A 120,530-nucleotide genomic window follows, 5' to 3' on the forward strand; every position below is an offset into this window, starting at 1 on the left:
TCTCCCCTCATCCTCCTTCTCTCCAAAAAGTAAAGCCCTATTCCCTTAATCTCTCATCATAATGCATACTCTCTAAACCAGGCAGAATCCTGGTAGATCTCCTCTGTACCCTTTCCAATGCTTCCACATCCTTCCTATAGTGAGGCGACCAGAACTGGACACAGTACTCCAAGTGTGACCAAACCAGAGTTTTATAGAGCTGCATCATTACATCGCGACTCTCAAACTCTATCCCTCGACTTATGAAAGCTAACACCCCATAAGCTTTCTTAACTACCCTATCCACCTGTGAGGCAACTTTCAGGGATCTGTGGACATGTACCCCGAGATCCCTCTGCTCCTCCACAACTACCAAGTATCCTGCCATTTACGTTGTATTCTGCCTTGGAGGTTGTCCTTCCAAAGTGTACCACCTCACACTTCTCCGGATTGAACTCCAGCTGCCACTTCTCAGCCCACTTATGTATCCTATCAATGTCTCTCTGCAATCTTCGACAATCCTCTACACTATCTACAACACCACCAACCTTTGTGTCGTCTGCAAACTTGCCAACCCACCCTTCTACCCCCACATCCAGGCCATTAATAAAAATCACGAAAAGTAGAGGTCCCAGAACAGATCCTTGTGGGACACCACTAGTCACAATCCTCCAATCTGAATGTACTCCCTCCACCACGAGGCTCTGCCTTCTGCAGGCAAGCCAATTCTGAATCCACCCGGCCAAACTTCCCTGGAACCAATGCCTCCTAACTTTCTGAATAAGTCTATTGTGTGGAACCTGAATCTGAAAAGTTTTAACATGTTATTGATTTCACATGAATTAGCCAGCTTCAGTCATACATTTAATGTGACATTTATCCAGCTATTTCTAAATCTTTTCCAATTGGGCCATCAATCCTTTGTCAGCAATTGAGGTTTATAGAGGAAAACTGTCAATCAATCCAAATTCTATTTCCTTCCACCTAGCCTTGTATTCCTTATTATACCAATGTAACGGAGGGGTTATCTGTGAAGCATAAAAATAATTTCTCAAGCAAGGAAGTGCCATACCTCCTCCTTCCTTTCCTAACTGTAAGGTGTTAAATCAGATTCTAGGTTTCTTTCCTTGCCAGATAAAGCGGGAAATCAATTTGTCCCATTCCCTGAATTGATAATCATCTACCACCACAGGTAAAGTCCGGAAAAGGTAAAGTAACCAAGGGAGAATAGTCATTTTTATGGTATTTATCCTTGAATTTAAACTTAAAAAGGGGATAAGATTCCATCTAAGTGGAAGGGTTTTTACAGATGGCGCGGGGTATTTGGAAGCTTCTTGACCACTGTGGAAATGTTCTTTACTTGTAGTACCAAAATGGCATTGTTGTCTGTAACAAAATGAAACCCGGATTGTATTGGAGTGTTTTGCTAATAATGTTCATGCAACACTATGCTGAGTGAAGCTGAGTAACTGCGACTGTCGACCGCAGTCCCTACACTGTATTTCATCTGGCACTTCACTGTCTGTTCTCCAAACCTGTCCGAGTCCTTCATTAGACACCCGCTCAACGCTAAGCTAACTGCCCGGCACTTACCTTCGTATCAACTACAAAGCTGGTCACCAGGCCATCAATTCTGTCAACCAGATCGTTGATATCTAACAGGAAGAGAGGGATCTCAATATTGACCGCAGCGGAATGTCATTGTTTACCGGCAGCAAACAGAATAGGCTCACATTGTTCTGACTGTTTGCCTCCTGCCAGTAAACCAATCTTCAATCGATGCGGGTATCTTTCCTGTAATACCACGAGATGTGACCTTGTTAAGCAGGCTTATGGGTGCAAGACCCTGTTAAAGACCATATGAAAATACAAGCCAACAACATCCACTGTCTCTCCTTTGTCTATCCTGCCTATAATTTCATCAAAGAATTCCAACAGATTTCCGAGACAAGATTTCCCCTCCAGGAAACCATGATGACTTTGGCCTACTTTATCGTGTGACAAGTACCCCGAAAAATCATCCTTAATGGACTCCAACCATTGAGGTCAGAATACTGTCGTATAATTTCCTTTCTTCTGCTTCCCTCCCTGCTTAAAGAATAGAGTAACATTTGCAACTTTCTAGCCCGCCAGAACCATTCCCAAGTCTGGTAATTCTTGAAAGGTCATGACCCATTCTTTCAGATAGACACGAGGGGGAACGTCTTCCCTCAGAGGTGGTGAGAATGTGTAATGGGCTGCCAGAGCAAGTGGCAGGGGCGACTTCAACATTTAAGCAAAGTTTGGACGGGTGCATGGATGGAAGGGAATGGAGGTTGCTGGAACTAGGCAGGTGAATAATTTGGCACAGACTAGATTGTAGTGTTCTATGATTTTAATGCCTTCACAATCTCTTCAGCTGACATTTTCTGAACTCTGGGGTATACACTATCTGGTCCAGGAGTATTGTGACAAGGCATTGGTGAGGCAGAATCTGGAGTATTGTGTTCAGTTTTGGTCACCAAATTACAGGAAGGAGATAAACAAGGTTGAAAGAGTACAGAGAAGGTTTACAAGGTTGTTGCCGGGACTTGAGAAACTCAGTTACAGAGAAAGGTTGAATAGGTTAGGACTTTATTCCCTGGAGCGTAGAAGAATGAGGGGAGATTTGATAGAGGTATATAAAATTATGACGGGTATAGATAGAGTGAATGCAAGCAGGCTTTTTCCACTGAGGCAAGGAGAGAAAAAAAACAGAGGACATGGGTTAAGGGTGAGGGGGGGGGAGTTTAAAGGGAACATTAGGGGGGACTTCTTCACACAGAGAGTGGTGGGAGTATGGAATGAGCTGCCCGACGAGGTGGTAAATGCGGGTTCTTTTTTTTAACATTTAAGAATAAATTGGACAGATACATGGATGGGAGGTGTATGGAGGGATATGGTCTGTGTGCAGGTCAGTGGGACTAGGCAGAAAATGGTTCGGCACAGCCAAGAAGGGCCAAAAGGCCTGTTTCTGTGCTGTACTTTCTATGGTTCTATGGTTCGATGGTTCTATTACCTACCTACAGGCCATTCAGTTTCCAAAGCAAATTTTCTCCTGAGTAATAGTATCTATACCCACTTCTACCCCGATACTCTTGAAGTATTGACATTTTTGGGGAAAAAATGAGAAATGAGAGAAAGAAATGTAAGCGTGGGGGGGGGGGTGGTGTTGAATGAAGTAAAGTATCTCCTAAGAATATGTTTTCCTTAACAAAACGGATTCTTTCAGAAAAATATCTTGGTTCCATTCCGAAATGGAACTTCACAAAGAAATATAAGAACTGACATAACAAATTTAGAAAACAGTATCTACACTGAAACAGAGTTACATCAACACTACCTAGGACAGAAGGAGGACGAGGAAGTACAGACATTAAAACTTACACAACAGTCAGATAAAACTCCTAAATATATACTTGCTTCAAAAAAAAAGCAGGATTCATCACTCCATGCAAGCTTCTGCAATTGTGATATGAAGTACACACCAGAGAACTTAAATGAGCGGCCAACTCAGAAAAATGAATCATCAGTATTGAAGAAAATGTTAACCAGTGGAATGATTATGACCCTCCATGGAAGACACCCCAGTGATCTGAGCAGACTAGATGTTCGTCAAGGAAGCATCAAACGCCCGACTCAATGTGGGAGATGTCTTCGCAGAAACAGAGGTTCCTTGCAGGAATACAGGACAAGGTGGTGAACATAAAAATTAACAAAAATACACAAAAGACTAACAAACAAGGTAATAAATGCAGAAAATGTCAAGAGAAACCAGACACTATCCGAAACTTTCCGGGATCCTGCAGCAGTTTAACTCAATCTGCTCATTTACAAAGGTACAATCAAGTGGCAAATATCATTCACCAAACTTTTGCTTTAAGCTAATGAATGACCACCATAACTTCATAAAGGCACCATTCAGGCCTGATCCAGTTTTAGACTCAAAAAGTTACAAATTATAGATAATAATAGATTATTGCAGATAGGACAATCCTTAAAACCATCGGAATATTACAGGATAAACAAGCAGGAACAACTCCCTCAGTTGATAAAACTATTTCCAACACACGCATGTCCCTCGACCAGTGGAGCACCTCACAACAGGCATTGTTTGTGTCATCAGTCAAACAACGGGATTATTTTCTGTCAATCAGCTTCCAAATGTTGCTACTCTGTCATTCATTGCCACGCCCCACTGCTGATTCCCTTCTCCTCATCATACACTCTTACCCCGACCATCGTCCAGATCCCCAAACTCAGCCTGTGCAGACCCGCCTCTGGTTTCTGACCCTGCTTCGTTAAACATCCAACTAATGGATTCCCATTCTGTTTTTACCCTTTAGAGGACAGTAGTGGTTTCTAACAACCCTTTAGAAGCAGGAAAAATGACCCATAACGTGGAAATGAGTAGTGATTAAGGAAGTTAACTACCAACATCATTCTTCCTCAGCCCAGAGATTTGAGGGGCGAAGGACATGTCAGATATAACTGCAGTCAGCTCGACTTCTTCAGTCTGCAGGAAATTTAAGGGAAACCTCTTCGCTCACAGTTTGACAGTTTGGAACCCATCACCACAGGGAGAGCGAAAGATGAACAACAGGGGAGGATTGGAAAGGACTGTCGTGAAACAGAATCACTGGCAGGGTCCAGCCGGACTGAGTTGACTCTCTGTTGTACACTAGGTGTATTATAAATTCACTAAGTACCGGAGACAGAGTTTAAAATAAACTGATTTATTTGTCTCAGAGCCAGAATATTAAACTCCAGTCCCATTAACGGTGAATATGTAGCTGATGAAACGCCTCTCATGCCAAGTGACCAGGGTGCAGAACTGGGTGTGGTGAGTAGCAGCAATAATTGCAGAGTTCAGCACCGACAGTCACTCTCGAAATTGCATCAGTAACGCGGATGGACAAATATCCAGTATGCAGCTTATTCAGACTTTCGCCCCAGTGTGAACCGGGTAGCGTGTCACAAGTGTAACATACTGTAAGGTTTCAGTGCTCATGTAACGGCCTCTGTGCAGTGTTTCGCTGCTGAGGTAATGGTTTCTCTGAGGCAGCAATGTTTAGGTTACGACTAGAGATAACAGGGTTTTGGAGTGCAGGGCTATCCAATGACAGAAATGTTCTTCCTTGTGAGTCTGGAAGAGAGATTTTCATAGTCTTTTGCTGGGAAGAACTGAGAAGACATGAGTAGAGAGAGTGGGCCCTTTTTCTTTCTTTTTTTCTTTTTGTTTACTTCACTAACCACATAGTCAATGTAAGAATTATGAAGCTCAATTGTTTAATCACATATTGTGAACTGTTTCTTATTTTGGGGTACTGATTTGTAACAGGGTACACATCACCCAGCATCCACCCAAACGAGATTTCTTAAGTTTGGCAGGCTGGGGGGCTGTCACCCCCTATATTAGGCTGCTAGCCGAAGTGAGAGTTATATAGGGTTCGATGACTGAGTGAATCGCTTCCCACATTCAGAGCATATAAAAAGTCACTCCCCAGTGTGAACATGGTATTGTGTCACAGGGATAGATAACTGAATGAATCCTTCACCACATTCATAGCAGATGAACAGCCTTTCCCCAATGTGAACTCAATGATGCACATTTGATTGACTTGGCTGAGAGAATCCCCTCCCAAAGTCTGAGCAGGTGATCGGCCTCTCCCCTGTGTGAACTCGCTGATGTCCCTTAAGTTGAGATGACGAAGTGAATCCTTTTCCACACTCTGAGCAGGTGAATGGCCTCTTCCCAGTGTGAACTGACTGGTGTCTCAGCAGTTGAGATGACAAAGTAAATCCCTTCCCACAGACTGAGCAGGTTAATGGCCACTCCCCAGTATGAACTGACTGGCGTCTTAGTAGTTGAGATGACAAACTGAATCCCTTCCCACACTCTGAGCAAGTGAATGGCCTCTCCCCAGTGTGAACTCGCTGATGTACCTTCAGTTGAGAAGACGAAGTGAATCCCTTCCCACAGTCTGAGCAGGTGAATGGCCTCTGTCCAGTGTGAACTGACTGGTGTCTCAGTAGTTGAGATGAGAAAGTGAATCCCTTCCCACAGTCTGAGCAGGTGAATGGCCTCTCACCTGTGTGACATCGCTGATGTACCTTCATATCAGATGAGAAAGTGAATCCCTTCCCACAGTCTGAGCAGGTGAACGGCCTCTTTCCAGTGTGAACGGACTGGTGTCTCCGTAGCTGAGACGAGAAAGTGAATCCCTTCCCACAGGCTGAGCAAGTGAATGGCCTCTCCCCAGTGTGAACTCGCTGATGTCCCTTAAGTTGAGATGACGAAGTGAATCCTTTTCCACACTCTGAGCAGGTGAACGGCCTCTTCCCAGTGTGAACTGACTGGTGTCTCAGCAGTTGAGAAGACAAAGTGAATCCCTTCCCACAGACTGAGCAGGTTAATGGCCACTCCCCAGTATGAACTGACTGGTGTCTCAGTAGTTGAGATGACAAACTGAATCCCTTCCCACACTCTGAGCAAATGAACGGCCTCTCCCCAGTGTGAACTCGCTGATGTACCTTCAGTTGAGATGACGAAGTGAATCCCTTCCCACAGTCTGGGCAGGTGAATGGCCTCTCTCCAGTGTGAACTCTCTGATGTACCTTCATATCGGATGAGAAAGTGAATCCCTTCCCACAGTCTGAGCAGGTGAATGGCCTCTCTCCAGTGTGAACTGGCTGATGTATCTTCAGTTGCGATGACGAAGTGAATCTTTTCCCACAGTCTGAGCAGGTGAACGGCCTCTCCCCAGTGTGAACTCGCTGATGTATCTTCAGTTGAGATGACGAAGTGAATCTTTTCCCACAGTCTGAGCAGGTGAACGGCCTCTCCCCAGTGTGAACTCGCTGATGTAGTTTCAGATCGGATGACTGAGTGAATCCCTTCCCACAGTCTGAGCAGGTGAATGGCCTCTCTCCAGTGTGAACTTGCTGATGTACCTTCAGTTTAGATGAGTAAGTGAATTCCTTCCCACAGTCCGCGCAGGTGAACGGCCGCTCTCCGGTGTGAATTCGCTGGTGAGCCATTAGGTCAGATGACCAAGTGAATCCTTCCCCACAAATTCAGCAGATGACCAGCCTCTGCCCAGTGAGAACTGACTGGTGTGTCCACAGGTGGGAAGACCGACTGAATCCCTTCTCACACACAGAACAGGTGAATGACCTTGTCCAGTGTGAACTTGCTGATGTACCTTCATGAGATGACCTTGAATCCCCACAGTCTGAAAAGGTGAACGGCCTCTCCCCTGTGTAAACTGACAGGCCTGCCAGTCGGTCAGATGATCAAGTGAATCCCTCCTCACAGTCTGAGCAGGAAGGATGATCGAGTGAATCCTTTGCTCCACATCTTATACAAGTGGACAGACACAGCAAAACTAGCGTGCTGTGCTCGAGATTCCCGCAGATAAATTCCTTGTCATTTTCAACCTGAAAAAAAGAGTTATAAAATCCATCAATGCGTGAAGGACAACATTTCAGATGAGGTCATTTTATTTGCCAAGGTGTGATCTGCTATCACACTGTTACAGTGAGGTTCAACACAAGTCAGAGAGAGAAATTATTTTCTATATGGGCACAGTACTGGTATCTGGAATGATCATTAAACTCTCTGATGCTCTTCCTGTCTCTATGAGAATGGGGCATTTCTGCCATCTCCAATCTGTGACCTGGCTCAGTTTGACTCTCTCCACTGGTATTATCCCCTGTTCCCACTGAGCTGCATGGGTGCCTGGGTGCCCCACAGTAACTGAAACACTCTCACACAAATAGCCTTTGTTGATGTGCAGCTGGGATTCTTTTTATCTACTGTCAACTTAAAGTGCCACAGTTTTAAAGCCATGTAAACATTTCCTGCCCAGATGAATGGTTGGTCCGCACAGCTGTGAAAAAGAATTAAATGAATATTAGTATTATTTCAGGTTCTTGTCACAGAGTCATAGTAAAGTACAAAACAGAAACATCTAGTTTGTGTTGAACTATTTAACCTGTCTGCTCCCGTACCCCTACCATCCAGATACCTACACAAACCTCTTCAATGTTGAACTGGAGCACGCGTGCAGTAGTTGGGCTCTCTGCTCGTTCCACACCTGGATGACCGTTTGTGTGAAGAAGTTTCCCCTCATGTTCCCCTTAATGTTTCACCTTTCACCCTTAATCCAGGAACTCTGGTTGTATTCCTACTAAATCTCAGTGGAAAAAGTCAGCCTGCATTTATCCCATCTACGTATAACCCTCATAATTTTTGTACACCTCCATCAAATCTCCCCTCAATCTTCTACATTCCAAGGAATAAAGCCCAGACCTGTTCAATCTGTCTTTATAACCCAAGTCCTCCAGACCGGGCAACATCCTTGCGAATTTTCTCTGAACTCTTTCAACTTTCTTTTCCAGTCTTTTTATTACTTTTCAGAATTTTAAACATAAAAATAATATTGATAACAGAGAATGGGATTACATTATTGATAGCTAACATTTGCAAATATAAAATTGCTGATAGTACAAGTATGTTAGATCTCCCCAACTCTAAATATAATTGAACATGGTAAAAGATAGATTGAAAAAAACCTTAAAAAAAACAAATTGGAAAAGAAAAAAAAAACACTAAATTAAGCTAAGCAAACCTAGACTAAACTAAACAAATCTAAAACAAAGTCGGGCTAACATATTACATTAGGTACAAACATTAATGTCGTTAACTCCACTCCTATATCCGTATATTTTTAGTTAAAAAAAGGGATTTGAAAAAGGTCAAACCTCATCATATGAAAATGTTGAATAATTGATATCCAAGTTTCTTCAAATTTTACCGAAGTCAAGTTAGAAATAATAGTTTATTACTAACATCCTGGTCCTCACCTACCACCCCACCAGCCTCCGGGTCCAACATATTACTCTCCGTAACTTCCGCCACCTCCAACCGGATCCCACCACTAAGCACATCTTTCCCTCCCCCCCTCTCTCTGCATTCCGCAGGGATCGCTCCCTACTCAACTCCCTTGTCCATTCGTCCCCCCCATCCCTCCCCACTGATCTCCCTCCTGGCACTTATCCGTGTAAGCGGAACAAGTGCTACACATGCCCTTACACTTCCTCCGTTACCACCATCCAGGGCCCCAAACAGTCCTTCCACGTGAGGCATCACTTCACCTGTGAGTCGACTGGGGTGATATACTGCGTCCGGTGCTCCCGATGTGGCCTTTTATATATTGGTGAGACTCGATGCAGACTGGGAGACCGCTTTGCTGAACATCTACGCTTTGTCCGCCAGAGAAAGCAGGATCTCCCAGTGGCCACACATTTTAATTCCACATCCCATTCCCATTCTGACATGTCTATCCACGGCCTCCTCTACTGTAAAGATGAAGCCACACTCAGGTTGGAGGAACAACACCTTATATTCCGTCTGGGTAGCCTCCAACCTGATGGCATGAACATCGACTTCTCTAACTTCCGCTAAGGCCCCACCTCCCCCTCGTACCCCATCTGTTACTCATTTTTATGTACACATTCTTTCTCTGACTCTCCTTTTTCTCCCTCTGTCCCTCTGAATATACCTCTTGCCCATCCTCTGGGTCACCCCCCCTCCTTTTCTTTCTTCCCGGACCTCCTGTCCCATGATCCTCTCGTATCCCCTTTTGCCTATCACCTGTCCAGCTCTCGGCTCTATCCCTCCCCCTCCTGTCTTCTCCTATCATTTTGGATCTCCCCCTCCCCCTCCAGCTTTCAAATCCCTTACTCACTCTTCCTTCAGTTAGTCCTGACGAAGGGTCTCGGCCTGAAACGTCGACTGCGCCTCTTCCTATCGATGCTGCTTGGCCTGCTGCGTTCACCAGCAACTTTGATGTATGTTGCACGATTTATTTAAGCTTTTATTTATCTTTAATCCATCAGGTTAAACAATTCTTTATTAAATGATCCCCATTGTTTCTGTGAATGCTTGGTCGAATTAATGCTATTAAGTTGATTGTCCTACTTATATTTTTATACTTGTTTCAAGCATTACCAATTTTCATTTCTAAATCCTTTTTGTGATACTTTAGATTCTAAAATTTCATCATATATATGGCGAAATAAAAATCCTAGCTTAAGTAAAAAATATTTACAGAAGTCTAAAAAGAATGGTGGGTTAGCATTGCCGAATTTTGGATTTTACTATTGGGCAATTAATATTGGATATTTAATATTTTGGACACAAGATTTGGATATAACTTTGACCCCACAATGGGTTAACCTGGAATGTAAATCCGTACAAGGGTTTTCTCTGACTTCCATTTTAGGGACTTCTCTTCCATTTGTTCTTTCCAAATTAAATAAACAAATGGTTAATCCAATAATTAAGCACACGCTACGAATATGGTTTCAATTTCGTAATTTTTTGGTTTGAACCAATTAATTTTATCATACCCTATTATATCTATTTTTTTCTTTCAACCATCTGTTATATCAAGCTTTTTTGGTATGGAAAATGAAGGGTATATTAAGCTTTCGTGATTTATTTTTGAATAGCTGTTTCATGTCTTTTGAGCAGTTATCTAATAAATATAATTTGCCTAGATCTCATGTTTTCAGATATTTACAAATTAGAAACTTTTAAAATACCAAGCTACCTACATTTCCAACTTCATATCTATTTGATATCACGAAAAAATGGATTTATATCCTTATCAGAAGGCTTTAATAGCAAGCATTTATGATTTGATTATGAAAATAAATTCAGGTATATCTGATAAAATTAAGACAGAATGGGACAGGGAACTTCAACTTGATTTACATAGAGAAAAATGGGAAAAAATTTCAATCAGTTAACCTGTCCTCTCTATGTGCTAAACATACATTGATACATTTTAAGGTGGTACATAGGGCTCGTGTGTCTAAAGATAAATTAGCTCGTTTTTATTCTCATATAAGCCTTATTTGTGATACATGTCATTCTGAAGTTGCTTCCTGGACTCATATGTTCTGGTCTTGCCCTGTTTTGGATAAATATTGGAAAGATATCTTTGATATTATTTCCACAGTTTTGTGTATTGATTTACAACCTCACCCCATTACTGCAATTTTTATGTTACTTATCCCCTTCAGCCTGCCGGATGATTGCATTCCTTACATTAATAGCTAGAAGATATATCTTATTGAATTGGAAAGAGGTCAATCTTCCTACTACATTTCAATGGTTTTCTCAAACTATATGTTGTTTAAATTTAGAGAAAATCAGAAGTAGCACCTCTGATCCTTCGGTTAAACTTTCTTCTACATCTTCCTGTATGTTGGTGACCAAAACTGCACACAATACTCCAAATTAGGCCTCACAAATGTCTTCTACAAGGTCAACATAACATCCATCTCCAGTACTTAGTAATTCAGTTTATGGAGACCAATGTGCCAAAATCTTTCTTTCCGTCCCTATTGAACTGTGACACCACTTTCAGTGAAATATAAAACTGTATGCCTGATAGAGGTGTACAAGATATTAAGAGGAATAGATAGAGTGGACAGCCAGCACCTCTTCCCCAGGGCACCACTGCGCAATACAAGAGGACATGGCTTTAAGGTAAGGGGTGGGAAGTTCAAGGGGGATATTAGAGGAAGGTTTTTTACTCAGAGTATGGTTGGTGCATGGAATGCACTGCCTGAGTCAGTGGTGGATGCAGATACACTAGTGAAATTTAAGAGACTACTAGACAGGTATATGGAAGAATTTAAGATGGGTGTTATATTGGAAGAAGGGTTTAAGGGTCGGCACAACATTGTGGGCCAAAGGGCCTGTACTGTGCTTTACTATTCTATGTTCTATGTATTCCCAGATTCATTTCTTCTACAACACATCTCAGTGCCCTACCAGTCACTGTGTAAGACCTACCCTAGTAGGTTCTACCAATGCACAACACCTCGCACTTGTCTGCATTAACATCCATTTTCCATTCCTCAACCCATTTTTCCAGCGGGTCCAGATCGCATTGCAAACCATGTAGTCTTCCTCGCTGTCCACTACACCACCAATCTTGGTGCCATCCACAACTTTGCTGATCCAGTTAACCACACTATCATCCAGATTACTGATATAGATGACAAACAACAACAGGTCCAACACTGATCCCTATTGCACACCACTAGTCACAGGCCTCCAGTCAGAGAGGCAACCATCGGTTACCACAGTCTGGCTTCTCCCAAAGACAGTGTCTCATTCAATTTACTATCTCATCTTGAATGCTGAATGACTGAATCTTCTTGACCAACCTCCCATATGAGACTCTGTCAAGTACCTTGATAAAGTCCATGTAGCCAACATCCACTGCCATGCCTTCATCCACTTTCCTGATAACTTCCTCGAGAGACTCTCATTGGTTAGACATTTGTTAGACATGAACTACCATGCACAAAGCCAAGTTGCCTATCCTTCATCAGTCAACATCTATCCAAATACTTACACATCCGGTTCCTGCATATAAACTTTCAATAACCTTTCCCCTACTGATGTCAAGCTCACCAACGTACAATTTCTTAGTTTACTTTCAGAGCCTTTCTTGAACAGCGGAACAACATTGGCTGTCCTACAATCCTCCAGTACCTCACCTGTCACTAAGAATGATTTATATATCTGTGCTTGGGCCCTGAAAATTTCTGCACTTGTCTTCCGCAGAGTCCCAGGGAACAACTTGTCAGGCCCTGGGGATTTATCCACGCTAATGTGCTTTAAGACAACAAACACCTTCACCTCTGTAATCTGTACAGGGTCCATGAAGTTGATGCTGCTTTGCCTCACTTCTACAGACCCTGTGACCATCTCCTGAGTAAATACAGATGCAAAAATAATATTTGAAATCTCCCCATATATTTTGTCTCCTCATATGGATTAACATCCTGATCTTGAGGAGGATTAATTTTTTCCCTTGCAATCTTTTTGCTCTTAACATATCTGCAGAATCCCTGAGGATTCTCCTTCACCTTGTCTGCTGGGGCAACCTCATGCCTTCTTTTATTTCTTTCATAAGTGTTCACTTGAATTTCCTGTATTTCAATTTGTTCCTATCTGTCTGTACCTGGTATGCACCTCCTTTTATTGACCAGGGAGATGAAGCACAAAGGGGTGATAGAGCTGCATGCTGGGAGGTGGGGGAAGGGGGTGTTAAACTAAAGTTGCAGGGGGAATGGAAGCATGAATAACAGAACAGATAGTGGAGGGGTTGTGGAGACAGATGTTGTTCAGTCCTCAGACAAAGTCAGGAATATAAAAGTTGAGCATGGTACAGTGAATATGCTCAATCCTGTATATTTCAATACAGGGAGCAGTGTAGGAAAGGCGGATGTGTTCACGGCATGGAACAACACTGGAATTATGACACTAGGATCTGGCAACTGTGGATTGGGACAGGCTGCTTTATGGCAAAGGTGTGCTTGGTTAATGGGAGGCCTTCAAAGCGAAATTTTGAGAGTACAATGCGGGTATGTGCTTGTCAGAATAAAAGGTAAAGTTAGAAACTGTATCCCTTGGTTTTCAAGAGATATTGAGACCCTGGTGAAGCACAAAATGGAGTTGCATAACAGGGATAGGCAGGTAGATTCTTATGGAGTATAAGAAATGCAAGAGAACAAGTAAGAAATAAATCAGGATGGCTAAAAGAAGGCATGAGATTGCCCTTGCAGAAAAGATGAAGGATAACCCTCAGGGATTCTACAAGTATATTGAGAGCAAAAGGATTGCAAGGCACACAGTTGGTCCTCTGGAAGACCAGAATGGCAATCCACGTGTGGAAGCAAAGCAGATGGGGTAGATCTCAAATATTATTTTCATCTCTATTTACTCAGGAGATGGGTCTATGGGAGTGTGGAAAAGCGGCATTAAAATCGTGGACCGTGTACAGATTAGATAAGAGGAGATGTTTGTTATCCTGACGCAGATTAGGGTGGATAAAGCTCCAGGGCATAACAAGGTGCTCCCTCGGACCCTACGGGAGACAAGTGCGGAAAATATTGGGGCCCGAGCATAGATAACTAAATCATCCTTTGTGATGGGGGAGTTATCAGAGGATTGTAGAAGAGCCAAAGTTATTTCGCTGTTCAACATAAAACATAGAAACCTATAGCATATTCCAGGCCATTAAGCACACAATGTTGTGCCAACCATGTAACTTACTCTAGAAACTGCCGAGAATTTCCCTAGCGTATAGCCCTCTATTTTTCTAAGCTCCATGTACCTATCTTTCTTTCTTTTTAAATCTTTTTATTGAATAAGTATACAAAAAGGTAAACCATATAAACATTAATACAATGCTAAAATATAATAAAATTCCAGAAGGTATCAATACCAAAAAAAACTACAAACAATGTAATTTAAACATAAAAAACCAAGATAACATAATAGTATGCTAAATTTTATATATATATCAATGGAAAAAAAAGAAAAAAAAAACCCCAAAAAAACCCACCGTGCAACTAACTAAAAGCAAAGCAAAGCAATGGGCTAACTTGAAACCAAACAGAGTTAAACTTAAAATCACGTCCTCAATCCCGACCTCCATTAAAAACAGTGAAAAAAAAACAAGAAGGGTATGTATTACATTAAATGAAAGTATCGAATAAAAGGTCCCCAAATCTGTTCAAATTTAAATGAAGAATCATAAAGGTTACTTCTAATTTTCTCCAGATTCAAACATAAAATCGTCTGAGAGAACCAAAAAAAGGTAGTTGGAGCATTAAGCTCTTTCCAATGTTGTAAAATACATCTTTTCGCCATTAAAGTAAGAAATGCGATCATTCTACGGGCTGAAGGGGAAAGATTACTAGAAATTTTGGGAAGTCCAAAGATAGCAGTAATAGGGTGAGGAGAGATATCTATATTTAATACCTTAGAAATAATATTAAAAATATCTCTCCAAAATGTTTCCAAAGTAGGACAAGACCAAAACATATGAGTTAAAGAGGCTATCTGCCCCGAACATCTATCACAAAAAGGATTAATATGCGAGTAAAAACGCGCTAACTTATCTTTGGACATATGTGCTCTATGAACCACTTTAAATTGAATTAGGGAATGTTTAGCACAAATACAGGAAGTATTAACTAATTGTAAAATCTGCCCCCAATCATCCACAGAAATGGTAAGCCCCAATTCCTGTTCCCAATCTACCCTAATCTTATCAAATGGAGCTTTCCTAAGTTTCATAATAATAGTATAAATCATAGCCGATGCACCTTTCTGACATGGATTGAGGTTAATTATCGAATCTAAAATATATGTAGGAGGAAGCATTGGAAAGGAAGAAAGTATAGTACTTAGGAAATTTCTAACTTGTAAATATCTAAAAAAATGTATTCTTGATAAATTATATTTATTAGATAATTGTTCAAAAGACATAAGGGAACCATCTAAAAATAAATCCAAAAACCGTAAAATACCCTTAGTCTTCCAGGTTTGAAAAGCGCGATCCGTAAAAGAGGGAGGAAAAAATATGTTACCTGAAATAGGAATCGCTAACCTGAATTGATTAAGATCAAAAAATTTTCTGAATTGAAACCAAATGCGCAAAGCATATTTAACTATCGGGTTAAAGACCTGCTTAAGGCGTTTCGAATCAAAAGGGAGAGAGGAACCTGAAATAGAGCCAAGTGTATAACCCTGAACAGATTGTAGTTCCAATGCTACCCATTTAGGAATAGATAGTATATCCTGATCAAGTAACCAAAATTTCATATGTCGAATATTAATAGCCCAATAATAGAATCTAAAGTTAGGTAATGCTAAACCTCCATCTCTCTTAGCTTTCTGTAAATGTATTTTACCCAGTCTCGGATTCTTATTCTGCCAAATAAATGAAGAAATTTTAGAGTCAACTTTATCAAAGAAAGATTTTGGAACAAAAATTGGTAATGCCTGAAACACATATAAAAATTTTGGCAAAAAAAACATCTTAACTGCATTAATACGACCAATCAAAGTTAAATATAAGGGAAACCATTTAGATGAAAGTTGAGTAATATGGTCTATTAATGGTAAAAAGTTAATCTTAAATAAATCTTTATATTTACAAGTAATTTTAATCCCAAGATAAGAAAAATAATTATCAATCAATTTAAATGGAAATTTATAATATAAGGAAAGATGTTTATTAATCGGAAAGAGTTCACTCTTACTAAGATTTAATTTATAACCTGAAAAAAAAAACAAATTGTGCTAATAACTCTAAAACAGCAGGAATGGATTTCTTAGGATTAGAAATATACAACAGTAAATCATCAGCATAGAGTGATAATTTATGGGACTTTAATCCCCGAGTTATCCCAGTAATATTTGAAGATTCTCGAATGGCAATTGCAAGAGGTTCTAATGCAATATCAAATAATAGGGGACTAAGAGGACAGCCTTGTCGAGTACCTCGAAAGAGAGGAAAAAAAGGTGAGTTTAAAGAGTTAGTACAAACCGAGGCTACAGGGGAATGATATAACAGTTTAATCCAGGATATAAATTTCAAGCTAAAATTAAACATTTCAAGCACCTTAAATAAATAGGGCCATTCTACTCTATCAAAAGCTTTCTCGGCGTCTAAAGAAATAACACACTCAGGAACATTTTGTGAGGGAGTATAAACAATATTTAACAATGTACGAATATTATAAAAAGAGTAACGACCTTTAATAAAACCCGTTTGGTCTTCCGAAATAATAGAAGGAAGTACTTTTTCTAGTCTATTTGCTAATAACTTAGAAAAAACTTTAGAATCAACATTTAATAAAGATATTGGTCTATAAGATGCACATTGAGCAGGGTCTTTATCCTTCTTTAGTATTAAAGAAATTGACGCTCTATTAAAAGATTCAGGAAGTTTACCAAGTTTCAGAGAAGCCTCAAAGACCCTACAGAGCCAAGGGATCAATAAAGAAGCAAAACATTTATAAAATTCAACGGTAAACCCATCCGGGCCAGGAGCTTTCCCCAGATTCATAGAAAAAATAACATTCTTACTCTCATCCATAGTAATGGAAGTATCTAATATAGAAGACATATCCTGTGAAATCTTAGGGAAGTCTAACTTATCTAAAAAATCATTCATATATTTAGAATCTCGAGGAGACTCTGATTGATATAAAGAAGAATAAAAATCACAAAAGGTTTGATTAATCCCCACATGATCCAGTATCAATCGATCATTTTGGTCATAAATCTGATTGATTTGAGATTTAACATAATTAGATTTCAATTGATTAGCCAGCAGCTTGCCAATTTTGTCACTGTGAACATAAAATTCACTTCTTGTTTTCTTTAATTGGTTTACAATCGAGGACGATAGTAATAAACTGTGTTCCATTTGAAGTTCAGTTCTTTGTTTGTATAACTCCTCAGAAGGAGCCATAACATATTTCTTATCAATTTCTTTAATCTTATCCACAATTGCCATCTCCTCCTGCTTCTGTTTCTTCCTCAAAGCAGCAGAATACGAAATAATCTGACCACGAATATAGGCTTTAAAAGTGTCCCAAAGAGTGTTAACCGAGATATCCTCTGTATGATTAATTGTAAAAAAAAGCTCAATCTGTTCATTCATAAAGTTAACAAAGTCCGAATCCTGAAGCAACAGCGAATTAAAACGCCATTGTCTATTATTTTGTATATTGGCCATAATTTTAATAGAAAGCTTAAGTGGAGCATGATCCGAAATGGTTATAGAATCATAATCACATTTAATCACTGAAGGAATAAGACGAGAATCAATAAAAAAAAAATCAATTCTTGAATAGGAATGATGAACATGTGAAAAGAAGGAAAAATCTTTTTCCTGAGGATGCAGAAAACGCCAAATGTCCGTCGACCCAGAATCAGAAAGGAAAAAGTTAATCAAAGTTGTAGATTTATTGGGTAAGGTCCGTAAAGGAGCCGAACGGTCCAAAGCTGGAGACAAACAGGTATTAAGATCTCCGCCCCAGATCAATGAAAACTCGTTCAAATTCGGAAACTGATTAAACAATGATTTATAAAATTCCGGACAATCCATATTAGGAGCATAAACATTAACCAAAACTACTTTTTTATTAAATAGTAGACCACTAACCAATAAAAATCTACCATTCGGATCAGAAATAATATCCTGTTGTATAAAAGTAACTGAGGAATCTATAAAAATAGAGACACCTCGAATCTTAGCATTGGAGTTCGAATGAAATTGTTGCTCCTTCCAGAATTTAAAAAAACGTAGTCTGTCCCCCTTCCGTACATGGGTCTCTTGTAAAAATAAAATTTGTGCTTTAAGTCTCCGGAACACTTTAAAAACTTTTTTCCTTTTAATAGGATGATTAAGACCGTTAGTATTCCAGGAGACAAAATTAATAATAGACTCCATAAATCCTAAAGTCAACCCACATCGAGGGGGATTGACGATAGGCTCGACCCACGAACCCGGAGAGGAAACAGAACATACAAAAGATACCGGGAAAAAGGACGCAACCAGTACTTCAATAATGTATATAGCCCAAAGAGAAAAAAACTAAAACGTGAAGCCCCTCCCACCCCCCTCCGCCCCAAGACCCCAGGGCAAAATCTAAAGCAGACCCGCCGGAAAGAAGCAAGCGCTAAAACTACCCCCATGACTTCCGGTATACGCTCCCTAAAAAAAAGGTATAAATATGAAAAAGATCAGCTAATTGTAAAACAGTAAAAAAGTAAAAAAAAGGTAACTCAATTAAAATACACACACAACAGAACAAAAGCCAGAAAATATATATTAAAAAGAAAACCACAATAAACCCCAAACCCATGAATAAACAAAAAAACAACAAGAAAAAATAAGATTATTGACATAAACTAGTTATAAAAAGCAAAACAAAATAAAATTTAAAAAAAACTACAAAATTTAAGGCCACACAGGAAATACGTAAGATGACAAAAAGGAAGTAACCACCCAAAATCCCCTGGGAAAAGAAAGAAATGACGCAGATGAAAAGAAAGTTTAGCAACCATATTAAGAAATCAAAAATAAACTTTTCTGCCCAAATAGGGCACGAAAAAGTTAAAACCAACCAATTCACAGCCTCCGATCAACTGAGATAATTAAAAAAAAAATAGCAATTAAGATGTTGAAGGTGAAAGTTGATCCAGATAACTCTGGGCATCCGATGGAGAATCAAAAAAACGAAGGACTCCATCTGACATGCGAATCCTTAGACGTGCAGGGTACAGCAACGCTGGTCTTAAATCCATCTTATAGAATTCCGACATCACAGATCTGTAGCGAACCCGTTGGTCCCAGATTGGTTTACTGAAATCTTCCACGAATCGGAACTTAAGATCCGAAAAATCAATGAAACCTTTAGATCGAGCGAATCGAAACAGTCTCTCCTTATCTTGAAAGTAATGAAAACGTAAAATAACATGCCTAGGTCTATCTGACCTAGACGAGTGTGATGGGATTCTGTGAACACGATCCAGTAGCGGTGGTTGGTCAGGAAATACAGTAGGGAATGCATCTTTTAAAAGTTGAGAAAAAAACTTCATGGGGTTGTTAGATTCAACAGCTTCACGCACCCCAATCATTCGTAAATTCTGCCGTCGCATCCTAGATTCCAAGTCAGAGTTTTTAAAAGTCAGAAAGTCAAGTTTCTTCTTCATTACATTAATTATTTCTTCGATTTTCCCCATCTTAAGCTCACTTTGTTGCGCAGATTTTTGGAGATCAGATATAGCCGACTGATGTTCCGCAATGGATGTTTGCATCTTATCAATTAAATCGGCAATTTTCTGGAGATTAATTGAGATCTCCGTATGAATCAGGTCCTTAACAGAACCTGCAATTTCCGTACGAATCATCTCCCTAACAGAGGTTGAAATTTCCCTCTGAATTAACTCCGATATCGCTTTCAAAGTCACCGGTGATTCAGTCGGAGGGAAATCCATGCCTTTCGGTTTAACCGGAGGTTTACCATCCTTGCCGTTTTTCCCGTTCTTAGACATAGCAGATCTAAGTTTCATCCAGTTATCAGAGAGTTCAATTTAATTCAAAGTATTGTAAGAGTTGATACCTTAATGGTTAATTAAAGTATAGCTGATCATAAAAAAAAAACTCAGAGGTAATGGAGCGAGTCAAGAATGCGACTTCACTCCATGAGCGCTACCAGAAGTCTCCCGCTCCATGTACCTATCTAAGAGACTGTTAAAAGACCCTATTGTATTTGCCTCGACAACCACTGCTGGCAGTGCATTCCACACACCCATTACTCTCTGTGTAATAAAACATACCCATGACATCGTCTCAGTATCTACTTCCAAGCACCTTAAATCCATGCCCTCTCGTGTTAGCCATTTGAACCCTAGGGGGGAAACCTCTGGCTATCGACACGATCAATGCCCCTCATTATTTAATACACCTAAAAAGGCTCTGAACATAAACAATGAAATTATACATTGCTTTGAAGATTTGTCAGACGTACACAACAGTATGAGTGTATAGATAGGGTAAATGCAAGCAGCTTTCTCCACTGGGGTTGGGTGGGACTACAACCATAGGTCATGGGGAAGTGGGGATGGTGAAAATTTAACGGGAACATGTGGAAAAGCTCTTTACTGAACTGGTCCTGAGAGTATGCAATGAGATGTCAGCACAAGTGGTGAACATGAGCTCGATTTCACCATTAAAAGAAGTTTGATAGGTATCTGGTTGGTAGGGGTATGGAGGGCGATGGTGCCAGTGCAAGTGGTTGCATTAGACAGCTTAAATGTTTTTTTGGCATTGACTAGATGGGTCAAATAGCCTGTTTCTGTACTGAACTTGCCCCATGTTTCCATGACAGAGAAGCTGGACAAACTTGTTTGGAAGGGATACGGTAGGCGTGACAACGGAGCAGCAATGGTTGGAGTTTCTGGGAGCAATTCGGGAACTGAGTGATAGATACATCTCAAAGAAGTGGAAGCAGTGGAAAGGCAGGAGGACACAACCGTGGCTGAAATGAGAAGCCAAAGCCAACATCAAAGCCAAAGAGAGGGCAAATAATGAGCAAAAACTATTGGGAAGCTTTTAGAAACCAACAGAAGACGACCAAAAAAAAGTCAGATGAGCTCAGGGCGTGAAATGATGATATTATAGTCATTAATGAGTCTTGGTAGCACCTAACAGTGTGAGGCATTTAGAGGAAAAAAATAATTGGGGCCTCGACATCGCTTGAAAATCAAGTTTCCTTGCACCAGTAACCTTTCAACTTCTATTTTGACAGGCACATACAAACTGTACATCCTCAAAATTTCACTTCTGAAGGCCTCCCACTTACAAAGTACTCATTTTCCAGAAAACAGCCTGTCCCAATCCACACTTGTCAGATCCTTTCTGATACCATCAAAATTGACCTTTCTCCAATTTAGAAACTCAACCCGTGGTCCAGACGTATCTTTTCCCATATTTATTTTGAATCACATGGCATTATGATCACTAATTTCTGCCACCAGCCCTGGATCATTTCCTAACAGCTTACTGCACATTTCTACATCGGGAATTCTACAAACTGATTAAGGGCACATTTGACAAACTCAAACCCATCTAGTCCTTTTACAGTATGGGAGTCCCAGTCAATATATGGAAAGTTAAATCACTTACTGAATCAACCTTTGTTTCTTGGCATCGTCTGCAATCTCTCTACAAATTTGTTCCTCTAAATCCCTCAGACTGTTGGGTGCAAGAAAGTACCAATAATTCCCTGTCCTGAGCTCATCTGGCTTTCCTACGATGCTTCTTGCATTGTGATATACACAGCTCAGCACTTTCATCGCACCATGCTCAAACATTTGATTGCTGACTCTATCTGAGGTCTGAACAACATCTGACTGGTGTCAAGAAAATAAACTCTCGCCCATTGTCACAAAAACAAAGGAGCTGATTGTGGATGACAGGAGGAATGGAGACAGGCTAACCCCTATTGACATCAGTGGCTCTGGGGTTGAGAGGGTGAACAGCTTTAAATTCCTCGGCATAAACATCACCAAGGACCTCACACTGTCTGTACATACCATCTGTGTTGTGAAAAGAGCACAACACCTCCTCTTTCACCTCCGATGGTTGAAGAAGTTTGGGATGGGGCCCCAATTCCTCAGAACTTTCTACAGGGACACAATTGAGAGCATCCTGACTGGCTGCATCACTGCGTGGAATAGGAACTGCAGATGTGAACTTCCCAATATTCAGGTCATTTACAGAGACAGGTGTGTAAAAGGGGCCCAAAGGATATTGGGGACCCGAATCACCACAACCACGAATGGTACCACAGCAAAAAGACCAACAGATTCCGGGGCATCATCCTCTACCAGGCCATCAGACTGATTAATTCATGCTGATACAATTGCATTTCTATGTTATATTGACCGTCCTATGTACAAACTATTTATTATAAATGACTATAAATTACACATTGCACATTTAGACAGAGACGTGACGTAAAGATTTCTACTCCTCATGTATAGGAAGGATGTATGTGATAAAGTCAATTCAATTCAATTCACCCTCTCCATTATCTGTTCTCTCATTCTGGCTCCCATTCCCCCAAGAACTTATTTTAACCACATCACCCCCCTCCCCTCACACTAGCACTAACAAGCCTTATCACAAGGATATTAGACCCCTCTTGTTCTGTTCCCCTAACTAATGAATCCCCTATCACCACCTTGACTTTCCTCTGCCAGGTAATCCCCCCTGCAACAGTTTCTGAAGTGGTCCACTTGTTCTTGTGTGGGATAGCAACAAGAGTACTCTGCAATGGCTATTTAAACTCATTCCCCTTCCTGACTCTCACCCAGTTTCCTGTGTCCTGCACCTTGGGTGTAACTCACCTCTCTTAATGTCATATCTATCACACCCTCCAACTCCTGGATGATCCAGAATTCATCCATTTCAAGTTCCAACTCCTTAAAGTGCAGGGTTACAAGCTGCAGCTGGATGCATATCTTGTAGGTGAGGGCATCAGGGACACTGGAGGTCTCCCCACCAATGCCCCCTCTAATTTGTAATTACCAGTGTGCACATAAAACTTGTATTGTGTATTTTTTTACCCAGTGACAACATGTGCCCAGTGAATTTTATATAGAGAGGTATTCGTTTTAATAGCTAGCAAATCACTATCAATAAGAACTTTGATCTCCTCTGGGTTTGATCAAGTTCATCTGCACTCTCACACAAACCCTGTAACAGGCCTATAGAGGGTATTGAAGGATTTTCTCACCAGAGCTTTTGCACACATTCCATATGTGATTTGCTTGCCAAATGATGCTTAAAAAATCTTATTTCCAAATATCACTCCACCTATTTCCACTTGCAAATTCTCCAGCAACTTTTGCATCACCACAATCAACACAGGTAACACCAGTTTCTGTATTGTACGAGTGGTGATTGATAAGTTTGTGGTTTAAGGTAGAATGAGATGTTATACAGCTGTCATTACATGCACAACTCTTTGAGTGATTATGCAGAAAGTTTGAAGTTAATAACTCATCTCCTGCTACCTTAGGCCACGAACTTATCAATCACCCCTGCTGCCGACGACTTCTGCAGGTCCAAGACGCCGATTTCTACAAAGAAGGGATCGTATCCTCCACGACTGCTGGACAAAGTGTGTAAATGTAGGATGGGACTATGTAGAAAAATATATGTGCTAGGTTTTCTAAGGTTGACTCCTTCTAGGTCACAAACATATCAATCACCCCTCGGATGTAAATATTTCCCCTGAACCCTCCCCCAAGTGCCTGACGGTGGTGAACTCATTGACCGTAATACCAAAGAATATGAAGGGAAGGGCACATTTGTGATATGAAAGCTATTTTTCCCCCACGGTAAAGATGTTTGATATCATTATCTTCCCAGAGAGAATGAGTCAAAACTTGTCACTTTGCCCGGACCATTGGCCCCGCTTGCAGGGCAACAGTCTGCCGGTGTTTGCCCCCCAATGTGGTGAATCGCCACCACCGTGGGCTCAGACATTTCCACAGATGAGCCCCTCCTGTCCCCACCGGGACAAACATCCTGTCCGCCCCCTCTCTCACCGTCTTCATCCTTTCAATAAAATCCCCCTCTCCCTCCCCGGGGAACCGGCATCAAACCGACGGGCCGAGCGGTCTCCTCCTACCTCTCAGCGATACATCAGACTCCGGCCGCAGGAGACGCTTCACAAACGCCCCAACTTCCCTCGGAGGGAAATGGAAATAAATCAGAAAGCGGACATTTACTTTGGGATTTGTTCCGCTCTGATGAGGAGTTTGTCTTTTGGGCGGCGAACGGAGTCAGCGGGGTAACGCCCTCTCGGCTAGTCCGCCTCCACTATTGGGTGTAACCAGTGATTGACATCGCTTCGCACCAATGGGAATAGCGCAGTGCCTGAATCCTCTGTTGACAGCGGTGGGGGAGGAGGCTGGTCACGTGATTAGTAGCCCAGCCGTTAAACCGATAAAGCTCGAGCACAGCAGCGCGTGGGTGACGTAAGACACCGCGCACGTGAGGGCAGATCCCGGTGTGGGGAACCCATGTGTGACGTCACCTGTGGGGGAGCGCTCGTATTTAAAAGCACCTGAATGGACGTTTCTTATGATTTCGGTGGGACAACAACATTAATCACGGGTTTCATCACTGAATCCAGTGTTGTGAGATGTAAAGTCCCCTGTTATGTGTCCGGCTGTGCCGTGTTGTTGGTGGAGTGGGCAGCGTGGTGTTTGTCTCGATTCGGGTCACAACACCAGAATTGCCAGCGGGGTCCACACACAGTGTATTAGTGAACAGAAAACCTCTCGTCCCTGCAGTCTCTGTCTCCTGGTAAACTCAACACCCTGACAATGTGGATCATAGATACCCCTTCCTCTCAGAGTCAGGGGATCACTCAGACAGCTGATCAAAGAGAGGAATTATATGTATTGGTCATTAAAGTTCACCCAGACTCGTTTGGACGGATTTGATGTGGAGTTCGGGGGTCACAGTGAAAGGGCCGGACGGCCGAACTCTCCCCGTTGTCCAAACATCCTTCCAGGTGAGGCGACCCTTCACCTGTGAATCTTCCGGGGTCGCCCGTTGTGTCTGCTGCTCCCGATGCGGCTCCTCTACACCGGTGACACCGGCTCCTCCGCAGTTGTGCGGGGTCGGGTTGTTTTTTCGGGGGAGATCGATGTTATTGTTCCCTTTTGTGGGAGGGGTGGGTTTTGGGGGCTGATGATCGGGATGCCGTTCATTTTTATACGGGGTTGGGGTGGGAGTTTGTTTTTTTTTTCTCTGAACGACTTTCATGTTCTTTGTTTCGTGGCTCACTGGAGAAGAAAAAAAAAGTCAGAGTTGTTTATGGATATCTGCTTTGATAATAAATTAACCTTTGAACTATCTGCTCCGAGCGGGACTGCCCGGTGTGTAAACATTTTCATTCCGATTCCCATTCCGGTTGCGACGTGTCAACCCATCGCCTCCTCTTGTGCCAAGATGAGGCCACCCTCGGGGTCCAGGATCAGCGCCTCATATTCCGTCTGGGTACCCTCCAACCTGATGGCATGAATATCGATTTCTCCTTCTGATGAACAAATCTCCCCCTCACCTCTCCCTCCCACTCCCTCTCTTCCTCTTTGACTTTTCACGTCCTCTCACCTGCTGAACACTTCTCTCTGGATCCACTGCTCCATCCCTTTCTCTTATTCTCCACTCTCCTCTCCTATCAGATTCTATTTTCTTCTGCTCTTGAGTTTTCCCACCTACCTGGCTTCACCTATCACCTTCCAGCTCGGCATTTCCTCCCCCGCCCCGATTTTATTCAGATATTTCCCTCATTCCATCTCAGTCCTCAGTTCAACTGGAAACGTCGACTGTTGACTCTTTTCGATAGGAGCTGCCCGGCCTGCTGAGTTCCGCCAGCATTTTGTTTGTGTTGCTCTGGATTTCCAGCATCTGCAGACTTTGTCGTGTTTGTGATTTACCTCTCCGTTGTCACTCCCGCCTCCGGCCACTGGTGGCGCTGCACTGACCTCCGGCCGCTGGTGGCGCTGCGTGGACCTCCGGCCACTGGTGGCGCTGCGTGGACCTCCGGCCGCTGGTGGCGCTCGTGGACCTCCGGCCACCAACGGCGATGTGCAGACCTCCGGCCACCAGCGGCGATGTGCAGACCTCCGGCCACTGGTGGCGATGTGCAGACCTCCGGCCACCGGTGGCGATGTGCAGACCTCCGGCCACGGGTGGTACCGCGGCGAATATCCTGCTGACCGTCGGCCCGGTGCCCATCACAGTTGTCGCCGGCGGTTCTGCTGTCGGGGAGGTGAGTAATGGGGGTTTGTGTAAATCGGGGGTTTGCTGCAGTTGGAAAGGGCCGGGACCGAGTTCTGCCGGACGGCTGCAGACTCCGGGCTCTCCGGTCCCGCAGCCCCGGTTTTAGCTTTGCGCCCGAGCCCGGGCTGTGGGATCAGTTAGTTGTGGTTCCCAGGCTGGGAGGGGGTTTGGGGTGAAGGGGATCTGTCTGTGTGTGTGGGTAGAGGTTACGGGTGGACTGTGGGTGGGGGGTGAGTGGTCGGAAAGATGTGGGACCCCAGGCCTGAAAGGGGGCGGTTGTTAGAAAGTGGGATGTCCTTTCAGCAGGGGTGCAGTGCTAATGTTTTTAGGTGCCGGAGCTGACAAAATGCTTGTCATTTCCTATATCCTCACTCTATCTATATATATGTCTCACCCAGTTTGTGTACCTGCTGATTTCATGTACTGGGCAACCTCCTTGCCCCATTCGAGTAATGAACAGGTAAACAAATTGAGTGTGGTATATATATTATAATAATAATAATTATTATTATTATACATTATATATATTATAGGGCTTCTTATAATGTCAGAATCAGGTTTATTATCACAGGCAATTGACGTGAAACAGCAGTTCAATGCAATACATATTCTGACATAGATAATAAATTATAATAAATAAAAGGTAAATCATTATGCGTAATGAGTAGATTGTTAAAAATGTGTAAAAACAGAAATGATGTATATTAAAAAGTGAGGTACTGTCCAAAGCTTTCAAAGTCCATTCAGGAGTTGGATGGCAGAGGGGAAGAATCTGTTCCTGAATCGCTGAGTGTGTGCCTTCAGGCTTCTGTACCTCCTGCCTGATGGTAACAGTGAGAAAAGGGCATGCCCTGGGTGCTGAAGGTCCTTAATAATGGATGCTGCCTTTCTGAGACACCGCTCCCTAAAGATGTCCTGGATACTTTGTAGGCTAGTACCTAAGATGGAGATGACTAGATTTACAACGTTCTGCAGCTTGTCACAGTCCTGTGCAGTAGCCCCTCCGTACCAGACAGTGATGCAGCCTGTCAGAATGCTCCCCACGGTGCAACTATAGAAGATTTTGAGCTTGTTTGTTGTCATGCCAAATCGCTTCAAACTCCTAGTAAAGTATAGCTGCTGTCTTACCTTCTTTATGACTACGTCAATATGCTGGGACCAGGTTAGATCCTCAGGGATCTTGATGCCTAGGAATTTAAAGCTACTCATTCTCTCTACTTATGATCACTCTATGATGATCGGTACGTGTTCCCTCGTCTTACTCTTCCTGAAGTCCACAATCAGCTCTTTCGTCTTACGGACATTGAGTGCCAGGTTGTTGCTGTGGCACCATTCCACTAGCTGGCATATCTCACTCCTGTACGCCCCCTCGTCACCACCTGAGATTCGACCAACAATGGTTGTATTGTCGGTAAATTTGTAAATGGTATTTGAGCTGTGTCTAGCCACACAGTCATGTGTATACAGAGAGTAGAGCAGTGGGCTAAGCACACACCCCTGAGGTGCGCCAGTGTTGATCATCAGCGAAGAGGATATGTTATTACCAATCCGCACAGACTGTGTTCTTCTGGTTAGGAAGATGAGAAATCAATTACAGAGGCCCAGGTTCTGCAACTTCTCAATTAGGATAGTGGGAATGATGGTGTTAAATGCGGAGCTGTAGTCGATGAACAGCGGCCTGACATAGGTGCTTGTGTTGTCCAGATGGTCTGAAGCCGTGTGAAGAGCCATGGAGATTGCGTCTGCCGTTGACCTATTGTGACGACAGGCAAATTGCAGTGGGTCCAGGTCCTTGCAGAGGCGGGAGTTCATTTCAGTCATAACCAACCTCCCAAAGCATTTCCTCACTGTCGATGTAAATGCGACTGGGTAATAGTCCTTAAGGCAGCCCACATTCTTCTTCTTTAGCACTGGTATAATGGTAAACCAGGATGAAAGAAATATATCAATTCCAGAGCTCCACAGAAATATAGGGATAGTTAAAACATTCACAGGATTTTAGCCTATCAGTACATTTCAGTGTATAACTGGTACAATAAAACATATAATACTTAATTTAATAATATGACAAAGTATTACACACTTGCACTCACTAATTTATTGTAAAATATAATTATCAAGCGAGTAAAGAAAAGAACGGTAATCATGTATTTTACCAATTTAAAAGTAATTACCTACTTACCAAATGCCACCAATGAGAAGTTTCACAATAATTTCCACAAAGGGTCAGGCGTAATATGTGTTCGGGGGTCTGAAGCAACTCTTGTCCTGGTGTCATCTGCTGATCTGTGGTACTGCAGCCATGTTGTGACGTACGGCTCAGGATTCCACTGAACTAGAGGAGGTCTGTGTAGTTTAACAAACATAAGTGCTGATACATGATCTATGAGAATCCTTGAGCGTGTTGTTGTTATTATCAAGTTCATGTGACTGAATCCTCTCTCACACTCAGCAGTACTAATAGGAATAACTTGTGAACAGCTGAGTAATGGGCGTAAATCTTGGGGGATGCGGTGTCCATGATCCTCCACATAATCCCTGAAGGCATTTATTACAGAGGAAGAAGAAAGCTTAAACCTCTTACAGAGAGATGATATTGCAGCTTCTCCATAATTCTCCATCAGACAGAAGGTACCGAAGCATCCGAGCTCACACGACAAGACTGCGTAACAGTTTCTTCCCCCAAGCCATCAGACTCCTCAATACCCAGAGTCTAGACTGACATTCACATCATTTATTATTATATTGTAATTTGTCCGCTACTGTGCCTATTGTCTTGTTTATAAATTATTGTACTGCCCTGCACTGGTTTTGCACACTTTATGTAGTCCTGTGCAGGTCTGTAGTCAAGTGCAGTTTTTTAATGTTGTTTTTACGTAGTCTAGGGTAGCCTTGTGCTGTCTCACATAGTCTAGTGCAGTTTTGTGTTGTTTTATGTAGCACCAGGGTCCGGGAGAAACGTCGTCTCGTTTTTACTGTGTACTTTACCAGCAGTTTATGGTCGAAATGACAATAAAATACGACTTGACTTGAAAAAAAAATTAAGCAGTATTTCAGCCGGCCAGTTATCTTTATCAAGGACACACATTTCAATTAGCAGGGAATTAATACATACTTTGAGGTTTAGAAGTTTGAGAACCATTCAGGGATGTTGCCGTGAACATAAGATGCTGCAAGTCGTGTATAAGACGAGCAAGAAATTGTCGATAGTTAATGGAGACAATTTTGTTGTTGCTTGTTAAGGTAATTTCTCCAAATTTTCCCTTTTCAACTGCCTCTTGAGTTTCTAGAGTTTTTGTACCAGGTTGGTCTTTCAGTCCATGCAATGATCAGTTTGTCTGCATAAACAGTCGTAGTAGTGCGTTTCTGTAAACACTCTGACAGTAAACCAAGTTCATGCAACGTGTCATACGTTAGAGCTCAGTCCAATAGAAACTGTTCTGAAGAATCTTTTCAACAGACCTTCATAGGTTTTTCTGTCACTCCCAGATCTTGTTTCATTCTTCATTGCTTTTTCAAAATGAAAACACAGTGCTTCATAATTTTGTCACACTGCTGAAACTGTTCAAAACAAGCTAGCCACACACCTGGTGCCCAGAACACGGCCTATTTTGCAAATTTGTTGTTCTAGTTGACAGGCACATTCAGACAATTCCTTTTGATTTAGAGGTGATCCACTGTAAACAGAGTACAATTTATCCATAAATGATTGAAAATGGTTTATTCTATGAACTTCTGTCACTGAATCACCTACTGCAAGTTCTAATCTGTGGCTAAGACCGTGCCAATTTGTCACATCAGGGTAATGTTCCTTGAGAATTGTAGCAACCCCAGATTTGACAGCAGGCATTATGTTCGCCCGATCACTAGCAAATGCTACAAGGTTCTGTTTCAAGTAAGAGTCATCAAACCCATGGTTCATGAGACAATTCAAAAGATGCTTAACAATAGTTGCAGCTTTCTGATCAGGCAGTTCAATTAGATCTAAAAACATAAAATGCGGATCACCTTCCTTATCACATTTCAAATAAACTATTTGGGCGGTCTTAATGCTCAGGCTTGTGGATTCATCAATGAGAACAGAAAATTTGCCATTTTTTCTGCTTGATATGCTAGCAAATTTTCTTTTTCATATTAATGGCTACTGTTGCAGTCAGAAGTTTACAAACACCATAGCCAAATACTCAGTTTTACACAATTCCTGACATTTAATCCAAGAAAACATTCCCTGTCTTAGGTCAGTTAGGATCAGTACTTTATTTTAAGAATGTGAAATGTCAGAATAATAGTAGAGGGTGTAAAAGAGGTTTAGAAACATAGAAACATAGAAACATAGAAAATAGGTGCAGGAGTAGGCCATTCGGCCCTTCGAGCCTGCACCGCCATTTATTATGATCATGGCTGATCATCCAACTCAGAACCCAGCCTTCCCTCCATACCCCCTGACCCCTGTAGCCACAAGGGCCATATCTAACTTCCTTTTAAACATAGCTAATGAACTGGCCTCAACAGTTTGCTGTGGCAGAGAATTCCACAGATTCACCACTCTCTGTGTGAAGAAGTTTTTCCTAATCTCGGTCCTAAAAGGCTTCCCCTCTATCCTCAAACTGTGACCCCTCGTTCTGAACCTCCCCAACATCGGGAACAATCTTCCCGCATCTAGCCTGTCCAATCCCTTTAGGATCTTATACATTTCAATCAGATCCCCCCTCAATCTTCTAAATTCCAACGAGTACAAGCCCAGTTCATCCAGTCTTTCTTCATATGAAAGACCTGCCATCCCAGGAATCAATCTGGTGAACCTTCTTTGTACTCCCTCTATGGCAAAGATGTCTTTCCTCAGATTAGGGGACCAAAACTGCACACAATACTCCAGGTGTGGTCTCACCAAGGCCTTGTACAACTGCAGTAGTACCTCCCTGCTCCTGTACTCGAATCCTCTCGCTATAAATGCCAGCATACCGTTCGCCTTTTTCACCGCCTGCTGTACCTGCATGCCCACGTTTACCAGGATATTGTCTACATTAGAGGACATGAGCTATAACGAGAGGTTGGACAAACTTGTGTTGTTTTCTCCAGAGCGGCGCAGGCTGAGGTGAGACTGGATGAATGTTTATAAGATTACGAGAGGAATAGATAGAGTGGACAGACGATATATTTCTCCTGGGCGTTGAACTGTCTAACACATTTAAGGTGAGAGGAGATGTGAGCGGCAAGTTTGTTTCTTTCTACATGAGTGGTGGGTAGCTGGAGTGCTCTGCGTGGGGTGATGGGAGACCCCACCAGTCACGTGATCCCATTTGCCCCTCGCACTCAACCGCAGATATAACAAGTTCTTCGCGCATGCTCACAGTCTCCGGATGGGTTGTGCTGAAGTGGATCTGATGTTGGCCGTGAGCCCTGAACTGAGGGTCATTTTGTACCAAGTTATCTGGGCTCGTCAAAAATGTGTAGACTTCACTGAACCTGCATTGAATGTTCCAAACCAGGAGCCCAGGCTGTCTATTTCCGCAGAATTGAAATGGGAGTCCTGCCCACAGCTCACGTGAGGCTGTTTCCTGCAGATCTGCCCTGCCTTCTGCTTTGTGACGCAAGATCGTGTGGTGTGTGGTGTGTGATGTGTGCTATAGTCCCCGGATGGGTTGTAATGCTTCCTTCATGTTGTGTTGCGGAAATCTGATGTTGGCCCCGAGACCCATTAACTTCCCCCAACTTGCCTGGCTTCCTGAGGCTCCCCGCATTTGTCCTTGAGCTTTATGGCTGTTGTGCCTTCTCCCCGATTAGGGTGGGTGAGAAAGGAGAACGTCCCAGGTTTTGGGGTTCTTTGATTTCACTGTCGGCTTTACCGAGGGACTGGGAAGACTAGGGGGGAGAATGGTTTCTGTGATGTGCTGATCTGTAGCCAAAGTTCTCTGCCGTTCCTCGCAGTCACGAGCAGAGTAGTTACCATACAAAAGCGTGAAGTCTCCAGATGGGAAACTTTCTATGGTGTGTTGATAAAAATTTGGTGAGGGTCAAAGGGTATATGCCAAAGTTCTTATTGTTCTAACTTGGTCATTTTAGGAACTTTTATACAGTAGTATTTGAGATTAATTCAGTATTTGTGTATTGTTGGAGGACCAACAGTGATTGTCCTTGATCCCTTCTCCCACCTGGTTCCATCCGCTCATTCCTGTCCATCCTGTTCAACCTCTGTCCACTTTCCTAACCCCACTTCGGTGATGTATACCAACCATCTAGGTCAACCTCGGTCCACCCCGTATCCCACCACCTCAATGTTATATATCAACAATCTTTCTTCTAACCTTGTCTTCATTGTGAAGTGTTCTTTTACACCTTTGGCCTCGCTGAGTTATTTCCAGAATCAGTTTTTGTTAGCTGGAATGCCAGAGGGTCATCAGGTACCAGTTCTGTTGTGCATTGGTGTGGACGTGTTAGTTTTTAAGCTGCGACTGTCTGACACACTGCAGCATTTTACTGGCAGCAAAGAGTACTGGGAGAGTTGGTGCTTGGGCTACAATCCTGTGATCTACATTCCAGGCATATGGAACTGTTGGTGTTTTGGCTTTGACTTTGGTTAGTGCTTCTACAGATGGGGCTGGATGGTCGTCCTTTTACAATGAAGCAGAAATTTCGAGCTGCTGGACATTGGTTGTGGGAAAATCCCAGATTGCACTACCCAGTGTGAGCTGCGGGGACAATGTGTGAGACTCTCAGGGTCGGTGAGTGGCAGATTCAGCTGTGTGACTCTGTGAGGTTGGGTCCTGGGATATCACAGTTTTTGATCCAGGTAAAATGGACCCGGGGAATGAGCTGCTTGGGCTTATGAGGTGTTGAGCGAGTATTTCTGGTCTGGGATCAGATGTTTGTTTCTAGAGTTCTTTTGGAAGCAATGACTGCTAATCTGAGGAGAGGATGAGTTCCCATTCCATCCTCACAGGGAGAGGCTATGAGTAAATGGGCTGGTCCGTGTTTACAACAGTGGAAATAGACCCGTGAGTCTGGTGTTCAAACTGTGCTTGGAAACCCCCCCTCACTGTCACCTGTCTGTCACTCGGTGAAAATCAAGCAGAATCTCAAGTTGCTGGAGATCTGCACTAAAAACAGAAAATGTTTGACGTCATTCTGACAAAAAGGTTTTAACCTGAATTGTAAAATTTGTTCTTCTCTCAATAGCTGTTCCTTACTTGCTGAGCATTTCTGGAAATTCCGGTTTCTTTTTATTACATTCACCCTGGACTGGTTTATATTTCCTGAAATGGACCTGTTTTAACCCAGGAAAGGAAATGGCTCGTTCTGTGACAGTGGAACAGTAAAGAAAGCACAACTTTTCCCTGTAAATTATCCTGGTACCAATCTGTCTGTTATTGGAAATGTGTTTCGTACAGTTGTTGCTAACGAGGTTTACAAGAATAATCTCAGGAATGATCGGCGTTATGTCTGAGGAGCATTTGATGGTTCTGGACCTGTGCTCAATGGAGTTCAGAGGGATGGTGGGGGTGGTGGAGGGATGTATGGTTAAGTAAACCTACCGAATGCTGAAAAGCCTGGATACAGTGGACATGGAGAGGATGTTTCCATTAGACAGACAGTCTGATATGACAGCAGAGTCTCTAAATAAATATGCTTCCCTTTAAAACTGAGATGAGGAAAGTTTTTTGGCCTAAATATATCTGATCTGTGGAATTTGTTGCCGCAGAGGTTGGTTGAAGCTGCCATTTGGGTATATTTATGACAGAAATTAATATGTTCATGATTGCTAAGTAGCTTCAGGGTTACAGGAGGAAGGCAGGGATATGGTGTTGGAATAAAACTCAGCCATGGTTGAGTGATGGGGCAGACCAGATGGATCGAATCACCTAATTCTGTTCCTGTGTCCTATGTCTCACCATGACTGAATGATGGCTCCTTCTTATCCCATATCGTTTTGTGACGTGTGAGGGACAATAAAAGATTGTTGACAGAGATCATTATATTTGCCTTCAACGTTTAAATTTCAGTGAGTTTTGTTCTTTGTAACATTAAGCAGAAATATTTGGTTCTCCTTTTTATTGTTAATATGCTTCATTATCTTTCATGTTAAAGTTAGACCTGTGGTGAGAGATTTATTGGAAGAAAAACCCCAACTGGAAGCAAACCACGACTGAAGACGAGGGAACAGCAACAAGTGAACCAGCCCGAGGATTGAGAGCATCAACTGGAGAGGACCCATCTGACTCGGAGAATCCAGTGATTCCGTCAGGAGAAAGTTTGGTGAGTCTCATTTACTCAAACTCTGGTCCTTTAGACATTACATACCTGTACAAAGGAAGGTAGGAAATAGTTGGAGTGAGACTGAATGTGCCCAGAGGAACCAGTTATGCCTCTGTCAGACCCAGTCGCAATCATTCCAGGTCTGGTAATGTGCTTCCAGCAGCCCAGCCCTTTAAAACCACTCCCATTCTGTGGAAGTCGAATCCCGATAAAGTCACTCAGAGACCGTGCAAGTACAAACTCTTTATTCCAAGCACCCGGGGCTTACTCAGTCTCGGACTTTTCCTGCCCAAACCACTAACTGACTAACAATTCCCCTTACACCACAGGTATATCCATCCAGATACCCCCCACACAAGACAGGCTGGAGACAAAGTTATTTACTACAGGACAGCCCCTAAAGACAAATTACAAAATAGTCATCATGGCGTTCACACACAGAACAGACTGAAGCTGTCCTATCTCTACGCATGAGTGCACAAGGAGATAAGCATCCTGAAACCCCAGCTAGTGACCCTCAAGAAGAAATATGGCTCAGCGTGGCTTAACACATCTGTTGATCATCAGCAGTTTCTTTCAGAAAAACAGGCTGCTATTGTTTAACAAAGTGTTAACCCTTTCACATACTTTATCATTCCCTCCTTTTGATCATTACATGATCACAAAGCAGTAATTTTTTTACAGAGAAAGCCACTGAGTACAGCATTGACTTATCAGTGGGTAAAAACAGCGTACAACAGTAATTATAACAATGAAATGTACAACTATTAGGCCATAATGAAATATCATGCCCCACATATTACCGAACAGACTTTCGAAGACCACCATTTCGACCCTTCGGTGAACCCGTGTAAATCCTGCCCTACTCTCTTGATGCTGTCAGTCTCCTTGGCAGTGTGCTCGGAGAGGGATGTAATGTTAGTAGACTCATCAGGGATGTAGGTGCAGCATTCTGTGTCAATAATAGCACAGGTTCGCCCTTTATCAACTGGGATAAAATCTAAAGCCATACGATTCTGTAGGGCTGTTTGCTGGATTGCAATCATTTCAGTGGATATTTCTGTTACTTGGGCCTGTGTTTCTGTCAGGGCCCCTGCAGTATTGTGGCCAGCTCCTCAAGTGTTGTAGCCAAATTGATTATCTCTCGTGAATTCCTGGCTACTCCATAGGAGAGAAAAGCGATCATCCAAAATTGCTCAGTCTCATCTCCGCTGCTGGGCACCTGCAAGTATGGCCAGGATGCATGTTTCCCAGCATAGGAAGTTCTGTTTGACAGATACCATCCCTCAAAACACTGACAGCCACAGTCATCTCTGCCTGGACCACAGTTTCTCACCTGACTTCCCTGGGTGTTATTTGAGAAAGCCCAGGCTGAGAGTTCCTCACTCTGGTTCAGTGGGATTACTGTTGCATAACCTGCAACAATGAATATTTACCGAGACAGGTTTTATAAAAACAACCAAACATTTATTAAACACATATAAACGATAAGGAAGAAAAAACAAAGGAAAACTTTAACTGGAGGTTAGCAGGTACGCAGTTGTTCACCAGCTCGCCACTCGGCTCTGGTTCTGAAAGTGTTAAATGCTGAAAACAGTTCTTAAAGCGATAACTTCGAAAGTCCAACAGTTTTACACATTCAATTGGGAGAGACTTCTCTGGAGAACGATTTCTTCACTGACGCACCTTTACTGCTGGTTCCATCCACAGGATTCCCGATGCCAAAAATAAACAGTTTAAATCGACTGACCTTAAATTCCTTTTAGAGAGAGAGAGAGCCTTTGTACATGAACTCATTGTGCTTTTACAAGAGTTATCTCGATGCAGCTTCTCTTCAACGAAGACTCAATTAGGTCGATCCTTTATTAAACTGCCAACCGATGCCGACTTCTCTCGATCCTTCACTTCGATGAATTCTTCACTCTCCCTTCAAAACTGTCCAAATTGAGTAAATTGGCACTTCCAGCCACAAATTCCCAGCTCAAATACAATATCTTGTAAGAGAATGCACCGTCCGTTTTAAAAATGAAACTACGTCACGAAAACAACCACGCAATGGAAGTGGAGGCACAACACGTCCTACCTGGAAATCTACAAACTCAAAAACCCACTGCATCACCTGAGTCGACCCTTATATAGTCACGGGGCACGTGTCATCACATGACCTCACAACGGCGGGAAAATCACATCAGGTGACCATTACATCATTCTCACAAAAACCACAGATCTCCTTGAGCATGTAATACCTCCCTCCAAAAAAAAAAATTTTGGTCTCTTGAAGAACAAAAATTTAACAATTTATACAAAAAAAATACTAAGGTATAAAATTTACAAAATGCACGATATACGATATATATAATCTTATCTTTCAGCCCTTTACAAACTAATGTACAGTAGGGGTGTTACAAATGATAAAATATCACTCCAAAAAAAAACAAATTTTCATTGTACATTTAACATCTAGACAAACAGTCAGCAATCACATTGTCTTTACCCTTGATATGAGTGATCAAAATATTGTACTCCTGTAACATTAAACTGGATTATTAAATTGGAGTTTAATTTCCTTAACAGTCACAGTGGCAAATTCTCTTTCATAATACGGCTCACCAGATACAGGAATTGGCTGCAGTGGAGCCACTGGAGGAACCTGATTAGGTTTACCAACAATTTGACATGTTTGACACGTTCTGCAAAATGTTGCCACATCTTGTCTTAAACTGGGCCAATAAAAATGTTTAGAAACTTTGTTCATAGTTTTCTTTACCCCTAAATGACCACCCAAAGGAATACTATGAGCCATAGTCCAAATCTCATTTCGGTAAATTTTAGGAACAACAACCTGATGATTAACTTCCCATTCCTTACTAGCGGGAATTGTAGGCGATCTCCACTTTCTCATTAATACCCCTTTTTCAAAATAATATCCAACTGGTACTTTTCCAATTTCACTATCTGGAAGAGCTTGTTCTTTTAATTTAACTATCTCAGGATCCCTACCCTGCTCTGCTATCATCTCCTTCCGAGATAGAGACAAATCTTCCTGATCAGACTTACCACCAAAATCCTGATCAAATAAGGTAGGTAAGGAAGTTTCTGATACATCCTCAAAATTCAAATCTTGATTTGAACTGTCATGGGTAACAACCACATCCTTTACATCAGTCTTTTTAGCCATAGCTCTTGTTACAACACAGGAAGAATCTGTGTTAGAATCCCTCTGTGGTTCCTCAGACTTTGAATTTATTGTCAAATGCACTTCAGGAAAAACTTGTCCACCTGCTAAATCATTCCCTAACAAAAAAGAAACATCATTCACAGGTAAACTGGATTGTAGTCCTACTTTAACAACCCCTGTAACTAATCCTGACCTTAAATTTACTCTATGTAAATGTACTGGCATAAGGGCACTCCCTACTCCTCTTAGATAATTTTCCTCACCAGTGTCAGACTCATCATTAAACCTTAACACACTGTGTAATATTAGTGATTGTGAAGCTCCAGTATCTCTAAGTATCCTTATCGGTTCTGCATTGGAACCTTCTTTCAAAGATACGAATCCTTCTGTTATAAAAGCCTCATATCCCTTCTTAACTTTGTCAGACTCTGACGCATCTTCATTAATATTTTCTAAACCCTGTGGTTTTGCATGTTTTACAATATGCTGCACACAAGCATCTGGGGCCACTTCTTTCTCTTTCCGTTTCAATCAGAAGCAGTTAGCCACTACATGTCCAGGTTTCTTACAATAATTACAAATAATACCAAAATGTCTTTCCTTCACGTCTCCCTTCATCCTTATTTTTCTCACCAACTTCAAATTTAAATTCTGATTTACCTTGACTCTCTGTACTAGTTTTCTTTTTAAAAAATTTACCTGGAGAAAATTTATTCTTGGGAATTAAAACATACTCATCAGCCAATTTAGCAATCTCCTGCAATATAGCAGTGTCCTGTTCATTTAAGTATGTTCTCACTTCAACAGGAATGCTTCTTTTAAATTCCTCCTGCAAAATCAGCTCTTTCAATTTATTATACTCCCCATTCACATTTTTAGAGGAAACCCATCTCTCAAAACACACAGATTTCTCATAGGCAAATTCCACATCAAGTTTTTTCCACCGATTTCTTTAAACTTCTAAATCTTTCTCTATACGCTTCCAGAACCATCTCGTATGCTTTTAATATATTCTCTTTAACAATATCATAATCCAGTGCTTGCTCAGCATTTAAAGCTGTATAAACTTGTTGTGCCTTCCCTTTAATTACACTTTGTAACATCACTGGCCATTGGTCTTTCGGCCACTTTAAACTCAGAGCAACAGTTTCGAAATGCTGAAAATATGCATCCACATCAGCTTCATTCAATGGAGGAGCCAAAACAACCTCACGACTAGCAATAAATTGATTTGTAGAACCAGAAGACTGATTCCCAGACCTTATTTTCTCCATCTCTAGCTCAAATTTCCTCTGGTTTTCAGCTTCTCTTTCTTTCATTTCCATTTTAAATCTTACTCATTGGAAACTTATCTAACACCTCCTCCTCAAAACATTTCAAATTAATATAATGTTCAGCAATTTTTCTTTGTATGAAAGCCTTGGTAGAATTTCTCGTAATCCCTTTAATATCCAACTTCTTAGCAATCTCCAATACCACAGGTTTTTTCGCAGTCTCAAAAAATCCTGAGTCAGGCGTCTTCAAAAACTCGTCAATATCCATTGTTGCCGAATACAACACACACACACACACACCAATCAAACCCAAAAAAAAAAAAAAGTCGGGTATTCCCTTTCCAAATCAAAATGGCAATTACCAGCACTTAAACTCAAAATCGAAACATATCCCGGATGAGCCCCCACAAAATTATGTTACGTAACCGGCAACAATGAATATTAACCGAGACAAGTTTTATAAAAACAACCGAACATTTATTAAACATGTATAAATGATAAGGAAGAGAAAACAAAGGAAAACTTTAACTGGAGGTTAACAGGTACACAGTTGTTCACCAACTCGCCACTCGGCTCTGGTTCTTAAAGTGTTAAATGCTGAAAACAGTTCTTAAAGCGATACAGTCAGATACAGTTCTTAAAGCGATAACTTCGAAAGTCCAACAGTTTTACACATTCAATTGGGAGAGACTGCTCTGGAGAACGATTTCTTCACCGACGCACCTTTACTGCCGGTTCTGTCCACAGGATTCCCGATGCCAAAAATAAACAGTTTAAATCGACTGACCTTAAATTCCTATTAGAGAGAGAGAGAGCCTTTGTGCATGAACTCATTGCGCTATTGCAAGAGTTATCTCAATGCAGCTTCTCTTCAACGAAGACTCAATAAGGTCGATCCTTTATTAAACTGCCAAACGATGCCGACTTCTCTCGCTCCTTCACTTCGATGAATTCTTCACTCTCCCTTCAAAACTGTCCGAATTGAGTAAATTGGCACTTCCAGCCACAAATTCCCAGCTCAAATACAATATCTTGTAAGAGAACGCACCTTCCATTTTAAAAATGAGACTGCGTCACGAAAACAACCACGCAACAGAAACGGAGGCACAACACGTTCTACCTGGAAATCTACAAACTCAAAAACCCACTGCATCACCTGAGTCGACCCTTATATAGTCACGGGTCACATGTCATCACGTGACCTCACAACGGCGGGAAAATCACATCATGTGACCTCCAAAAGACCATTACAGCATTCTCACAAATACCACAGATCTCCTTGAGCATGTAACATTACTGACATTGGAACCATAGTTTTACCATGCTGCGGAATTTCGGCACAAACCCAGCAGGCCCCTAGTTCTACCTGTGTGACAGAAAGGTGTTAACATGGGGCCCCCGGATGCTGGGGTGAGCCCTCTCAAAGACATAATCACAAACACCACTACCAACCAATACATTTTCCTTTAGTCCGAGAGAGTCCTTCTTCTCAGTTCCTTCAGTAACACGTTTGCAGTCTGTTCGATGTATCCACCGAGATTGCCCCTTCAGTTTCACAGCTGTGGGAGTGGTCAGTAATACCTGATATGGTCCTCTCCACCAAGGTCTGAGATTCCCTTGATCCCAGTTCTTGATCAGGACAAAATTTCCAGGTTCTGTGGTGGGATAGTCACTCCTCTCTGCTGGGTAGTTCTCTTCCTTGTAAGCCTGTCATACCTGTGAATGTAATGCTTGGAGAATTTTGGTTAGTTGGCATATATAATTCCCCATTTCTTCCCCTAGTGTATGCATATCAAATTTTGTTGGTAGACTTTCTGGGAGCAATGGTACACAAGGTCTTGGTCCCCAGGGTGTCCTCATGGGCCGTCCATAAATGATTTAGGCTGGTGACAACCCTGTTTTCCCCTGTGGGGTAACCCTCATGTGGATTAGGGTCAGCTTCAACCAAGTGAGTTCAGTCTCCACTGTTACTTTGGCCAATTTACTCTTCAGAGTGCCATTGGCTCTCTCCACTATGCCAGCAGCCTGTGGGTGGTGTACACAGTGGAACTGGTGCTTGATAACTAGTTCGTTACATACTCCTTGGTTTACTTTTGCCACAAAGTGTGGTCCATTGTCAGAGCTCAGCATCTTTGGCAGGCCGTACCTTGGAATTATTTCCCGTAATAATACCTTCACAACAGTCTTAGCAATACAATGGTAGTTGGAACAGCTTCAATCCATCTACTAAACACATCTATAATAACTATGCAGTATCTATAGCAATGCACTCTAGGCAATTCAATGAAATCAACCTGTAGACGTGAAAAAGGTTCACCTGTCAAGGGAGTCGTACCCGGTGTACAGGGTACAGGTTACCAACCATTCCCTCCTTTCCCAGGTGTGTACAATATTGGTAAAAACTGTGCAGGAACACAAACCGGTCCCGCTGGGGTGATACAAAAACCTAGGTCGGGGTCTCTCTGGCACCCACCTGGGACCACAGTTTGTGCTCCTCCTCAGAGACGTCCCCCTGAAAAGTACGTACCTCCTGCATGTCTGGCAAACCCCTTCTGCTTCAGTCACAGAAGGTTGCTTGAAGGAAACCCGAGGGAACTACAACTACCAAGGGTTCGACCGCACTTTTCCCTGTCTTATCCGCTGAAGCATTGCCTGTAGTGACCCGGTCGGACATGCGGATGTGGGCCGCACATTTAATAATAGACAAAACTCGAGGTAGCTGTAGAACGGTGAGTAAGTTGTTTACAAAGGTGGCATTACTAATGGGGTGGCCAGAGGCAGTCAGGAATCCCCATGTGCCCAGAGAACCCCGTAGTCATAAAAACATAGAAACATAAAAAATAGATGCAGGAGTAGGCCATTCGGCCCTTCAAGCCTGCACCACCATTCAGTATGATCATAGCTGATCATCCATCTCAGAAAAGGGAATGGAAGGAAAAGGAAGATGTAAAGTGGAACAGTGTATCATTAGCATGTTGGAGGAATAATGCATGTGACAAAGGGATCGTGGTTGCAGAAGGAACACCAAAGGTTGGGAGACGCTAAAAGCGGAGCGTGAATGGGTGGATCGGCACCGAAAACGAGAGCAGGAAAAACAACGTAAGCAAACCAAGGCCGGCCTAGATAGGAGAGAAGGGCAGGAATGTCACACTAAACTTCGAACTGATAGGGAAACGAGAGATCCCGAACCCATGTCTGGCAGACCGACCCTGTTTAAGGGCAGTCACCATGATGAGGAGTGGGCACCCATCATACACCCCCACCTTACCAGGGGCCAAGTGCACCCAGTGCCCCTGAACCCCTGAACCCCAATCCTCAGGGTACTCAGATATAGTGGCCACTCGGGTAAAACAGCAGCGGCAGGGAAGGGGAGACTCTCGATACCCTGAGATCCAGAAAGGGAATACCAAGGATTATTCTGAGACAGGGAGGGAAGAATCCAATAAAACCCCAGAGTTAATGGCTCCACAAGGACAATTGCCCACCCAAATGCTGCCCAATCCACGAGCAGGAGGAGGAACCTCAGTGATTCCTGTGTCTGCACCCTAGAAGCCTCAGGAAATGATAATGATCATGAATCAGGCCCCAGATAGAAAAGAAAAACCAGCACAGTTTGCTCAGTATGTCCACAGTACTACACAAATGTTCAATGCAACCCGGGAAGATTTATTCTGTCTCTGCTGCATGATTCTCTCAGCTGATGAGGGGCTGAAATGGAAGGCAGAATTGAGATACCAAACCTATCAGGAGTTACAGGGAGGAAACAATAATGAGAATGAACAGACAGACCAGATTATTCAAGCCTTGGAAAGGGCTCTCCAGCAATCTGTAAACATCACTAAAATACTTGAATGTAAACCTAAGCCTGAGGAATCGGGACCAGACTATTGGGAGCGATTTGTGGCCTGCTATGGCACTTTCGCAGGAGACAAAGCCTTTAATGATGGGAATCAGTCCCCCAGTTTAATGCCTTACTGTTCCAATGCTTACCAACTAAGTTAGCCAACACGATTAAAACAAATAAAATGAATTGGCCTGACAGTGAACGAAATCGAATGCGACGAGCTTTGACATACTATTGCGAGCCGACTTTCGAATCCTGATCAGCCCCGAAGGGCACTAATATTAAAGGTAAATATGTTCACTGGGAAGGACGCGAGCGGACTATAGCTGGGGATCAGAAATTGGAACAAAAACCTACCAAAGGACAGGTGGGACAACAACCCGTTTAGAAATTGACAAGCAAGGATGCTTCCTACCGTGAGTACCACCCCTCGGGAAGAGCCCAACGTAATATTGCAATTTGCTGGAATTCCAATTCTGTTCATGATTGATACATGGGCAACCACAACCACTCTCGATCAGGAAATAGTATCAGAAAATGGATTCCAGCTATCAGACGCTACAATCACTCTGGGTTCGAAGGCACAGAACGTACGTATTCACGTACCCAGCCACTGCAGGTGGAATTCCAGGGGAACCAGTGTGAGGTTTCATTTACACTCACCACCAGTCCAGGGTGTAATCTAGCAGGGAGAGACTTGCTCTGTCCGTTGGAAGTCGAGATTCTATGCACAGACAAGGGTATCACCCTGGGACTAGCCAACAACCGAAAGATTCCTCAGTTTCCAACCCCCCCCGTGGTGGGCAATTAATCTGGACTCCACTGCCTTTGAACCCCTTGTGCCAGTGGTTGACCCCCATGTGACTCTATGCTATGTCCCTACGGGGTGCTCAGCTGAGGAAAGCCAACATTATGCATCCCTCGAGGGACAGAAGTTCCCAGTCATGGTGATTGGAGAGGTTAAAGGAAGAGAGGGCACTGCATTACTGGTCGAAGTTCCGGATTTCCTTTGGCAACAGACAGGACTGGTGGTTCCCCATATCACCGTTAGGGTTTGCCCTGGGTTCAAGCCAAAGAGCCTGGGTTCCTTGCCTACACCCTGACGAAACAAGCCCCCAGTACCGAGGGAGACTGGCAAGACTTGGTTGCGGGCCAACTCCGATACTGGAAGGAGTCGGAGGTGAAGGCGTGACATCTAGTAAGACACTCTTTTAATATTGACCGAACCCAAGACGTTCTACCCCATCTCTGGGCAATTTCAGGCCATGAAGTTGGCAACATCAACTGCCCCCCCGTCCAGATCACAGACTCTCCCATCCATTCCGCGATACCCCCTCAGGCCCAAGGCAACATTTTATGAGGATGAAAGCTGTTCTGTGGATCCAGCAGGAAAACGATATTCTGGCTATGCGATAGTGACGGACAGTGAAATAGTTGAGCAGGCCTCTTTTGAGGCAGCTGTCTCCGCCCAGAAGGCTGAGCTCTTTGCTCTGACTTGTGCCTGTATCCTAGCAACAGACAAAAGTGCGAATGTTTACACAGATTCCCGTTATGCATTTGGAGTTGTACATAAATAATCTTCCGGAAATAGTAGGGGACAGAGGGTCCAGTGAGATGGAGGAACCGAGGGAAATACATGTTAGTGGGGAAGTGGTGTTAGGTCAGTTGAAGGGATTAAAGGCAGATAAATTCCCAGGGCCAGATGGTCTGCATCCCAGAATGCTAAAGGAAGTAACCCAAGAAATAGTGGATGAAATAGTGATAATTTTTCAAAACTCTTTAGATTCTGGACTAGTTCCTGAGGATTGGAGAGTGGCTAATGTAACCCTGCTTTTTAAAAAAGGAGGAAGAGAGAAACCGGGGAATTATAGACCGGTTAGCCTGACATCAGTGGTGGGGAAAATGCTAGAGTCAGTTATCAAAGATGTGATAACAGCACATTTGGAAAGCGGAGAAATCATCGGACAAAGTCAGCATGGATTTGTGAAAGGAAAATCATGTCTGACGAATCTCATAGAATTTTTTGAGGATGTAACTAGTAGAGTGGATAGTGGAGAACCAGTGGATGTGGTATATTTGGATTTTCAGAAGGCTTTTGACAAGGTCCCACACAGGAGATTAGTGTGCAAACTTAAAGTACACGGTATTGGGGGTAAGGTATTGATGTGGATAGAGAATTGGTTGGCAGACAGGAAGCAAAGAGTGGGAATAAACGGGACCTTTTCAGAATGGCAGGCAGTGACTAGTGGGGTACCACAAGTCTCTGTGCTGGGACCCCAGTTGTTTACAATATATATTAATGACTTGGATGAGGGAATTAAATGCAGCATCTCCAAGTTCGCGGATGACACGAAGCTGGGTGGCAGTGTTAGCTGTGAGGAGGATGCTAAGAGGATGCAGGGTGACTTGGATAGGTTAGATGAGTGGGCAAATTCATGGCAGATGCAATTTAATGTGGATAAATGTGAGGATATCCAGTTTGGTGGCAAAAACAGGAAAACAGATTATTATCTGAATGGTGGCCGATTAGGAAAAGGGGAGGTGCAACGAGACCTGGGTGTCATTATACACCAGTCATTGAAAGTGGGCATGCAGGTACAGCAGGCGGTGAAAAAGGCGAATGATATGCTGGCATTTATAGCGAGAGGATTCGAGTACAGGAGCAGGGAGGTACTACTGCAGTTGTACAAGGCCTTGGTGAGACCACACCTGGAGTATTGTGTGCAGTTTTGGTCCCCTAATCTGAGGAAAGACATTCTTGCCATACAGGGAGTACAAAGAAGGTTCACCAGATTGATTCCTGGGATGGCAGGACTTTCATATGATATAAGACTGGATCGGCTAGGCTTATGCTCGTTGGAATTTAGAAGATTGAGGGGGGATCTTATTGAAACGTATAAAATCTTAAAGGGATTGGACAGGCTAGATGCAGGACGATTGTTCCCGATGTTGGGGAAGTCCAGAACGAGGGGTCACAGTTTGAGGATAAAGGGGAAGCCTTTTAGGACCGAGATTAGGAAAAACTTCTTCACACAGAGAGTGGTGAACCTGTGGAATTCTCTGTCACAGGAAACAGTTGAGGCCAGTTCGTTGGCTATATTTAAGAGGAAGTTAGATATGGCCCTTGTGGCTAAAGGGATCAGCGAGTATGGAGGGAAGGCTGGGGCAGGGTTCTGAGTTGGATGATCAGCCATGATCATAATAAATGGCGGTGCAGGCTCGAAGGGCCGAATGGCCTACTCCTGCACCTATTTTCTATGTTTCTATGTATCGCTGAGAGGTAGGAGGAGACCGCTCGGCCCGTCGGTTTGATGCCGGTTCCCCGGGGAGGGAGAGGGGGATTTTATTGAAAGGATGAAGACGGTGAGAGAGGGGGCGGACAGGATGTTTGTCCCGGTGGGGACAGGAGGGGCTCATCTGTGGAAATGTCTGAGCCCACGGTGGTGGCGATTCACCACATTGGGGGGCAAACACCGGCAGACTGTTGCCCTGCAAGCGGGGCCAATGGTCCGGGCAAAGTGACAGTTATTTGTGTTTTGTTGAGATTGTACCGGGAATATGGTGTAAAATCCCGCTCCCCACACTAACACGGGTTATACAGACCAAAGAACAAACTGCCGGAGGAACTCAGTGGGTCGGGCAGCATCTGTGGAAGGAAATGGACCGTCAACATTTCGGGCCGAGACCCTCCCTCTGGACTGAGAGTGGACGGGAAATAGTCAGAGAAAAGAGGTGAGGGGTGGGGATGGGGCAAGAGCTGGGGAGTGAGAGGTGGATCCAGGTGGGAAGGTGGAAATAGTGACAGGGTGGGAGGTGAGTGGTTGGGGCAACACGGGGCTGCAGAAGATGGAAATTAATTCCATAGAGGGTTAACAAAGAGGTTAGAGAGTATTTGTTACAGAGAGTGCAATGAAGATTCGCCAGACTGATCCCTGGAGTGGTGGGGTCATCATATGAAGGAAGATCAAATGTGATAACCCTTTCATTTAGAGCAGGGGTCCCCAACCTTTTTAGCACCGCAGACCGGCAGACCAGTTTATTATTGACAATATTCTTGCGGACCGGCCAACCGGAGGGGTGGGGGCGGGAGTAGGGTTGCCAACGGACAAGAGTAGCAGTCAAATACATGGTGTTTACCCTGAGAAAGACTACAATGACCATGAAGCCTTGAGCGGGCACCAGTGCGTATGCGTGTATGTGCCGATTTTTTTTCTACAAATCGTTTTTGGCAATTCTGCTCCGGGGGGGGCGGGAGGTGTTAATCACGACCGGAATATAGGTGATAAGCGGCTAATACACTCAATTTCGTTTCTAAAAGGGTTTATCTAATGAATTTAATATTAAACACACAGCACATATTTTCCTTGCATGAATATAGAAACATAGAAACATAGAAACATAGAAAATAGGTGCAGGAGTAGGCCATTCGGCCCTTCGAGCCTGCACCGCCATTTATTATGATCATGGCTGATCATCCAACTCAGAACCCAGCCTTCCCTCCATACCCCCTGACCCCTGTAGCCACAAGGGCCATACCTTACTCCCTCTTAAATATAACAAATGAACTGGCCTCAACAGTTTGCTGTGGCAGAGAATTCCACAGATTCACCACTCTCTGTGTGAAGAAGTTTTTCCTAATCTCGGTCCTAAAAGGCTTCCCCTCTATCCTCAAACTGTGACCCCTCGTTCTGGACCTCCCCAACATCGGGAACAATCTTCCCGCATCTAGCCTGTCCAATCCCTTTAGGATCTTATACGTTTCAATCAGATCCCCCCTCAATCTTCTAAATTCCAACGAGTACAAGCCCAGTTCATCCAGTCTTTCTTCATATGAAAGACCTGCCATCCCAGGAATCAATCTGGTGAACCTTCTTTGTACTCCCTCTATGGCAAAGAGGTCTTTCCTCAGATTAGGGGGCCAAAACTGCACACAATACTCCAGGTGTGGTCTCACCAAGGCCTTGTACAACTGCAGTAGTACCTCCCTGCTCCTGTACTCGAATCCTCTCGCTATAAATGCCAGCATACCGTTCGCCTTTTTCGCCGCCTGCTGTACCTGCATGCCCACTTTCAATGACTGGTGTATAATGACACCCAGGTCTCGTTGCACCTCCCCTTTTCCTAATCGGCCACCATTCCGATAATAATCTGTTTTCCTATTTTTGCCACCAAAGTGGATAACTTCACATTTATCCACATTAAATTGCATCTGCCATGAGTTTGCCCACTCACCCAACCTATCCAAGTCACCCTGCATCCTCTTAGCATCCTCCTCACTGCTAACACTGCCACCCAGCTTCGTGTCATCCGCAAACTTGGAGATGCTTCATTTAATTCCCTCATCCAAGTCATTAATATAGTGATAAGTCAATTATCAGGGGAGTACAGGGGAGCTTGAAGTAAGTGTTGAACGAACTTTCAGTAGAAGTGGTAGAGGCAGGTTTGATAATTATCATTTAAAGAACAATTGGATAGGTATATGGACAGGAAAGGAATGGAGGGTTATGGGCTGAGTGCAGGTCGGTGGGACAAGGTGAGAGTAGCATTCGGCACGGACTATAAGGGCAGAGATCACCTGTTTCTGTGCTGTAATTGTTATATGGTTATATAAGTCACTTATAACTCAATAGCATCATAACATTTTAAGTAACATTTGGATATTAAGCACACAGCGCATATTAGTCATAGTCAGAGTCATACTTTATTAATTCCGGGGGAAATTGGTTTTCGTTACAGTTGCTCCATAAATAATAAATAGTAATTAATAAATAGTAATAGAACCATAAATAGTTAAATAGTAATATGTAAATTATGCCAGTAAATTATGAAATAAGTCCAGGACCAGCCTATCGGCTCAGGGTGTCTGACCCTCCAAGGGAGGAGTTGTAAAGTTTGATGGCCACAGGCAGGAATGACTTCCTATGACGCTCTGTGCTGCATCTCGGTGGAATGAGTCTCTGGCTGAATGTACTCCTGTGCCCACCCAGTACATTATGTAGTGGATGGGAGACATTGTCCAAGATGGCATGCAACTTAGTCAGCATCCTCTTTTCAGACACCACCGTCAGAGAGTCCAGTTCCATCCCCACAACATCACTGGCCTTACGAATGAGTTTGTTGATTCTGTTGGTGTCTGCTACCCTCAGCCTGCTGCCCCAGCACACAACAGCAAACATGATAGCACTGGCCACCACAGACTCGTAGAACATCCTCAGCATCGTCCGGCAGATGTTAAAGGACCTCAGTCTCCTCAGGAAATAGAGACGGCTCTGACCCTTCTTGTAGACAGCCTCAGTGTTCTTTGACCTGTCCAGTTTATTGTTAGTTCGTATCCCCAGGTATTTGTAATCCTCCACCATGTCCACACTGACCCCCTGGATGGAAACAGGGGTCGCTGGTACCTTAGTTCTCCTCAGGTCTACCACCAGCTCCTTAGTCTTTTTCACATCAAGCTGCAGATAATTCTGCTCACACCATGTGACAAAGTTTCCTGCCATAGCCCTGTACTCAGCCTCATCTCCCTTGCTGATGCATCCAACTATGGCAGAGTCATCCGAAAACTTCTGAAGATGACAAGACTCTGTGCAGTAGTTGAAATCCGAGGTGTAACTGTTGAAGAGAAAAGGAGACAAGACAGTCCCCCGTGGAGCCCCAGTGCTGCTGATCACTCTGTTGGACACACAGTGTTGCAAGCACACGTACTGTGGTCTGCCAGTCAGGTAATCAAGAATCCATGACACCAGGAAAGCATCCACTTGCATCGCTGTCAGCTTCTCCCCCAGCAGAGCAGGGCGGATTGTGTTGAACGCACTGGAGAAGTCAAAAAACATGACCCTCACAGTGCTCGCTGGCTTGTCCAGGTGGGCGCAGACATGGTTCAGCAGGAAGACGATGGCATCCTCAACTCCTAGTCGGGGCTGGTAGGCGAACTGGAGGGGATCTAAGTGTGGCCTGACCATAGGCTGGAGCAGCTCCAGAACAAGTCTCTCCAGGGTCTTCATAAACTGGGAGGTCAATGCCACCGGTCTGTAGTCATTGAGGCTGCTGGGGCACGGCGACTTCGACACAGGGACGAGGCAGGACGTCTTCCACAGCACAGGAACCCTACGGAGCCTCAGGCTCAGGCTGAAGACATGGCGAAGTACTCCACATAGCTGAGGGGCACAGGCTTTGAGCACCCTGGTACTGACACCATCCGGTCCTGCAGCCTTGCTTGGGTTGAGACGTTTCAGCTGTCTTCTCATCTGTTCGGCTGTGAAGCCCACCATGGTGGTTTTGTGTGGGTAAGGGGTATAGTCATGAGAGCAGGGTTGGGGACTGTGAGGAGGGGTAGGAGGGGAGAGTGGAATATGTGTTGGTTGGGGGCCGACAACAGGTGGCTCATGTTGGGGATGGGCAGGGGTCACAATGTCAAATCTGTTAAAGAAGAGGTTAAGGTCGTTGGCCCTGTCCACACTGTCCTCAGTTCCTCTGTTGCTAGTTTGCAGGAACCCAGTGATGGTCCTCATCCCCCTCCAGACCTCTCTCATGTTGTTCCTCTTGTGAACATATAAAATCATTGCAACACACTGATATCACTGAATCAGTGGGAGCCCTGGGCTTGTTTTCCTGCAACAAGACAGTGCCATCGAGGGGTGATGGGAGACAGTGATACTCGAAGGGAGTTCCTTATGTCCAGTCTATTCTGCAATTTAGTTTTCATTGCATTCATTGCAGAGATATGTTGCAAATGGAATCAATATTTTCAGTGCTTTCTTGGCTATTAGGATATTCAGCCTTGACTTTGATCCAGAATGCTGGCAGAGGTGTTATGTCAAACATACTTTTCAGCTCGCCGTCATTTGCAAGCTCGAAGAGTTGATCTCCTTCCCACGCTGACATGGTTGACGTGAGGGTAATAACCTCACGTGCATTCAAGTTCAACAGTGGGCGTGACAGGGAATGCAGCTGACTCATATTTCCAAATCATGTTGTTTCCTCGCAGCCCGGTAGCGCATGCTTTGCGGCCCAGTACTGGTCCGCGGCCCGGTGGTTGGGGACCGCTGATTAGAGAATGGAGGACTGAGAGGTGAACACATTGAAATGCACAGCATCATTACAGACATCCCACCTCTCCTGGAAGTTCCGGGAGTCTCCCGCATATTGATCGTGGCTCCTTGACGCCCAGAAATTATATAAAATATCCCGGAAATTGATTTTATTGAGAGGGAGAGCGAGCATCCTGATTGGTCTCTCTTCATGCTAAGAATGGTGGAAACAATATGATTTGGCGGTATGAGTCCGCTGCACCTTTCCTCATTCCCTGTCACGCCCACTGTTGAACTCGAACGCACGCGAGGTCATTACCCGCGCGTCATCCATGTCAGCGGGGGAAGATCAACTCCTCGAGCTTGCAAATGATGGCGGGCTGAAAAGTATGTTTGATGTAACATCTTTGCTGGCATTCTGGATCAAAGTCAAGGCTGAATATCCTGAGATAGTCACGAAAGCACTGAAAACATTGCTTCCATTTCCAACATATCTCCGTGAAGCAGGGTTTTCTGTAATGAAAACTAAATTGTGGAATACACTGGACATAAGGAACCCCCTTCGAGTATCACGCTCTCCCATCACCCCTCCATGGGACCGTCTTGTTGCAGGGAAACAAGCCCAGGGCTCCCACTGATTCAGCGATATTGGTGTGTTGCAATGATTTTATATGTTCACACGAGGAAAATAAGCGCTGTTTAATATCCAAACGTTACTTAAAATGTTATGATGCTATTGACTTATAATTGATTTATCACTATTAATGCGAGGAAAATATGCTCTGTGTATTTAATATTAAATTCGTTAGATAACCCCTTTTAGTAACGAAATTGAGTGTATTAGCCACTTATAAGTGACTTATGGTTGACTTATCACCTATATTCTGGTGGTGATTAACACCACATCCCCTCCCCAGTCGGCCGGTTCACAAGAATATTGTCAATATTAAACCAGTCCGTGGTACAGAAAAGGTTGCGGACCCCTGCTAAGTCGACCTATCAGTTTTCTCCGTGGGTGGGCTTCACAGTCGACCTCAAAAATAATGACAATGTTGCTCACTGCACTGTTTGCAACAGTGACTTTTCTATTGCCCATGGTGGGCCAAAATGTGAAAGACATGTTGAGGTGAGTTTAACAGGTGTCACTTGTTCATTAGCATAGCCAACGTTATTTAAACTACACAAACACGAGGAAATCTGCAGATGCTGGAATTTCAAGCAACACACACAGGCTGGCTCCTGAGGAGCTACACTATTGATGTCCTACGTGATGAGGCCGAACTCCTTGTAGACTTGCTTAAAGTTGTAATAGAATAAACATAATATAATATAAGTACATATTTTAATGTCACATTTTCTGCATATACCCAACTTGGTTTACAGATTAGACAAGATGATTAAACAAAGTATTACATACACCCTTGGAGATCGACGGGGGGCGGGGGGGGGACGGAGTAGATATTGGGTTGCAGGGGGCGGGGATGCTACCTCCCTGAAATGAGTTTTGCAGGGTGGGATGTCTGCCATTATCGGTTGAACCAGGGATCGCAGTCTCTGAGAAAGGGGGTGGACTGTCCGGGACTGAGATGAGGGGAAATGTCTCCACTCCGAGGGTGGTGAATGTCTGTAAATCCCCACCACAGAGGGCGGTGAAGACTCAGTGATCATCCTCACATAAAACAGAGGCTGGCAGATGTGTGGAGACCAAAGGGATCGAGGAAATGAGGATCGGGCAGAAACATGTGGCTGAGAGGGGAGAGCAGTCACCATCTTGTTGATAGTTAGAGGGGCTGAATGAGCTGTTTCTCACTTGGTGTTTCAGTGTTCCAGTCCAGTGAGGCCGGAGGAATGTAAATAGAAATGAGTGTTTATAAACACAGACTGATTTGAACGAAACCTGCACATTTCCTGTTTGGGTCTGAATTGAGTGATTAGATCAGACTAGACGCAACTTTATTGTCATTGTGCCGACTCCAGATACAAAGCCAATGAAACGCAGTTGGCGTCTGTCCTGGGGTCAGGACTGTCACGTGACGGCTCTGCCCATTTACCTGGTCGGAAGACACGTCACCTGCCAATCAAGATCTGACCCCACCCCGCCCATCAATGCTCACCTCACCATTGGCCCCTTTAATTAGCCTTGTACTTGGCCTCGGGCAATTGGTCTTTGTAATCAGCTTAACCCTGCTGGCACCGAGCCATTGGCTTCCCTGTGAATCACCTGGGCTGGACCTTCCAGTCCTATAAAGGAGCCCACGGGTGCGTGACCCTCTCTCTTTTTTGCTACCTCCGAGGGACCACCCTGCTGTCTGTGAGTTGTGCTTTGAATAGGGTTGGGAGTGTGGATATTGTCCATAAGCAGAAGAGGTGTGCCTGCATAGAGTGAAGGGGGGTTGTATATGTCTGTGTGTACTTTGTCCCCACGCGATTTAATGTGATTTATTGCTGATCCGACTACTGTAAATTGTGCGCGTGTTGCTTCTGTTGCCATTTTCCCCCGTTTGCCTCCTGTAAATAAAATCCTTCACTACCCAGACTGTGAGCCCAGAGCCCTTGACTTTGAGACCTGCAGAATCTGTTTCCTGACTTACAATAATTGGCGCTGCGTGGGGGAAGTGTTCTGGAACAGGGGCAGAAAAGCCAGTACAGGCACCGAGCATAGGATTCCCGGGTGGACCGACGAGAGAGGGATTTGAGCGCTGGCGGACCACGGTAAACCGGTGGTCTGGTCCGAGCAGTTGGACCCACGTGGCGAGCACCTGGCCGCGGGGCTGCTCCGGCTGTGGGATGAGCGGCCCCCAACATGAACCTCTCTCTTCAAGACGCGAGCGCCCCGGGGAGCCTCTCTGACCAACAAAGCATCAACAACGCCCCACGGGCGCCGGAGCCGGAGATTAGGGAAGGCTCTACCCTGTGGGATCGGTTGGTGACCGCTGTGAGGGTCCGGTACCCCACCCTCCTGGAGTGGGATCTACACCGGCGCCCGCAATGGGGTACGGTCAGTGAGGGCCCCCGGGCTGTTAGAGAGTGGGCGCTAGTCAACGGCATCTACCAGGGAGCCTGCGACCGTAATTTTTTTTAGCAAACACCCGGGTGACCGGTGCCCTAACAGGATACCCCGTCACCACCGCGCACCCCGATCCTGCCTCTCTTGGCACCAGCTAACGGGAGTACCGTGTGGGATGCCATCACCGTCCTGGAAGGGCTTGAATAGATGCAGCGGGGGGCACCCACCCTGATCCGTAGGGCAGAGGCAAGGGCTGGAGACGCAACCCCTGCCCGTTTTACACGCAGGCAGCTGTACATGGACATGGATCCCCAACCCTGACCTCTACACCCTGTGGAAGGAGCTTTGTGGCGGTGGGGTGGTGGGCAACTGGTCGATTGCACCCATTCGTTATAATCGCTGTGTGTGTTATGTTGTGTCTGCCCAATTATTAAGAGCACGCCTGCCTATCTTTAGTCACAAAAAGCGTTAACCTTAGAAATAGTTAGTGTAAGACTTCCATTAAGATATATTCCTTTCCTTTTCACTGTGTTAACGCTTGGCGAGTGGCGTGGCTACCGAGGGTGGACTGTACTGGAGGGGTCGTGACTGTCACGTGACAGCATTGCCCACTCCTGGTCAGAAGACACGCCCCCTGCCAATCAAGGATTGACCCCTCCTCGCCCATCACTGCACACCGAACCACTGGCCTCTTTAATTAGCCTTGGATATGGCCTCGGGTAATTGGCCTTTGTAATCAGCTTTAGGGTACGTCCACACTACGCCGGATAATTTTGAAAACGAAGCTTTTTCTCTTCGTTTTGCCCTCCCGTCCACACTGAGCCGGCGTTTTCAGCCCCCGAAAACGGAGATTTTCGAAAACACTCTCCAGAGTGAATAAATCTGATAAACGCTTAATATCCGGCGTAGTGTGTACGGGGTAAACGGAGAGATTTAAAACACTCTCGTGACAACACCACAACAATAATGTTTTTTTCTGCTTCTGCTTGGTACTGCGCAAGCTGTTATAACGCGCAGCCGGTGTGAACGGCGTGGGAGCTAAATTGTAAAGTGAGCGTTTTTGACTATTTAAAAACGCTGTCATGACGAGCCGGAACAGATGTTCGTTGTTTTCTTGAACGCCACCACCTAACAATTTCAGAACAGACGGACGAGACTGAAGCCATACGGGTTAGAAATGTACTCACCAAATACTTTGACCCATAGCTTACTGAATAAATAAGTATTCTCACTTCGCCCTGTTTTCTGTCCTTGCTTGTATGAAGGTGGTTTACCTATTTATGCAAGTACTTCTCTGACAATAAATGTGTAACAGCCTAATGTAACATTGTATGGAAATAACGCTGATGCAGACGTTTTATACATTTAACAAGGTGCTTTATTAATGCAGCAGCGTTAGTCAGTTTTTGGAACAGCGCTGTTCGTCGTCAGCTGGGTCATACTGTCCGTGAACTCCCTGTTGGTTGTCTTCATACGCTCCAGTATTTGTTTTTTTTATATAAGTTTTAAGTCCTGCGCGAGAGCCAAGAGCAATTCCTTTCAAGTTTCTCTAGTCTGTAACTGGACAAACGCGCACTAAGTTCACCGTTTCCTCTTCGCTTGTTTTCTGTGTGTCCTGCGCATGCCCAGTAGGAGGAGATTCACCCAAATATCCGTCTAATGTGGACGGAGATATTTTGAAAAACGCTTAGTGTGGACGCCTGTTGTTTTTACTCGAAACCGGCGTTTTCAAAATTATCCGGCGTAGTGTAGACGTAGCCTCAGTCTGTCAGCACCGAGCCGTTAGCGTTCCTGTGAATTACCTGGGCCGGGCACTTCAGCCTTCCTGCATTAAAAGGGCGCTCCGTGTGCTGAACGCTCTCTTTGCCATTTCTGAGGGACCACTCTGCTTCATTTTAGGCTGAGAACCGTGGAACATGGCTGGAGAAAATTGTTGGTAAGGTGTGCATTGAATAGGGTGTTAGTGATTGTCCCTGATAGCATTGAGCCGTGCCTGTACAGTGAAGGGGCTCGAGCATCGTATTGACTTTTCCCTTGGATGTGTGTGTACTTTATTCCCACGTTCGTTATTAATTGTCTGCGTGTGATTTACTGCCGATCCGACTTTATCCACGACTGCTGTAAATTGTGTGCGTGTTGTTTCTGTTGCCTTTGAGACCTGAAGAATCCGTTTCCTCGCTTGTTTCTTCCATGTGGTGGTCAAGAGGCTCCTAAATATTCTGTAAATAAACTGCTTTACCCACGCAAGCCTATGTGTATCCTCATTAAAAACAAACGTAGCCTACAAAAAGTACGAGGCAGAAACAGGAAATACGCCCGATAGACCGCATGCGGATAACACAATTCTACTGTTTATTTGTTGTTAGTCTCCCCGAGGGGAGGTGCACCGTTCCCGGAGGCACTGCAATACCGGGTCGATGCGCGGAGTGGACGGAGCAAGCCCCTATTCCATCTCCCTGTTCCAAAAATCAATTTAATATATGGTCCCCAGATAGGGGACGTATCAGATATTAAACTGATAAGAACAGATTTTTTTTTATTTCAAAATATACTTTATTCAAAAATAAATATATACAATAAACCATTCAATAACTTTTCATCCTTTACATACGTTTGCATTATACACAGTACATATCCGTATTTATACCACATCATTTCATTGTTGAGGGGTATACTCCCCGCCCTCCGACCCCTCCCACTCCCACGGGTGGAGAAACCTATACTGTGGTCCTTCCCCACCGGGCCCTTGCGGTGGCTGCACCAAGTTTCAGTGCGTCCCTCAGCACGTACTCCTGCAGTCGAGAATGTGCCAGTCGGCAGCATTCTCCCACGGACATCTCCATGTGCTGGTAGATCATCAAGTTACGGGCCGACCAAATAGCATCTTTCACCGAGTTGATGATCTGCCAGCAGCACCGGACGTTGGTCTCCGTGTGTGTCCCCGGGAACAGCCCGTAGATCAGAGAGTCCTCTGTTACGCAGCTGCTGGGGATAAACCGTGACACTAGCCCATCCATCCTCCTCCACACCCTCTTTGCGAACTGGCAGTGTGCAAAGAGGTGGGTCACAGACTCCTCCTCACTGCAGTCCTCCCGTGGGCAGTGAGGTGCGGAGACGACGTTCCGGGCGTACAGGAGGGCTCTGACTGGGAGGGCCCCTCTCACCGCCAGCCAGGCGAGGTCTTGGTGCCTGTTGGTTAGATCTGGCGATGAGGCATTTTGCCAGATGAACTGGACAGTCTGCTCCGGGAACCACCCCACTGTGTCCATCACGTCCTTCTCCTGCAGTGCCTGCAGGACACTACGTGCCGACCACTGCCTGATGGCCCTGTGGTCAAAGGCGCTACACTTGATCTTAGCCAAAAGGCCGAGAAGCGATACCCACAACTGTCCGGACCCTTTCGGATCCTGCTAGTCTTCCCTCTATTAAGTTGGACCGACTGTCTACAGGACACCGATTTATCCTACTTCTCTCCAACGTTTGAAGTAGGTTTGGTGTAATTTCTCTCAATCTTTGACATACATTGTATTTTACCCCCTTGTCGCGAAATCTCTCTCGGAATACAGCTGATTATGTAAAATAGCTGATATTGCACCAACCAAATGAGAGAGGCGGCCCCGGTTTGTATGCAAACTCCTCTCAGCTGATAGTCCTGTCGAACTGTTCCGTCCGCCCTCTCTAGCGTCTGATGTCATTGCAAGCGTGATGACGTTTACGGAAGTGTTGCAGCGAGAGAAGCAAAGTTTGGTCCGGGTCGTTCGGCGGGCCTGACGGGGCAGGTGATTGGGGAGGGGGGACCTCTGGAAACGGGAGGAGTGTGGCTAGGAACATCGGATGGAAGCGATGGCTGGGGACTGCGAAGAAGGGGAGGGTTGTAAATAGGGGGAGTGAGGCCGTGTGATGAGGGATGATGGGTGGGTGGAGAGGGACGGGGGTAGAGTCGGACGAAAGGGAGGGGGTAGGGTTGCAACTCGCACAATATTTAAATGTGAGCTGGTATGTGGCAAATAACGGCATAGCAGTCAATGGATTATTTCCACAGAGAAAGCGTCCGGCTGGACTTCAGCTTTTTGACCAGAGCTGGTTCCGTTAAGAAATCGGTGATAATCGGGGGAGAATGTGCGTACACTGCAGTGACCACTACTTCCCTGAAATCCCAAGGCTTTTCTGCCAAATGTCACTAGCCAAATACTGGAAGTAATTATGAATATTCCGTATTTGCCTAAATTTGTGCAGCTCCATCCAGCATTTAACAGCATACCCCAACCTATGGCTTGTATCACTTACTGCATCTCCAGGGAGAAAAAAAAGATGGAAATCTGGGGAAAAGAGGCATAAAATACCGAAAAGGATTCGGTGGTAATGCAGCATTCTGTAGAGAATGAAGCAGTTAATGATTCAGATGTGATGTGATTCTTAATCAGAGATCTTTCATCAATTCTAAGGAAGAGCCATTAACCTGACACATTTGCTCTGTTTCTCTGCAGAATGCTGAATGAAGTGACAAAGTATCCCCGGCACTTATTTTCATTGAAAAGATATTGCCATTCCGTCGTTGTGGTGGCTGGGTCGAAATCCTGGAACTCCAACGCCATCCCCATCAGGAGTGCAGAGATCCTTAACCAGAAGAAGTGCAGTTGTTCCGGATGCATTCACTGTCACTTCCTTTGCGGCAATGGTGGATGTGCCGTAAAATCTGGCATTGGTAATGAAGTGTGGATTCTGAAAAGTCAATAACTGAAGACAGCATTATAGACTGCTACAGCACAGTGCAGGTCGCTCGGGCTAACCACTCCCTCCTAAATCACCCTCTACTTTTCTAAAATCTATGTGCCTATCTAAAAATCCCTTTCATGTCCCCAATGTATCTGCCTTTACCACCACCCTGGCAGTCAGTGTGTTCCACGCACCACTCTCTGTGCTTAAAAACAATCTTACACCTGATGTCCCCCTGTACTTTTCTCCGGTCACCTTAAAGTGATGCCCTCTCGTATCAGCCATTTCTGCACTGGGAGGAAAGGTCTCTGGCTGTCCTTCTTGCGAGCCTTCAAGTGTAACTGAAGTTGACTTCAGCTTGTGATGATGTGTTCCCCTTTTCGGCATCATACCTGATTGTGCAGGATGATGGCAGTTCCATTTATGCAAGATTGGGATCTGCTGCAGACTTTGGGTGATAATGGTGAGCATATGGTGAGTAAGTCATGCACTTCAAAAAATAATTCTTAAAAACTAATTTGGTAGATTAGCAATAGCACTCATTTAAGGAGGTATTTCTTAACTGGCAACCAAAGTCTGGAGAAAGAAATGCCCCACGAGAAGGGTGCACCACCTGTGGAGAATTCCCAAGGAAGTTAGGGTGATATAACTTTGAAATAACATGCGATAATGAGGATTAATTAATTGATGGTAGGCAAGAGGACTGGGAAAGTTTAAAACTGCAAGGTATGCCACAAAAATTGTAAAGAATGTGGGACATAATGCTTTATGTATTATGAACCAGCAGCAATAGATATGAAAATGAGTCAGGCTTTATAAACAAACAACAAAATTTATGAATCTCTGCTCAAAAACAAATGACGAACATAACTGGAAGTTAACAGTTATGTGGCAATATCTAACAAACAGTCAAACTTAGAAACACTTCTCATTCAAGCACAGTCTTAAAGCGGTAAATTCAAAAGTCCAAGTGATTTATATTACCATTAAGGAGAGACTTCCCCGAAACAACAATTCCTTCGAAGAAATGACAAATCTGTCAATCACAGCGGAGAGATGCCTTGTCAGATGAAATCACAAAGAAATAAAGTCTCTTAAAGTAACTGACCTTTTGGCTGGAGGGTGGTCACTGCACAAACCTTCCCGACCTTGCAGGGGTTTAACTCGAACGTGCATGCCACAATTTCCCGAAAGAAGATACAAAAAGTTCAATCACTCCCAAATCGCTGAACGACATTAACTTTACCCAACCCTTCGGGGTTGGATAACACTGGTAATGTCTTCACTCTCTGATACTAGACTGTGAGGGGAAAATAAACGTGTAACAAACAAAACCGGTGACGTCCAGCACAACAGCCGACCGGCAACAACGTGGTTGAACCATTAAATAACAAGAACTGCGTCACAGTGACGGCTTTTCTTTTATACCATGCCATCACGTGACATTACATCACTCCACTGTCACAAGACCATTCCATCATCCCACTCACAAGACCATTCCGTCATCCCACTCACAAGACCATTCCATCATCCCACTCACAGGACCATTCCATCCTCCCACTCACAAGACCATTCCGTCCTCCCACTGTCACAAGACCATTCCATCATCCCACTGTCACAAGACCATTCCATCATCCCACTGTCACAAGACCATTCCATCATCCCACTCACAAGACCATTCCATCATCCCACTCACAAGACCATTCCATCATCCCACTCACAAGACCATTCCATCCTCCCACTCACAAGACCATTCCATCCTCCCACTCACAAGACCATTCCATCATCCCACTGTCACAAGACCATTCCATCATCCCACTGTCACAAGACCATTCCATCATCCCACTCACAAGACCATTCCATCATCCCACTCACAAGACCATTCCATCATCCCACTCACAAGACCATTCCATCATCCCACTCACAAGACCATTCCATCATCCCACTCACAAGACCATTCCATCATCCCACTCACAAGACCATTCCATCATCCCACTCACAAGACCATTCCATCATCCCACTCACAAGACCATTCCATCATCCCACTCACAAGACCATTCCATCATCCCACTCACAAGACCATTCCATCATCCCACTCACAAGACCATTCCATCATCCCACTCACAAGACCATTCCGTCATCCCACTCACAAGACCATTCCATCATCCCACTCACAAGACCATTCCATCATCCCACTCACAAGACCATTCCATCATCCCACTGTCACAAGACCATTCCATCATCCCACTGTCACAAGACCATTCCATCATCCCACTCACAAGACCATTCCATCATCCCACTCTCAAGACCATTACATCATCCCACTCACAAGACCATTCCATCATCCCACTCTCAAGATCATTACATCATCCCACTCACAAGACCATTCCATCATCCCACTCACAAGATCATTCCATCATCCCACTCACAAGACCTTACTGTGGCATGTAACAGTATGAGGAGCATTTGATGGTTCTGGACCTGTGCTCAGTGGAGTTCAGAGGGACGGTGGGGGTGGTGGAGGGATGTATGGTTAAGTAAACCTACTGAATGCTGAAAAGCCTGGATACAGTGGACATGGAGAGGACGTTTCCATTAGATGGAGAGTCTGTGATCTGACAGCACAGTCTCAGATTAAAGATGCTTACCTTTGAACCTGAGAAAATTGTTTTGGCCAAAGATGTCTGATCTGTGGATTTTGTTGCTGCAGAGGTTGGTTGAGGCTGCCATTTTGGTAATTTTATGCCAGCGATAAATATAATCATGATTGCTAAGTAGCTTCAGGGTTACAAGAGGAAGGCAGGAATATGGTGTTGGAATAAAAATCAGTCATGCTTGAGTGGTGGGGCAGACCAGATGGATCGAATCACCTAATTCTGTTCCTGTGTCTTATGTCTTACCATGACAGAATGATGGCTCCTTCTTATCCCATATCGTTTTGTGACGTGTGAGGGACAATAAAAGATTGCTGACTGAGATCATTATATTTACGTTCAATGTTTAAATTTCAGTGAGTTTTGTTCTTAGTAACATTAAGCAGAAATGTTTGGTTCTCCTTTTTATTGTTAGTGTGCTTCATTATCTTTCATGTTAAAGTTAGACCTGCGGTGAGAGATTTATTGGTAGAAAAACCCCAACTGGAAGCAAACCACGACTGAAGACAAGGGAACAGCAACAAGTGAACCAGCCCGAGGATTGTCAGCATCAACGGGAGAGAACCCATCTGACTCGGAGATTCCAGTGATTCAGTCAGGAGAAAGTTTGGTGAGTCTCATTTACTCAAACTCTGGTCCTTCAGACATTACATAACTGTACAAAAGAAGGTAGGAAATAGTTGGAGTGAGACTGAATGTGCCCAGAAGAAGTTATGCCTCTGTCAGACCCAGTTGCAATCATTCCAGGTCTGGTAATGTGCTTCCAGCAGCCCAGCCCTTTAAAACCACTCCCATTCTGTGGAAGTGGAATCCGGATAAAGTCACTCAGAGACCGTATAAGTACAAACTCTTTATTCCAAGCACCCGGGGCTTACTCAGTTAGTCGCTCAAACAGGAACAGTCTATGACTGTTCCCACCCAATCCACTAACTGACTTACAATTCCCCTTACACCATGGTTATATCCATCCAGATACCCCCCACACAGGACAGGCTGGAGCCAAAGTTATGAACTACATGACAGCCCCTAAAGACAAATTACAAAATAGTCATCATAGCTTTCACACACAAAACAGACTGAAGTTGTCCTATCTCTACACATGAGTGCACAAGGAGATAAGCATCCTGAAACCCCAGCTAGCTACACTCAAGAAGAAATATGGCTCAGCATGGCTTAGCACATCTAGAAACACAGAAACATAGAAAATAGGTGCTGGAGTAGGCCATTTGGCCCTTCATGCCTGCACTGCCATTCAGTATGATCATGGCTGATCATCCAATTCAGAACCCTGTACCAGCCTTCCCTTCATAACCTCTGATCCCTTTAGCCACAAGGGCCATATCTAACTCCCTCTTAAATATAACCAATGAACTGGCCTCAACTGTTTCCTGTGGCAGAGAATTCCACAGATTCACCACTCTCTGTGTGAAGAAGTTTTTCCTCATCTCCGTCCTAAAAGGCTTCCCCTCTATCCTCAAACTGTGACCCCTCATTCTGGACTTCCCCAACATCGGGAACAATCGTCCTGCATCTAGCCTGTCCAATCCTTTTAGGATTTTATACGTTTCAATAAGATCCCCCCTCAATCTTCTAAATTCCAACGAGTACAAGCCTTGTCAATCCAGTCTTTCTTCATATGAAAGTCCTGCCATCCCAGGAATCAATCTGGTGAACCTTCTTTGTACTCCCTCTATGGCAAGAATGTCTTTCCTCAGATTAGGGGACCAAAACTGCACACAATACTCCAGGTGTGGTCTCACCAAGGCCTTGTACAACTGCAGTAGTACCTCCCTGCTCCTGTAATCGAATCTTCTTGCTATGAATGCCAGCATACCATTCGCCTTTTTCACCGCCTGCTGTACCTGCATGCCCACTTTCAATGACTGGTGTATAATGACACCCAGGTCTCGTTGCACCTCCCCTTTTCCTAATCGGCCACCATTCAGATAATAATCTGTTTTCCTGTTCTTGCCACCAAACTGGATAACCTCACATTTATCCACATTAAATTGCATCTGCCATGAATCTGCCCACTCACCCAACCTATCCAAGTCACCGTGCATCCTCTTAGCATCCTCCTCACTGCTAACACTGCCGCCCAGCTTCGTGTCATCCGCAGACTTGGAGATGCTGCATTTAATTCCCTCATCTAAGTCATTAATATATATTGTAAACAAATGTGGTCCCAGCACTGAGCCTTGCGGTACCCCACTAGTCACCGCCTGCCATTCTGAAAAAGTCCCGTTTATTCCCACCCTTTGCTTCCAGTCTGTCAACTAATTCTCTATCCACATCAATACCTTACCCCCAATACCGTGTGCTTTAAGTTTGCACACTAATCTCCTGTGTGGGACCTTGTCAAAAGCCTTTTGAAAATCCAAATATACCACATCCACTGGTTCTCCCCTATCCACTCTACTATTTACATCCTCAAAAAATTCTATGAGATTCATCAGACATGATTTTCCTTTCACAAATCCATGCTGACTTTGTCCGATGATTTCACCACTTTCCAAATGTGCTGTTATCACATCTTTGATGACTGACTCTAGCATTTTCCCCACCACTGATGTCAGGCTAACCGGTCTATAATTCCCCGGTTTCTCTCTCGCTCCTTTTTTAAAAAGCAGGGTTACATTAGACACCCTCCAATCCTCAGGAACTAGTCCAGAAACTAAAGGGTTTTGAAAAATTATCACTATTTCATCCACTATTTCTTGGGCTACTTCCTTCAGCACTCTGGGATGCAGACCATCTGGCCCTGGGGATTTATCTGCCTTTAATCCCTTCAATTTACCTAACACCACTTCCCTACTAACATGTATTTCCCTCAGATCCTCCATCTCCCTAGACCCTCGGTCTCCTACTATTTCCGGAAGATTATTTATGTCCTCCTTAGTGAAGACAGAACCAAAGTAGTTATTCAATTGGTCTGTCATGTTCATCATCAGCAGTTTCTTTCATGAAAACAGGCTGCTATTGTTAACCCTTTTACATACTTTATCATTCCCTCCGTTTGATCATTACATGATTGACTCATCAGTGGGTAAAAACAGCATACATCAGTAACTATAACAATGATATGTACAACTATTAGGCCATAATGCAATATCATGCCCCACATATTACCGAACAGGCCTTCGAAGACCACCAGTTCGACCCTTCGGTGAACCCGTGTAAATCCTGCCCTACTCTCTTGATGCTGTCAATCTCCTTGGCAGTGTGCTCGGAGAGGGATGTAATGTTAGTAGAGTCATCAGGGATATAGGTGCAGCATTCTGTGTCAATAATAGCACAGGTTCCCCCTTTCTCAGCTGGGATAAAATCTAAAGCCATACGATTCTGTATGACTGTTTGCCAGATTGCAATCTTTTCAGTAGATATTTCTGTTACTTGGGCCTGTGTTTCTGTCAGGGCCCCTGCAGTATTGTGGCCAGCTCCTCAAGTGCTGTAGCCAAACTGATTATCTCTCATGAATTCCTGGCTACTCCTTAGGAGAGAAAAGTGATCATCCAAAATCGCTCAGTCTCAGTTATTCCTCTCCGCTGGGCACCTGCAAGTATGGCCAGGATGCATGTTTCCCAGTATAGGAAGTTCCGTTTGGTCGGGGCCTGAGATACCATCCCTCAAAACACTGACAGCCACAGTCATCTCTGACTGGACCACAGTTCCTCACCTCACTTCCCCGGGTGTTATTTGAGAAAGCCCAGGCTGAGAGTTCCTCACTCTGGGTGTGCGGGATTACTGACATTGGAATCATAGTTTTCCCATGCTGGGGAATTTGGTTACAAACCCAGCAGGCCCCTAGTTCTACCTGTTTGGCATAGGTGTGACAGAGAGACAGAAAGGTGTTAACATGGGATCTCCCGGATGCTGGGGTGAACCCTCTCAAAGACATTAACACAAACACCACTATCAACCAATACATTTTCCTTCAGTCCAAGAGAGTCCTTCTACTCAGTTCCTTCAGTAAAACGTTTGCAGTCTGTTCGATGTATCCACCGAGATTGCCGCTTCAGTTTCACAGCTGTGGGAGTCTCAGTAACATCTGACATGGTCCTCTCCACGGAGGTCTGAGTTTCCCTCGATCCCAGTTCTTGATCAGGACAAAATTTCCAGGTTCTATGGCGGGATAGTCCCTCCTCTCTGTGGGGTAGTTCTCTTCCTTGTAAGCCTGTTGTACCTGTGAATGTAATGCTTCGAAAATTTTGGTTAGTTGGCATATGTATTTCCCCATCTCTTCCCCTAGTGTATGCATATCTAATTTTGCTGGTAGACTTTCTGGGAGCAATGGTACACAAGGTCTTGGTCCCCAGGGTGGCCTCATGGGTCGTCCATAAATGATTTCAGCTGGTGACAACCCTGTTTTCCCCTGTGGGGTAACCCTCATGTGGAATAGGCGTAACGGTAGGACCTTCACCAAGTGAGTCCAGTCTCTGCTGTTAGTTTGGCCAATTTCCTTGCCATTGGCTCTCTCCACTATGCCAGCAGCCTGTGGGTGGTGTACACACTGGAACTGGTGCTTGATAGCTAGTTTGTTACATACCTGTTTGTTTACTTTCGCCACAAAGTGTGGTCCATTGTCAGAACGCAGCATCTCTGGCAGGCCACACCTGGGAATTATTTCCTGTAATATACCTTCACAACAGTCATAGCAGCATTACTGGTAGTTGGAATAGCTTCAATCCATCTACTAAACACCTCGATAATAACTAAGCAGTATCTATAGCAATGTACTCTGGGCAATTCAATAAAATCAACTTGTAGACATGAAAAATGTTCACCTGGCAAGGGAGTAGTACCCAGTGTCCAGGGTGAAATCCTGGCCACTGGGAGATCCTACTTTCTCTGGCGGACAGAGCGTAGGTGTTCAGCAAAACGATCACACATTCAGCCACACATTTTAATTCCACATCCCATTCCCATTCTGACATGTCTATCCACGGTCTCCTCTACTGTAAAGATGAAACCACACTCAGGTTGGAGGAACACCTTATATTCCGTCTGGGTAGCCTCCAACCTGATGGCATGAACATTGACTTCTCTAACTTCCGCTAAGGCCCCACCTCCCCCTCGTACCCCATCCGTTATTTATTTATATACACACATTCTTTCTTTCTCTCTCCCTTTTCTCCCTTTGACTATACCTCTTGCCCATCCTCTGGCTTCCGCCCCCGCCACCTTGTCTTTCTCCCTGTGCCTCCTGTCCCATAATCCTCTCATATCCCTTTTGCCAATCACCTGTCCAGCTCTTGGCTCCATCCCTCCCCCTCCTGTCTTCTCCCATCATTTCGGATCTCCCCCTCCCACTTTCAAATCTCTTACTCACTCTTCCTTCAGTTAGTCCTGACGAAGGGTCTCGGTCCGAATCGTCGACTGTACCTCTTCCTAGAGATGCTGCCTGGCCTGCTGCGTTCACCAGCAACTTTGATGTGTGTTGCTTGAATTTCCAGCATCTGCAGAATTCCTCATGTTTACAATATATAATGTTATGATCTAACAAGGGTACAATCTATAATGTTATCAGCTCTCAGTGTGTCTGTCTACAAGCCGCAGAGAAATGCTAATGAGCCTGCCTTAGCTAACTGCTGAAGACAGAGATTACTTCAATTCAAAAAATCCTATTCAGTCCCAATTATTCTTTTAGCCAGTGCTTACATAGGTTCAAAATGAATTTTTTATTTATCCTCAATTCCTCTGGAGGGTTCAGGGAAAATATTTATGTCCAATTTAGAAACTGGTGTTACCTGTGTGTATTGTGGCGATGAAAAAGTTGCTGTAGAATTTACTAGTGGGACGAAGTGGAGTGATATTTGGAATTCTGACTTTTTAAAGCATAATTTAGCAAGCAAACCACATATGGACAATGTGCATAAGCAATGGTGAGAAAATCCTTCATTACTCATTACAGGCCTGCTGCATAGGTTGTGTGAGAGTGCAGGTGAACTTGATCGAACGCAGAGGAGATCGAAGTTCTTATCGACAGTGATTTGCCAGCTGTTAAAATGAATACCTCTCTATATAAAATTCACTATGCACATGTCGTCACTGGGTTAAAAAAATGCACAATACAAGTTTTACGTGCACACTGGTCATTACAAATTAAAGACGACATTAGTGAAAAGGTGGGGAGACCTCCCGTGTCCCTGATGCCCTCACCTACAAGATATACATCCAACTGCAGCTTGTAACCCTGTACTTCAAGGAGTTGGAACTTGAAATGGATGAATTCCGGATCATCCAGGAGTTGAAGGGGGTGATAGATATGACATGAAGAGAGGTGAGTTACACCCAAGGTGCAGGACACAGGAAACTGGGTGAGAGTCAGGAAGGGGAATGAGGTTAAATAGCCATTGCAGAGTACTCTTGTTGCCATCCCACACAACAACAAGTGGACCACTTCAGAAACTGTTGTGGGGATGGACAGTACCGGGCAGAGGAAAGTCAAAGGGGTGATAGGGGATTCGTTAGTTAGGGGAACAGAACAAGAGGGGACTAATATCCTTGTGTTAATGTTTGCTCATGTTAGTATGGGGGGAGAGGTGATGTGGTTGAAATAAGTTGTAGGGGGAATGGGAGCCACAATGACAGAACAGATAGAGGAGAGGGTGAATTGAATTGAATTGACTTTATTACATACATCCTTCATATACATGAGGAGTAGAAATCTTTACATTACGTCTCTGTCTAAATGTGCAATATGTAATTTATAGTAATTTATAATAAATAGTTTGTACATAGGACGGTCAATATAACATTAAAATGCAGTTGTATCAGCATGAATTAATCAGTCTGATGGCCTGGTAGAGGATGATGTCCCGGAGCCTGTTGGTCCTTTTGCTGTGGTACCATTTCCTGGATGGTAGCAGCAGGAACAGTTTGTGGTTCTGGTGAATTGGGTCCCCAGTATCCTTTGCGCCCTTTTTCCACACCTGTCTCTGTAAATGTTCTGAATAGTGGGAAGTTCACATCTACAGATGCGCTGGGCTGTCCGCACCACTCTCTGCAGGTTCTTGCAATTAAGGGAAGTACAGTTCCCATACCAGGCAGTGATGCAGCCAGTCAGGATGCTCTCAATTGTGTCCCTGTAGAAAGTTCTGAGGATTTGGGGTCCCATCCCAAGCTTCTTCAAACGACTGATATGAAAGAGGTGCTGCTATGCTCTTTTCACAACACAGCCGGTATGTACAGACCATGTGAGATCCTCGGTGATGTTTATGCCGAGGAATTTAAAGCTGTTCACCCTCTCAACCCCAGATCCATTGATGTCAATAGGGGTTAGCCTGTCTCCATTCCTCCTGTGTCCACAATCAGCTCCTTTGTTTTTGTGACAATGAGGGAGAGTTTGTTTTCTTGACACCAGTCAGATGTTGTTCAGACCTCAGATAGAGTCAGCAATCAAATGTTTGAGCATGGTGCGATGAATGTGCTGAGCTGTGTATATCACAATGCAAGAAGCATCGTAGGAAACCCAGATGAGCTCAGGACAGGGAATTATGATATTGTAGCTATTATTGGGACTTGGTTGCACCCAACAGTCTGAGGGATTTAGAGGAACAAATTTGTAGAGAGATCGCAGACCATGCCAAGAAACAAAGGTTGATTCAGTAACTGATTTTAACTTTCCATATATTGACTGGGACTCGCATTCTATAAAAGGACTACATGGGTTTGAGTTTGTCAAGTGTGCCCTTAATCAGTACGTAGAATACCCGATGTAGAAGTGTGCAATAAGCTGTTAGGAAATGATCCAGGGCTGGAGACAGAAATTAGTGATCATAATGCCATGAGATTCAAAGCAAATATGGGAAAAGATAGGTCTGGACCACAGGTTGAGTTTCTAAATTGGAGAAAGGTCAATTTTGATGGTATCAGAAAGGATCTAACAAGTGTGGTTTGAGACAGGCTGTTTTCTGGCAAAGGAGTACTTGGTAAGTGGGAGGCCTTCAGAAGTGAAGTTTTGAGGGTGTACAGTTTGTATGTGCCTGCCGAAATAAAAGTTGAAAGGTAACTGGTGCAGGGAACCTTGGTTTTCAAGAGATATTCAGGCCCTGGATATTTTGTTCCTCTAAATGCCTCAGACTGTTGGGTGCTACCAAGACTCATTAATGACTACAATATCATCATTCCACCCCTGAGCTCATCCGACTTTTTTTTTTAGTCATCTTCAGTAGGTTTCTAAAAGTTACCCAATAGTTTTTGCTCATTATTTGCCCTCTCTTTGACTTTGATGTTGGCTTTGGTTTCTCATTTCAGCCACGGTTGTGTCCTCCTGCCTTTCCAATGCTTCTACTTCTTTGGGATGTATCGATCACTCAGCTCCCGAATTGCTCCCAGAAACTCCAACCATTGCTGCTCCATTGTCGCTCCTACCTTTCCCTTCCAAACAAGTTTGTCCAGCTTCTCTGTCATGGAAACATGGAGAAGTTCAGTAAGGAAACAGGCTATTTGGCCCATCTAGTCAATGCCAAAAAAACATTTAAGCTGTCTAATGCAACCACTTGCACTGGGACCATCACCCTCCATACCCCTACCATCCAGACCCACATCTGAACTTCTTTGAAATGATGAAGCTGAACTCATATTCACCACTTGTGCTGGCATCTCATTCCACACTCTCATGACCATTTCAGTAAAGAGCTTTTCCACATGTTCCCATTAAATTTTCACTTTCCCCACTTACCCATGACCTCTGGTTGTCATCCCACCCAACCTCCGTGGAAAAAGCTGCTGGCATTTACCCTATCTATACCCTCATAATTTTGTATACTTCGAACAAATCCTCAAAGCAATGTATAATTTCATTGTTTATGTTTAGAGCCTTTTTCAGATGGATAAGATGATGAGGGGCATTGATCGTGTGGATAGTCAGAGGTTTTTTCCCAGGGCTGAAATGGCTAACACAAGGGGGCACAGTTTTAAGGTGCTTGGAAACAGATACCGAGGGGATGTCAGGGGTAAGTTTTTTACACAGAGAGTGGTGGGTGTGTGGAATGCACTGCCGGCTATTTGCGTGAGAGTGTTTCAGTTACTGTGGGGCCAGGAACCCATGCAGCTCAGTGGGAACAGGGAATAATACCAATGGAGAAAGTCAGACTGAGCCAGGTCACAGATTGGAGATGGCAGAAATGCCCCATTCATTCAGGAAGAGCATCAGAATTTGATGGTCATTCCAGATACCAGCACTGTGCCCATTTAGAAGATGATTTCTCTCTCTAACCTGGGTTGAACCTCACAGTAACAGTGTGATATCAGTTCACACCATGACAAATCAAGTGATCTCATCTGAAATGTTGTCCTACACCCATTGATCGGTTTTGTAAATCTTTTTTGCAGGTTAAAAATGACGAGGAATTTGTTTCCGGGAATCTCGAACACAACACACCAGTTTTGCTGTCTCTGTCCGGACATTTAATAAGTGGAGCAAGAGATTCACTCGATCATCTGACCTGCTGGCATGCCTGTCATTTTACACAGGGGGGAGCCCATTCATTTGCTCAGACAGTAGGAATGGATCAGTCGGTCATCTCCACTGAAGGTACATCAGCAAATTCACACTGGGACAAGGATATTCACCTGTTTTGTGTGTGAGAAGGGATTCAGTCGGTCTTCCCACCTGTGGACACACCAGTCAGTTCACACTGGGCAGACGCTGGTTATATGCTGAATTTTTGGGGAAGGATTCACTCAGTTGTCTGACCTAATGGCACACCAGCGAGTTCAAACTGGGGAGCGACCATTCACCTGCTCAGTGTGTGGGAAGGGATTCACTCTGTCATCTCGCCTACTGACACACCTGTCAGTTCACATTGGGGAGAGGCCATTCACCTGCTCAGTGTGTGGGACGGGATTCACTCGATCATCTCATCAACAGAGACACCGGTCAGTTCACACTGGGTAGAGGCCGATCACCTGCTGTGAATGTGGGAAGTGATTCACTCAGTAATGTAATCTTATGTAACTCTCGCTTCAGCTAGCAGCATAATATAGGGGGTGATAGCCCCCCCAGCACGGCCAAACTTATGAAATCTCGTTTTGGTGGATGCTGTGTGATGTGTCCTGTGTTACAAATCAGTCCCCCAAAATAACAAACAGTACACAATATCTGATTAAACGAATGAGATTTAAAATTCTTACTTTGACTCTAGGGTTAGTAAAGAAAACAAAAAAAAAGAAAATGGGCCCACTCTCTCCATTCACGTCTTCTCATCCCTCCCCAGCAAAAGACCATGAAATCTCTCTTCCAGACTCACAAGGAAGAACATTTCTGTCATTGGATAACCCCGCACTCCAAAACCCTGTTATCTCTAGTCGTAACCTAAACATTGCTGCTACAGAGAAACCATTCCCTCAGCAGTGAAACATCACAGAGAGGCCGTTACATTAGCAGTGAAACCTTACAGCATGTTACACTTGTGACACACTACCGGGTTCACACTGGGGAGAAAGTTTCAATAAGCTGCTTGCTGGATATTTGTCCATCACCGTTGCTGAATGCAATTTCGAGAGTGACTGTCGGTGCTGAACTCTGCAATTATTGCTGCTGCTCACCACACCCAGTTCTGCACCCTGGTCACTGGGCATGGGAGGAGTTTCTTCTGCTGCATATTCACCTTTAATGGGACTGGAGTTTAATATTCTGGATAAGAGACAAATAAATCAGTTCTATTTTAAACTCTGTCTATGGTACTTAGTGAATTTATAACACACCTAGTGTACAGTAGAGAGTCAACTCAGGCCGGCTGGACCCTGCCAGTGATTCAGTTCCACGACAGTCCTTTGAAGTCCTCCCCTGTTGTTCATCTCTCACTCTCCCTGTGGGATAGGTTCCAGTCACCACTCTGTGGGTGAAGAGGTTTCCCTTGAACTTTCTGCAGACTGAATAAGTCGAGGAGAAGGGAATCAGCAGTGGGTCGTGGCAACGAATGACAGAGTAGCAACATTTGGAAGCTGATTGACAGAGAAAATCTTTCGGTTGTCTGACTGATGACACAAACAATACCCATGGTGAGGATGTGTTGGGAATGGTTTTATTTATTGAGGGAGTTGTTCCTGCTTGTTTATCCTGTAATATTATATCCGGATGGTTATTATGGATTGTCCGATCTGAAATAATGTATTGATTATCATATAATTTGTCAGATTTTTTGGATCTGGCTTGAATTTATGGTACCTTTACAAATTGATGGAGGGCATTCATGAGTTTGTATTTTAAAGCAAGATTTTGATGAATGATATTTGCCACTTGATTGTACCTTTGTAAGTAATCAGATTGAGTTAAACTGCTGCAGGATCCTGAAATGTGTTGGATTGTGTCTGGTTTCTCTTGGCATTTTCTGCACTTGCTGCCTTGTTTGTTTATATTTCATGTGTTTTTGATTTTCTTTTCCTTTTGTTAACCACCTTGTCCTGTAGTTCTGCAAGGACCCCTCTGTTTCTGGGAAGAGTTCTCCAACTCTCAGTCAGGTGCTCGATGCTTCCTTGTCACCATCTTGTCTGCTCAGATCATTGGGACGTCTCCCATGGAGGGTCATACTCATTCCACTGGTTAATGTTTTCTTCCATAGTGATGATTCATTTTTCTGATTTGACCTCTCATTTATGTTTTCTGGTCTGTATTTTCTTACAACGATTGCATATACACACAGGGAGTGCTGAATCCTGTTCATTTTTGATGAAGATATATACAAGGGGTGATTGATATCTTCGTGGCCTCGGGTAGGAGTCAGTTTTAGAAAACCTAGCACATTTATTTTTCAACATAGTCCCCTCCTACATTTACACACTTAGTCCAGCAGTCGTGGAGCACACGGATTTTGGACCTCCAGAAAGTGTCCACAGATGGGCGATTGATAAGTTCATGGCCTAAGTTAGAAGGAGATGAGTTATAAAGCTCTCGTTACATGCACGTGCAGGTCAGCTCTTTGAGTGATTATGCGGAAAGTTTGAAGTTAATAACTCATTTCCTTCTACCTTAGACCACAAACCTATCAATTATCCCTGATGAGTTCTTAACTTCAAACTTTCAGCATAATTACTCAAAGAGTTGAACTGCATGTGCATGTAACGAGGGCTGTATAACTCATCTCCTTCTATCTTAGGCCATGAATTTATCAATCACCCCTCGTACTTAGAAGTTTTATCTGACTGTTGTGTGATTTTGTTTTAATGTGTGTTATTTCACTTCCTCCTTCTGTCCAAGGTAGTGTTAATCTAAGTGGGTTTGAGTGTAAATAGTCCTTTCTAAAGTTTTCCAAAGTTCTTATTTATCTTTATAAATTTTACTGATTGAAATGGAACCAAGATACTTTCATTTTAAAAATGCCAATGTTGGTATTGATGAAAGTGTTTATTGCCCTTGTTGTGTTTGTTAACTATTGAGCTCTGTTTGGCAGGTTTTTTTAAGCCTTGAACGAAATTTTGTCAAAGGTTTTCCTGATTTCACACTACTTGCTATTTTCTTTGCTTGTTTATTCCAGATGCATTGGGATCAAGAGCGCCGATGAAGGGTCTTGGCCCAAAATGTTGATTCCCATCCATAGATGCTGCCTGACATGCTGAGCTCCTCCAGCAGTTTGTGTGTCGTTCTCTAGATTTCTAGCATCTGCAGGTCCTCTTGTTTCCCAGATACTTATATGCTTCTTGAAAGAACATGCCAAGAACAAGCTGATAGTGGGATTGTGTGGATCTGTTGGTAAAATATTAAATAAAATCATTAGAAAGACCTGGTATAGGGTTGGAAGGTGTCGAATCTGTGGGTAGAATTAAGGAACAGCAAATGTAAAAAAAAATCCCTGATGGGAATTGTATAGAGACCCCCAAACAGTAGTAAGTATGTGGTCCACAAATTACAATGGGAGATAGAAAATGTGTGCCAAAAGGGCAATGTTACGAAACTCATGGGGGATTGTCATGCAGGTGATTAGGAAAATTAGGACGGTGTTGGTCTCAAGATGAGGAATTCCTGGAATGCCAACAAGATGCTTTTTTAGAGCAGCTCGTGGTTGAGCCCACTTGGGGATCAACTATTCTGGATTGGGTGTTGTAATGAAGCAGAATTAATTAGGTCACTTAAATTCAAAGAACCCTTAGGGGCAAGTGATCTTTATATGATCAAATTCACCCTGACATTAGAGAAGGAGAAGCTAAAGTCAGATGAGGAATAAAGAGAATTAGAGAGGCATAAGAGATAAACTGGTCAAAATTGATTTGAAAAGAACATGGGCAGGGATAAAAACAGAGCAGCAATGGCAGGAATTTCTGGAAGCAATTCAGAAGGCACAGGATATATACAGTGCCATGCAAATGTTTGGGCACCCCTGGTCAAAATTTCTGTTACTGTGAATAGCTAAGTGAGTAAAAGATGACCTGATTTCCAAAAGGGACAAAGTTAAATATGGCACATTTCTTTAATATTTTAAGCAGGATTACATTTTTATTTCCATTGTTTACAGTTTCAAAATAGCAAGAAAGGAAAAGGGCCCGAAGCAAAAGTTTGGGCTACCTGCATGGTCAGTGCTTAGTAACACCCCCCTTGACAAGTATCACAGCTTGTAAACGCTTTCTGTAGCCAGCTAAGAGTCTTTCAGTTCTTGTTTGGGTAAATTTCTGGGTTCAGTCATTAGCAGCAAAGCACTGACTGTGGAAATTACAGATCAGAATATTATTAGAGTCACAGAGCCCAGCAGCACTGAAACAGGCCCTTCGGCCCTTCTAGTCAATGCTGACCTGTTTATGTTTTTACTGCCTAGTTCCAACTATGTGCACCATAGCCTCCATACACCTCCCATCCATCTCATCACCCAAATTTCTCTTTAGTGTCTAAATCGAACCCACATCCACCACTTTCACTGGCAGCTCATTCCACACTCCCACCAACCTCTGAGTGTAGAATTCCCCTTCAGACTCCCCTCAAAGAATTCACTTTCACCCTGAACTTATGTCCAATGTGGGGGTGAGAGGGAGGATGGGGTGGAGAGGGAAGACAGTAAGGGGACAGTAATGTTGCCTCCTTACAACAAAACTAACCCTCTCACTGTGTCAGAATCAATGATTAAATCCAGCCCCAAACACCGTACTTTCATCGCTGCACATTGTAACTTGAACCATCTCACTGAGAGTCTGATGGAGACACAACCCCTGCCCTCTGCACATGTGATCACATCTCCCCTGCTTCTGACATTTCAAATACCCTCAGAATGGTTTTCTGATTCAGTCTGAAGGTTATGGTACATTCAGCTCATCGTCAGACCTGACAAACCATGTCTTCCCACAGCTGGTTCCACCTGTTGGTGTGTCCTCTTTCCTCCACCTCCAGGGAAGCTGCATCTCCACACAAACTCCTCACTTGAGACGACTGTCTGTACCCGTGACACAGGAAATCACATCACTGTCACTCTCCTGATACCATCCGGGAAGCGGTACCGCAACATAAAAGCCAGGACCAACAGGCTCCGGGACAGCTTCTTCCACCAGGCCGTCAGACTGATGAACTCACGCTGATTTGAGTGTACTCTATATTACATTGTCTGTTTTATTTATTATAAACTGTTATAAATTACTATGATTGCACGCTGCACATTTAGATGGAGACGTAAGGTAAAGATTTTTACTCCTGATGGATGTAAGAAATAAAGTCAATTCAATTCAGTTCCTGATTCCGTGTCTGAGCTGCTCGCCTCCGGGTATCCTCCATCAACAAGCTTCTTCCTCAGTCACCATCTGTCAGATTATAAAATACAATTAAAACGGTCTATCAGACAGCTCCTGTACCCCTCCACCCCTGAACAGGTTCCCCTGTTAAAACTCTCTGCTCAGCCCCTTCCCTATTCCCTTTCCCTTTCAGACTCCCGATGTGCCAGCAGATCCGAATTCACCGTGTGGACATTTCTACCCCACAGGAGGCTGTACAAACCCGTGTCCTTCTCTGATGCACAGCTCAGTGACCCCAATCCCTGTCTGCACTCGCAGCCCATGACGGTGACAGCTGTCCTAGACTCTGTAACTCACAATCTTGTAACACAGAATCTTGTTCACAGCAAGTTTAGACAGTCATTAATATGAAGAGAGAATTGTTGTTCCTGAAAGGACAGGCGAGCGAAGCTGTCTGATCCAATTCACCAGATGGTCCGGTGTTTACAAGTTAATTTGTGCCGGGACCCACACCCACACCCACTCATAACCCCGACCCACACAGACAGACAGACTGTCCCTTCGCCCCAAACCCCCTGCACAACCACAAGGAATTGATCCACGGCCCGGGCTCGGTCGCAAAGTGAAAACCGGGGCTGAGGAGAGCCCGGAGACAAACACCCCGCTGCCCACTCCACCAACAACACGGCACAGCCGGACACATCTCACAACACCGGATCCGGTCCCGATGAAACCCGAATTTAATTTTGTTGTTCCAGATCGGACCCAACAAAAGGTGTTTTAAAACTGAAGCGCTCCCCCTCACGTGACGTCACACAGCAGCCCCCCCCACGGGCCTGACGTCACCCATGGTCTCCCCGTATCGGCATCTGCTGTCACGAGCACGGTGCCTTACGTCACACACGCGCTGCTGTGCTCGAGCATTTTCGGTTTAACGGCTGAGCTACCGAGCACGAGCCGCGCCCCCCCCCCGCACAGTCAACAGAGGAATTGAACTGATTGCAAAGCTGCGCTATTCCCATTGGTGCGAGGCGATGTCAATCACTGGTCACACCCAATAGTGGAGGCGGACCAGCCGAGAGGGCGTTACCCCGTCTCCTGTTGTAGTTCGACCTGCCCGTTAAAGCGGAAAAAAATCTTAAAGTAAATGTCCGCTTTCTGATTTATTTCCATTTCCCTCCGAGGGAAGTTGGGGCGTTTGTGAAGCGTCTCCTGCGGCCGGAGTCTGATGTATCGCTGAGAGGTAGGAGGAGACCGCTCGGCCCGTCGGTTTGATGCCGGTTCCCCGGGGAGGGAGAGGGGGATTTTATTGAAAGGATGAAGACGGTGAGAGAGGGGGCGGACAGGATGTTTGTCCCGGTGGGGACAGGAGGGGCTCATCTGTGGAAATGTCTGAGCCCACGGTGGTGGCGATTCACCACATTGGGGGGCAAACACCGGCAGACTGTTGCCCTGCAAGCGGGGCCAATGGTCCGGGCAAAGTGACAATTATTTGTGTTTTGTTGAGATTGTACCGGGAATATGGTGTAAAATCCCGCTCCCCACACTAACACGGGTTATACAGACCAAAGAACAAACTGCCGGAGGAACTCAGTGGGTCGGGCAGCATCTGTGGAGGGAAATGGACCGTCAACATTTCGGGCCGAGACCCTCCCTCTGGACTGAGAGTGGACGGGAAATAGTCCGAGAAAAGAGGTGAGGGGTGGGGATGGGGCAAGAGCTGGGGAGTGAGAGGTGGATCCAGGTGAGGGGGAGGTGGGAAGGTGGAAATAGTGACAGGGGTGGGAGGTGAGTGGTTGGGGCAACACGGGGCTGCAGAAGATGGAAATTAATAGAGGATTAACAAAGAGATTAGAGAGTATTTGTTATAGAGAGTGCAATGAAGATTCACCAGACTGATCCCTGGAGTGGTGGGGTCATCATATGAAGAAAGATCAAATGTGATATCCCTGTCATTTAGAGAATCAAGGACTGAGAGGTGAACACATTGAAATTCACAACATCATTACCGGTTGAACCGGGGATCCCAGTCTCTGAAAAAGGGGATGGACTGTCCGGGACTGAGATGAGGGGAAATGTCTCCAGTCCGAGGGTGGTGAATGTCTGTAAATCCCCACCACGGAGGGCAGTGAAGACTCAGTGATCGTCCTCACATAAAACAGAGGCCGGCAGATGTGTGGAGACCAGAGGGATCGAGGAAATGAGCATCGGACAGAAACATGGGGCTGAGATGCGAGAGCAGCTGTCATGGTTAGAGGGGCTGAATGGCCTCCTCCTGCTGTTTCTCACTTGATGTTTCAGTGTTCCTGTCCAGTGAGGCCTGGGGAATGTGAATAGAAATGAGTGTCTATAAACATGGACTGATTTAAATGAAACCTGCACATTTCCGGTTTGGGTCTGAATTGTGTGTCGGACCGGGATGGGAATCAAACCCGTAACTCTGTGACCCGGGGGGTGGGGGGCGTGGCGGAATTGGACGAGGAAGACATGAGGGGGGAAAAATAAAAAGGATTGCTGAAATAATACAGGAAAAATAAAATAATGTGGGTCGGGCAGCGTGTGAGGGACGAGGAGGGCAGTCACCGAGTCGCGTGGGGACCCTCCACCCGTCACCTGATCCCGTTTTACCTCAGATCCTGAGGAAAGTCCATCACCCCCCACCCCCACCCCCCATCCTACAGAGGTTGTATGGAGAGCATCCTGAGCAGCTGCATTACTGCCCGGGTCGGGAATTGCCCCATCTCGGATCGCAAGACCCTGCAGCGGATAGTGAGGTCAGCTGAGAAGATCATCGGGGTCTCTCTTCCCTCCATTACCGACATTTACACCACACGCTGCATCCGCAAAGCAAACAGCGTTATGAAGGATCCCACGACCCCTCATACAAACTCTTCTCCCTCCTGCCATCTGGCAAACGGTACCAAAGCATTCGGGATCTCACGACCAGACCGGGCAACAGTTTCTTCCCTCAAGCCATCAGACTCCTCAATACCCAGAGTCTAGACTGACATTCACGTCATTTATTATTATATTGTAATTTGTCCTCTACTGTGCCTATTGTCTTGTTTATTAATTATTGTACTGCCCTGTACTGTTTTGTGCACTTTATGTAGTCCTGTGCAGGTCTGTAGTCTAGTACACTTTTGTGTAGTTTCATGTAGAACTTAGGTCCTGGAGGAAGGTTGTTTTGTTTTTACTGTGTACTGTACCAGCAGTTTATGGTCGAAATGACAATAAAAAGCGATAAAGTATGACTATAAAGTATTGAATTTAGGATCCGCAGCAGCTGCAGGTTTGTTTCCGAGGCCCCGCCCACCACCTGATGACGCGCTGACGACGTCGCGCATGCTCAGTACTGGGCGGGCGGTGTTTTTTCCGTGCGTTGTGGAAGCGCTCAACGGTGGGATCGGGATCGGGATCGTGATCGGGAGGGGGTCCTCGCCCCCTGGGGTGGGGAGCCCGGGACAGATTATTATCTGCGGGGCAACACCAACAATTTCCCTTCGGTGAGTGTTGAAGCCGGTCCCGAGCGGGGGAGGGGGGTGGTCAGATATTCGGCAGAGGAAGTCCCGTTAACTTTCCCGAATTCAAACAAGAGAAAATCTGCAGAAGCTGGAAATGCGAGCAACGCGCACAAAATGCTGGAGAAACTCAGCAGGCCAGGCAACATCCAGGAAAAGTGTACAATCGACGTTACCGGCCGAAACCCTTAGGCAGGACTGGAGAATAAAAGGTGGGGGTGTGGGAGGGAGAGAGAAACACAAGGTGATCGGTGAAACTTGAAGGGGGAAGGGATGAACTTTCCCGAACCGGCCTCCTCTCCTCGCTTCCTTGACAGAATCTGCTGGGGTCGGTCCGGGTTGTGAGACCTTCACACCGAACCGTCTGAGATGAGCCGCCGCTCAGACCCTGTTGCTCTGGTCCTGTTAGCAGGATGACGTAAAACATATTTCTATATTGTTACTGACAGAGAATTGTGTAATTTGTTTTCTGTGTGTTATCTGAATGTACTTGCCTGTGATGCTTGTATAAAATCAGTATTCCTCTGTACCTGTACCTTCCCGTACTTGTGCACTTGGAAGCAAATTCAACAGGACCCGAGAAAACAGTGAGATTTGAGTAGTGATGATCATCCTGGCAGCTCGGTAGGTCAAATGTAAAGATACAGGATATTGTGAAATGCAAGACCTTTGATCATAGGGATCATGGAGTCCAAGTTCATCGCTCCCTGAAAGAGATTGCATAGATTGATCGGGTGGTTAAGAAGGCAAATGGTATGGTTGTCTTTATTAGTCGAGACATTGAGTTCAAAAGTTGGGAAGTTGTGTCGCAGCTTTATAAAACCAGTTAGACCACATCTGGAGTGTTTCATACAGTTCTGATCACTCCATTCTAGGAAGGATGTCGGGGCTTTGGAGAGAGCGGAGAAGAGGTTTACCAGGATAGAGGACATGAGCTGTTACGAGAAGTTGGACAAACGTGGGTTGTTTTCTCTGAAGCCGTGCAGGCTGGGATGAGAGTTGATGGACGTTTATAAGATTATGAGAGACATTATAAACAGTATATTTTTCCCGGGGTTGAAATGTCGGAGATAAGAGGCCATGCATTTGAGGTGAGAGGGGGTAGGTTAAAGGAGATGTGCGGGGCAAGATTGTTTTTCCTCGGAGACTGGTGGGTCACTGGAATTTGCTCCCTGGGGTCTCTCCGCTCTGATTGAGCAATGATCACTCTGCGTATGCTCACAGCCCCCGGTTGGGCGGTGGTTTTTTTCCCGTTCGTTGTTGAAACGAATCTGGAGGAGAGGATCCTCGCCCCCTGGGACAGGGAGCCGGGGGAGAGATCAGTTTCCCATCGGTGAGTGTCGAGTCGGGAGCTCTGATGTTGGACAGTTTGTCGCGTTAACTTTCCCGAACTGAGTCATTTCCGAAATCGGTGTCTGTTGCATGGAACTACCGGAGGATTTATTGAATACAGCACGAGGTCAGGTCAAGACAGTCACTACAGCTTTAGTTTCAATGTTACCAAATGGCTGCTGTGTTAATCTTTGTCAGACGGAGACTCCCAGTATTTAAAGTTGAGTCTGTTATTTCCTGTTTTGGTCATGTTTGGAGAGGCAATTTCTCCGTTGCCAGGAACAGCCACAGGATCTGCTGGGAGTAATGCTCATTTTTATCGCTCTCTGGTCACTTCCCCTCATCGAGAGACAGCGGCCTCGGGAGCAGATGGAACAGATTGATAGTGGGGTGGGGAGGATGTTGTGAGCACTGACTGTATCGACTGTATTAACCCTGTGTTGGAATGAAGACAAAACGAATGAATGTGGGCATTATATTTGTGCAACTTTGCTTTGGCTGTCAAACATCTTGTAATCAAGTCAATAGTTGTGCATCATTTAAAGTAAAACGAGAAAATGCTGGAACCGTTCAGCAGATCGGGCAGCATCTTGGACAGTCACAGTTCTGATACTGGGCTACCACAGTTTCTTTTTCCACCAATCTAATCTGATGAAACGAGTTTCCAACACTTCACTTTCAATTTTATTTTTAAACCATTTTATTCCTGCTAGCCTGCAGGAAATGTGACGCCAATTGTTTTGGGCAAGATCCTATTTAACAATATGATAATGATAAAATTATTTCCTTCTTCCTTGTCCCATGATCCTCTCATATCCCTTTTGCCAATCAACTTTCCAGCTCTTAGCTCCGTCCCTCCCCCTCCTGTCTTCTATCGTTTTGGATCTCCCCCTCCCACTTCCAACTCTCTTACTATCTCTTCTTTCAGTTAGTCCTGATGAAGGGTCTCGGCCCGAAACATCGACTGTACCTCTTCCTGGAGATGCTGCCTGGCCTGCTGCGTCCACCAGCAATTTTTATGTGTGTTGCTTGAAATTCCGGCATCTGCAGATTTCCTCGTGTTTGAATGATAAAATGTGTTCTGTTTAGCTGCTGGAGACGATGTGAAACGTATCCATGCCTGCTGGTGATCCACACCCAGGTGTTCCAGCCCGATCCCTGGCCCAGACAGAGGATCATCAGGTTCCCATTCTGCCGCAGGTTGATGTAGGAGTGTTAGTTTTTGAACTCTGAATGGCCGAGACACTGCAGCAGTTACTGGCAGCTAGGAATCCTGGGAAAATTGATGCTTGGGCTCTTATCCTGGGATGGAGACTCTGGGCATATGGAACTGTCAGTATTTAGGATTTGACCAGGTCAGTACTTCTGCAGATGGGGGTGAATGTTCCTCCTTCCACAATGAATCAGAACTCTCGGGTTGCTGGACATTGGTTCTTGTGAAATCCCTGAACACACCACTCACTGTGCGATGTGGGGACGATGGGTGAGGATTCCAGGGTTGATAAGTGACAGGTTCAGCTGTGTGACCCTGTGAGGTTGTGTCCTGTATATCACAGATTTTAACCCAGGTAAAAGGGATCTGGGGATTGAGCTGCTTGGGCTTATGAGGTGTTGAGCGAGTATTTCTGGTCTGGGATCAGATGTTTGTTTCTGGAGTTCCTTTGAAAGCAATGACTGCTAATCTGATGAGAGAATGAGATCCCATTCCATCCCTCACAGGGAGAAGCTGTGATTAAAATGTTTGGAACAGTAGAATTGGATCCAGGGGTTCAGTGTTCAAACCATATTTGGAAATTTCCCTTCACTGTCACCTGTCTGTTAGTCAGTGGTCCTGGGCCTGTGCTCAATGGAGTTCAGAGAGATGGTGGAGGGATGTATGGTTAAGTAAACCTACCAAATGCTGAAAAGCCTGGATACAGTGGACATGGAGAGGATGTTTCCATTAGACGGAGAGTCTGTGATCTGACAGCACAGTCTCAGAATAAAGAAGCTTCCCTTTAAACTGAGATGAGAAAAAAATTCTGGTGAAAATTGAGATAAGGAGAACATCTTAAGTAAAGGGTAAACAGGTGGAATTCTGCAGATGCAGATGCTGGAAATTCAAGCAACACACATCAAAGTTGCTGGTGAACGCAACAGGCCAGGCAGCATCTCCAGGAAGAGGTACAGTCGACGTTTCAGGCCGAGACCCTTCGCCAGGACTAACTGAAGGAAGAGTTAGTAAGAGATATGAAAGTGAGAGTGGGAGGGGGAGATACAAAATGATAGGAGAAGACAGGAGGGGGAGGGATGGAGCCAGGAGCTGGACAGTTGATGTGTGCTGCTTAAGTAAAGGGTGGCTGATCTGTGGAATTTGTTGCCACAGAGGTTGGTTGAGGCTGCCATTTGGGTATATTTATGACAGAGATTAATATATTCATGATTGCTAAATAGCTTCAGGGTTACAGGAGCAAGGCAGGAATATGGTGTTGGAATAAAAATCAGTCATGGTTGAATGGTGGGGCAGACCAGATGGATCGAATCACGTAATTCTGTTCCCGTGTCTTATATCTCACCATGACTGACCGATGACTCCTTCTTATCCCATATCGTTTTGTGATGTGTGAGGGACAATAAAAGATTGTTCACTGAGATCATGGTATTTGCCTTCACCATTTAAATTCCAGTGAGTTTGTTCTTAGTAACATTAAGCAGAAATGTTTGTTTCTCCTTTTTATTGTTAATGTGCTTCATTATCTCTCATGTTAAAATTAGACCTGCGGTGAGAGATTTATTGGAAGAAAAACCCACAACTGGAAGCAAACCACGACTGAAGATGAGGGAACAGCAACAAGTGAACCAGCCCGAGGATTGAGAGCATCAACTGGAAAGAACCCATCTGACTCGGAGATTCCAGTGATTCAGTCAGGGGAAAGTCCGGTGAGTCTCATTTACTCAAACACTGGTCCTTTAGCTATTACATACCTGCACCAAGAAAGGTAGGAAATAGCTGGAGTAAGACTGAGTGAGCCCAGAAGTACCAGTTATGCCTCTATCATACCAGTTATAATCACTCAGGTCTGGTGATGTGCTGTCAGTATCCCAACTCTTTAAAGTTACTCACATTCCCTCAGTGTTTGCTCATTTCAAGGTCTAGCGTGTTGTGAAGTAGCTTTTGGCACTTCTGAGTGGAGAGATGGAAACAAAGGGGAGAGTTTATACTTAATATCTTTCAAAAAAAGTAATTCTTTGAACTTGCTGCAAACTTGCTTGGCCTTTTCTCCTTGGAGTGAGGGAGAATGAGAGGTGACCTGATAGAGGTGTATAAAACAATGAGAGGCATTGATTGTGTGGATAGCCATAGATTTTTTTCCCAGGGCTGAAATGACTGACATGAGGGGGTTTAGTTTTAAGGTGCTTGGAAGTAGATGGGGGGGGGGGATGTCAGGGGAGTTTTTCAGACAGAGTGCTGAGTGTGGATTGCATTGTTGGTGACGGTGGTGGAGGCGGATACAATAGGGTCTTTTCAGAGACTCTTAGGTGGGCACATGGAGCTCGGAAAAATAGTGTTATGCAGTTCGGTAATTCTGGACAGTTTCTAGAGTAGGTTACATCGGCGGTCCCCAACCACCAGGCCACAAAGCATGTGCTCCTGGGCCGTGAGGAAACGATATGAGTCAGCTGCACCTTTCCTCATTCCCTGTCACGCCCACTGTTGAGCTTGAACGTGCACGAGGTCATTACCCGCGCGTCATCCATGTCCTCGCGGGAAGGAGATCAACTCCTCGAGCTTGCAAATGATGGCGGGCTGGAAAGTATGTTTGACATAACATCTCTGCCAGCATTCTGGATCAAAGTCAAAGCTGAAAATCCTGTGATAGCCACGAAAGCACTGAAAACGTTGCTTCCATTTCCAACATATCTCTGCAATGAATGCAACGAAAACTAAATCGCGGAACAGACTGGACATAAGGAACCCACTTCGAGTATCGCTGTCTCCCATCACCCTTTGATGGATCTGTCTTGTTGTAGGGAAACAAGCCCAGGACTCCCACTGATTCAGCGATATGGGTGTGTTGCAATGATTTTATATGTTCATACGGGGAAAATATGTGCTGTGTGTTTAATATCCAAACGTTACTTAAAATGTTATGATGCTATTGACTTATAAGTGACGTATATAACCATATAACAATTACAGCATGGAAACAGGCCATCTCTGCCCTTCTAGTCCGTGCCGAACACTACTCTCACCTAGTCCCACCGACCTGTAGTCAGCCCATAACCCTCCATTCCTTTCCTGTCCATATACCTATCCAATTTTTCTTCAAATGGTAATATTGAACCTGCTTCTGCCACTTCTACTGGAAGTTCGTTCAACACTTACTTCAAGCTCCCCTGTTCTCCCCTGATAATTGACTTATCACTATATTCATGCGAGGAAAATATGCGCTGTGTGTTTAATATTAAGTTCGTTAGATAAACCCTTTTAGAAACAAAATTGAGTGTATTAGCCACTTACCGCCTATATTCCAGTTGTGATTAACAAAACCCCCCCCGAACAGAATCGCCAAAAAGGATTTGTAGAAAAAAAATCGGCAGGTACACGCACGCGCACTGGTGCCCGCGGAAGTCTTCATGGTCATCGTAGTCTTTCTTTGGGTAAACACATCGTATTTGACTGCTACTCTTGTCTGTTGGCAACCCTACCCGCCCCACATCACCGGTCGGCCGGTCCGCAAGAATATTGTCAATATTAAAACAGTCTGCAGTGCAAAAAAGGTTGGGGACCCCTGGGTTACAATGTTGGCGGAACATTGTGAGCCGAAGTGCCTGTAATATGCTGTAGATTTCAATGTTCCATGTTCAAACTTACTACCTATACCCTATACATTCTCAATTAGGTTATTGATATAGATGACAAGTAACAATAGGTGCAACCCTGGGGAACATCACCAGGCACTGGCCTGGAATCCAAGAAACAGCCTCCCACCATCACCCTCTGCTTCCTGCCATTCAGCTGTTCTCAGACTCTGGGGCTCTGTCACAAACACAATGTCAGCAGGAAGGGTAGTCAGTAAGTAACATGAAAAGAGAATTGTTGCTTCCTGAAAGGTCACGTATCTTGTCTGATTCAATGGACCAACTCCTCCCTTGTTTACAACTTAATTTGTCCTGGGACCCATCCTCCTGGGTCACTCTGTGTCTGGTAACCCACATCCCCAACCTCCCTCCACCCCGCCAATGGTCCCACACCCTTTCCACCATTTAGCCCACACCCGCACACGTAGACTGATCACATCACCCACATCCTCCCTCCCAGCTGGGGGAACCACAACTAATTGATCCCACAGTCTCGGCTCGGGCACAAAACTAAAACCAGAGCTGAAAGACCAGATCGCCTGGACTCTCCAGCTGTCCGGCTCAGTCCTGGCCTGTTTCTACTGCAACTAATGTTCGATTTACACAAATCTGGGATCAGCCCCTTCCTCACCGCTGCCTGAACAGAAGAACCAGTGGATGACACCTGTTAAGTTTCCTTCGTTGTTCCTCTGAAATCATTAAAAAAGTCCATTGAACAGCTTTTGAAAACAATCTCTCACCCATATTTGATATCACTCTGAACCCCCACATGCCTGGTGTCACATGTGGGTCCCCCACACCAGAACCTGTCATCACTCTGCACCCCCACATGCCTGATGGCACATGCGGGTACCCCACACCAGAACCTGTCGTCACTCTGCACCCCCACATGCCTGGTGTCACGTGTGCCTTCCCCATTCGGGATCTGATGTCACTCTGCAACCCCACATGCCTGATGGTACGTGTGGGTACCCTACACCGGAACCTGTCGTCACTCTGCGCCCCCTCATGCCTGGTGTCACGTGTGCCTTCCCCATTCGGGATCTGACGTCACTCTGCACCCCCAAATGCCTGATGGTACGTGTGGGTACCCTACACCGGAACCTGTCGTCACTCTGCACCCCCACATGCCTGGTGTCACGTGTGGGTACCCCACACCGGAACCTGTCGTCAGTCTGCGCCCCCTCATGCCTGGTGTCACGTGTGGGTACCCCACACCGGAACCTGTCATCACTCTGCGCCCCCTCATGCCTGGTGTCACGTGTGCCTTCCCCATTCGGGATCTGACGTCACTCTGCGCCCCCTCATGCCTGGTGTCACATGTGGGTACCCCACACCAGAACCTGTCGTCACTCTGCGCCCCCTCATGCCTGGTGTCACGTGTGGGTACCCCACACCGGAACCTGTCGTCACACTGCGCCCCCTCATGCCTGGTGTCACGTGTGGGTACCCCACACCGGAATCTGTCGTCACTCTGTGCCCCCTCATGCCTGGTGTCACATGTGCCTTCCCCATTCGGGATCTGACGTCACTCTGCGCCCCCTCATGCCTGGTGTCACGTGTGCCTTCCCCATTCGGGATCTGACGTCACTCTGCGCCCCCTCATGCCTGGTGTCACGTGTGCCTTCCCCATTCGGGATCTGACGTCACTCTGCGCCCCCTCATGCCTGGTGTCACGTGTGGGTACCCCACACCGGAACCTGTCGTCACTCTGCGCCCCCTCATGCCTGGTGTCATGTGTGCCTTCCCCATTCGGGATCTGACGTCACTCTGCGCCCCCTCATGCCTGATGGTACGTGTGGGTACCCCACACCGGAACCTGTCGTCACTCTGCGCCCCCTCATGCCTGGTGTCACGTGTGCCTTCCCCATTCGGGATCTGACGTCACTCTGTGCCCCCTCATGCCTGGTGTCACGTGTGGGTACCCCACACCGGAACCTGTCGTCACACTGCGCCCCCACATGCCTGGTGTCACGTGTGCCTTCCCCATTCGGGATCTGACGTCACTCTGCGCCCCCTCATGCCTGGTGTCACGTGTGCCTTCCCCATTCGGGATCTGACGTCACTCTGCGCCCCCACATGCCTGGTGTCACGTGTGCCTTCCCCATTCGGGATCTGTCGTCACTCTGCGCCCCCTCATGCCTGGTGTCACGTGTGCCTTCCCCATTCGGGATCTGTCGTCACTCTGCGCCCCCTCATGCCTGGTGTCACGTGTGCCTTCCCCATTCGGGATCTGTCGTCACTCTGCGCCCCCTCATGCCTGGTGTCACGTGTGCCTTCCCCATTCGGGATCTGACATCACTCTGCGCCCCCTCATGCCTGATGGTACGTGTGGGTACCCCACACCGTAACCTGTCGTCACTCTGCGCCCCCTCATGCCTGGTGTCACGTGTGCCTTCCCCATTCGGGATCTGTCGTCACTCTGCGCCCCCTCATGCCTGGTGTCACGTGTGCCTTCCCCATTCGGGATCTGACGTCACTCTGCGCCCCCTCATGCCTGATGTCACGTGTGGGTACCCCACACCAGAACCTGTCGTCACTCTGCGCCCCCTCATGCCTGGTGTCACGTGTGCCTTCCCCATTCGGGATCTGACGTCACTCTGTGCCCCCTCATGCCTGATGGTACGTGTGGGTACCCCACACCAGAACCTGTCGTCACTCTGCGCCCCCTCATGCCTGGTGTCACGTGTGCCTTCCCCATTCGGGATCTGTCGTCACACTGCGCCCCCTCATGCCTGGTGTCACGTGTGGGTACCCCACACCAGAACCTGTCGTCATACTGCGCCCCCTCATGCCTGGTGTCACGTGTGCCTTCCCCATTCGGGATCTGACGTCACTCTGCGCCCCCTCATGCCTGGTGTCACGTGTGCCTTCCCCATTCGGGATCTGACGTCACTCTGCGCCCCCTCATGCCTGGTGTCACGTGTGCCTTCCCCATTCGGGATCTGTCGTCACTCTGTGCCCCCTCATGCCTGGTGTCACGTGTGGGTACCCCACACCGGAACCTGTCGTCACTCTGTGCCCCCTCATGCCTGGTGTCACGTGTGCCTTCCCCATTCGGGATCTGTCGTCACACTGCGCCCCCTCATGCCTGGTGTCACGTGTGGGTACCCCACACCGGAACCTGTCGTCACTCTGTGCCCCCTCATGCCTGGTGTCACGTGTGCCTTCCCCATTCGGGATCTGTCGTCACACTGCGCCCCCTCATGCCTGGTGTCACGTGTGCCTTCCCCATTCGGGATCTGTCGTCACTCTGTGCCCCCTCATGCCTGGTGTCACGTGTGCCTTCCCCATTCGGGATCTGTCGTCACACTGCGCCCCCTCATGCCTGGTGTCACGTGTGCCTTCCCCATTCGGGATCTGACGTCACTCTGTGCCCCCTCATGCCTGGTGTCACGTGTGGGTACCCCACACCGGAACCTGTCGTCACTCTGCGCCCCCTCATGCCTGGTGTCACGTGTGCCTTCCCCATTCGGGATCTGTCGTCACACTGCGCCCCCTCATGCCTGGTGTCACGTGTGGGTACCCCACACCGGAACCTGTCGTCACTCTGCGCCCCCTCATGCCTGGTGTCACATGTGCCTTCCCCATTCGGGATCTGTCGTCACACTGCGCCCCCTCATGCCTGGTGTCACGTGTGGGTACCCCACACCGGAACCTGTCGTCACTCTGCGCCCCCTCATGCCTGATGGCACATGTGGGTACCCCACACCGGAACCTGTCATCACTCTGCACCCCCTCATGCCTGGTGTCACGTGTGCCTTCCCCATTCGGGATCTGACGTCACTCTGCGCCCCCTCATGCCTGATGGTACGTGTGGGTACCCCACACCGGAACCTGTCGTCACTCTGCGCCCCCTCATGCCTGGTGTCACGTGTGCCTTCCCCATTCGGGATCTGACGTCACTCTGTGCCCCCTCATGCCTGGTGTCACGTGTGGGTACCCCACACCAGAACCTGTCGTCATACTGCGCCCCCACATGCCTGGTGTCACGTGTGCCTTCCCCATTCGGGATCTGTCGTCACTCTGCGCCCCCTCATGCCTGGTGTCACGTGTGCCTTCCCCATTCGGGATCTGACGTCACTCTGCGCCCCCTCATGCCTGGTGTCACGTGTGGGTACCCCACACCGGAACCTGTCGTCACTCTGTGCCCCCTCATGCCTGGTGTCACGTGTGCCTTCCCCATTCGGGATCTGACGTCACTCTGCGTTCCCTCATGCCTGGTGTCACGTGTGCCTTCCCCATTCGGGATCTGACGTCACCTGTGCACTTCCTGACGTCATACTGCTGCTGAGACGGTTGAGCTTTACTGGCTACGGTTCCCACCCAGTCACCGGTTACACCCAATAGCGGAGATGGGCCAGCCGAGAGGGCATTATCCCCTATCGACCACATCTCACGCTCCCGTCTCGAACTCCCTGTCAAAGCGAAATGAACAGCAAAGTAATTGTCCCGCTGTTTGAATTATTTCCATTTCCCTCTGAGGTAAGTTGGGGCATTTGTGAAGCATCTCCTGCGGCCGGTGTATCACTGAGAGGTAGGAAGAGACCGCTCGGCCCGTTGGCTTGATGCCGGCTCCCTGGGGAGGGAGGGATCCCGGCAGAAGGAGGAGGGAGAGGGAATTAACTGAGAGGATAAATATGGTGGAAGGGGTTGGATGGGATGGAGTCTGAGAGGTTGTTTGTCCCGGTGGAGGATCAAGGAGCAGGAGGGGGAAGAAGAGCATTGACGGTGGGGAAGAGAGATGAGGGGCTCGTCTGTAGAAACGTCTGAGTCCACGGTGGTGGGAGCAAACATATTCACCACTATGGGGGAAAACACTGGCGGGTTGTATTTTCATATTGTTAGTAACACAGAACTGTATAATTGCTGTTCCTTGTGTTATCTGAATATATTTGTCTGTGATGTTGCTACACATCAGTGTTTCCCTGTACCTGTACCTTCCCATACTTGTTCACTTGGCAACAAATTCAACAGGACCTGAGAAACCACACTGGTGAACAAGACTGCTACCTGAAAGGGATTTGCCTGAAATATAGTGAGTAGGTACCCTGGAAATACCCGGCACAGTGCACAATCCATGGAGAGATCGGAAATGGGCAATGTGTGTCTGTGATGGGTGCGGGTGGATCCGGCTGAGTCAAGCCTTCAGTGGATAGATCCAAGATGTTTGGAAATGTTTGCCTCAGGTGAAAAACAAAACGGTATTCTCCTTTACACCTCAGCTAATGTCTGACCCTACTGTTAATTTTGTTCGTTACAGAGCATCAAAATCTGACCAGAACTGTCCACAAGGAGTGGGCAGGGGACAAGTTCCAGTGACGTCAAGATCAGGAAAGGACATGAGTATGTTAGCGAATTATTTTAATTTATAAATATTTCCTTGACTCTGTGTCTGACTTTAATTCAATATCAGCAATTCACAAAATGTTTGTAAAATCTGAGCAGAGAGTTTACATCTCGGGGGGAATAGTCACACGTGGAAGGAGCACAATTACTGTCTGCTTTTTGCTCCTCAAGCAGACTGTGATGCACATTAAAACAGTGAGGTAGACCAGAGCACAAGACATTCTGCAGATGCTGAAAGTTTTGAGCAACACAAAAAGACACAAAATATATTGGCAGACATCAGCAGGTCAGGCAGCATCCATGGAAAGGAATAAACAGTTAATGTTTGAGATCAGGACCACAAAGAGTGGAAAATAATGTGGCAATATGTAGAATTTCTGTCCCTTCATTTCCAGTCAGATGAAGGTCCTTGGCCCTAAATGTTGATTGTCTATTCTCCTCCATAGATGCTGCCTGACCTGCTGGGTACCTCCAGCATTTTGTGTGATATCCCAGAGATTTGCCGAGGAAGCGGTTGACCAGACAGTAACCCAGAGCCAAGCGGTGGTGATGGGCAGTACCAGGAGAGTGATGGTGATGGGTTACTGTATTCTCAGGAATAAGCAGACTCCTTTCCAAACAGAAAAGTGTATCCCAGAGACACGAAAGGGCAGCCTTCAACAGATGGAGCCATACCCCACCACAACCCTCCCCAGATCTGAGCGCCCAGCTGGCCTGCGCTCATTTCACCACCCCGCCCGTTCCTTCCTCCCATACATACATACACATACATATATCTCGGTCTGTGTTTGGTGACCCTGCGCACCATCTTTAGGTTCCAGAGACAAAGTTGCCTCCAAATATGGGGTGGGTAATTTCATTAATTTTCCCCATTTTCCTTCACAGGTCCGAGCTCTGATATCACCGAGCTCCTGGCAAGCTGGAATGATTTCCAGCTGCTGCAGCTGACGGACTTCTACCGGGACAGGCTGGAGCAGGCGATGGAAAGAGGAGTGTACGGATTGAGCCTGGCGTTAAAGGATGAGAATCAGTTCAGCGGAGAGGAACACCGGGTGAGTGGGAAGGGGAATGGGTTTGAATTTCCCGCCATCACAGGACTGATGGGTGTCGGGATTCTGACTCATCAAATATTAAATTAGATAAAGGAACAACTGGGAAATAAATACTGTAACTGCAATCACAAAAATGTCAATCTGAACCGGTGATAGAAAGAGTGAAAAGGCCCCATGGACTGATCAACGCTCAGAGCGAGTTGAGCAAGTAACAGCTGTGTGGGTTTACAGTATTAAATGGAAATATGACAGGAGGTGTGATGGCAGGATGTCAGTGAGAACTGGGGCATTATCAAAGGGTGCCACAGGAGCTTGAGTGTGTTCTGTTCTGGGTGGAGATGATTGTGTTACAATCTGTAACTGCAAACAGCATGGATTGGGAAATACTGTCATGGTGTAATGTGTAATCACTGAATAAATCTCCACTGGAAAAGGCAAAGGAAAGGCGTCAGGTGTCAGCCGGTAATCCACTGTCATGTTGGACACTGGTGGACTGAGGAGATGAATCATATCATCTTTTCTGCAACTTCTCTGAGACTGTTCACTTGGACATAAAAACCTTCTTGACTTCTTTCTTCATCTGTGATCGTTATTTTCTGATTTCTGTTCTACACGGTCAAATCTAATGAGGAATTATTTATGGATTTGGAGCCACGTCAGTGAAGCGGTCACAGACCAGCCAGGATCTCATTGACTGGTGGACTAGGTTCACGGTGAATGTCCCTCCGTGTGCTCTGAACTCAGAATGTACAGTCCATGTCCAGACAGGATCAGCACCTGTCCGGGTGACTGCTCAGTGTGATCCCATTACAGAGCACATCATTTACTTCTCATTCTCTGTGTGAATCTGTCAGTCCCCAATATGTTCACTGTTACTCTTCCCAGAAAATCTCTGATCTCGCTGATAAGGGAGAGCGGGCAGACAGTTCTAAACTCCTCCTGAGCCTGGTGATGGAGAAAGGCTCCAGCGCCCGGAGGGTGATGTGGGAAACCTTTGTGAAAATGCGGATTGGTGTCGCAAAGTTTGACAAAATACTGAAAGAGATACAGGAACATGGTGAGATAATATCAGAGTATAATTTAATTTTGGATTCAAACATTACATTACAATGTGAGGAATTGAAATTTGTCAAATTGTTTAAATCCGAACAGGTTATGTTCCGGTCCATCGACCCATCCGGGAGATTCCCAGGGGGCTGAAAGGTAAATGAAGAAACTGCTGTGACCATCAATAGTTGATATTGTGTAGGGTGATTTCGTTGTTGAGCCACGGGGATTTAACCAGGTGAATGTTGACACAGCGCACAGTAAGACACATGGAGGGAGAGTTTTCACAGGACATTATGAGGAACAATGCAGAGAGTTGGTGAGTTTCTGTGTCCTGCAAATACAGATTCCTCCACCGGGGTCAGAATGGAGAAGAGGGCAATCTGAGGAGCGAAGCTATGGGAAATGTCTTACTCCAAAAGGTGAAATCATTTCCCTACAACCACCCAACCCCCGGTGCAGCTTTAATCCTAAATCACTTTTCTAAACTCCCTCAGATCCTAGAGGTCATCATTTTTAGAACTGTGAGTCCTTTGAAGTTCTCGTCACAGAGTTGCAATGAGAATTTAGTGAGAAAAGCAGGGAACACCCCAACTGCTCGGTTCAATCCCAAAGCAGCAAATGAACCCTACTCTGTTCACATCTGCACTCCCTTAGTGCAAACATTGCTACAGTTATCCAGTTTAATTTCCCACTCAATAATCCTGGGAATTCCATCAGGAGACAGTGTTAGTGAGGTTGAGATCTGGGACAAAATCCTCTGCTCAGTCCACAGAAGCTGAACTTCATGTGTGCCGGTGTTGTGTGATGGACACTGTGGAGGGGTGAGAGATGGGAAATAGGACAGAGAAACCAATGGTTGTGGGATTGCAGCAAGAAAGGTGGAAAGGACTGAAAATATCTATAAATAATATTGCAATTAATTGAATTGTGACCAAACGGAAAAGAAACTCACTACATCTGTGAGCACATCGTGTCTGTGAATATGGAGCCCGGGGCAGTGCATGGGCTCAGAAATTGTAAGGCTTCATAATCGCAGATTGAGTTGGATCACACAACTGCACATTTAACAGAGGAGAGAGGGTAGGAAAGACAAATATTGTAAAAATTATTAATCTTACAGTAGCCCATGTTTTAACTGATTACTCAAAGACCTTGAATAGAAATATAAAGGATCTAGGCCACAACCCTCATTCAGCCTGTCTCATTTACAAGAACTAATTCCAAAGATGTTAATTTTCAAATGGTACCAGAGGAAGTTTTCAATCTGCTCACATTTCTGTCACATGTGTTAATGATTTTCCAGTCCACATTCACACAATAAAACCCCTCGGTAATCCATGCAATAAGGATTTGGTAATTCTCTACAATTTCCCTGCAAACTTGCTCTACGCTGCTGTTCATACTGTTTGCCGAGGGAACAGTCACGGCAGAGAAATTCCCACACCCATTTCTGAATATGAAACAGATTCTGTCCCTGATTATTGAAGAACATTATTTCTACCACTGTCACATTGAAGTAAACATTTCAACAATCAGTGTTTTCCTACGCTCCATTTCACCTGGATATGTTGACTGGATAGCCCATGCCCTCCCTGACAGGGAACTGACTCACTGTCAGACCCCCACACTCCCTGACAGGGTCTCGACACACTGTGAGACCCTACACACCCCTGAGAGGGTCCTGACACACTGTGAGACCCCACACACCCCTGGTAGGGTCCTGACACATTGTGAGAGCCCACACACACCTGACAGGATCCTAACACACTGTGAGACCCCACACACCCCTGGCAGGGTCCTGACACACTGTGAGACCTCACACATCCTTGACAGGGACCTGAGACACTGTAAGACTGCACACACCTCTGGCAGGGTCCTGACGCACTGTGAGACCTCACACACCCTTGACAGGATCCTGACACACTGTGAGACCCCACACACCCCTGGCAGGGTCCTGACGCACTGTGAGACCTCACACACCCTTGACAGGGACCTGACACACTGTGAAAGCCCACACACCCCTGGCAGGGTCCTGACACACTGTGAGACCTCACACACCCTTGACAGGATCCTGACACACTGTGAGACCCCACACACTCCTTACAGGGTCCTGACGCACTGTGAGACCCCACACACCCCTGGCAGCATCCTGGCACACTGTGAAAGCCCACACACTCCTTACAGGGTCTTGACACACTGTGAGACCCCACACACCCCTGGCAGGGTCCTGATGCACTGTGAGACCCCACACACCCCTGGCAGGGTCCTGACACACCGTAAGACCGCACACACACCTGACAGGGTCCTGACACACTGTGAGACCCCACACACACCTGACAGGGTCCTGACACACTGTGAGACCCCACACACACCTGACAGGGTCCTGACACACTGTGAGACCACACACCTCTGACAGAGTCCTGACACACTGTGCGACCCTACACACCCCTGGCAGGGTTGTGACACACTGTGAGACCCCACAGACCCCTGACAGTATCCTGACACAGTTTGAGACCCCACACACCCCTGGCAAGTTATTGAGACTCTGTCAGATGCCACGCACACTTGGCCGTGTCTTGACACACTGTGAGATCTCCACACATCCCTGGCAGAGTACAGACACATTGCGAGACCCCACACATCCCTGGCAGAGTACAGACACATTGCGAGACCCCACACATCCCTGGCAGAGTACAGACACATTGCGGGACCCCACACATCCCTGGCAGAGTACAGACACATTGCGAGACCCCACACTCCCATGACAGGATTCGAGCACACTTTGAGATCCCACACTCCCCAATCTCCCAACCACTGCGCAGGTGCTGGTCAGTAAAGCTGTCTGTGTTTTGAATCAGTGATGGTGGGAGGGAGAGCTGTGATTCCCTGACCTGTTATTTTGACAGAATGCCCACTACCCTTTTCTCCATCTCCATACGTCACATCAGCACTGGGGATTAAAATTTTCTTCCATAAGAAAAAATGATAGCTGTGACAGTAGTGGGAGTTTGTCCAGTACAGGACAGTCGGGGGTCACTACTCACCTTCACAGCACAATTAATGTATAAATGTGATGATCTGGTGTTTATCTAGACCAGGCCTCTCTGTCCAGTCAGGGGTCTGTTAATTGAATTTACTTTGCTGTACGAGCATTCACTGATGAATCCAATTAATGCAATAGCTTTGAGCTAACTCTTGTGTATTTAAATACTGAGTTCTGAGTTGAAGCATCTAACAATTTGTCAACTGTCTGTTCCCATGGAAGATGTTCAACAGAAACACAAGGAGACTCTGTGGGCACAAACGGAAACACTGAGAGTGAACACGATCCTGATGAGGGAGAAGGTGAAGTTTTTCCAGCTGGTTGATCGATACGCTGAGCTCACGGTCATTTCTACTGTTCGGGATCGGACACTGGTGGAACATGAGCTGCTGGCAAGAGGCAGAGACCATGAGGAGTGGAGAGCAAAACATCTCCGCAGACACCTGGAAAAAATCCGGACTGATCAGTTATTCCAGAGCAGCTTTTCCTGGAGTAACTCTAAATCTGGGAGAAAAGCAGCAGTGGCTGGAGTTGCAGGGATCGGGAAAACCACAATGGTACAAAAGATTGTTTATGACTGGGCCATAGGGAAAATATACCAGCAGTTCCAGTTTGTCTTTAGTTTCAAATTCCGGGATTTAAACTCCATTAACTGTAGAATAAACCTGAGAGAACTGATTCTGGATCGGTATCCCTACTTCGGGAATGTCCTGAGAGAGGTCTGGAAGAACCCAGAGGGATTGCTGTTTATATTTGATGGTTTGGATGAATTCAAACACAGAATCGATTTTGCTGACAGTCGGAGAGATACAGAACCCAAGCACCAGTGCCCAGATCCCGAGTGGTGGTGTGAAGTGTCCGATATCGTGTACAGTTTAATCCAGGGCAAGCTGCTCCCAGGGTGTTCAGTGCTGGTGACCACTCGTCCCACTGCATTACATTTATTGGAAAAGGCAGAGATCGGGATTTGGGCTGAAATCCTGGGATTTGTTGGTGAGGAACGGAAGGAATATTTCATCAGGCATTTTGAAGATGAAATGGTGGCAGCAGCTGTTTTCAAACACGTGGAGGAGAACGAGATCCTGTACACCATGAGCTACAACCCCTCCTACTGCTGGATCCTCGCTCTGGCACTGGGCCCCTTCTTCACGCAAAGAGTCAGGGACCCACAGCGAGTTCCCAAGACCATCACCCAACTATATTCCTACTATATTTACAACATCCTGAAAAACCATGGTTGTGAGATTGAGAACCCCCGTGATGTGTTACTCAGGGTTGGTCAGATGGCCCTCAGAGGAGTGTCCGAGAAGAAGATTGTGTTTACAGATGGAGATTTGATCAACTACAGTCTGCAGCCTTCCCAGTTCCTGTCTGGGTTCCTGATGGAGCTTTTGGAGAGGGAGGATTCTGCCCGGTGTGTGGTTTACACATTCCCACACCTCACCATCCAAGAGTTTGTGGCTGCAGTCGCACAATTCCTGACTCTAAATCCTGGGGATATCCTGAAATTCCTCACTGAAGCCCACTATATGACAGATGGGCGATTTGAGGTATTTCTCCGTTTTGTTGCTGGTCTCTCCTCCCCAATGACAGCTCGGGGCCTGGAGGAGTTTCTGGGCCCATTTCCTCATCAAACAACCTGCCGGGTGATTGACTGGGTGAAGGAGGAGGTTAAACGTCAGAGTGGAAACACAGAGAGGAAAGGTGGTAAAAGGAGCCTCCTGAACACATTGCACTACCTATTTGAGTCTCAGAATTATGGACTGGTTCAGGCCGCACTGGAATCAGCAGAAGTACTTTCATTCAGTGGAATGACATTGACTCCGATTGACTGCGCGGTCCTGTCTCATGTCATTGGACTTTGTGGTACAATAAAACACCTCAACCTGCAGGAATGCCGCATTCAGTGTGAAGGAATCCAGCGGCTGGGACCCGTGCTGCACAGATGCCAGGAGTTGAGGTAACTTGATTTATCTTTCACTCTGAACTCTGAACCTGTCCAATTGTGTTGTTTCAATGTAAAGGGATTGGGTAAAACTGTAGTAAATACGATTGTGAAGAATTGTGACAAATGCTATCTGGATTCCCACTGTGGGATCTCTCTTCCCCATCCCCCTTCTTCCTGTGGAATCTCTCTTTCCAACCCCCTTCCTACTCCCCATCCTACTCCCTCCTGTGGATTCTCTCTTCCCTATCTCGCTTCCTCTTGTAGGTTCTCTCTTCCCAATCCACTTCCTCCTGTGGGATCTCTTTTCCCGATTCTCCTTCCTCCTGTGGGATCACTTCCCCATCCCCCTTCCTCCTGCGGGATATTTCTCCCAAATCCCTTCCTCCTGCGGGAACTCTCTTCCCCAATCCCATTCCTCCCGTAGGATCTCTCTTCCCCATCCCGCTTCCTAGTGTGGAATCTCTCATCCCAATACCCCATCCCCCTGTGGGATCTCTCTTCCCCATCACCCTTCCTCCTGTGGGATCTTTCTTCCTAACCCCTTTCCTCCTGTGTGATCTCTCTTCCCCATCCCGCTTCCTCGTGTGGAATCTCTCATCCCAATACCCCATCCCCCTGTGGGATCTCTCTTTCCCATCCCTCTTCCTCCTGTGTGATCTCACTTCCCCACCGCCCCTCCACATGTTGGATCTCTCTTCCCCATCTCCTTCCTCCTGTGGGAAATTTATTCCCCATCCCCCTTCCTCCTGTGTGATCTTTCTTCCTAACCCCTTTCCTCCAGTGGGATCTCTCTTCACACCCCCTTCCTCCTGTGGGATCTCTTTTCCCCATCCCCCTTCCTCCTGTGTGATCTCTCTTCCCCATCCCCCTTCCTACTGATGGATCTCTCTTCCCAATCCCCCATCCTCCTGTGAGATCTCCCTTCCCCATCCCCCTTCCTCGTGTGGTATCTCTCTTCCCAATCCCCATTCCCCCTGTGTGATCTCTTTCCCATCCCTCTTCCTCCTGTTGGATCTCACTTCCCCACCCCCTTTTCTCCACTGGAATCTCTCTTCCCAACCCAGTTCCTCATGTGAGATCTCTCTTCCATATCCCCCTTCCTCCTGTAGGATCTCTTTTCCCCATCCACTTTCGTCCTGTGGGATCTGTCTCCCCATCCCCCTTCCATATGGTGTAACTCTCTTCCCCATCCCCTTCCTCCGGTGGGATCTCACTTCCCCAACTCCTTCCTTCTCTGGGATCTCTCTTCCCAACCCAGTTCCTCATGTGAGATCTCTCTTCCATATCCCCCTTCCTCCTGTAGGATCTCTTTTCCCCATCCACTTTCGTCCTGTGGGATCTGTCTCCCCATCCCCCTTCCATATGGTGTAACTCTCTTCCCCATCCCCTTCCTCCGGTGGGATCTCACTTCCCCAACTCCTTCCTTCTCTGGGATCTATCTTCCCAACCCACTTCCTCGTGTGGGATCTCTCATCCCCATCCCCCTTTCTCCTGTGTGATCTTTCTTCACCATCCCCATTCCTCCTGAGGGATCATCTTCCCCATCCCCCTTCCTCCTGTGGGATCTCTCTTCCCCATTCCCCATCCTCCTGTGGGATCTCTCTTCCCCATCCCCCTTCCTCCTGTGGGATCTCTCTTCCCCATCCCCCTTCCTCCTGTTGGATCTCTCTTCCCCATTTCCCTTCCTCCTCTGGGATCTCTCCTCCCCATCTCCCTTCCCTCTGTTGGATCTCTCTTCCCCATCCCCCTTCCTCCTGTTAGATCTCTCTTCCCCAACCACCTTCCTCATCTGGGATCTCTCTTCCCCATTACCCCCTCTATCCTGCAGGTTCTGTCTTCCTGTCCCTTTTCTTCAGGTGGGGTCTTTTCCTCCATCTCCCATCGATAATGCCTGATTCACAAATCTTCCTCCCTGTGGGACTTTCTCCTATCCTTCAACTCTGCCCCTTCTGAGTCTCTCACGTCAGGAGCACTCTTCTAACCATTGGGGAATGAGACAGAATATGTGGAGTTTACAGGGTCATACCGACAGACTAAATTACTGATATTCGGTGAATAGCCTGGAGCTGGGCAGTGAGGGACATTGACAGTGATGGAAACTCCGATCAGTGATTTACTGAAGGGTTTTGATGTTTCCTGAAATATCCGAGTGAGAGAAATTCCCTGAGACTCACTGTTTGAATCATTTTGTTCTTCAATTTGTCTGTTTGTGTTTAGACTCGGTGGTAATGAACTGGGAGACTTAGAAGTGAAACTGGTGTCTGTGGCTCTGAGGAACCCGGAGTGTAAAATACAGAAACTGTGGTAAGTACCAGACTCTGGGAAATTGTGTTTACAGTCACTGGGTGTCTGGATATTTGTACCGTCTCCTGTCTCTCTGTGTCCTTCACCTCATTCTTTTCCCTAGGCTGAACCATGTCGGTCTCACAGATTCTGGAGGAAAATACTTCATCTCCGCTCTCAGTACAAGCCCATCACTGACGGAGCTGGACCTGAGTGGTAATAAACTGGGAGATTCAGGAGTGAAACTGGTGTCTGCAACTCTGAGAAACCCGGAGTGTAAAATACAGAAACTGGAGTAAGTACCAGACTGTGGGAGATTGTGTTTACATTCACTGGGTGCCTGACACTGAACATTAATGTGATCAGTAATTGTGTTACTGATAAACACTGGGGATTTGTACCATCTCCTGACTCTCTGTGTCCTTCACCCTCACTCTCTCTCTCATCTCCAGGCTGAACAGAGTCGGTCTCACAGATTCTGGTGTTGAGGATCTCGTCTCCGCTTTTAGTACAATCCCATCACTGACAGGGCTGGGCCTGAGTGGTAATAAACTGGGAGATTCAGGAGTGAAACTGGTGTCTGCGGCTCTGAGGAACCCGGAGTGTAAAATACAGACACTGCGGTAAGTACCAGACTGTGGGAGATTGTGTTTACAGTCACTGGGTGTGTGACCCAGAACATTAATGTGATCAGTAATTGTGTTACTGATAAACACTGGGGATTTGTACCGTTTCCTGTCTCTCTGTGTCCTTCACACTCACTCTCCCTCATCTCCAGGCTGGAGAATGTTGGTCTCACAGATTCTGGTGTCGAGGATCTCGCCTCCGCTCTTCGTACAAACCCATCACTGACGGGGCTGGGCCTGAGTGGTAATAAACTGGGAGATTCAGGAGTGAGACTGATGTTTGCGGCTCTGAGGAATCCGGAGTGTAAAATACAGACACTGCGGTAAGCACTAGACTGTGGGAGATTGTGTTTACAGTCACCGGGTGTCTGACACTGAATATTAATGTGATTAGTAATTGTGTTACTGATAAACACGGGGGATTTGTACTGTCTCCTGTGTCGCTGTGTCCTTCACCCTCACTCTCTCTCATCTCCAGACTGAACAATGTGGATCTCACAGATGCTGGTGCCGAGGATCTCGTCTCCGCTCTCAGTACAAAACCATCACTCATGGGGCTGGACCTGGGATCAAACTCGCTCACAGACCGATCTGTCCCCGCTCTCCGCCACCTCATATTGAACCTCCCGAGTCTGAAGCAGATCTGGTGAGTGTTTGTGTTAATGTTCAATGTGATAAAATATCAGCGGATCCACGGGTTTTCTGGTGATATTTGTTTGTGAGTGTTGTTGAAACATTAAACTCAGTCCCCTGTTACTGACCCTGTTGTGTAATCTGTTCATTTCATCTTTATTCTTCCATCTGTTTCAGGCTGGGGGACAATGAGTTCAGTGAGACCGGGGAGAAGGAACTGACACCTCTGCAGGGAGTCAGACCCGGACTGACAGTGATCCTGTGAACATCTGAATGTGTGAACATCCCCACCCGCGGGATGGGGACATTTTGGCCGATTCGCCGCCCTCCCCTTTAACTCCGGCCCTTACCTTGAATGGCTGCACTCCAGGTGTAATTCTCAACGCTTATAACAGGACTGGCTCCTCTCTGGCGCTCTGTGACATCAGAAGCAGTCCCGCAGTGACGTATTTCTGCCTGTTGTCCAGCGGCTCAGCTTCTGCCGGATGTTTGCTTTCGAGACTCCCCCACATGAGACCCAGGGAATTACACAGACAGGAAGGGCCCGAGGATGGTGGGTTCCAGTCTGGGACAACAGTGGCCCGGGTGGGTTGATGCCGGGAGAGAATCCTTTTGCTCCCTTTACTGAGGACGGTGCATTCGGCAGTCTGGCCAATATAATAATGTTAAATAGACAAATACCTCGGGAGTGACCCTGGATCTGCAGCGATCTCAGACACGGTCCTGAAGTGTGATTTTATAATCATCGTTTCCCCAATGCAGAGTGACGGTGAGAAATGGGACTGATTATTCAACCTGTTACCCATTGTTGCCGGTCAGTTAATTGTGTGTGACTGTGAGTGAATCGGAAGCAGCTTCTTTATTCCTGCAAGTCAGCAGCTCACACATTGTTTAATTTACATTTGTCATAATGAATTCAATAAACTGCTGAAACTTCCCGTCTTGCTGTCGGATGAGTATTATTTGAGGTTTCTGCTGCCCGATGCACCCTGTGCACCGCAACGGTGGGTCGGAGCTCCTCACACTGGTACAGTAGCGTCTCAGCTCCAGGCTGAGGGAGGTTGGACTGGCAGAGTCAGGGGGCCCAGGATCTCATCTCCACCTGACCCCCTTCCTGGCTAACTGACCCCCTCTTGCCTCCGCAGACAGTTAAAATCAGCAATCATATCAGACTTGAGTCCACTGAGGTCCCGAGTACAAGATGGATGGGGGATGGAATACTGATATTAAACATGGAGTGAAGCTCCCTCCACACCGTCTCATCATACACTCCGGGAATCAGGCACAGAGTGAAGCTTCCTCCACACCATTCCATCACCCAATTCCAGGGAGCAGACACAGGGTGAATCTCCCTCCACACTGTCTTATCACACACTCCTGGGGACAGACACGGAAAAAAAAAGGTCTCTGTATTGTGGGATATATCAACTGAGTTCTTGAGTTGAAACAGATTACAGAGGAGAGTCTCATTGTGTTCACCTTGGAACTGTTGCACAGGGAACCCCCCCCCCCCACACACACACACACACGTTCAATCTCTGCAAAGAGACGGGGAGAAGTAGTGGAACAACGGGGAGGGATACAGGGTGCACGGAGTGGGTGAGGGTGGGAGAGGGGGGCACCCACGGGCAGGGGAGTACAGGTGGAATTTTGAACCCTACTGGTTAATAATCAAATTTGATTCCTAGGATCGAGAAGTAGCCCAGGATGAAATCGAAGATGAGGATAATTTTGCAAAAACGGGACGCCACCCTCTGCAGTGCACACGCAGGCCACGCTCCCAATCAAATGCCACCCTTTCCCATTCATCCCCTCCATCCGTATTCCTAACGGGACGCACCCCCGCCCCCCCCCCCCCCGTTTACTCCCGCCATCTGACCTCCCAATGGATTCTCTCCAGTTTACTTCCGATGGAACTGGGATCCCCCTGGAAATTGGCCACGATGCCTGAATTCCGTGTTCGACAGAACTCAAGGCGGTGTTTATGGATTTTGACGAGAACGCCGGTGGGTTTATTAGTTACGGGGGTCGTCTGGACATTGACGACTTTGTAAAACTGACGATACTCAGGACTGAAAATGGTCTCCCAGGAGAAAGTGATGGGTTGAGTGACAATGGGCGCCATGGAGGGGGCGATGGGCGGAATTAAGATGTCCGTCGGCACCTTGTTTCTCATGGCCAGCAGGGAGGGAGTGGTACACTGACAAGAGAGTGGGAGTGACAGGCAGGGTTAAAATGACCGACAGGGTGAGGATGACACACTGATTAAAAATTATCACCAGGGAGGGAGTTAAGTGCTGATTAAAAATAGGATTCTGGATTAAAAACAGAATATAAAATTATCACCAGGGAGGGAGTGACGCGCTGACATAACATTCGTTGTCACCAGGGAGGGAGGGATGCACCGAGAGAAAATGGTCACCAGGGAGGGAGTAACACACTGACAAGTCAGAGGGAGTGGCGGCCCGACCTGGAATAGTCCCTGATTTCTTTGTCACAATGGCCTTCAGGGAGAGAGTGATGGAGAGAATTCAAATGGCCAACAGGTCGATGTAAAAAAAGGTCGACTGGGAGAGAGTGACGATCTGACATAAAATGGCCGGTGCTTCGCTTAAGATGTCCGACGGGGCAGTTTAGGGTTATTGATACCTGGTTTAAGGTGGGCGCGGGGAAGGGAGGGAGTGAGACGCCGTTTGAAAACGGCCGTCACCATCGTTAATGTTGTTGAGAAAAAGGGAGAGATACGGTAACTGAAGGAGACCCCGTTCGACCGGGTTGAAACGGGACCAAGGAGGGAGCGACGCCTTGGTTAAAGTGAGCGGCAGAGAAGGAGTGAAGGACACGTTGACTTCAAATGGCCGACGCTTCACTGGAAATGTCTGCTGGAGAGAGAGTGACGGTTTAGGTAGAAGTGAGTATAAGAGAGAGAGGGACGCGCTGATTTAAAATAGACGAATCCTTGGTTAATATGGCCACCAGGGGTGGAGTGAGACACTGACTTACAATGGCCACTGTGGCGAAGGAACATGCGGTGCCCATGGATACAATCCCGAGATCGAGTGTGTTATTGATTGTAATAACAGTATTTTAATTTGTGTTTTATGTAGTCTTGGGTATTGTATATATGTTTTAATTCTAATGATTTTGTGATTGAATAATCTAATGGGTATATCAGTTTTTCACACACCCATATACATGTGGGTTTGGGGAAGAGTGGTGAGGGATTTGGGAGGAAGAGGAGTGATGGGACGTCGAGCGGACTGATGAGACGGTGAGGTTGGCGAAGTCACTGATTCAATAGGGGATGAAAAGTGGAGGGACGGAAGTTTCTGTCACAGGTCTCTCGGGGCGAATCCTTCAAGCGGACCCGTGGAGTGAGGAAAGTGTCGTCACCGGGGCCTCTCAAAGGCAGGAGTGGGCGCGGGTTTGCTGGAGAAAACGGAGTCGAGGACTGGTTAGCGTGGATCACCTCTGTTCTCTGCTGGTGGGGGGCTGATAGGGAGGGATCAGATTGAGGAGGAGAGGGGAGAAAGAGAAGGTGAGGCGAGGAGACGAGATGTGTTAGACCATCATCGTCCCTGCAGTATCGATTATCCACTCCCTCGGCCTCTGTCTCCCACTCCCCTCTCTATCCCCTCTTCTCTCTCTATCTCTCCACCCACTTTCCCTGCCCTTTTATTCCTTTCTTCCCTCCGCCCCATCTCTCGCTCTACCCCTCCTGCTGTCTTGCTCCCTCCCGTCTCTTCTCACCTCCTTTTCATCTCCCCCACCTGTCCCACCTATGTCCCGTCCCTCGCCTCCACACCCCCGTCCACAGGAAGATCCCACTCTATGTCCTGTCCCTCGCCTCCACACCCCCGTCCACAGGAAGATCCCACTCCCTGCCCAAGGCTGTGCGGTGCAGCACTCGATGTTCCTGCAGGTGACGATGGCCGTGAGGACGGACATCACCACAGAGACCAGGCAGTTCCCCAGCAACATCCGTGATCCCGCTCACAGACCTCTGCGAGAGGGAGAGAGGAAGAAATGGTGTTCGGCGGAGACACGGAGCGAAGCGGGGGCATGACAGGGGGTAGAAGCAGATGGAAAGAGAGGAGTGGAGAGGAAGAGAGAGAAATGGGGTGAGAGTGAGAGGTGAGAGATAGAAAGGAGGAGAGAGGGATGGAGGAGTATGCGTGGAGATGGTCAGGAAAGAGAGAGAGAGAGGAGAGAGACAGATTGGAGAGAGGGTAGAGTTGGGAATGGGAGTGTTGGGAAGGCGGAGGTGGGGGACCTAGACGGGGAGGAAGAGAAGGGGGTGCAATGGGTGAGGAAGAGAGGGGGAGGGTGGTAGAGAGGCAGGCGTAGAGAAGGGGGAGAAAGAGGAGAGATGGCAGAGAATAGTTGATACGGGGAGAGACGTGAGAGTCAGATAGGGGAGAGAGAGAGATGGGAGAGAATGAGTGGTGAAAGGCTTAGGGTAGAGAGAGAGGTGAGAGAGCGGGGAGAGATAAGTGAGAGGCAGGGGATGAGAGACACCGGACAGGGAGGAGAGAGAAAGGTGGAAAACAGAGGTGGGGGGTGAAGAGAGGTGAGAGGCGGAGAGGGGATAGACATAGAGAGGGTGTGAGGAGTGAGAGACAGAGGGGGAGAGAGGGCTGAGAGAGACGGGGGGGGGGGTTAGTTCCGAGGGAGGGAAAGAGACGGTGAGAATGAGGGAATATAGAGGGGTGAAAGGGAGGGGAGTTCTGAGGGAGGGTAACAGAGGTTTGATGGACAGAGAGGGGTGAGACTGAGGAGCGTAGTTCCGATGGGGGGACAGAGGGCTGAGAGACGAAGCCTGGAAAGAGGAGGAGGTAGTGAGTGGGGGAGAGGGAGAGCTGGAGATGGCCAGTAAGATAGAAGAAGGGAAGCGTTTGGTTGTATGGGGGTGAGAGGTGTGGGTAGAGACCGTGGAGAGGGAAAGAGAGCGTTGTGGGGGAAGTGGGGTGTAGGAGAGGGAGATGTGTTCACTGGTGGAGTGGAGTGGAACTGTGTTCACTCTGTCTTAGGACTTTAGTTTTTGATTAACGGAACGCACCAAGTTTCGGTTTATGGTTCCCTGAAAGTGGGGTGACAGGTAGACGGGGCGGTGAAGGCGGCGTTTGGCGTGTCAGCCATCATCAGTCAGGGCACCGCGTACAGGAGGCGGGAGCTCACGTCGCGACTGTACATATCGCCGGCGAGCCCCCAGTACTCGGAGCTCCTGCGCTTGGTTTTGGCCGCCCTCCTTTATGAAAGATGGCACTGAGATGGAGAGAGCGCAGAGGGAGATTTACGAGGATGACGCTGGACCCGAGGGATTGAGTTATGGAGGGAGGTCGGGCAGGTTGGGACTATAATCCTCGGAGCGTAGGGGTGACCTTGCAGAGGTGTATAAAACCAGGAGGGGCACCGATATGGTGAATGAACACAGACCTTTTCCCCAGGGTCGGGGAATCAAGATTCAGACGGTACAGGTTTAAGGTGAGAGGGGGAAAGAGATTTCATAGGGAACCAGAGGGGAATTTTTCCACCCAGAGGGTGGTCCCGTCTATGGAACGAGTTGTCAGAGGGAAGTGGTCGAGGCAGGGTGGGGGAGGATAGGAGAGAGGAGACCCTACAACAGAGGGGAGGTAGAGTTCGACGGTAGCTCGGCAGGAGAGCGCTACCGCGAGGGGAGGAGGATATCGCCGCGGGAGAGGGAGAAAGCCGAGAGGGGATCTCTGTGGTTGGGGGCATGACGGCCGGTTCACTAGCGGGTGCGCTCACCATTCAGCATCGAGTGTCGCAGTACCCAATGCTTGGGAAGATGCTTGGGATATGTAGCGAGTACAGGATGACGGCGGGAGTGCAGACCAGAGCGCAGATCACATTCGCAACCGGACAGGCCAGGCGATGGTCTGCCGTAGAGAGGGAGAGGGAGTGAAGGTGGGGGAAGGAAACAGAGGGAGAGAAATCGAGAAGACACAGGGAGAAGGGTGGAGGGGGGAGAGAGAGAGGGGGGGGACGTAGAAATGGGGAGACAGAGAGTGGAAGAGAGAATGAAAGATAATTTTAAAAGAAACGGTGGATGTGAAAGAGGACAGGCAAGGTGGAAAGGGAAAACGTTAAGAGAAAGGGGGGAGAGAGAGAAAGTGTGTGCGGAAAGGGTGAGGGACAGAAAGAGAGAGTGAGAGACAGAGAGAGGGAGAGAAATTGAAAAGGGAGAAGGGGAGAGACAGAGAGAGCGAGATTGGGGGAGAGGAAGGAGGGGGTAAGAGAGAGAGGTAGATGGAGAAACAGAGGGGGATGGGGGACAGTGAGTGGGAAATGAGACAGAAAGGGGAAAGGGAGAGGGCGAGTGAAAGTGAGAAAATCAAAAGGGTGAGGGACAGAGAGAAATTGAAAGTGAGATTGGGACAAAGTGAAAATGGAGAGGGGTGAGAGATAGTGTGGAAAGGTTGGAGGGGCAAGAGGGGAAGAGCCAGGGATGGGAGAGAGAGGAGGAAGTGGAAGGGATGGGGAGGATGGAGAGGGAGGGGGGAAGGAAGAGAGAGGGGAGTGAAAGGGGCGGGAGAGAGGGGAGAGTGAGGGAGAAAGAACGTGACAAAGAAGTGGAAGAGAGACGGGGAGAGAGAGATGTGGAAAGGGAGAGGGGCGAGTGAGAGGAGAGAGAAAGGCGGGGAGAGAGGTGGGGGTAGAGAGGGGTGATGGTGGAGACAGAAAGGAAATGGAGAGAGAGAAAGTGGAAAGGCAGAGCGGAAAGAGAGAGAGGGTGGTCGAAAGAGAAAGGGTGTAAGGGCAGGGAGCAAGAGAGAGAGTGTGGAAGAGGAAAAAGGAGGGAGACAGAGAGACAGAAGGTAGAAAGAGAAAGGGAGGATGGATAGAGAGAGGGGGAGAACTAGAGAGAGAGAGGCGTGTGTGAGAGGGAGAGGTGAGAGACAGAGTGAAGCAGAGAGGGAGAGTCAAAAGGGAGAGGCGGTAGCGATGGGGTAGAGGAAGGGGAATGGCAGAGGGGGTGGAAATGCAGAGGGAGGCGAGTGAAAGTGAAAGGTGAGAAGGGAGTGGCAGAGAGAGGGATACAGACAGAAGGAGGGACAGAGCAAGAGGTCAGAGAGAGAGAGAGAGAGAGAGGCGGAAAGGGAGAAGAGGAGAGACAGCGTGGGATAGATGGATAAAGAAACTGGAAAGGGAGAGGGGCGAGTGACAAAGAGGAGAAAGGAGGGAAAAAGTTGAAATGGAGAACAGTAACAAAAAGAGAGAGAGGAGAGAGAGAAAAAAAGTGGAACGGGAGACGGAGAAGGGAGGGGATGGGACAGCCGGGGATGAGAGATAGGGAAGAAAGTGAAAAAGTGGTAGAGGAGAGACACGGAAAGAGGAAATGGAGAGGGAGGATGGTCTGAGAGGTGGAGAACCAGAGGGAGAGCGAGAGACAAAGGGGGAGATAGAGGGGGACAAGGACAGAGTGAGAGGGCGAAGAGGGAAAGGATAAGAGTAGATAAAGGAAGAAAGAGATAGTGTAAACAGGAGATAAAGAGAGGTGGTGGAGATGGGACCAGGGAAAAGGGGAGGGGAAAGAAAGAGAACAGTCAGAGAGATGGGGGAGGCAGAAATGTGAGCGATAGAGAGAGGGTGAGAGACACTTCGATTGGAGACACAGAGGGGGAAGAAGAGAGGGAGAGAGAGAGAGAGACACGTAGAGGCAGTGGATGAGGGCAGGGAGGAGTCAGGGAGGGGGAGAGAGTGGGACAGACAGAGAGAGAGTTAGAGGGGGACACGGTGTTGGTGTGAGAAGGTGAGAGCGGGAGAGAAAACAATGTTGATTACAGGCGATTACACGTCAGAGTGACGTCGGCGTACGGGGATAGGACGGTGGGGAGTGTCGAGGGAAAGGGAGACCGGGGCGTACGAGGGTAGGTCACACATAATGAACGGTGGAGGGTGTCGAGGGACAGGAGGACGGCGTTGTATGAAGGTAGGACGCACATGTGAACGATGGGGCGCGTCGAGGGACGGGGGGACCTCGGCATACGAGGGTAGGACACACACCGTAATCGGTGGGGAATGTCGAGGGATAGAGGGTCCTTTTTTCCAAGGGTAGTACACCCTTCGTGAATGGTGGGGATTATCACTTCCTTGCCATCGATATCGACAGAAACCCGCAGGGGACTCCTCGCCCACCCACGCCAGGTTTCTCAGTTTCCTCCTGGTCGCCTCCCTCTCCGCCTCAGCCGCCTCTTCCTCGAGGCCGGGCATCAGTTTTGTCCCTGGCGGCTGCTGCGCACTGAGGTAGGACGGGGGAAATCCCCGGACCTGGCACAGCGGCTCCGTCACCAGGAATGCCGCGTCCACCTTCGCCGGTATCGGCATCATGGAGAGAGACTGTGGGAGGAAGAGGAGGGATTTCACCGGCGTACTGTCCGCTAATCCCTCCCTCAACCCACCGTATATTCCCTTCCCAGTGTCATAGACCGGGGGTCCCCAACCTTTTTTGCAAGGCGGACCGGTTTCTTATTGACAATATTCTTGCGGACCGGCAGAATCGGAGGGTGGGGTGGGTGGTGGGGTTGCGGCGGTAGGGTTGCCGACGGACAAGAGTAGCAGTCAATTACGATGTGTTTACCCAAAGAGAGTCTACAATGTTCAATGACCATGAAGCCTTGCGTGGGCACCAGTGCGCATGCGTGACATGCGTATGTGCGCATGTGCCGATTTAAATCGTTTTCGGCGATTTTGCTCGGCGGGTGGCGGGGTGGGGGGGGGGGCGGTGATGTTAATCACGACCGGAATATAGGTGATAAGTGGGTAATACACTCAATTTCGTTTCTAAAACGGTTTATCTAACGAATTTGATATTAAGTACAACGCATCTTTTCCTCACATGAATCTAGTGATAAGTCAATTATCAGGGGAGATTGAAGTAACTGTTGAACTAACTTCCAGTAGAAGTGGTAGAGGCAGGTTCGGTATTATCATTTAAAGAAAAAAAATGGATAGGTATATGGACAAGAAAGAAACGGAGGGTTATGGGCTGAGTGCAGGTCGGTGGGAGTAGGTGAGAGTAGCGTTCGGCACGGACTAGAAGAGCCGAGATCGTCTGTTTCGCTGTTGTAATTGTTATATGGTTATATAAATCAATAGCATCATAACATTTTAAGTAACGTTTGGATATTAAGCACACAGCTCATATTTTCCCCGTATGAACATATAAAATTATTGCAACACACCAATATCGCTGAATCAGCGGGAGCCCTGGGCTTGTTTCCCTGCAACAAGACGGTGCCATCGACGGGTAAAGGGAGACAGCGATACTCGAACGGGGTTTCTTACGTCCGGTCTATCCCGCAATTTAGTTTTCATTGCATTCGTCGCAGAAAACTCCGCTTCGCAGCGATATGATGTTGGAAATGGAAGCAACGTTTTCAGTGCTTTCATGACTATCTCAGGATATTCAGCCTTGACTTTGATCCGGAATGCCGGCAGAGATGTTATGTCAAACATACTTTTCAGCCCAATGTCATTTACAAGCTCGAGGAGTTGATCTCCTTCCCGCGCTGACATAGATGACTCGCGGGGAATGACCTCGCTTGCTTTCAAGTTGAACAGTGGGCGTGACAGGGAATGAGGAAAGGTGCAGCTGACTCCTATCGCCAAATCATATCGTTTCCTCGCGGCCCGGTAGTGCATGCTTTGCGGCCCGGTACTAACATACACTAGCACAGCACAGAAACAGGCCATTCGGCCCACAGTGTTGTACTGAACCAGCTAAAAAGCAAATCAGAAACACCCAAACACTAATCCCTCTTCTCTACACCGTCTATATCCCTTCATCTTCCTTACATCCATGTGCCTATCCAAACATCTCTTAAAAGCTCTAATCTTTGAACAATGCTTTTATTTTCCGCAGGCATTGTTATTTATTATAGTATAACTGTTACATTTTTAACAATATTTTCCAGAGCGCTGCATTGTTTATTGTAGAACGGAATTATTTTATGTAGAAAACTGAGATTAGAGCTCTGGTTAAAAAAAGATTAGTTAAAAATGTATTTGCTGTCTGGTGATTTAAAGTGTAAAATTTTACGTGTGTCTTTTTCTTTTTCAATCTTTTTATTAGTTTCATAATAATAAACATATCATATATTAATACACAGTTGTTGGGATTACAATGTTGTGATTAACATAGTTAAATACAAACTCAGTTAACACATGGATATTAAACTTCCCAATCATACAGGATGCAAATGTAATAAACAAACAAAAAAAATAACACATATAGAAAAAAAAAACATGGAAAAGGAAAAAAAAACAACGTGAAGGCATGAGCATCGATTTCTCCTGTCGGTTAATTGCCTAATTCCTCTCCTTCATAATTCTCCCTTCCTGCTTCCCTCTCTCACCTTATCTCCTTACCTGCCCATCACCTCCCTCTGGTGCTCCTTCCGCTTCCCTTTCTTCCATGGTCTTCTCTCCTCTCCTATCAACCTCCCCCCTTCAGCCCTGCATCTCATTCACCAATCAACCTCCCAGCTCTTAACTTCACTTGCTCCCGTTTTCACCAATCACCTGCCAGCTTGTACTTCTTCCTCCCCTCCCCCCACCTTCTTCCTCTGAAATCTCCCCTGCCCGCTCAGTCCTGATGAAGGGTCCCGGCCCGAAACATCGACAGTTTCCAGTTTTCCATAGACACCGCCTGGCCTGCTGAGTTCTTCCAGCATTTTGTGTGTGTTGCTTTGGATTTCCAACATCCGCAGGTCCTCTTGTGTTTGTGATCACTTCCTTGTTCTCCTTGTCCTCTCGAAATGAGTCTTGACATCGCATTTGCCTTACTCGCCACCGACTCAACTTTGCTAGTTCACCTTTAGGGCATCCTGCACAAGGGCTCTTAAGTCACTCCGCAACTCCAATTTTTGAATTTCCGCTCCATTGGGAGAGGAATGTGGGACAATTTTTGACCCATTTGAACAGTAGCTGTCCGGACGAATGGTCTAGGCCCGAAACATCGACTGTACCTCTTCCTATAGATGCTGCCTGGCCTCCTGCGTTCACCAGCAACTTTTATGTGTTCTGCTTGAAATTCTAGCATCTGCAGATTTCCTCGTGTGAACAATAACTGGGCGGGTTCAGCGACTATAGCTCAGCATTCAACACCATTATTCCCACAATCCTGATTGATAAGTTAAAAAAAAACCTGGCCTCTGTACCGCCTCCCCTCCCTCCTCTCCCCCGTCCCACCCCGCACTGGATCCTCGACTTTCCCTCCAGGACCACAGTCTGTGCCAATTGGTGATAACACATCCTTCTCGCTGACGATCAACACTGGCGCACCTCAGGGGTGTGTGTTTAGCCCACTGCTCTACTCTCTCTATACCCATCACTGTGTGGCTAGGCATAGCCCAATTGTCATCTGTAAATTTGCTGACGATACCACCATTGTTGGGGGAATCTCAGGTGGTGACGAGAGTGTACACAGGAGTGAGATATGCCAACTAGTGGAATGGTGCCACGCAACAACATGACACTCAACGTCAGTAAAACGAAAGAACTGATTGTGGACTTCAGGAAGTTTAAGACGAAGGAACAAACACCAATCCTTATATTGGGATCAGAAGTGGAGAAAGTGAGCAGTTTTAAGTTCCTGGGTGTCAAGATCTCTAAGATCTTACCTGGCCCCAACATATCGATGCAGTTATACAGAAGGCAAGACAGTGACTATACTTCAATAGAAGTTTGAAGACATTTGATATGTCAACAATAACACTCAAAAACTTCTATATATGTATGTGCAGAGCATTCTGACAGGCTGCATCACTGTCCGGTACGTGGGGTGGTGGTACTGCACAGGACCGAAAGAAGCTGCAAAGGATTATAAATTTAGTCGGCTCCATCTTGGGCACTAGCCTGCAAAGAACCTAGGGCATCTTCAGAGAGTGGTGTCTCAGAAAGGCTGCCTCCATTATTAAGGACCTCTAGCACCCTGGCATGTGCTTTTCTCACTGTTTCCATCATGTAGAAGCTACGGAAGCTTGAAGTCACTCATTCATCGATTCAGGAACAGCTTCTTCCCCTCTGCCATCCGATTCTGAAATGGAAATTGTACCCTGGGACACTACTTCACTTTTACTTTAATATATATTATTTCTGTTATTTGCACGATTTAATCCATTCAATATAGGTATAAGGTAATTGATTGATTGATTGATTGTTTGATTGATTGTTATTTTAGATTTTTTTTTCTTTTCCTTCTATATTATGTATTCCATTGACCTGCTGCTAACAAATTTAACGACACTTGATGCTGAAAACAAACCTGATTCTGATTTTGATTCTGATAGAGAGGATGTGAACACTGATGGCAGTCTAAGCCTTGTCCAGCAGGAGTCGCCACTGAGCCGTGTATATTACGGGACGGGGCTGGGCGGAACGCTTGGGAAATAGTCTGTACCCTTGATCCGTTCACTGAAGTGCGGGACCATACAATTTCTCATACTATATTGCATCTGCCACTTCTTTGCCCTATTCCCTAATCTGTCCATCTCGCTTCAGGAAGGGGAACAGCGATAAGGAGGTTTTCTGTTATTAGCCAGGGAGTAGTGGAATGGTTTGCCACAGACTGCAATGCAGGCCAGGACGTGGATACATTGAAGGAGGGCATTGATCATTTCCTGATCGGTCAGGGCATCAGAGGATATGGTGAAAAGGCAGGTGCATGGGGTTGAGTGGGATCCAGGATTCGATGGGACGAACGGCCTAATTCGCCCCTGTGTATTATAGTTTTATGGAAGGTAGCGGGTTTACACGAGATTCCTCACCGATGGATCAGCAGCGGAATGTATCAGCAGCTTCAAGTTCCTGGGGTGTCAACATCTCTGAAGATCTCTCCTCTACAGTTTGCTTATCGTCCAAATCGCTGTACGGAGGACGCAATATCCACCACACTGCACACAGTTCTCTCTCACTTGGACAACAAAGACACTTATGCCAGAATCCTGTACATTGATTCCAGTTCAGCGTTCAATACCATCATCCCGCAGAGACTAGTGGAGAAACTGTCGCTGCTTAGCCTTAGCACTGCCATGTGTCACTGGATTCTGGATTTCTTGACAGAGAGACCACAGTCAGTCCGTGTTGGCAGGAACATCTCTGACTCCATCACACTGAGTACTGGATCCCCACAAGGCTGTGTGCTTAGCCCATTGCTGTTTACACTGCTAACACATGACTGTGCAGCCGGATTCAAGGAGAACCTGATCATTAAATTTGCTGATGATACCACAGTGGTGGGGCTCATCAGCAAAAATGATGAAACAATGTACAGGGAGGAGGTCAAACATCTAGAGAGCTGGTACAGGGATAACAACTTGATGCCTAATGTCACCAAAACAGTCTGAGCACACATCCCTCAGCATCAGTGGCTCCACAGTGGACAGAGTGGAAAACATCAAGTTCCTTGGGGTGCAGATCTCGGACAATCTCACCTGGTCCAGGAACACCACTGGGATTGTGAAATGGGCCCAGCAGAGACTGCACTTTCTGAGGAAGCTTAAACAAGCATCACTCCCCACTAACATCTTAACTACATTCTACAGATGCGTGGTTGAGAGTGTGCTGACCTTTTGCATCACAACCTGGTACTCCAGCTGCAGTGCTGTTGACAAAAAAGCCTTGCAGAGGGTGGTTAGGGGAGCGGAGAAGGTTATTGGGGTCTCCCTACGTTCTGTCCAAGACCTCTTTCAGAGTCGATGCCTCCAGAAGACATGGTACATCATTAAAGACTCCTCACACCCTCTCCATGAACTGTTTGTTCTTCTGCCACCAAGCAAACATTACAGGAGCATCAAAACTAAAACCACAAGGCTACTAAACAGCTTCCTCCCACAGGCAGTCAGACTGCTAAATAGCTGCTCTACCTGACTCTGCTTTGGACACTTTTAACCTGCAGTGGACACTTACAATTTGATTTTAACTGACGTGTGTCTGTTGTGTTTTACTATTTATTGTTATGTTTATTATTTAGTGTTGCGTTTGTTATGATTGCACTGCTCCTGCGAAACTCTGTCTCATTCTGCCCTGCAGAGCTGATGTATGGTTAGAATGACAATAACGTTTTTTTAATCTTTGAATCTTGAACCCGACCTGCCGATGGATTTACAAAGAAGGCCCTATAGCGGGTAGGTTAAGACTTTGAGGAACCCAGGGACACCACCGAAGAACATCGGACAGAACAGCTGAGGAACTGACCATTCGGCCGCCAATGTTGTGCCGTACCGGCTGAAACTCAAATCAAAAACACCCAAACATTAATCCCTCCAGCTTCCTCACATCCATGCGTCTATTCAAACGTCTCTAAAAAACCTCTAATGTGCTTGCCTCTACCAACAGACCAGGCAGCGCAGTCCAGACATCCACCACTCTCTGAGTAAAAAACATACCCCTTACATCCCCCTTGAACCTACTCCCTCTGACCATCAGTGCCTGTCCTCTGGTATTAGATATTTCAACCCTGAGAAACAGATACCCCCTGTTCACTCTGTCGATGCCTCTCATAATCTTGTAAACCTCTATCAGATCTCCCCTCAGCCTCTAGCGCTCCAAAGAAAACAGCCCAAGTTTATCCAGCCTCTCGCGGGAGCACATGTCCTCCAAATCAGGTGGCATCCTGGTGAATTGCTCCTACATCATCTCTAAAGCCTCAACATCCTTCCTGTAGTGGGGCGACCAGAACTGCAACATAACGTTGTAACATAACGTCCTGAATTTTGAACTCAAAGCCTCGTCTAAAAAAGAAAGCATTCCATGAGCCAAGCAAATTTCTACAGATCTCCCGTAGAGAGCGTTCTAATCGGTGGCATCCCCGTCTGGAATGGAAATCGGGCCAATGGACAGGATCGGAGAAAGTTACAGTGTTTGCAGTCCCAGCCCGCTCCACCAGGGGGCACCAGCATCCGCCGCGTCCAGGACATCTTCAAAGGCGATGTCTCAGAAAGGCGGCGTCCGTCATTAAGGACCCCATCACCCAGGACATGCCCCCTTCTCTCTCCTACCATCGGGAAGGAGGTACAGCAGCCTGAAGGCACACACCCAATGATTCAGCTGCAGCTGCTTCCCCTCCGCCATCCGATTTCTGGATGGACGTTAAACCCGTGAACTGAGCCTCGCTTTTTTTGTACTGTTCATTTTATTTAATTCTGAAATTCTGCAAGTTTTACTTCAACAGAGTGACGAAGATAGGGAGGAAAGGCGGTTCTGAGAGAGGAGGGGGGGAGTGAGAAATGAGTAAGACGTGGAGGGAAGAGTGAGGAGGAGGGATTTGAGGGAGATGGGGTGAGGGCATGGGGAGGTGAGGGGGAGGCGGTGGTCAGAAAATGGGTGAGGGGTGGAGGGAAGGGAGAGGAGGGAAGATTAAGGGACATGACCGCCGATATCTCTGAAGATCTATCCTGCATCCACAACATCAAACGCACGACAGTTGCTATATATCTCATGAGGAGATTGAGGAGACTTAACATGTCACCGAATACTCCGTCAATTTTCGACAACTGTACCGTGGAGAATGTTCTCGCAGGTTCTCTGCAAACTCGCTGTCACGCCCTGGGCCCTTGAGTGCCCGGGGAAAAATCCCGTCACTTACCTGTTGGCTTTCCCGCTCCTGACTCACGATCTCGACCCCGGTGTGATGCCAGCCGCGGCTGGAAAACCTCGCAGTCTCCGTGCGCTCGGAGGCGACTGCAGGGAGGTGGAAGCAGGAAGGGGAGGGAGTTTCGACTCTGTGTGTGTGTGTGTGTGTGTGTGTGTGTGTGTGTATGTGTGTGTGTGAGTGTGTGTGTATGTGTGTGTGTGTGAGAGAGAGAGAGAGAGAGAGAGAGAGAGAGAGAGAGAGAGAGAGAGTGTGTGCGTGTGTGTGTGACGGGACTGGCCGAGTTTCCGAGCGGGATGTTTTCCACATTACGACCTGATATGGAAAACCAATGCCCAGGAAGGGAAAAGTCTATAGAATGTGGTGGATGCAGCCCGGAGGATCAGCGGGAAATAATCACACCTCCACTGAGAACATTTACACGCAGTGCTGCCACAGGAAATAAATATTCATCAAGGACCCCCACCGTGCAATCCACGCACTCTTTTGGCCACTTCAATCAGACAGAAGGTACAGGAGATTTAGGTTCCACACCTGAGAGTCTACAATTCATATTCTTATCCTTATTCTTATTGTTTAATTTGCACCACTAGTCTCCTTTTGCATATTGGGTGTTTCCCTCTCTGTGCGTACATAGTTTCATCAGTTCAGACTTATTTCTTTATTTTTCTGTAAATGCCTGCAATAAAATCAATGGTGACATTGGTACTTTGATGATACATTTACTTTGCCTTTGCCTTTGACTATATCCACCGGAGTCTCTGTGTTCACGGTCTTCTTGCCTCAGAGGGAGTACAAAGAAGGTTCACCAGATTGATTCCTGCGATGGCAGGACTTTCATATGAAGAAAGACTGGATGAACTGGGCTTGTACTCGTTGGAATTTAGAAAATTGAGGGGGGATCTGATTGAAACGTATAAAATCCTAAAGGGATTGGACAGGCTAGATGCAGGAAGATTGTTCCCGATGTTGGGAAAGTCCAGAACAAGGGGCCACAGTTTGAGGATAAAGGGGAAGCCTTTTAGGACCGAGATTAGGAAAAACTTCTTCACACAGAGAGTGTTGAATCTGTGGAATTCTCTGCCACAGGAAACAGTTGAGGCCAGTTCATTGGCTATATTTAAGAGGGAGTTAGATATGGCCCTTGTGGCTACGGGGATCAGGGGTATGGTGGGAAGGCTGGTGCAGGGTTCTGAGTTGGATGATCGGCCATGATCATAATAAATGGCGGTGCGGGCTCGAAGGGCCGAATGGCCTACTCCTGCACTTATTTTCTATGTTTCTATATTTCTATGTTTCTTTCTGCAGTCCTGGTGTGGAATGCTGGTCTGATGTTTTCGGATGTTACAGCCTCATTTAATCGTTAACCTGCGTCAAATTTACCTTCTAATGTTTCATTATGCAATTCTGGGGTAAGTTCGTACTGCTTGTAGAGGAATTGGGACTGCCCAAAGGCACATGAGATCACATGTAGTTTCTCCTTCGGTCAGTAGATGGCAGTGTTCCGGCTGCTCTTCAGATTCTAAAGTCCTGTTGATATGATTTATGATTTTACCTTTCTCATTCTTGAGAGAACCATAGTGCAGTGCCTGCCCCCATATACTGCCTTAAATGGTCCTCCGTAGTTCGGAGTTTAATTATTGAGCAAGTCAGGCCGAAGAATATCAGAAATTACAAAACAAAATTAGATGCAGCTTTAGGTCTTGCACGATATCCAGTAGAATGCATTTCTTCATGCTCACCCAGCCGGCGAATCAGCTGTTTTGTTCTTTGTAGTTTCGCAATGAACATAATGGGTGCCAGGGAGTAATCCTCTTGGCTGTGTATTCCTATTGTTCCTTCTCTGTCTTTAACTGTGATGAAACCATTAGATTCCCATGGGGATCGTATTGGCTATAAAACACATGGAATGCGTTGACTCCGCAGTTCATTCCGAGGGGGAAAGTTCACTTCAAGTGGAACATGCGGACAGTGTGTTTCGCTGTGGAGAAGATATTGTACGTGATCATCGCCGTCATTGGAGTTCCAGGTGAGTGAGCGCAGCACTTCCATTTGCTTGAAACTTTGTCTGAATTTGTAATGACAACAAATAAAAGACAGAATAATTAAACGACAACAACACAAGTACTTCCGATTTAAAGAAAGATTGCGCAACAAATGACCAGTAATGATCGGGAATAAAGGTGCCCATGAACACCAGGAATAAATGTGGAAAGTACAGTCATTAAAATGCTGGAGCAGGTACAGTGGAAGCAGTTACATCGACGGGAGCAGGATAAAATGTACCTAGAATGTGTAATGCTGTCGTGTTGGCGTTGTTTGAGAGGTTTGTCATCTTCGAAAAGTCCCGGAAGTTTTTTTTATTAGCAAAACATTTCAAATATATCAAGTGTTGATGAATACAGCGTACTTAAAGAAACTGTCAAGGCAAACTGAACTGTCTAGTCCACCAGCAATAACAGGAACGATTCTCCAATCCCCTATAAAGTAGGAAATAATAAGAATCATCTCGGATAAATTTCCCCGCTGGAAAAGACAGTGATGTGTGAGTTTGCGTTGAGCAATCGTTGTCAGACAAAAAAATACAAATATTGGGAATAAAGTATTTCTTTTTAGGGTAGCAGGCAATCAGGTGTGTGGTGCCGCACTGAATGGAACCCCGCCTATCATGATACAGACTGTATGGATTATGTCGATTAAGTCGGGACCGGGCGTGTTTTTGTTTTCCTGGCGTTCCCGGCGAGGTGAAATTGGGCGATGTGGGAAATTATGAGGACGGGTTTTATTGTCCCCGCGAGGTGAAATTGGGCGTTGTGGGGAATAATAAGGACGGAATATATATTTGTTCTGGCATTCCCGGAGATGTTGAATTGGGCGATGTGGGGAATTACGTGGACGTTTTCTTCTTTGACATTCCTGGACGAGGTGAAATTGGACGATATGGAGAATTATGAGGATGCCGGGATGATCCGGTGCAATTTGGTGAATCTCGATATGTGCGAAAGTTCATGGCAATTAAAAAAATAACGTGGATAAATGTAATGCATGGGGAAAATTAAAAGTAGCGATTTGCATAATATATTGGAAATTTCTCGCGTGCCAATTCTCAGTTCACCTAGAACACTGTTCATCGTTCACGTGTAAATAGGGTAAACAGGTAAAGTCAGAGATAGTCAGTTGATATTCTCAGCAAGTAGCTTTTATCCCACTGTCAGAGTAATGATTTCCTACTCCAACCTCGCCCCGACATTATAAGGCAAAAAAATGGTGTATCGCCTGCACTTGTGCTCTTTGCTTAAGAAATAGCGACTCGCGACAGAGGCATGTTCACCATCTCGGCTTCTGACGTGGCGGGACGGTGACGGGAAT

At 46.1% G+C, this 120,530-nt stretch overlaps 1 protein-coding gene, 1 long non-coding RNA gene and 1 other non-coding gene across 11 annotated transcripts; 2 read left to right on the top strand and 1 right to left on the bottom strand.

Annotated features, from left to right (window-relative positions):
* Nucleotides 1-26,124: 26,124 nt before the first annotated feature.
* On the top strand, nt 26,125-74,732 carry LOC134342052 (uncharacterized). 9 transcript variants are annotated; one of them, XR_010016933.1, is made up of 7 exons: nt 26,178-26,250; nt 31,341-31,454; nt 34,347-34,514; nt 58,332-59,034; nt 61,657-61,824; nt 70,551-71,096; nt 73,694-74,732. It is a non-coding gene; the product is annotated as an uncharacterized LOC134342052 (long non-coding RNA). The 9 variants fall into 9 exon arrangements; XR_010016934.1 differs by having other exon boundaries at nt 26,180-26,250; nt 61,661-61,824; nt 70,551-70,752; nt 73,694-74,726; XR_010016926.1 differs by having other exon boundaries at nt 26,181-26,250; nt 70,551-70,752; nt 73,694-74,723.
* On the bottom strand, nt 56,221-56,413 carry LOC134342054 (U2 spliceosomal RNA). The gene has a single exon (XR_010016935.1). It is a non-coding gene; the product is annotated as a U2 spliceosomal RNA (small nuclear RNA).
* Nucleotides 74,733-79,212: 4,480 nt separating the features above from the next.
* LOC134342053 (NACHT, LRR and PYD domains-containing protein 3-like) lies at nt 79,213-102,477 on the top strand. The gene is made up of 13 exons (XM_063039990.1): nt 79,213-79,372; nt 83,474-83,638; nt 90,825-90,907; nt 91,796-91,962; nt 92,848-93,019; nt 93,115-93,165; nt 96,278-98,015; nt 100,221-100,307; nt 100,411-100,581; nt 100,739-100,909; nt 101,065-101,235; nt 101,391-101,558; nt 101,723-102,477. Exons 3-13 carry the CDS (start codon nt 90,904-90,906, stop codon nt 101,808-101,810), a joined length of 2,988 nt encoding a protein of 995 aa, XP_062896060.1. The 5' UTR covers nt 79,213-79,372; nt 83,474-83,638; nt 90,825-90,903; the 3' UTR covers nt 101,811-102,477.
* Nucleotides 102,478-120,530: the final 18,053 nt, after the last annotated feature.

This window comes from Mobula hypostoma, unplaced genomic scaffold, assembly GCF_963921235.1.
Source record: "Mobula hypostoma unplaced genomic scaffold, sMobHyp1.1 scaffold_150, whole genome shotgun sequence".
Lineage (NCBI taxonomy): Eukaryota > Metazoa > Chordata > Chondrichthyes > Myliobatiformes > Myliobatidae > Mobula > Mobula hypostoma.

Bases quoted from the DNA above. Each gene is read 5' to 3' on its own strand.
- LOC134342053 (XM_063039990.1), top strand. The intron at 100,910-101,064 runs GTAAGTACCAGA...CCTCATCTCCAG, and splicing joins TGTAAAATACAGACACTGCG to GCTGGAGAATGTTGGTCTCA. The intron at 101,236-101,390 runs GTAAGCACTAGA...TCTCATCTCCAG, and splicing joins TGTAAAATACAGACACTGCG to ACTGAACAATGTGGATCTCA.